General features: G+C 44.4%; 2 protein-coding genes across 4 annotated transcripts; both read right to left on the bottom strand.

The window, feature by feature from the left end:
- Positions 1-33,988: 33,988 nt before the first annotated feature.
- On the bottom strand, positions 33,989-52,373 carry LOC143767963 (uncharacterized). The gene is made up of 7 exons (XM_077256538.1): positions 52,239-52,373; positions 40,111-40,260; positions 39,805-39,981; positions 39,598-39,721; positions 39,417-39,514; positions 38,550-38,640; positions 33,989-35,563 (listed from the first exon to the last, which is right to left on the bottom strand). The coding sequence occupies exons 1-7, from the start codon at positions 52,263-52,265 to the stop codon at positions 34,458-34,460; spliced, it is 1,773 nt and encodes a 590-aa protein (XP_077112653.1). The 5' UTR covers positions 52,266-52,373; the 3' UTR covers positions 33,989-34,457.
- A 33,543-nt stretch (positions 52,374-85,916) lies between these two features.
- LOC143767944 (uncharacterized) lies at positions 85,917-136,136 on the bottom strand. 3 transcript variants are annotated; one of them, XM_077256488.1, is made up of 7 exons: positions 135,895-136,136; positions 95,277-95,426; positions 94,971-95,147; positions 94,764-94,887; positions 94,583-94,680; positions 93,674-93,764; positions 85,917-88,713 (listed from the first exon to the last, which is right to left on the bottom strand). In XM_077256488.1, exons 1-7 carry the CDS (start codon positions 135,919-135,921, stop codon positions 86,984-86,986), a joined length of 2,397 nt encoding a protein of 798 aa, XP_077112603.1. In that variant the 5' UTR covers positions 135,922-136,136; the 3' UTR covers positions 85,917-86,983. The 3 variants fall into 3 exon arrangements, with proteins under 3 accessions (XP_077112603.1, XP_077112604.1, XP_077112605.1); XM_077256489.1 differs by lacking the exon at positions 135,895-136,136 and adding an exon at positions 134,157-134,226 and having other exon boundaries at positions 94,568-94,680; XM_077256490.1 differs by lacking the exon at positions 135,895-136,136 and adding an exon at positions 134,157-134,226.
- Between the last annotated feature and the right edge of the window lie 8,043 nt (positions 136,137-144,179).

Below are 144,179 nucleotides of genomic sequence, written 5' to 3'. Positions count from 1 at the left end.
CAGGAGCGGCAGATGGGAGTTTTCATCTGCCGCTCCTGTGCTATAAATAATAATTAAAAAAACAGCGTGGGCTACTTATCAAGAATAGAGGGGTCCTCACACTTTTTTTAAAAAAAATTATTTAAATAAATAATTTAAAAAAACGGCATGGGGTCCCCCACATTTTTGACAATCAGCCTTGCTAAACCTCACAGCTGGGGCTGGTATTCTCAGGCTGGTAAGGTACCATGGATATAGGCACCCCCAGCCTAAAAAAAGCAGCCCACAGCTACCCAGAAAAGGCGCATCTATTAGATGCCAATTCTGGCACTTTGCCCGACTCTTCCCACATGCCCTGTAGCGGTGGCAAGCGGGGTAATAAGGGGTTAATGTCACCTTCCTATTGAAAGGTGACATTAAGCCGGCTTAGTAATGGAGAGGAGTCAATAAGACACCTATACACTAGTACGGTAATCCTATAGCGGTTAAAGGGTTAAATAAAGACATTATTAAGACAAGTATTTTAATGAAATAAAACAGCACACAGTTTTAACCATATTTTTATTGTTCTGCTATTCTGAAGCAAAGCCCTCGATCTTTTGTAATAAAAATAAAATAAAAAAGCAAAAGTATACTCCCTGATCCGCCATAGTCCAATTTATCGAGTGTCTCACCCAGAATCTGGGGGAAATAAAGCTTACAACCGGGAGTGCTGCTAATGTGACCGCTCCTCGCTGTAAGCGACTGGGGAATGAATGAGACAGAGCGGGCGCAGGCTTAGTAACTAGCGGTGACGTCACCGAGCCTGCGCTCCCTCACTGCCTGACCGGAGGTAACCTCTGCACCTTGGGAAAATGCCGGGGAAGAGGATACAGCAGGTAATTTATCTATTCTATTCTATCAATCTATTCTGTCAAGCTATCTACTCATTCTATCTATTCAATCAATTTATCTATTCATTTTATCTACAGGAAGTTGTTTTTTTTTCTCTGTGTGCACTCAACTTTATTGGCATGCGCAAAGAGAAATAAAATAAGCATGAAAAAAATGCACCTAAACCTGCGTTTTTGGTGCAGCTTCTTTCCTGCCAAGATGATCAGGTTTTGCTGTGTGAACTTACCCTTAGATGTAATAAAAAATGGAGAGAATAAAAGTGATAGTTGCATTAGACGCAGAGAAGGAGTTTGATAAGGTAAAGTGGAACTGGATGAGACAGGTACTAGACAAAGTACGTAGGTATGACAAGGAATTTCAGAAACTTTGTAAGAGTCTTGTATACAGATCCCACGGTAAAAATTAAAACCTCTGAACCTCTAGGAATGTCCATTGTGAGCGTTTATATTTGATTTAGCACTTGAACCCTTGGCACACTACTGGGAACAACAGAGGGAATTTGAATGGATAAGAGTAGGGGTCGTGAGGATCAAAGCCTCATATTTTGCGGATGACATTATACTTTACATGGCAGATGTGGAGAGATTTGTCAGAAGTATTAGATCTCTTAGAAATTTTTGTTAGATTTTCAGGCTTCACCTTCAATAAAAGTAAATTTAGAAGATTCTACAATTGTCAGAAAAAGATAGAAATGAGTGCTGGAAGGCTGTGTGACACTCTTGTAGGGTGCTCAAATAGGGTTCCACTCAGTAGAAAAAAGGAAATTTGGCACTCCAGCATGAGATGCTGAAATCATAGTAATTTATTGCACATAAAAAAATAATCTACTTATGTAATTGACGTTTCACCCTATACTGGCCTTCTTCAGAACTAAAATACAACAGATAAAATTATATATATTATATATATATATGTTATAAGGGTGCATACAATAGTTCATAATACATAGAAACTAATCTCATATGCAATATACTATAGAGGTAGAAAAATTGGAGAACTTAGGAGATAATTATATAGAAAGTATCAGGCAGAATAGATTATGAGTGCAACTCCAGATCGATCGTCAACATTGTAAATACGTAGAGGATATAGCCAAAACTAAAGAAGGGCATGTAGAGTCAAAAGAATTAAATACGGTGAGAACAAAACTTTACCAGATAGTGGGTCAATGCAGGTAACAGTTGCTGTAAAAGCTGAAAGATAATAATGATTGCTATGAGTCACACCGCCCCGGTGGAATCTGTCCAAACCAAAGCTCAATGCTTGGTAAACCGGTGGAATGAAACAGCCACTCACCAATATAGTCCTGTGCAGAGAGAGCAAACCGCGCTGAGGAAGAAGCACAGCCATGCTTGTGAAAGGGCGCAGAGTCTTCCGGTTTTGTCCAGTCACATGATGCCGGCATGTGTATGTCACCGGAAGTGACGTGAATGATGACAGATGTCGCCACTGGGCGCCATATTGGTGAGGAACAAGTAACACTTCCTGCTGTTATATTGTTCTATGTTTGTTCACATATTATTAGCGTGTCTGCATCATCAATGGTGACCTAAACAATGGTGAGTATCGCCCTTAGGTATCATACTAGTGAGAGACCAGAGGGAAAGAACAAGTATAGTAAGATCACATGAGCGACCTTTCGCAATGTTCATTTTTGTTATTTTCTGTAAAGTAGTTAAAAATGATATACATTTCTCTTCATGTTTTGAATTCGAAAACTGTGTTCAATGTTCCCAATGCTGGAAATCAGAACTAGTATGAAGATTTTGTGATTAACTCATGTTTTTGAACACACTGCTATTATTTTCAACACTACTGTATTTAGGTAATGCTATAGGCAAATAGAGAAAGAGGAAATTGGGGAAAAAATCCTAGTAGGGTGGAAGGTAGGACAGAAGAGCATTTTCAGTGAGGTTTGGAGGGACGCATAGTTTAGGATCATGCATAGAGCAATCTTGGCCTTTAATATACCAATATCCAAAAATATTAGAAATCTTCTGACACATTGTCCAAAATGCAAACTTAAAGATTCCGACTTACTACATGGATTGTGGAGTTGCCCTTAAGTACAAGAATTCTGGAAAGACATAAAGGGTATATTGGAAAATGCAAGTGTTCCTCTATATCTGTTACCATTTCTTTTCCATTACTGGGGGAGCGAGGAAGGTGTACAACAAAAAGAGAAGGAAAAACTAACCCCAATATTCCATACAATCTGTGTAATTGCTAAAGAGGCTTCTTACAATATTGGTTTCCTGAATCTATTCCAAATTGGAAAGAGACAATCGGCCAAGTGACGGCCACATTCCATCTGGAAAGGATGAAAGCAGAACGTGATAAGGAGAGATATGGAAAATTGCTTATGATAAAGTGGAAAGACTTTGTACTCAGTTATTATAAAAAGGAGGAACTTCATAAAATCATGAGGCCCATTGACCAGATCCAAATGTGGAGGGAAAAGGGGGGAGAGATACCGGCTAACAGAACATTGTATAGAGATTAAATAAGGAAGTGCAACATCCAAGGGGTTACTGTGGTCAAGAGAATGATAGGATAGAAGTGAACACTGGAAATATAAATAGTATAGCCTGCATGTCTGAGTGGAGGGAGGAAGTTAGGGAATTATATGATTACTAGATTGTGGCCCTATTCTAATGCATCGGGTATTCTAGAATATGCATGTCCCCGTAGTATATGGACAATGATGATTCCAGAATCCGCGGCAGACTGTGCCCGTCGCTGATTGGTTGAGGCAACCTTTATGACATCATCGTCGCAATGGCAACCATTATGACATCTAAGTCGATACTGTGCCCGTCGCTGATTGGTCGAGGCGAATTCGCAGCAGACTGTGCCCGTCGATGATTGGTCGAGGCAACCTTTATGACATCATTGTCCCCATGCTGTGCCCGTCGCTGATTGGTCGAGGCCTGGGGGCCTCGACCAATCAGAGACGCGGGATTTCCAGGACAGACAGACAGAAAAACCCTTAGACAATTATAGGAAGTTAGGGAATTATGTGTTTATTTTATTTTTCAATTACTCCGTTTGGGATCCTTTCATTTTGAAAATGGAAGAAAGGAAACTAAATCTGAGAGTTTGTAAACTAAGTGTATATAATTTTATTATTTAATTATAGATGTTAAAAATCAATAAAAAGCAATTTTGAAAAAAAAATTGCTTTTTTTTTCATCAATGGAACCTTGAGTGGTGAGCCTGCATACAGACCATGGAGGTTGAGTGCATGCCTTACAGTTTTCTTTATAACAATTGTAGCTGCTGATTCCAGGTCTTTCTGTAGCTCTCCTCAGGTAATCCTCGGCTCTTGGAAAAAAATTTGTCTAAAACCTGGTCATAGCCGGTTTATGGTAAAATAATGTTCTTTCAATTGCCAGACTACTGCCACAACAGTACTCACTAGAACCTTCAGTAGTTTATAAGTGTTTCTGTAACCAATCCCATGAGTATATGAGTAACAATAACGGTGCGAAGGCCTTCAGACAGCTCACGGGTTTTACGCATCATGAGATTTTTTTGGGGGGTGACATTCTGGTGAGGATTTCATGTCAATAGTAGATTTCATGTCAAACAGAACCTAATATTTAGTACAGAAACCTTTGTTTGCAATTAGAGGTCAGACGTTTCCCATCGTTATTGACCAAGTTTACACACACACTGCAGCAGGGATTTTGGCCCACTCCTCCATACAGATCTCCAGTTAGTTCAGGTTTCAGGGCTGTCGCCGGGCAACATTAAGTTTCAGCTCCCTTCTAAGTTTTTCTGGAGACTGGCTAGGCCACCCAAGGACTTTGAAATGCTTCTTATGAAGCCACTTTTTAGTTGCCAAGGCTGTGTGTTTGGGGTCAATGTTGTGCTGGAAGACCCACCAATGACCCACCTTCAATGCTCTTACTAAGGAAAAGAGGTTGTTGGCCATAATATTATGATACATGACCTCATTCATCCTCCCTTCAATATGGTGCAGTCATCTGATTTTTTTCGCAGAAAAGCACCAACTATGAGGTTTCCCCTATCATGCTTCATGGTTGGGATGTACTCATCCTTCTTACTCAAAAAACAGAGTGGAGTTTATACCAAAAAGTTATATTTTGTTCTCATCTGACCACATGACTCCCATGCTTCATCTGGATCATCCACATGGTCACTGACAGATTTCCAAGGGGCCTGGACTTGTGCCGGAGTGAGCAGGGGGAATGTTGTGAACTCTATTTTTGGGCTCCCTCTAGTGGTCACAAGCGGTACTGTGTAGTGTTGTCTTTCTGCAGGTTGGCAGCATCAGCTGGTTCGTTATCCTTGGTTGGTTTCCTATTTAGCTCACCTGGATACTCAGTTCCTTGCCTGCTATCAATGTATTCAGTGCTCTTCAGATTCCTTGTGACTACCTTGCTCCCAGTCTCTCCAAGACAAGCTAAGTTTTTGTTTGTTCATTTTTTGATTATCAGCATTCATCATGTTTCTTGTCCAGCTTGCTAAAATGTGATTTCCTTGCTTGCTGGTTGCTCTAGGGGACTGAGTTTATCCCCCCACACCATTAGTTGGTGCGGGGGTTCTTGAAATCTCAGTGTGGATATTTTGTAATTGTTTTTTACTGACCGCACAGACCCCTTTTCTATTTTCTGCTATCTAGTATTAGTGGGCCTCATTTGCTGAATCTGCCTTCACCCCTGTGTATGTGCCTTCCTCTTACCTCACCGTTATTATTTGTTGGGGGCTTCTATATCTTTGGGGATTATTTCTCTGGAGGCAAGTGAGGTCTTTCTTTCTCTCTAGGGGTAGTTAGTTCCTCAGGCTGGCTCGAGACGTCTAGGATTTTAGGCACGTTCACTGGCTACCTCTAGTGTGTTGGATAGGTTCAGATTTGCGGTCAGTCCAGTTTGCCACCTCCCTAGAGCTTGTCCTATGTTTTGTTACTTAGCTGGAGTAATTTGTGATCCTCAACCACTAAGGATCATAACAGTATAGCAGGCCAAAAAGTGCTTAATGCATCGCAGAAGTGGGATAAAAAGAAGACCGGAGTACATTTTTTTTTTCCTCCGCTGCAGTCTGTTTAGCTTCTTTCATCCCCTTGAACTCTGGGTGGTTTTGAGCTCAGCTGCAGACATGAATATTCAGACTCTGACTTCTAGTGTGGATCATCTTACTGCACGGGTGCAAAGTATTCAGGATTTTGTTATTCATAGCCCTATGTCAGAACCAAAGATACCCATTCCTGAGTTGTTTTCTGGAGATAGATCTAGGTTTCTAAATTTTTAAGAATAATTGTATGTTATTTCTATCTCTGAGACCTCGTTCCTCTGGTGATTCCGCTCAGCAAGTTAAAATTGTTATCTCCTTGTTGGGAGAACAAGATTGGGCTTTCTCTCTGGCGCCAGGAGATCCTGCATTGCTTAATGTAGATGCATTTTTTCTGGCTCTTGGACTGCTTTATGAGGAGCCTAATCTTGAGAATCAGGCAGAAAAGGCGTTGCTGGCTATCTCTCAAGGTCAGGATGAAGCAGAGGTGTATTGTCAAAAATTTCGGAAATGGTCGGTGCTTACTCAATGGAATGAGTGTGCCCTGGCTGCAAATTTCAGAGAAGGTCTTTCTGAGGCTGTTAAGAATGTTATGGTGGGGTTTCCCACCCCTACAAGTCTGAGTGATTTTAAGGCTTTAGCCATTCAGGTTGATCGGCGTTTGCGGGAGCGCAAATCTGCTCATCCTTTGGCGGTATTTTCTGAACAGAGACCTGAGTCTATGCAATGTGACCGAACTCTGACCAGAATTGAGCGACAAAGTCATAGACGTCAAAATGGGTTGTGCTTTTACTGTGGTGATTCTGCTCATGTTATCTCAGCATGCTCAAAACGCTTAAAAAAATTTGTTAAACCTGTCACCATTGGTACTATACAGCCTAAATTTATTTTGTCTGTTACTTTGATTTGTTCTTTGTCGTCCTACCCGGTTATGGCTTTTGTGGATTCGGGTGCTGCCCTGAATCTGATGGATTTGTCGTTTGCCAGGCGCTGTGGTTTTGTCCTGGAGCCTTTGGAATTTCCTATTCCTCTGAGGGGAATTGATGCTATGCCATTGGCTGAGAATAAGCCTCAGTATTGGACGCAAATGACCATGTGCATGACTCCCGTACATCAGGAGGTGATTCGCTTTCTTGTTCTGCATAATTTGCATGACTATGAATATGATTTTGGGATTCGCAATATTATAATTTGCATGATGTTGTCGTTTTGGGTCTGCCATGGCTGCAGGCTCATAATCCAGTTTTAGATTGGAAAGCTATGTCTGTGTCAAGCTGGGGTTGTCAGGGAATTCATGGCGATACTCCGTTGGTGTCTATTGCTTCTTCCACTCCTTCTGAGGTCCCTGAGTTTTTGTCTGACTACCAGGATGTATTTGATGAGCCCAGGTCCAGTGCCCTGCCCCCTCATAGGGATTGTGACTGTGCTATAAATTTAATTCCTGGTAGTAAATTTCCTAAGGGACGACTTTTTAATTTGTCTATACCAGAGCATGCCGCGATGCGGAGTTATATAAAGGAGTCTTTCGAGAAGGGACATATTCGCCCATCCTCTTCCCCTCTTGGTGCAGGATTTTTTTTTGTGGCCAAGAAGGACGGTTCTTTGAGACCTTGTATAGATTATCGTCTTCTGAATAAAATCACAGTCAAATTTCAGTATCCTTTGCCACTATTGTCTGATTTGTTTGCTCGGATTAAGGGTGCCAGTTGGTTCACCAAGATAGATCTCCGTGGTGCGTATAACCTTGTGCGCATTAAGCAGGGAGATGAATGGAAAACAGCATTTAATACGCCCGAAGGCCATTTTGAGTACTTGGTGATGCCTTTTGGACTTTCTAATGCTCCTTCTGTGTTTCAGTCCTTCATGCATGACATCTTCCGAGAATATCTGGATAAATTTATGATTGTTTATCTGGATGACATTTTGGTCTTTTCTGATGATTGGGAGTCCCATGTGAAGCAGGTCAGGATGGTGTTTCAGGTACTGCGTGCTAATGCTTTATTTGTGAAGGGCTCAAAATGTCTCTGAGTACAGAAGGTGTCCTTTTTGGGTTTTATTTTTTCTCCTTCTACTGTGGAGATGGACCCAGTCAAGGTCCAGGCTATTCATGACTGGACTCAGCCCACGTCTGTTATGAGTCTTCAGAAGTTCTTGGGTTTTGCTAATTTTTACCGTCGTTTCATCGCTAATTTTTCTAGCGTGGTTAAACCTTTGACGGACTTGACCAAGAAGGGTTCTGATGTGACTAATTGGTCTCCTGCGGCCGTGGAGGCCTTTCGGGAGCTGAAGCACTGGTTTTCTTCAGCTCCAGTCTTATGTCAGCCAGATGTCTCTCTCCCCTTCCAGGTCGAGGTTGATGCTTCTGAGATTGGAGCAGGGGCTGTTTTGTCGCAGAGAAGCTCTGATGGCTCTGTGATGAAGCCATGTGCTTTCTTTTCAAGAAAGTTTTCGCCTGCCGAGCGTAATTATGACGTTGGTAATCGGGAGTTTTTGGCTATGAAGTGGGCATTTGAGGAGTGGCGACATTGGCTCGAAGGAGCTAAACATCGTGTGGTGGTCTTGACTGATCACAAAAATCTGATTTATCTTGAATCTGCCAAGCGCCTGAATCCTAGACAGGCTCGTTGGTCATTGTTTTTCTTGTTATGATCCCAATGGCAGAGGATCTCTGATATTCCGGCAAGATAGCAAAAATATAAATACTGCTCTAGGGAGGTGGAAACTGGGCTAACCGCATACCTGATCCTAACACAAACAACTAGAAGTAGCCGGTGAACGTGCCTACGTTGGTTCTAGACGTCTCGAGCCAGCCGGAGAACTGACTACCCCTAGAGAGAAAAAATAAGACCTCACTTGCCTCTAGAGAAATTGAACCCCAAAGATATAGAAAGCCCCCAACAAATAATAACAGTGAGGCAAGAGGAAAGCACAAACGTAGAGATGAACTAGATTCAGCAAAGTGAGGCCCAATAGTCTAAATAGCAGAAAATAGATAGTGGACTATGCGGTTAGCAGAAAACCCTACAAAAACATCCACGCTGAACATTCAAGAACCCCCACACCGACTGACGGTGCGGGGGGAGAACATCAGCACCCTTAGAGCTTCCAGCGAGCAGAAAATCAAATATTAAGCAAGCTGGACAAAAACACTGAATAATGCAAACGATCCAAATTGTACAAAAACAGACTTAGCTTTTCTTGCATTAGGCAGACTGAAGGAATCCGGAGGAGACCACATAGGTCTGGATACAATGATGCCAGGCAAGAGACTGAGTCCAGAGGAGACTCAAATAGGGAACACCCGCTGCTTAACGACACAGCTGGAGCTCAGGCCTGCAACAAGACATGCCTAACACAATACCGTTAGTGACCACCAGAGGGAGCCCAGAAACACAGTTCACAACATTTTCTCCCGTTTCAACTTCGTGGTCTCATACCTGCCTGGTTCGAAGAACGTGAAAGCTGATGCACTTTCTAGGAGTTTTGTGCCTGACTCTCCGGGAGTTTCTGAGCCAGCTGGTATTCTCAGAGAGGGAGTGATTTTGTCTGCCATTTCCCCAGATTTGCGACGAGTGCTGCAGAAATTTCAGGCGGATAGACCTGACCGTTGTCCACCAGAGAGACTGTTTGTTCCGGATAGATGGACCAACAGAGTTATTTCCGAGGTCCATTCTTCGGTGTTGGCGGGTCATCCTGGGATTTTTGGTACCAGAGATTTGGTGGCTAGGTCCTTCTGGTGGCCTTCCTTGTCGCGGGATGTGCGTTCCTTTGTGCAGTCTTGTGGGATTTGTGCTCGGGCTAAGCCTTGCTGTTCTCGTGCCAGCGGTTTGCTTTTGCCTTTGCCTGTTCCGAAAAGGCCTTGGACGCACATTTCCATGGTTTTTATTTCGGATCTTCCAGTATCTCAGAAAATGTCTGTCATCTGGGTAGTGTGTGATCGTTTTTCCAAGATGGTCCATTTGGTGCCCTTGCCTAAGTTGCCTTCTTCCTCCGATTTGGTTCCTCTATTTTTTCAGAATGTGGTTCGCTTGCACGGCATTCCTGAAAATATTGTGTCTGATAGAGGATCCCAGTTTGTGTCCAGGTTTTGGTGGACTTTTTGTGCCAAGATGGGCATTGATTTGTCTTTTTCGTCGGCCTTCCATCCTCAGACTAATGGCCAAACCGAGCGAACTAATCAGACGTTGGAAACTTATTTGAGATGTTTTGTTTCTGCTGATCAGGATGATTGGGTGACTTTTTTGACATTGGCCGAGTTTGCCCTTAATAATCGGGCTAGTTCTGCTACTTTGGTTTCGCCTTTTTTCTGCAATTCTGGTTTCCATCCTCGTTTTTCCTCGGGTCAGGTTGAGCCTTCTGACTGTCTGGGGGTGGATTCTGTGGTGGATAGGTTGCAGCAGATTTGGAACCATGTGGTGGACAATTTGAGGTTGTCACAGGAGAAGGCTCAGCGCTTTTCCAACCGCCGCCGCGGTGTGGGTCCCCGACTTCGTGGTGGGGATTTGGTGTGGCTGTCTTCTCGGTATGTTCCTATGAAGGTCTCCTCTCCTAAATTCAAGCCTCGCTTCATCGGTCCTTATAAGATCTTGGAAATCCTTAACCCGGTGTCTTTTCGTTTGGATCTCCCAGCATCGTTTGCCATTCATAATGTGTTCCATAGGTCTTTGTTGCGGAGGTATGTGGTACATGTGGTTCCTTCTGTTGAGCCTCCTGCTCCGGTGCTGGTCGAGGGCGAATTGGAGTACGTGGTGGAGAAGATTTTGGATTCTCGTATCTCTGGACGGAGGCTTCAGTATTTGGTTAAGTGGAAGGGCTATGGTCAGGAAGATAATTCCTGGGTTGTCACCTCTGATGTTCATGCGGCCGACTTGGTTCGTGCCTTCCACGCGGCTCATCCTGATCGCCCTGGGGGTCTTGATGAGGGTTCGGTGACCCCTCCTCAAGGGGGGGGGGTACTGTTGTGAACTCTATTTTTGGGCTCCCTCTAGTGGTCACAAGCGGTACTGTGTAGTGTTGTCTTTCTGCAGGTTGGCAGCATCAGCTGATTCGTTATCCTTGGTTGGTTTCCTATTTAGCTCACCTGGATACTCAGTTCCTTGCCTGCTATCAATGTATTCAGTGCTCTTCAGATTCCTTGTGACTACCTTGCTCCCAGTCTCTCCAAGACAAGCTAAGTTTTTGTTTGTTCATTTTTTGATTATCAGCGTTCATCATGTTTCTTGTCCAGCTTGCTAAAATGTGATTTCCTCGCTTGCTGGTTGCTCTAGGGGACTGAGTTTCTCCCCCCACACCGTTAGTTGGTGCGGGGGTTCTTGAAATCTCAGTGTGGATATTTTGTAAGGGTTTTTTACTGACCGCACAGACCCCTTTTCTATTTTCTGCTATCTAGTATTAGTGGGCCTCATTTGCTGAATCTGCTTTCACCCCTGTGTATGTGTCTTCCTCTTACCTCACCGTTATTATTTGTTGGGGGCTTCTATATCTTTGTGGATTATTTCTCTGGAGGCAAATGAGGTCTTTCTTTCTCTCTAGGGGTAGTTAGTTCCTCAGGCTGGCTCGAGACATCTAGGATTTTAGGCACGTTCACCGGCTACCTCTAGTGTGTTGGATAGGTTCAGATTTGCGGTCAGTCCAGTTTGCCACCTCCCTAGAGCTTGTCCTATGTTTTGTTACTTAGCTGGAGTAATTTGTGATCCTCAACCACTAAGTATCATAACAGGGGAACTTGTGTGCCCTGCAGGATTTTAATCTATGACAGTGTAGTATGTTACTGACAGTAAGTTTGAGACTGTAGTCCCAGCTCTTTTCAGGTGTTTGACCAGGTCCTGCCATTTAGTTCTGGGCTGATTCCTGACTTTTCTTAGAATCATACTTACCCCTCGAGACGAGATCTTGCAGGGAGCCCCAAATCGAGGAAGATTGACAGTCATCTTGTGTTTCTTCTATTTTCTAATAATTGCACCAAGAGTCGTTGCCTTCTCACCAAGCATCTTGCCTATTGTCCTGGAACCCATGCAAGTCTTGTGAAAGTCTACCCTGGAGCCCATCCCAGTCTTGTACAGGTCTACAATTTTGTCCCTGGTGTCCTTAGACAGTTTTTTGTTCTTAGCCAGGGTGGAGAGCTTGGAGTGTGATTGAGTGTGGGGACAAGGGTCTTCTATACAGGTAATGATTTCAAACAGGTGCATTTAATACAGGTAATGAGTGCAGAGTAGGAGAGCTTCTTAATGAAAAACTAACAGGTTTGTGAGAAACAGAATTCTTGCTGGTTGGTAAGTGATCAAATACTTACTGTATTTTTCGGACTATAAGATGCACTTTTTCCTCCAAAAACGTGGAGGAAAATGGGGAGTGCATATTATAGTCTAGATGTACCGGCTCTGGTTGTGTTGGGGAGGTGGGTGAGTGGCATCGAGGGAGCAGCGGGTCACAGGAGGCTGGAGCCGGCTGCTGTGGCTAACTCCTGTGCGGGTTGCTAAAGAGAAATGAATATTCACTGCATTCCACACCCATGGAAAGCAATGAATATTTATTTGTCTTTAATAGCGTCTTTGTATGATTGGCCTCCAGCCCCAGGTTGCTTTATGCTTGTAAGCAGCGCATGGCAGGGACATCATGCGCTGCTTGCAAGCCGAAGGGCAGCTGCCGTAATTCTCATTGCTCTGCACACCGGGACTATGTGTGTGGTGGGCAGTGAGTATTCATTGCTCTTCAGTAGCGTGCACAGTGTCAGCCGCCGGCTTCCTGCTGCTGCCGGGCAGCCATGTGTGCCACTACTTAAGAGAAATGAATATTCACCTCTACATGCCCAGAGAAGTGAATATTCATTTATCTTAAGCAGCTGCACATGTGACCACGGGCAGCAGCAGGAAGGCTCTGGCTGACACTGCGGTACTGAAGAACAATAAATACTCGCTGTTCTCTGCGCACACAGTCTCGGCGTGCAGAGTATTGAGTATTCTGGCAGCTGTGCTCTGCTTATGAGCTGCGCATGACGTCCCTGCCATGCGCTGCTTACAAGCATAATGCAGCTGATGGCACCGGAACAAGATGCTGCGAGGGGGCGCAGGGAAGGTAAGTGAAATGACTTATTTTTTAATGTTTTCTGATGGGTCATTCATACCAGGATGGGGGTGGGGCCAATCATAATAATCTTTATTTATATAGCTCCAACATATTCCTCAGCGCTTTACAGTTTCAAACACAACAGTCGTAAGTAACAATGTTAACGATACAATAATTAAAGCAAAATAAGACGACCCTGCTCTTGAGAGCTTACAATCTACAATGAGGTGAGGGAGATACAAAGTACAGGTGTGTATTTACAATGATGGTCCACCAATCTTCAGGGGGTGGGGGATAGATGGAAGTAGTGAATGGGCTACACACATAAAATGACTTATTTGTTGAGAGCGGCTTATCACATTCACTGTGTTTTGAGGGAGCGCCTAAAACTATGCAAACTGTAGATGGTCCTAATATCTAGAGGTGGAGCATTCCAGAGGATTGGCGCAGCACGGGAGAAGTCTTGGAGTCAGGAGTGGGAGGTACGGATTTGTGCAGAGGTTAGTCGAAAGTCGTTTGCAGAGCACAGTGGTCGGTTAGGCTGATAGACCGAAATGAGGAAGATGTAAGGGGGTGCTGCACTGTGGAGAGCTTTGTGGGTGAGAACAAGTACTTTGAGTTGGATTCTATAATAAATGGGCAGCCAGTGTAATGACTGGTGAAGAGCACGTCTGAATACCGATTAGCTAGATGGACAACCCTGGCTGCTGCATTAAGGATAGACTGGGACCATGCATACCAGGACCGGGATGGGGGCCAATCATACCAGGATAGGAATTGGGGCGATGCATACTAGGACAAGATATGGACCCTGAATACCAGGATAGGGATTAGGCCATGCATACTAGGATGAGATTGGGGCCCTGCATACCAGGATAGAAATGAGGAGGACCATTCCTGCTAGGATAGGGATGAGGAGGACCATTCCTACCAAGATAGGGATGAGGGATCCATGCATACCAAGATAGGGATGAGAGGGCCATGTGTACCAGAGTAGGGATGATGGGACCATGTGTGTCACGGTTCCCACCGTGCTGCCAACAATATGTCCCGGATCCCAACAATATGTCAGGCATCCCTGATACCTTGATAACAAGGGGATTGTTTGATTTCCCCTGGTTCCTTCTGAAGGTGATTTATCTACATTCCACTTCCCAGTTCCAGTTTGGAACTTGCAGCTCTCGGGCGCCCTTTACCCTCAGGTCAGATCAGGTTCTGCACCTAGGGTAATTAGTCGCCAGAAAGGCTGCCTGCTATGTACTGGCTATTGGGCACACTGCAGCGAGGACGATATAACTACTCCCACTCAGGCGGGAACAATAATTATCAAGGCCGTCGGTCGCTGCAAAGACGCCCAATTGCACAGAACAAGGTCGCTGCATCCAGCTCCGATTTTCACCAAAGGTTAACGGGTCCGGAGCCAACCCAAATCAGTAGCGTTATTCACCTCAGTGGATGCACAGTCATATAGAGCATGAAGAGACAAGCTAGTAAAATTGTATATTTTACTCCATAAAAGATAGGCAGTATTTACAAAAATATTAAAAAGATATTATAAAGATGATGAATCTTGTGTATATCACTATTACAAATAAAAAGGGATTAACGGTAAAAATGGACTTCCAATTCTTTTTTATCATTCAAAGGTATGCCGTATGCTGGCTGGGGGAGGGGACCTTCCCCACTTTTTCTCACATCAGATTGCACAGCCTGTCATAGCTGAATTCCCAGCAAAAGACACTGCAAGAATCCTGCTTTATGCAGATATTCCCTGCCTAAAGCCCAGGCACTCCCCCTGTGGTGACATCACTTAGGGGCTGAAACCTCCCCTTTTCTTACAATATGAAAACTATTTTTTATGAATAGTTTGCTATGTGAACCTCGATGCTCATCACGATGCTCATGATGTTCCCCACATCAGGGGCGTTCTGTTAAGTGTAAATACGGAGCCATTACATGATCTGCTTAAGGAGAAATCCGCACCTTGCACTCGTTGCACCTAGCTGCTCGCGCTTTCAGTGGTGGATAGGTCTACCGATGGACATCCGGAATATGTAATTCGTATAGTTCCAGCCCAAATTGGTGCCGTGATATGTAACTTTAATAGAACAAAGAAACTCATGTCTTACACCAGTTTCAACTAGTGCTAGATGGGAGGAGTGAGCAGCCTTAGCAGAAACTGCTATTTGCAGGGGGCAATAAAAATTCTTCTTCACACACAAACACACACACACACTCTCGCGCGCAAACAGCAGAGAAAAGAGGGGGGGGGGTTGGAATTGCCCACAGCTTGTGTCTTGTAAAGCTAGGCAGACTCAAACATGGCATATACACATTATCGTGACAATGTGTATCAGGATGTAGAAGATATTAAAGTACAATTTTACCACATTTTTTGCTTCAGTTTTTATTTCCCTAATTTCCTTCTATATAACCTAGGTGAGTCTTATGGTCCGGTGCGTCTTATAGTCTGAAAAATACGGTATTTCATGCAAAAAAATGCAATTTAATTATGCAAATGTCATACAATGTTATTTCCTGGCTTTTATTTTTAGCTTTTGTCTCTTACAGTTGAAGTGTATCTGGAAAATACCAGATTACTCACCGGTAATGCTCTTTTATAGAGCCCATGACAGCACCCACTAGAGAGAGGGGATCCGCCCCTAGGAACAGGAAACCTACAGAGAGATAAAAGGGGCGGCCCCCCCTCGCTCCTCAGTTGTTTTACAGAGAAAAGGAGGAACCGCCGCCAGGTTTTAGTTAACAGGTTCAGACATATATACATATTTACAACCTTATACTATATTAGTCTATTATTTACACCTCCTTACCAAGGCACCACGTGCAACTAAATAAAGGAAAAGGGAGGGATGTGAATGGGTGCTGTCGTGGGCTCTATAAAAGAGCATTACCGGTGAGTAATCCGGTATTTTCTATTCGCCACGACAGCACCCACTAGAGAGATTTACAGAGACTATAAATTGGGTGGCTTAACTGAGTCAAGAATCGAAACCCCAAAGGTTAGATCAGAAGCAGCAGATAGGTCTAATCTATAGTGCTTATAGAAGGTATATGGCGAAGACCAAGTTGCAGCCTTACATATAAGGTCTATTGGCACGTTCGCCCTTTCTGCCCAGGAAGTCGACAAGGCTCTTCTGGAGTGTGCTCCCACATGCATTGGAGGATCTCTTCCTCTAGCTTTATACGCTAAGATTATGGCATCTCTGATCCAGCGTGATAGCGTGCCTTTTGTGACTCTGGAACCTTTGGTTTAACCCTGAAAAGACACAAAGAGAGCCCTACTCTTCCTCCAGTCCCTAGTCCTTTCTAAATAGGCTAGAACAGTCCTTTTTACTAGGGTATGAAGTCTTACTTCTTCTGGAGTCGAGTGGTCTTCATAAAAGGTAGGTAACAAGATCTCCTGGGATCTATGAAAACTAGTGGCTACTTTAGGGAGATAACAAGGGTCCGTCTTCAAAATTATTCTATCAGATGTCACAGATAAAAAAAGGAGAATCAATTGATAAGGCATGTAGACCACTCACTCTTCTAGCAGATACCAATGCTACTAATAATATCGTTTTTAACGAGATGTTCTTTAATGAGGCCGTATGTAGAGGCTCAAACGGGCTCTGCGTCAAGGCATCTAGGACCAAGGTTAGATCCCACTGAGGCACCTGTGGTATATCTATTGGTTTTGACCGCTCACATGCCGATATAAAACGAGATATCCATCTATCACCTGCCACATCATAACTGAAGAGAGCTCCTAGAGCTGAAACCTGAACTTTCAGCGTATTTACAGAAAGCCCCAATTCAAGCCCTTTTTGCAAGAACTCAAATATTGAAAATATAGGCACCTCAGAAGAAAGTTGTGTTGTATGAAATTCAAGAAATTTCCTCCAGACCCTGACATAGATTTTGGTAGTAGAAGGCTTTCTACTCTTCATGAGGGTATCTACGAGCCCAATAGAAAAACCTCTTAGATTTAATAACTGCCTCTCAAATTCCAGACAGTCAAATTCATGCCTTTCACCCGAGGATGGAAAAATGGTCCCTGAGACAGTAGGTCCCTGGTCTGAGGCAGAATCCAAGGGTCTGTAGTTGACATTGCCCTGAGCCATGAAAACCATGGCCTTTTGGGCCAAAATGGGGATACCAACAGAACTCTTGCCCCTTCCTCCCTTATTTTTCTTATTACTATGTGCAATAGATTCCATGGAGGAAATGCATAAGCCAGGTCGAATGTCCATGGCACCTGAAGGGCATCAAATATGTCCGGGTTGTCCAGTCTGCATAGAGAAGCAAATGTTTTGACCTGACGGTTGGACCTTGTTGCGAATAGGTCTATTTGAGGCATGCCCCACCGGTTTGTTTTCAATCTGAAAATTCTCCTGTTGAGCATCCATTCCCCCGATGAAGGGTGTGACGGCTGAGGAAATCGGCACGAAAGTTGTCTATGTCTCTGATGTGCACCGCTGACAAGGACAACAGATGATTTTCGGCTAACATCATGATGTCTGATGTGACTTCCATGAGATTGTCTGACCGTGTACCTCCTTGATGATTCAGATATGCCACCGCAGAGGTGTTGTCGGAGAGGACCCTTGTGTGAGAGCCTCGTAGCTGGGGAAGAAAGTGGAGTAGGGAATAATATATGGCTTTTAATTCTTTAACATTAGAGGATTTATCAGATTCCGATCTGGACCAAAGACCCTGAACCACCTGATCTTGAAAATGTGCCCCCCAGCCTTCAGGACTAGCATCTGTGGTCACTATACTAGAAGGAGCGATAACCCATAGCACCCCTTTCGATAGATTTTCCCAATTTAACCACCATGTAAGGGAGTGTACTACTTCTGACGTTAGAAAAACTGTCTGATCCAAAATGTCCTTGACTTCTAATGTCCTCCTGTAATATAAATTTCTGTAGCTGTCTGGTATGAAATTGCGCCCATTTAACTGCAGGGATACATGAAGTCAGTGAACCTAGCAACGACATGGCACTTCTCAGTGACATACTATGTTTTTTGATTGCTAAGCCCACTTTGTCAACTATGGAAGCTTTCTTATCATCAGGCAACTAACATACTTGGTCAACTGAATCCAGAAGGAGTCCTAGGAATTTTTGACAAGTAAGTCTAAGTTCACATTTGCGGTCAGCGCCGCAGCGTCGGGCGCCGCCGCGTCGGCGCATGCATCATGCGCCCCTATATTTAACATGGGGGCGCATGGACATGCGTCGCACTTGCGTTTTGCGCCGCATGCGTCACTGCGGCGCCTGCGTCCGGGCGCAGAGGACGCAGCAAGTTGCATTTTTGCTGCGTCCAAAATCGATGAAAAGGACGCATGCGGCGCAAAATGCAGCGTTGTGCATGCGTTCACATTTGCGTTGTGCGTTGCGTCGCCGACGCTGCGGCACACAATGCAAATGTGAACGTAGCCTAACAGGTTGGAGTCTGGATTTTTCCCAGTTGACAATCCAGCCAAGCGTTTGTAAAGAATTTTCCCACAATTAGGAGATCATCCAGATATGGAATGACCAGTGTGTCCTTTAATCGCAGAAAGGACATTACCTCCAATAACAATTTAGTAAAAACCCTTGGAGCCATAGACAGGCCAAAGGGCATTGCCTTATATTGTAGATGACGAACCTGACCGTCTATAAAAACTGCTACCCGAAGAAACTGCTGGTGTGACTGGTGTATAGGAAGATGGTAATAAGCATCTTTAAGATCCATTACTACCATGTAACAGTTGGGGAACAAATTTTTAATGGCTGACCGAATGGATTCCATTTTAAATGGTCTGGGTTTTATGAAGGTGTTCAGCTTTCTTAAATTAAATATAGTTCTAAAGGATCCATCAGGTTTAGTAATCAGAAACAAGGGGGAGTAGAACCCCTTCCCGATTTGAGATGACGGAACCTCTATTAAGACCCGTTTGGCCAGAAGGGACTTAATTTCAATTTCCAGTGCCTCTTGCTGTAGTCTGGATTTTAGGGAGGTGAGCAGGAAGGAATCCGGAGGTTTTCGGATAAAGTCTAGGTTGAGGCCTGAAGATATTAAATTTATGGCCCATGGATTTATAGTTATCTTCTTCCACTGATCAATAAATCCCAGAAGTCTACCGCCCACTGGTGGAATAGGGTTCCCGGAATTTTTCGGCTGGCCTGAAGGGACGCTTGTTGAACAAATTGCCCTTCTGCCTGAACTCTTTGTTTCTCCATTGGTCCTTAAAGCCACCCTTTCTGCCAAATGATGGCTTCCTGAATGCCCTTCTGTAAGAAGGAACAAAGGGATTAGGGAACCCCTTTTTTCTCTCACCCGCCTCTCAGCAGAGACATTGGTCCCAGCGTCTGGCTCAAGCTGATACTGTGCGGCTGGTTGATATTTTGATCCAGCTGCTTTAGCCAGACCAGCATAGACCTACTGGTACACGTGGCTGAGATTGCCGGCTTGAATGCAGTGACACAGGCTTCCCACGATTTTTTAAGAGCGTCCGATTTCCTATCCATGGGATCAGATAAGGAACCTGCATCCTCCACAGGTAAAGAAGAACGGCAAGACGTAGACGCAACAGCCGCATCAACTTTTGGTATTTTAGCCCAGGAATTCAAATCCTCGTCATCAAAGGGGTAGCGTCTTTTACAGGATACTGGCACAAACCCCTTTTGTCCCTTACTCCATTCTTTCTTAATGAGGTCCTTTATAGCCTGGTTTACTGGAAATACGTGGCCTTTTCACTGAGAGAGACCCGCGAACATAACCTCCTGTGGCGTTTGGGGTTCTTTTGCTTCAGACGTTTGTACTCCTTACTGACTTAACCAGATTGTTCATGCCATCAGTTGGAAAACAGACATAGTCCTCTTCATCTGATGAATTAGATAGGTGAGAGACATCTGAGTCAACCTCCCCACTTTCTGCTGATGTGTCAGCTCTCGGGGAGGATACTCTCCTGTTATGATCCTTAGTGGCTGAGGATCACAAATAGACCAGCAAGTGAATAAACTTAGGACTAGCTCTAGGGAGATGGTAACTGGACTGATTGCAAATCTGAACCTATCCAACACAACTAGAGGTAGCCGGTGAACGTGCCTAAAAAATTCCTAGACGTCTCGAGCCAGCCTGAGGAACTAGCTACCCCTAAAGAGAAAGAAAGACCTCGCTTGCCTCCAGAGAAATAATCCCCAAAGATATAGAAGCCCCCAACAAATATTAACAGTGAAGTAAGAGGAAGGCACATACAAAGGGATGAAATCAGATTCAGCAAAAGAGGCCCACTAGTACTAGAAAGCAGAAAATAGAGCAGGGGTCTATGCGATCAATAAAAAACCCTTACAAAATATCCATCCTGAGATTTCAAGAACCCACGCACCGACTAACTGTGTGTGGGGAGAAACTCAGTCCACTAGAGCAACCAGCAAGCGAGGGAATCACATTTTAGCAAGCTGGACAAGAAAACATGATAAACACTGATCAAAAAATGAGCAAACAAAACTTAGCTTGTCCTGGATGGACTGGGAGCAAGGTAGTCAGAAGGAATCTGAGTAGCACTGATTACATCGACAGCCGGCAACAAGTGGAAGTAAAACAGAGCTATATAGGAACCTCCCAGAGGATAACGAACCAGCTGATAGCCAGAGACCAGCAGGATAACAAACAAAGCCCCAGGGTGAGCCCAAAGCAAAAGTCACACCATACCACCAGTGACCACAAGAGGGAGCCTGAAAACAGAGTTCACAACAGTACCCCCCCTTGAGGAGGGGTCACCGAACCCTCATGAAAACCCCCAGGGCAATCAGGATGAGCCACATGGAAGGCACGAACCAAATCGGCCGCATGAACATCAGAGGCGACAACCCAAGAATTATCCTCCTGACCATAGCCCTTCCATTTAACCAAATACTGGAGCCTCCGTCTAGAAATACGAGAATCCAAGATCTTCTCCACCACGTATTCCAATTCTCCCTCAACCAGCACCGGGGCAGGAGGCTCAACCGGAGGAACCACAGGCACCACATACCTCCGCAACAACGAGCGATGGAACACATTATGAATAGCAAATGATGCCGGGAGGTCCAGACGAAATGACACAGGGCCAAGGACTTCCAGAATCTTATAAGGACCGATAAACCGAGGCTTGAACTTAGGAGAGGAGACCTTCATAGGAACGAAGCGAGAAGACAACCACACCAAGTCCCCAACACGAAGTCGGGGACCCACACAGCGACGGCGGTTGGCAAAGAGCTGAGCCTTCTCTTGTGACAGCTTCAAATTGTCCACCACATGATTCCAAATCTGGTACAACCTATCAACCACAACATCCATACCAGGACAGTCAGAAGGCTCCACCTGACCCGAGGAAAAACGAGGATGAAACCCCGAATTACAAAAAAAAAAAGAAACCAAAGTAGCAGAACTAGCCCGATTATTAAGGGCAAACTCGGCCAACGGCAAAAAAGTAACCCAGTCGTCCTGATCAGCAGAAACAAAACATCTTAAATAAGTCTCCAAGGTCTGATTAGTTCGCTCGGTTTGGCCATTCGTCTGAGGATGGAAGGCCGACGAAAAAGACAAATCAATGCCCAATTTAGCACAAAAGGTCCGCCAAAATCTAGACACAAACTGGGATCCTCTGTCAGAAACAATGTTCTCAGGAATCCCGTGCAAACGAACCACATTTTGAAAAAACAGTGGAACCAACTCGGAGGAGGAAGGCAACTTAGGCAAGGGCACCAAATGGACCATCTTGGAAAAACGATCACACACCACCCAGATAACAGACATTCTCTGAGAGACAGGGAGATCTGAAATAAAATCCATGGAAATGTGCGTCCAAGGCCTCTTGGGGACAGGCAAAGGTAACAGCAAACCACTGGCACGAGAACAGCAAGGCTTAGCCCGTGCACAAATTCCACAAGACTGCACAAAGGAACGCACATCCCGCGACAAGGAAGGCCACCAAAAAGACCTGGCCACCAAGTCTCTGGTACCAAATATTCCAGGATGGCCTGCCAACACCGAAGAATGAACCTCGGAGATGACACTGTTGGTCCATCTATCCGGGACAAACAGTCTCTCCGGTGGACAGCGGTCAGGTCTATCCGCCTGAAACTCTTGCAGCACACGTCGCAAATCTGGGGAGATGGCAGACAAAATCACCCCTTCTCTAAGGATACCAGCCGCCTCTGAATCTCCAGGAGAGTCAGGCACAAAACTCCTAGAAAGAGCATCAGCCTTCACATTCTTCGAACCAGGCAGGTACGAGACCATGAAATCAAAACGAGAGAAAAACAACGACCAACGAGCCTGTCTGGGATTCAGCTGTTTGGCCGACTCGAGATAAATCAAATTCTTGTGATCAGTCAAGACCACCACACGATGCTTAGCTCCCTCGAGCCAATGTCGCCACTCCTCAAATGCCCACTTCATAGCCAACAGCTCCCGATTACCGACATCATAATTCTGCTCGGCAGGCGAAAACTTTCTTGAAAAGAAAGAACATGGCTTCATCACAGAGCAATCGGAACTTCTCTGCGACAAAACAGCCCCCGCTCCAATCTCGGAAGCATCAACCTCCACCTGGAAGGGAAGTGAGACATCTGGCTGACATAAGACCGGAGCCGAAGAAAACCGACGCTTCAGCTCCCGAAAGGCCTCCACAGCCGCAGAGGACCAATTAGTCACATCAGAACCTTTCTTGGTCAAATCCGTCAAAGGCTTAACAACACCAGAAAAATTAGCTATGAAGCGACGGTAAAAATTAGCAAAACCCAAGAACTTCTGAAGACTCTTAACAGATGTAGGCTGCGTCCAGTCATGAATAGCCTGAACCTTGACTGGGTCCATCTCAATAGTAGAAGGAGAAAAAATAAAACCCAAAAAGGAAACCTTCTGTACTCCAAAAAGACATTTTGAGCCCTTCACAAATAAAGCATTGTCACGCAGGACCTGAAAGACCGTCCTGACCTGCTTAACATGAGACTCCCAATCATCCGAAAAAAACAGAATATCATCCAGATACACAATCATAAACTTATCCAGATATTCACGGAAGATGTCATGCATAAAGGACTGAAAGACTGAAGGAGCATTAGAAAGTCCAAAAGGCATCACCAAGTACTCAAAATGGCCTTCAGGCGTATTAAATGCAGTTTTCCATTCATCACCCTGTTTTATACGCACAAGGTTATACGCACCACGAAGATCTATCTTGGTGAACCAACTAGACCCCCTAATGCGAGCAAACAAATCAGTTAACAATGGCAAAGGATACGGAAATTTGACTGTGATTTTATTCAAAAGGCGATAATCAATACAAGGTCTCAGGGAACCATCCTTCTTAGCCACAAAAAAGAATCCTGCACCAAGAGGGGATGAGGACGGGCGAATATGTCCCTTCTCCAAAGACTCCTTTATATAACTCCGCATGGCAGCATGCTCCGGCACAGATAAATTGAAAAGTTGTCCCTTAGGAAACTTACTACCAGGAATCAAATCTATAGCACAATCACAGTCCCTATGAGGAGGTAGAGAATTGAGTTTGGGCTCCTCAAATACATCCTGGTAGTCTGACAAAAACGTAGGGACTTCAGAAGGAGTGGACGAAGCAATTGACACCACAGGAGCATCACCATGAATTCCCTGACAACCCCAACTTGACACAGACATAGCTTTCCAATCCAGGACTGGATTATGAGTCTGCAACCATGGTAGACCCAACACGACAACATCATGCAAATTATGCAATACAAGAAAGCGAATCACCTCCTGATGAACAGGAGTCATGCACATGGTCACTTGTGTCCAGTACTGAGGTCTATTCGTAGCCAATGGTGTAGAATCAATTCCCCTTAGTGGAATAGGGAATTTTAAAGGCTCAAAATCAAAACCACAGCGCCTGGCAAATGACCAATCCATCAGACTCAGGGCAGCACCTGAATCTACAAAAGCATTAACCGGGTAAGATGACAGGGAACAAATCAGGGTAACAGACAAAATGAACTTAGGCTGTAAAGTACCAATGGTGACAGATTTATCAACCTTTTTTTTGCGCTTAGAGCATGCTGAGATAACATGAGCTGAGTCACCACAGTAAAAGCACAACCCATTTTGCCGTCTATAATTTTGCCGTTCACTTCTGGTCAGAATTCTGTCACATTGCATAGATTCAGGTGTCTGTTCAGAAGACACCGCCAATCAATCTGAATGGCCAGAGTCATTGACTCATTCAGACCTGCAGGCATAGGGAACCCCACCATGACATTCTTAATGGCTTCAGAAAGACCTTCTCTGAAATTTGCAGCCAGGGCACACTCATTCCACTGAGTAAGCACCGACCATTTCCGAAATTTCTGGCAGTACACCTCTGCTTCATCTTGCCCCTGCGAGAGGGCCAATAACGCTTTTTCAGCCTGGTTCTCAAGATTAGGTTCCTCATAGAGCAATCCAAGGGCCAGAAAAAATGCATCTACACTAAGCAATGCAGGATCCCCTGGTGCCAATGCGAAGGCCCAATCTTGAGGGTCACCACGCAAAAAGGAAATGATAATCTTAACTTGCTGAACGGCATCACCAGAGGAACGAGGTTTCAAAGAAAGAAACAACTTACAATTGTTCTTAAAATTCAGGAACCTAGATCTATCTCCAGAAAACAACTCCGGAATAGGTATTCTAGGCTCAGACATAGGACTGTGAACAACAAAATCCTGAATACTTTGAACCCTAGCAGCAAGATGATCCAGACTGGAAGCCAAGCTCTGGACATCCATGTCAGCAGCTGAACTCAGAGCCACACCAAGATTAAGAGGAGGAGAGAAGCTAGCCACAGCAGCTAGACACGCGGCAAAAAAAAAAAAAAATTCTCAAGGCTTCTTTTCTCCTGCTTCTGCCATGCAATTAACACTTTGCTGGCCGGCTGTACTGTTATGATCCTTAGTGGCTGAGGATCACAAATAGACCAGCAAGTGAATAAACTTAGGACTAGCTCTAGGGAGATGGTAACTGGACTGATTGCAAATCTGAACCTATCCAACACAACTAGAGGTAGCCGGTGAACGTGCCTAAAAAATTCCTAGACGTCTCGAGCCAGCCTGAGGAACTAGCTACCCCTAAAGAGAAAGAAAGACCTCGCTTGCCTCCAGAGAAATAATCCCCAAAGATATAGAAGCCCCCAACAAATATTAACAGTGAAGTAAGAGGAAGGCACATACATAGGGATGAAATCAGATTCAGCAAAAGAGGCCCACTAGTACTAGAAAGCAGAAAATAGAGCAGGGGTCTATGCGATCAATAAAAAAACCCTTACAAAATATCCATCCTGAGATTTCAAGAACCCACGCACCGACTAACGGTGTGTGGGGAGAAACTCAGTCCACTAGAGCAACCAGCAAGCGAGGGAATCACATTTTAGCAAGCTGGACAAGTAAACATGATAAACACTGCTGATCAAAAAATGAGCAAACAAAACTTAGCTTGTCCTGGATGGACTGGGAGCAAGGTAGTCAGAAGGAATCTGAGTAGCACTGATTACATCGACAGCCGGCAACAAGTGGAAGTAAAACAGAGCTATATAGGAACCTCCCAGAGGATAACGAACCAGCTGATAGCCAGAGACCAGCAGGAAAACAAACAAAGCCACCAGGGGGAGCCCAAAGCAAAAGTCACACCATACCACCAGTGACCACAAGAGGGAGCCTGAAAACAGAGTTCACAACACTCTCCTACTCCTCTTTTCAATATTTACGGAGGGACCACTTCCCAACGACTGAAGTTCTTCCCGAATCATTAGTCGTATTTTATTTAACTTAACGGACTCCTCCTGTCGCAAGGTGTTATCTATACATGCCTGACACAGTTTTTTAGAATAAGAGTCAGGCAGGGGCTCGGTACATATAGCACACTGTTTGTGCTTAGTCTTCCCTGTTCTTTTTGCCGGCTGCTGGGTTGTTCGCCTGGCCTGGGGTGTGGAACGGGACGACTTCCTTCCCGATTTGTCAGTGGAATCACTCTTTTTAGAGTGTCCACTTCTCCTTTTTGTAGCATCACCACTGGGTACTAGTGGCTCTTCCACGGGGTGCTCACAGACCTCCTCTTGGGACGACATAACGGCACACTGCCTGCACTACTAAATGATTTGTTATAGTGCAGGACTTCCAAATACACACCCCTTCCTGTCTCTTTTTTTTTTTTTTTTTACCTGCCCATATTCCACATTCAAGGAGCAAATGGGACTGCCTGGAGGAATCCAACATGGCGGTTCCCCGGGAAATACAACGCCGACCTCAGAGGTTCGGCTGTAACTACATCCGGAATCTGGTCCCACTGCGCATGCGCCAGCGTCTCTGCACTCTGCCGGCAGATTCCCGGGAACGGTAACCCCACACCACGTCGCCACCATACCTGAGGGACCGGGGGGGCCACCGCTATCCAGCTCTACATAACCTGGAGCCATATCCAGACCGGGACAAACCAGGTACATCGCCGCACTTTCGGCCGTCCCCAACAACGATGTCCCAGCAGGGAGATCGTTGCTAACTTCAGGCCCCGCAGTCGGCCGCCGCAGATGAGGAGGGAGCCAACAGGAACCCCCGACTCTGCCCACCCGCTCTGGAGCCCCGGCCGCTCAACAGAGATGATGCACAAGCGGCATCCAGGCGAGTTTTTCCTCTTCCAAGTAACTGCATAGTCTTCTCTGTGGGTTCCCTTCTAGGAACAGGAAACCAACTGAGGAGTGAGGGGGGGCCGCCCCTTTTATCTCTCTGTAGGTTTCCTGTTCCTAGGGGCGGATCCCCTCTCTCTAGTGGATGCTGTCGTGGCGAATAGAAAAACTTGCAAAATCGGTATAGTATCCAATAGTTATTTTCCCCATTGTATATAATTTTCTCCAGGTCAGAGCTATTTTTGACAGTCCACAAAATACAATTTAAGTAATTTATTCTTTACACTCTAGGTATGATAATGACTTCTCACTGTGTGGGATTTTTTATATGTTTAAAAGGGTTGTTCTCTACTTGGACAATCCCTTCTCAAGCCTTTTGTTTAATCCTGTTAAAATAAAAATAATTATTCAAACCTTCCATGCCGATGCAGTTCCAGCAGTGTCAGCACTTGCGTTCATAAAGCTCATGTGAGTTTGTCACGTCATGCGAGCCCTGCGGCCAATCAGCACTGATGTCACTGTCCCCAACTTCAAATCAAACAATAGGAGGAAGTAGAGAGCAGCCGAAGCTCTGGTTTCCTGTTTATATTCAATACTTCCGAAGGCGGGGACAGTGAAGCCGGAACTGATTGGGCGCAGGGCTTGTGTACTGTAACAACCTCACATGAATCCTGACACCGCTGAATTGGCACTGGCAAGGGAGCTGTGTATGAGTATTTTTGTTTTAACGAGGCCAAATATAAGGAATGACAAGATGTTGTCCTAGTAGTAAGACCACTGTTTTAAGAAGTTACAATTTTTAGTTAAAGGGGTTGTCCACTACTTTCAATTAACCCCCCAATGTATCCCCCCGGGGCCCCTGATGAATTGTGCAAATACCTTTTGTTGCCGTTTTCGCCTGTGAGCGGCGCTGTAGCGGCGGCTGAGTCCGGGTCACGTGACCCCCAGGCTGCAGCCACCGCTTATTTCCGCCGACGTCACGTCAATTTCCAGACTCTGGAAATTGCCGTGACGTCAGCAGCAGGTGTGTCCCAGCCGCACAGTCAGAGCAATCACTCATCAAGAGTGACTGGGCTGTGGGCGGGGCTGGTGGCTGCCTGCAGGGCTGTGCTGGGGGCGGGTGGGGCTAGGCAGGGATGATGAAGGTGCGGGCGCTGGGGTCTGTATGTTCGTGCCGGCGCCGGTGCTCTGCGTGCCAGCGCCGGAATGTGGGTACAGCGCTGGGGCTCTGCGCCGGCATGTGGGGGTGGGGGCCGGCGCCGGTGCCCTGCGTGCCAGCGCCGGTATGTGGGTACAGCGCCGGGGCTCTGCGCCGGCTTGTGGGGGTGGGTGCCGGTGCCCTGCGTGCCAGCGCCGGTATGTGGGTACAGCGCCGGGGCTCTGCGCCGGTATGTGGGGGTGGGGGCTGGCGCCGGGGCTCTGCTGCCAGTGCCGGTATGTGCTGGGTCTGCTGCGGGGGGTGGGGTGGTCTTTGGTGTGTGTGTGTGTGTCTCTCTGTGTGCAGGCATTGTCCGATGGGACTACAAGTCCCATCGGGCTCTGCCTGCCACAGTAACAGTCAGTGACACATTAGCCAATGATGGGACAGTAGTAGTCCCATCATCCGGCTAATGTGTTGAATGTAAAAAAAAACAAAAACACACACACATATACAGAACATACACGCATACAGAACATGCGCCATGCGACGACATGCACCATGCAACAACATGCAGCATGCGACGACATGCAGCATGCTCCATGCAATGACATGCTCCATGCGACGACATGCTCCATGCGACGACATGCGCCATGCGACGACATGCGCTATGCGACGACATGCGCTATGCGACGACATGCAGCATGCAACAACATGCGCCGACATGCAGCATGCAACAACATGCGCCATGCGACGACATGCACCATGCAACAACATGCGCCATGCGACAACATGCAGCATGCGACGACATGCGCCGACAAGCTGCATGCGACGACATGCGCCATGCGACGACATGCTGCATGCGACGACATGCGACATGCGCCATCATACGACGACATGCGCATACAGTACATACATACAGTACATACATACAGACATACAGTACATATAACAGAGTTCATACTCACCATCACTTGTCACTTTGTTCCCCGAAGCCATTGTCATCTGTAAAAAATATTAAAATAATAAACAAACACTATACTCCCTGATCCGCAGAAATCCAATTAAAACGAGTGTCCCACGACGATCTCCCGTGGAGAGCAGGAGCCTCTGCTGATGCAACCACTCTCCAGGGGCTCCAGGAACACAATGAGGGGGAGGAAGGTATCCTTCCACAATGTATTCCCCACAATGTATTCCTACGCCCCTGTGAGAAAATAGTCCCTAGTCTCACTTTATGGCATGCTGTATGAGAAAGTTCCCACGCAGCTTTTTGCCATAAAGTGAGACCAGTGAACTATAGTAACCTCAGTGATGCAGTGCAGGAGCCATTGCCTCCTGTCAGTGTGTCACTGAGGGTTCTATAGAGCAGTGACATCACCGATGTCACTGTTCTATAGGGGAGGTCGTCGTGGGACACTCGTTATTAATTGGACTACGGCGGACAGGTAGTATACGGTTTATTATGTTACGTTTTTTGCAGGCGCTGAATTATGGTAAGTATGGTTAAATGAAGAATATTAAAATACTTTTTCCTAATGTCTGTGTGTTTTATTAACCCTTTTTTAGTATTGGATTAATAATGGATAGGCGTCTTATTGACGCCTCTCTGTTATTAACCCGGCTTAATGTCACCTTACAATAGCAAGGTGACATTAACCCCTTATTACCCCATATCCCACCGCTACACGGGAGCGGGAAGAGAGGGGCTAAGGCTGGTTTCACACTTGCGTTTTTATCTGCATGCGTTTAAAAAAAACGCATGTGTGAAAAAACGCATGTAAACGCGGTAAAACGCTGCGTTTTTTAGACGCATGCGTTTTTGCATGTAGAAAAAAAAGCGGCGTTTTGCCGCGTTTACATGCGTTTTTTCATGCGTTTGCGTTTTTAAAACGCATGCTGAGAAGTGTGACAGCTGCCAATCATCAAAATCCACAAGAAAACCCACTATAAATAGAAATAGCTAGGGGTAGGGTTAGGCCCCAAATGTGACAGAAATATGTGGCACTTACATACGTGGCACTTAGCACTTACATACGTGGCACTTACATACGTGGCACTGAAATATCGTGGCACTATGACTGTCAGAAAATGTTCATTAAACGGTTAGGGGTAGGGTTAGGGTTTGGATCCCTTTATCACCCTGATGGTGTTGGGTGGTTTTTCAGTGTTTTTTCTGTTTTTTTTCTATAAAAACGCATGCATTTACATAGACAGCAATGCATTTTTTGCCGCAAATAAACGCATGCGTTTTTTTGCGGCAAAAAAAGGCCGCTAAAAATTACTACAGGTTGCATTTCTGCAAATGAACGCGCGTGTTCAAAAACGCATGCGTTGCCGAAAACGCGTCAAAACGCATGCGTTTTTAATGTTAAGTATAGGAAAAAAAACGCATGCGTTTCTTAGCGCTAAAACGCAGCATCCAAAAACGCAAGTGTGAAACCAGCCTCAGTGCCGGAATTGGCGCATCTTACATCTTACATGTACATCTTACAGACGCGCCATTTCCGGGGCGGCTGCGGACTGGTATTTGTAGCCGGGGGGGTACCAATATCCATGGCCCCTCTCTAGGCTATTAATATCAGCCCGCAGCTGTCTGCGTAGCCTTTCTGGCTATAAAATATAGGGGGACCCCTCGTTATTTTTTTGGGGGGTCCCCCTATTTTAATAGCCAGTAAAGGCTACGCAGACAGCTGCGGGCTGATATTCATAGCAGGCTACAAATATTGGCCCCCGGCCGTCGGCTTTCCCCCTCTGGCGCAGAAAATTGCGCGGGAGCCCACGCCGTTTTTTTCTGTTTCTTTATTAAATTAAACGCTCATTAAGGCCTGTTTCACACTTGCGTCGGTACGGGTCCATCGCTATGCGTCGGGCCTACGTACTGACGCACGTTGTGAAATTTGTGCACGTCGTGGGCAGTGGATGCAGTTTTTCAACGCATCAGCTACCCATTCTGAAGTCCGGGGAGGAGGGGGCGGAGTTTTGGCCGCGCATGCGCGGTAGAAAATGGCAGACGCGAGGGACGTGCCAACGGTCCGCCAAAACACGACGCATCCGTTGCACAACTGACGCGACGTGTGGCAATCCATCGCGATCCTTCACTAATACAAGTCTATGGGTAAAAAACGCATCCTGCGAGCACATTTGCAGGATCCGTTTTTTTCCCAAAAAGACGGACTGCTAAAAACGCAAGTGTGAAAGTAGCCTTAGGCTGCTTTCACACTAGCATCGGTAAGGGGCTGTCGCGCTGTGTCGCTAATAAAAGTCTATGGAGAAAAAACGCATCCTGCAGACAACTTTGCAGGACGTGTTTTTCTCCACAACGACGCATTGCGATGTGCAGTGCACGGCGCTAGTGTGAAAGAGGCCTTAGAAACATCGGCCTTTCTATTATATATCTATGGATATATCTATCTATAGATATATTTATAGATAGATATATCTATAGAAACATAGATGTATCTATCCATATATTTGGCTGCGTTCACACATCAGGTTTTTGCCGTGAGGCACAATCCGGCAAGTTTTGAAAAAAACGGATCCATTTTTTTCCGCCGGATCCATTTTTTTCTCATAGAGTTGTATTTGCGCCGGATTGCGCCTGATGGCCACACGTTTCATCCGATTTTTACCGGATCCGTCAAAAAAGCTGTTTCCACCGGATGGAAAACACATACAGAGGAACATTTTTTCTGTCCGGCGAAAAAACGCACAGCGACGGATCCGGCAAAAAAACCTGTGAAATTGAGCTGTGAAATGATGAATACGGCCTTGGAATCCTTTTTTTCATGCATGTTTCCATTCAAATCATGCACATTTTCCGTTTATTTACTTATTTCCAAAAACGGCATTAAAACCGCACCAAAAAAAGCATCAAAACTGCACCAAAAACTGCATCAAAACCTGGTGCAGTTTTGGTGCAGTTTGCAGTTTTGGTGCGGTTTTGATGCAGTTTTTGGTGCGGTTTTGATGCAGTTCTTGGTGCGGTTTTGATGCAGTTCTTAGTGTGGTTTTGTTGTGGTTTTGATGGAGTTTTTGCGCAGTTTTGATGCAGTTTTTGGTGCAGTGTTGATGCAATTTTTGGTGCGGTTTTGATGCATTTTTTATGCAGTTTTTTGCACGGTTTTGATGCATTTTTTAATTCGCTTTTGTTGCGGTTTTTAGGCGTTTTGGTGCGTTTTTGAAAGGTAAATAAAGATGTATTATTGAACGAAAAAAAAAAGATTTGTGATGTCATTATTGTCCAACCTCCTCTTTTACATTTGTCTAACCGACACTCCTTTAAACACACAGATAGATGATAGATGAAATGGATAGACAGATCTACATATAGATAGATCTATAGATGCATACATCTATCTATTCATATATCTATCTGTAGATGTGTCTGGATAGATATCTATTGATAGATGAATGGATAGCGTAGGGTGTGTGTCCACTGTCCGGATTACATCCGAATGAGCTGCAGACTGGATGCTGCGTACTTGTAGTTCCATTGGATGATGCCTGCACACACACCCCAAAAGACCCCCCCCCCACAGCCCCGCACACATCCGAGCAGCCCACAGACATCGCACACACCTAAACAGTCCCGCACAGCGCCGCACACATCCGAACAGCCCACAGACCCCGCACACACCTGAACAGTCCCGCACAGCGCCGCACACATCCGAACAGCCCGCAGACCCCGCCCACACATAGACGCACACCGTCACCGCCCACACACTTCATCCTCCCGAGCTGCTGCGTTTCTCGGACCCACATCCGCAGCAAAACTGCAGATCTTTTTTACATCTGCGGTTTTGCGGCGGATGTGCCCGACTCAATGAAAGTCTAAGGCCATGTTCACACATAACGGTTTTTACCGCGGATCCGCTGCGATTTTGATGCTGCGGGTCCGCAGCAGTTTCCATTGCGTTTACATTAACATATAAACCCTATGGAAACCGCAAACCGCTGTGCACATGCTGCGGGAAAAACCGCGCAGAAACGCAGCGGTTTAAAACCCACAGCATGTCACTTCTTTGTGCAGAATCGCAGCGATTCTGCACCCATAGGAATGCATTGAACCGCTTACTTCCCGCATGGGGCTGTGCCCATGATGCGGGAAGTAAGCAGATCATGTGCGGTTGCTACCCGGGGTGGAGGAGAGGAGACTCTCCTCCAGGCCCTGGGAAGCATGAATAGTGTAAAAAAAAAGAATTAAAATAAAAAATGATGCTATACTCACCTCTCAGCGCTGCACGCGGCCGTCCGGTATCAGGGTTGGTGTGCGAGCAGGACCTGTGGTGACGTCGCAGTCACATGACCGTGATGACGCCTGGGTCACATGACCGTGACGTCACGAAGGTCCTTCTCGGCACAGCATCTTTGGAACTGGACCGCCGGGTGCAGCGCCAAGGAGATTGCGACGTCAGAGGGTGAGTATAACCAATTTTTATTATTTTTTACATTACTATTGATGCTGCATATTGCTGCATATGCAGCATCAATAGTATAGAAGTAATCCCGCAGCGGAAATAGCGGAACAAACCGCGATAAATCTGCAGGGATAACCGCAGCGGTTTTGCCCTGCAGATTTATCAATTCCACTGCGGGAGAACCCGCAGAGCACACCGCAGAGTGTGCACATAGCCTAAAGGTGCAGAAACGCTGCAGTTCCGCACAAAAGAAGTGACATGCTGTGAGAAAAAAAAGCTGCGTTTCGGTGCGGCCTTTTCCGCAGCATGTGCACAACAATTCTGCGGCTCCCATAGACTTACATTGGATGTGCACTACACTGCGGATTTGATGCAATTCAGTGCGGCAAAAAACGCTGCGGATCTGCAATCAAATCCACAATGTGTGCACACAGCCTTAGCATTTAGGGAACCGAGCAAAAAAGCCAAGCAAAAAACAAGTGTGGGATTGAACTTTGTTTGCCATTTCATTGCACTTTGAATTTTTTTCACATTTTCTGCTACACGACATGGTAAAACCAATGGTGTCGTTCAAAAGTAGAACTTGTCCCGCAAAAGATAAGACCTCACATGGCCAAATTGATGGAAAAATTATGGCTCTGGATAGAAGGGGAGCGATGAACGAAAACAAAAAAGCTGCAGGGGTGAAGGGGTTTAGAAACATGGATATGGACATATCTATGGAAATAGACATATATCTGTATGTATCTATCTATCTATCTATCTGTCTGTCTATCTATCCCATATCTATCTATCTATCTGTGTGTAATGGAGTGTGGGTTGGACAAATGTAAAAGAGGAGGTTGGACAGAAATGACATCACAAATCTGTTTGAAGCTAGAGGAGGGAGGGGTTGGGGTGTGTTTTGGAGTGGGTGTGCTAAGTTCAGGCTTAGAGGACAGTGCAATGCATCATGGAACTTGTAGTATTAGAGCACAATAATTCAGGAGAAAGGAAGTTGTCGATTAACCCCATGAGAGCTGAATCCAGCACTAAAGTGGGCTGCTACAGCATGATAAAAGGTAATATTGCTAAAATAAACCACAGTAGATGTTTTCAGTGGCACAAAAAAGCAAGATTTATGAAAAAAAAAAAAAAAAAAGGTTATAGTAGTGGACAACTTCTTTAAATATTTCCAACATTCTGAACATGATTAAGGCTTCTCCCCTGTGCAACTTCTCTGATGTTTATTAAAGAGTTGAATTCCATGTAAAACATTTCCCACATTAGGAACAGGAAAAAGGCTTCTCCCCTGTGTGAATTCTTTGGTGTCTAACAAGATCTGATTTCCGATTAAAATATTTCCCACATTCTGAACATGAAAAAGGCTTCTCCCCTGTGTGGATTCTCTGGTGGCTATCAAGATTCGCTTTCTTATTAAAACATTTCCCACATTCTGAACAGGAAAAATCCTTCTCCCCTGTGTGGATTCTCTGGTGGCTATCAAGATTTGCTTTCTGATTAAAACATTTCCCACATTCTGAACAGGAAAAAGGCTTCTCCCCTGTGTGGATTCTCTGGTGGCTATCAAGATTCGCTTTCTGTATAAAACATTTCCCACATTCTGAACATGAAAAAGGCTTCTCTCCTGTGTGAGATCTCTGGTGCTTAACCAATTCTGATTTCTGGTTAAAACATTTCCCACATTCTGAACAGGAAAAAGGCTTCTCCCCTGTGTGGATTCTCTGGTGACTAACAAGATTTGATTTGTAGTTAAAACATTTCCCACATTCTGAACAGGAAAAAGGCTTCTCCCCTGTGTGGATTCTCTGGTGACTAACAAGATTTGATTTGTAGTTAAAACATTTCCCACATTCTGAACAGGAAAAAGGCTTCTCCCCTGTGTGGATTCTCTGGTGGCTATCAAAATGCGCTTTCTGGTTAAAATATTTCCCACATTCTGAACATGAAAAAGGCTTTTCACCTGTGTGAGATCTCTGGTGCTTAACCAAATCTGTTTTCTGGTTAAAAGATTTCCCACACTTGGAACAAGAAAATCTATTCTCTGCTGTGTGAATTTTTTGATGCTTAAGAAAAGATTCTTTGAGGGGAAAACAATTTCCATATTCTAAAAGTAAAAATGGCTTCTTTACTTCAGGACCAATTTCTTTTTTAATGCTTATTTTGTGACTTTGATTTTCCTTAGTAGTCGGTAATGAATCAGAAGACAGGACCTGTTTCAGAATATCAGACGATAGATCTTTGCTGTGAAGGGATGATGGTATATCTGGAGTAATGGCATTCACTCCAATTGTATCCTGTGGGATCTCAAGATTATCTGATTTAAAAACTGAAGATGTCAGCTGCCCTTCTGATCGCCTGGTGCAGTCATCTGTTAAAAATAAAACCAATTAGTTTTCATAAAAAATCCTTGAATTTTACATATTTTAACATTTGTACGTAAACTGTCCACAACATGACAAGTTATGTTGAATACATAATTATTCACTAAGGCTACTTTCACACTAGCATTTACCTGATCTGCGGCAGGCTGTGGACTTCCTCCGTGAAGCCCTGCCCTCGGCCGCACCTCCGCCGCTAGCTCCGCCTACTTCTGCATGCAGCCCGCATGCGACCTCCGTACCTATCTTTTACATTAGGTACGCAGGTCATGCCGCTGTATGCGGATGCTGCCGCATGCGTCGTTTTGACGATGCGGCGACCAGCGTAGGACGCAGCCTGTAGCATTTTTGTTTCCGCATCGTCAAAACGATGCATGCGGCAGCATCCGCAAACAGCCGCACGACCTGCGTACCTAATGTTAAAGATAGGTACGGAGGTCGCATGCGGGCCGCATGCAGAAGTAGGCGGAGCTAGCGGTGAAGGTGCGGCCGAGGGCGGGGCTTCACGGAGGAAGTCCGCAGCCTGCCGCAGATCAGGTAAACGCTAGTGTGAAAGTAGCCTAAGACAAGACAGCTCACAGTCTAATAGAAAACCTCATAGGATGAACCAGTAGAGCATAGTGTTCAACCAACTGTTTGTCCATTCTGCCTTCGAAATATAGAGTAAAAAGTCACCAAACAATGTTATGTTGAGGAAAATTATACCAATAAACCTTCTACTCATCTCACAAAAAAAACAAATCCCCACTCAGGTCCATCATCTGTCAGTGAAAAACAGGTTTCCACATTACAAGTGGCTCAAAGGCTCTTGAAAAGCACCATGGCTTCCATACACCAATCCAGCAATATCCGCTCTCCCAAAGTCAAATTTTCCCCTCGCTTCTGAGCCTTGCAGTGTGCCCAAACCACATTTAGCATCCAAGTATAAATCACGTGTAAAGCGCCATGGAATAAAGGGTGCTATAAAAATTAATAATGATAATAAATAATAATGTATTTGGCATTACTATAGTGATAAGAGTCCACTTAGTTTACAATGTGTGTGTCTCCTGGAACTCAATCTGGGCACTGTGTTGGGTAATAAAATGGCATATTTGCAATTTTCACTCTCCAACATCCACTGCATGCTAATTTATGGAAAGTGGCTCTGGGGTCAACATAGTCACTACTCCAATACATTAATCCCCTGAGGGTTATAATTTCCAAAATTAAGCCAATTTATGGGGATTTCTACTGTTCTGGTTTTCTGCCATTTTCTCATATTAGGGCTTCTGCATATGGTATGTCCTATCTCCACGGAGATCTGCTCCTGTGATGTTTGGTTCTGTTACCAGGCACAACCTTATTCATGCTACAGGCGGCACTGGTAATGGAGGAGACATCAAATCCAGAAGCTCTGGGCGATGCAGGTTCTGCCCTGCCACTAAGATTAGGGTGCCCGGGATTTGTAGTACCATCCAGTCTGGCAGTATGGGTTTGTGTTGTCCAGCTCCCTGCTCCAGCCAGTTGGAAAGCATCACACCCTACCAAAGCTCGAAGCATATTGCTGGAAGCTGTCAGATACAGCCTTCTCCTCTGGTTAATTCCTCTGTGCTCAGCTCCCGGCTTGTTTATTTGTTTCCTGTTGTGACTTCGGCTCGCTTACTGACTACTCTTGTGTCTTCTGATTTTGAATTTTCTCTGCTTTCCTGGTACTGACCCGGTTACCTGACAATTCTTGCTACATCTCACATCACATAACAGAAGGTAACACCATGGCCAAAGCCTAGGGGTCTCTGTCTATGTACAGACCCATGTAGAAGGGTTAAAGTATGATGAACAAGGCAATCCCTGGGATCTGTAAAATGGAGTAGATAGCGCCAAGTCTGTTCATGGTGGCCATCTTTTGAACTGCCAGGTGACCACGAACAGTGCCCACAATGCATCGTGTCTACAAACTATTTCTGCAAGAGCTGCAGTCAAATAGCTAAATAGCTTCTTAACCCTGCCATGTGCCCAGACAGTAGTGTACAACTGTATATAGAGTATTGTCAGATTCAAGAGAAGTTGGAAAATAATTTGTAAGGTCCATTTGTTTCCTATTATCCTTTGTGAAGAATTCCAAAAGGATCACCACAAAGTGACTCACATCAGGTTCGAAAAATTGGGTCCTGATTAGGTACAAAAAAGGACTGCGGGAAGTGGTTAAGTCAAAGGATTTGAGCGGTAACTACTGTAGTAAAACACTGTGACTAAAGACAATAACACATCTACTGAAATGATCAAACTCAATAGTCTTCATCAGTAATAAATGAGTAACTAGTGGAGAAACCTCTCTGGGGTAATTAGAGTATGGGGCTCAGTGGCTCTTTCAAGGGAAACTATTATAAGGGCCAATGGTAGGTGTCACATCAGTTTCAAGAAGAAATATTACTTTGTGAATGTTTTTCCCAGCAATATATATAGGAGTTGTGGTGTCTCTGGAGCCTCCAGAATATCAAGTTCCATCATCATCCTTCAGGAGCGCATATTGCTGGGAAAAACATTCACAAAGTGTTATCGCCTATGAAAGCACTGTTCAGTGCGCTCATCAGTTTCCAGATCTCTGCAGCAAACTGAGTGGAAAGAGGAATGGAGTGATCCATGGATTGCATCTATACAGAGTATATCAAGACACCAAAAAGGTGAGTGGATTCAAACTGAGTACACACCTTTGGAGACTAACTACTACACTCAGAAGTCTGCGCTTTCCATTTCTCTCACTATAATCCCCTCTTGTTTTATATATAAGAAGAAATATTAGACATTCAAATACATTATTTTATAACAGTTTAGAGCTGATGTGTCAAAGTTTGGATGGAGGAGAATGTTGAGGTCTAGAGGCAAAATGGTGAACACATGATTGTCATACGACTGGGCTATACAACCAATAAAGCAGCCACAGCCGGTGACTGAGAAGAATCTGTGACTTCTCTGCATTTATATGTTACTACTCACCTGGGTAGTCATATGTTGGAATCTCCTCTTTACACTGCTCATCACCCCTCACATATGTCTCTGTAGTATTAATATGGGTCAGATCTTCACTCTGAAAAACATCGTAATAGTCACAGACAGATGAAGAGAAAAGATAGTCACATCTATGATCAGCTCTAATCCTGCCATCAGTTCCGCCATCAGAGCATTACAGCCCTTACTGGCGAATAAGGCCTGGCGAGCAGAGAGGGCCCACAGCAGGCCGCCTCTCCTCTACGGGCCCCAGCGGCTCAACTGATCATGCATCGTCAGACGCACGACAAGTTAAAATCTGTTGCCTTGCGGAAGATCACAAGCTGGCAGATGTCAGTGGGCACATTGTCGGCGTATATTGATACTCTCATATGATGGTACACGCCTGTATTAGGTGGACTACACCGCTGGACCTCAGCCAGGTAAGGAGAAACCTTTTTTTTTGTAAATCTGCAGAATGACGCTGAATTAAACTACTATGGGGGTGCATTATACTCCTAAGGGGATGCATTACACTGCTATGGGGCTGTATTATTCAACTATATATGACTATGGCTTGCATTATGCAGATACAGATGTGGAGTTTTTCTATGAGTGGGCAGTGGGACTGTGGAAGGTTCGAGAGTTAGAGGCGGAGCTGGGGGGGGTAGCCTGGGCGGAGTCCCAAGGGGCCTGAAAGTTTTGCCAGTATAGGACACCGAAATCCCTGGTGGCAGCCCTGCCTACCATCTGCAATGTTCTCATTACACAAGTATAAAACATATAATACTGGTGGATAAAGCAAAACTGAGCACAAGACCTTCATAGCCGTCTACTCATCATAGGGGGATCTCATGACACCTTCTCTCCATCTACCTGATGATCCTGAGGAACATTGGGATCTTCTTGCTTATAGTCCTGTGGAAGAAGAGGACGGGGACATCTCTCGGTTGTTGTCCTCCTACTGGATAGAACTGGAGGAAACACATACAGGGACTGAATTCATTCTTTACATACAGATAATTATAGGCGAAGTGTATTTAGTCCTGTCTATTACCTGGTGATGTGAGGGGCTGGGGAACCTCCATCATGATGTCCTTGTACACATCTTTATGTCCTGCTAAATACTCCCACTCCGCCATGGAGAAATAGACGGCGACATCCTGACACCTTATAGGAACCTGACACATACAATGATACCGTCATCCCCCCGATCCCTTCATAGCGTTACTGTATAATGTCCCAGCATTCCCAGCATTGTCACCTCTCCAGTCAGCAGCTCAATCATCTTGTAGGCGAGTTCTAGGATCTTCTGGTCATTGATGTCCTCATGTATCAGGTGAGGTGGAGGCCCCGTGACTGGGCTCAGGGGTCTTCCCAATCCCTCAGACACAGGGTCCTGACAGCGTTCACTAGAGGTCTTCTTCACTACTGTGTAATCCTGGTTATGGAGAGACACATTAATAAATCTCACTACAGACATTTCCAGAGTCCTCACCTCTCCAGTTCTGTCCATCTGTTATTCCCATAGATAAGAATAATGTAATGTGACGTCATCAGAATCTCTCACCTCTCCAGTAAGCCGGAAGAGGATCTCTAGGGTGAGGTGTAATATCCTCTCCGCCATCTTGTCTCTGTCCATATCACTGATTGATGGGTAATTCAAGAAAGTTCTCTTATATAGAAGATCTTCACTGAGAGGATCTGATATTGTAGAGACCTGAATGAGAAGATGAGCCAATGTAACATCATAAAAATCCCGTGTAATAATACAATTATTGGAGATAAGGGAAACATGTGAGATTATTTTACAGTATTTAGTTTTCTTCTTTACATCTACTAAAAAAAACTATATACACTGCTCAAAAAAAAATAAAGGGAACACTAAAATACCATATGCTAGATATCACTGAAGGAAATATTCCAGTAGTAAATCTTTATTTATTACATAGCGTAATGTGTTGAAAACAATAAAACATAAAAATGATCAATGTAAATCAAAATAAATATCCCATGAAGGTCTGGATTTGGAATGATACTCAAAATCAAAGTGGAAAAATCATATGACAGGCTGATCCAACTTCAGTGGAAATGCCTCAAGACAAGGAAATGATGTTCAGTTGTGTGTGTGTTGCCTCCATGTGCCTGTATAACCTCCCTACAAGCCTGGGCATACACCTGATGAGGCAGCGGATGGTCTCCTGAGGGATCTCCCAGACCTGGACTAAAGCATCTGCCAAATTCAGGACAGTCTGTGGTGCAACGTGACGTTGGTGGATGGCGCGAGACATGATGTCCCAGATGTGCTCAATCGGATTCAGGTCTGGGGAACGAACGGGCCAGTCCATAGCTTCAATGTCTTCATCTTGCAGGAACTGCTGACACTTCATCCACATGAGGTCTGGCATTGTCCTGCATTAGGAGGAACCCAGGGCCAACCGCACCAGCATATGGTCTCACAATGGGTCTGAGGATCTCATCTCGGTACCTAATGGCAGTCAGGCTACCTCTGGTGAGCACATGGAGGGCTATGTGGCCCTCCAAAGAAATGCCACCCCACACCATTACTGACCCCCTGCCAAACCGGTCATGCTGAAGGATGTTGCAGGCAGCAGATCGCTCTCCAGGGCGTCTCCAGACTCCGTCACGTCTGTCACATGTGCTCAGTGTGAACCTGCTTTCATCTGTGAAGACAACAGGGCGCCAGTGGCGAATTTACCTGGTGTTCTGTGGCAAATGCCAATCGTCCTGCACGGTGTTGGGCTGTGAGCACAACCCATGAGGAAATCACAGCTAGAATAAGATTGTTCCTGTACAGAAAAATTGAACAAAGAAATTCACAAAGAAATTCACCGTGTAAAAAATGTACTAAAACAATTACCTTTAATTACGTCTTAACGCAGTAAGGTGATAACAAGGACCACTACCACCATTTAAAAGATACCAGGAGGTGCCTGTACCTATCACTAAACTGAACTGTTCCTACCTACCAGCAGAGGTTGGCACCCTACACCTGCACAATGGTGCCCCCGATCACTGGCGACTGTCCCTCCTACCCATATCCAGCCCTGTGGGATGGGGGAAAGGAATAGGAGAGATATTGAAATGAGAGTTTGTTTGGACAGTATACCACAATTATAGTGACTGAAGAAATTGCTAAGACCGGCACAATAGCAACATGGATCAACATGCACCGTATCATGCAGCACACTATGAAGGCGTATCGTTTCCTTATGTGCTTGCACTCTGAACCCTGCTATTGTGCCGGTCATAGCAATTTCTTCAGCAGCTAAGTAGTCTCTTTATACTATGTATACTTTATTCACTCCTGATGAACCTTGAAAGGGGAAATGCGTTGAGTGTGTTTCAGAGCTCTTAGGTTTGTTTTTTTTTTTTATAAGTTCTTGATTTGATGACATGTACCTGTTCTTTAACACGCAGCTGAGCCTTGTCTGGTTTTGAATATTTTTGGGCTTATTGCTTAACCCCTTTCTGCCATCGGATGTACTATCCCGTCCATGTGACCTGGGACTTAATTTCCATGGACAGGATAGTATGTCATACCCGATCAGCCGCGCTCACGAGAGGAGCGCAGCCGATCGCAGCCGAGGGTCAGCCGATTATCACAGCTGACATCCGGCACTGTGACCACTCCTGAGTCCTGACACTTTATCCCCGGAAACACTGCGATCAAACATGATCGCAGCATTCCGGTGGCATAGGGAATTATCACGCAGGGAGAGGGCTTCCCTGCTTGCTTCCCTCAGACCCTCGGAACTACGCTTGGAATTGTGATCGTGTTGTTCCAAGGGTCTCCTTCGTTCTCCTCCCTGCAGACCCCGGATCCAAGATGGCCAAGGGGGTCCTTCCAGGTCCTGCAGGGAGGTTGGCTTGCGAGCAAAGTGTCAGATCAGCGATCTGATAATATATAGTTATGTCCCCCCCCTGGGGCAAAGTAAAAAAGTTTAAAAAAACTTTACACTGTGTACAAATATATATAAAAAAAATCCTAAATAAAGAAAAAAAATATTGTTCCAATAAATACATTTCTTTATGTAAATAAAGAATAAATAAGAGTACACATATCTAGTATCGCCGATTCTGTAACGACCCGACCTATAAAACTGTCCCACTAGTTAACCCCTTCAGTGAACACAGTGTAAAAAAAAAAAAAACACGAGGCAAAACAATGCTTTATCATCATACCGCCGAACAAAAAGTGGAATAACACGTGATCAAAAAGACGGATATAAAAAAACATAGTACCGCTGAAAACGTCATCTTGTACCGCAAAAATCGAGCTGCCATACAGCGTCATTAGCCAAAAAAATTAAAAAAAGGTATAGCCCTCAGAATAAAGCGATGCAAAAATTATTTTTTATATAAAATAGTTTTCATTGTATAAAAGCGCCAAAACATAAAAATGATATAAATGAGGTATCGCTGATTCTGTGGACCAAAATTTGGAAAAATTATAGCTTCCAAAATGTGGTGACGCAAAAACTATTTTTTGCAATAAAAAGCTGTGACAGCTGCCAAATATAAAAACCCGCTATAAATTGTAAATCAAACCCCCCTTTATCACCGCTTTAGTTCGGGAAAAGCAATTAAAAAAAAGTATTTATTTTCCCATTGGGGTTAGGGCTAAAGTAAGGGTTGGGGATAAAGTTAGGCCATGTGCACACGTTGCGGATTTCTTGCAGAAATTTCCTGAAGAAAACCGGAAATTTTCTGCAAGAAATCCGCATTTTTTTTTTGCGTTTTTTTTTTTCGTTTTTTTTGCGTTTTTTTAGCATTCTGCAAGCGTAATTAGCTTGCAGAATGCTAAAGTTTTCCAAGCGATCTGTAGCATCGCTTGGAAAACTGACTGACAAGTTGGTCACACTTGTCAAACATACTGTTTGACAAGTGTGACCAACTTTTTACTATAGATGCAGCTTATGCAGCATCTATAGTAAAAGATAGAATGTTTAAAAATAAAAAAATGCTTATACTCACCCAGACATCTCATCAGTGGCGTCCGTTCGTCTTCCTATAGCTGGTCTGTGCGCACAGGGCCTTCCGTGACGTCACGGTCACGTGAGCGGTCACATGACCGCTCACGACCAATCACAGGACAGTGACGTCATCGGCAAGGTCCTTCGCCGCACATCAGCTACAGGAACCGAACGGCAGCGTGCAGCGGTGAGGCGGGAACACTGCGCGGGACATCGAGGGTGAGTATATCGCTATTTTTTATTTTATTTCTTATTTTTTGACCACTTATATGGTGCCCAGTGCGTGGAGGAGAGTCTCCTCTCCTCCACCCTGGGTACCAACCGCACATAATCTGCTTACTTCCCGCATGGTGTGCACAGCCCCGTGCGGGAAGTAAGCAGATCAATGGACTCCTAGGTGTGCGGAATCCCTGCAATTCCGCATTTTTAATGAACATGTTGCTTTTTTTTCCGCTATGCGATTTTTTCGCGGAAAAAAATCGCAACATTTGCACAAAAAATGCGGAATACCTTGTAAATAATAGGAGGCATATGTTAGCGTTTTTTTTGCGTTTTTATCACGTTTTTATAGCGAAAAAACGCGAAAAAAACGCTAAAAATCCTGAACGTGTGCACATGGCCTTAGGGTTGGGATTACATTTACGGTTGGGATTAGGGTTAGGGTTTAGGTATGCTTAGGATTATGGTTGAGATTAGGGTTAGAGGTGTGTTGGAGTTAAGGGTGTGGTTAGAGTTGGGATTAGGGGTGTGTTGGGGTTAAGGGTGTGTTGGGGTTAGGGGTGTGGTTAGAGTTGGGATTAGGGTTAGGGGTGTGTTCGGGTTAGGGTTGGAGTTAGAATTGGGAGGTTTCCTCTGTTTAGACACATCAGGGGCTCTCCAAACGCAACATGGCATCCGATCTCAATTCCAGCCAATTCTGCGTTGAAAAAGTAAAACAATGCTCCTTCCCTTCCGTGCTCTCTTGTACGCTCAAACAGGGGTTTATCCCAACATATGGGGTAGCAGCATATTCAGGGCAAATTGGACAACTATTGAGGTCCAATTTCTCTTGTTACCCTTAGGAAAACAAAAATTTGGGGGCTAAAACTCATTTTTGTGGGAATAAAGATTTTTTTATTTTCACGGCTCTGCATTATAAACTGTGGTGAAAACTTGGGGGTTCAAAGTTCTCACAACACAGCTAGATAAGTTCCTTTGGGGGTCTAGTTTCCAATATGGGGTCACTTGTGGGGGGTTTCTACTGTTTAGGTACATCAGGGGCTCTGCAAACGCAACGTGACGCCCGCAGACCAATCCATCTAAGTCTGCAATTCAAATGGCGCTCCTTCCCTTCCAAGCTCTGCCATGCATCCAACAGCAGTTTACCCCCACACATGGAGTATCTGCATACTCAGGACAAATTGCACAACAACTTTTGGGGTCCAATTTCTGCTGTTACCCTTGGTAAAATAAAACAAATTGGATCTGAAGTAAATTTTTTGTGAAAAAAAGTGAAATGTTCATTTTATTTTTTTAAACATTACAAAAATTCCTGTGAAACACCTGAAGGGTTAATAAACTTCTTGAATGTGGTTTTGAGCATCTTGAGGGGTGCAGTTTAGAATGGTGTGACACTTGGGTATTTTCTATTATATAGACCCCTCAAAGTGACTTCAAATGTAATGTGGTCCCTAAAGAAAAAATGGTGTTGTGAAAATGAGAAATTGCTGGTCAACTTTTAACCCTTATAACTTCCTAACAAAAAAAAAATTTGGTTTCAGAATTGTGCTGATGTAAAGTAGACATGTGGGAAATGTTACTTATTAAGTATTTTGTGTGAGACATATCTCTTGTGATTTAAGGGCATGAAAATTCAAAGTTGGAAAAATGCGAAATTTTCAATTTTTTTCACGTAAATGCAAGGAATGTTGAGGAAATTTTACCACTAACATGAAGTACAATATGTCACGAGAAAACACTGTCAGAATCATTGGGTCCGTTGAAGCGTTCCAGAGTAATAACCTCATAAATGGACAGTGGTCAGAATTCTAAAAATTGGCCCGGTCATTAACGTGCAAACCACCCTTGGGGTTAAGGGGTGAATGCCCTGGGATCGTGCAATATTTATGCAGGCTCTATGATAGGAACAGTTCAGTTTAGTGGGTACAGGCGCCTCCTGGTATCTTTTAAATGGTGGTAGTGGTCCTTAATATCACCTTACTGCGTTAAAAAAAAAATCTTTAATTACGTCTTAACTACAGTTTTTACACGGTTAATTTTTTTCTGTGAGCACAACCTCCAACTGTGGACATCGGGCACTCAGACCATCCTCATGGAGTCGGTTTATAACTGTTTGTGCAGACAAATGCACATTTGTGGCCTGCTGGAGGTCATTTTGCAGGGCTCCTCCTCTTCCTCCTTGCACAAAGGCTGAGCCCCTTCCACATCTCCTGGTGTACTGGCCTGTCTCCTGGTAGCGCCTCCAGCCTCTATGCTGAGAGACACAGCAAACCTTCTTGCCACAGCTCACATTGATGTGCAATCCTGGATGAGCCGCACTACCTGAGCCACTTATGTGGGTTGTAGAGTTCGTCTCTTGCTACCACGAGTGTGAAAGCACAACCAACATTCAAAAGTGACCAAAACATCAGCCAGATAGCATTGGTACCGAGATTTGGTCTATGGTCCCCACCTGCAGAACCACTCCTTTAGGCTACGTTCACATTTGCGTTGTGCGCCGCAGCGTCGGCGCCGCAGCGCACAACGCAAACAAAAACGCAGCAAAACGCATGCACAACGCTGCGTTTTGCGCCGCATGCGTCGTTTTTTTCATTGAATTTGGACGCAGCAAAAATGCAACTTGCTGCGTCCTCTGCGACCCGACGCGGGCGCCGCAGCGACGCATGCGGCGCAAAACGCAAGTGCGCCGCATGTCCATGCGCCCCCATGTTAAATATAGGGGCGCATGACGCATGCGGCGCCGCTGCGGCGCCCGACGCTGCGGCGCTGGCCGCAAATGTGAACGTAGCCTTATCGAGTGTGTCTTGATAATTGCCAATAATGTCCAGCTGTTGCCTATTCCATTTGCACAACAGCATGTGAAATTGATTGTCAAACAGTGTTGCTTCCCAAGTGGACAGTTTGATTTCACAGAAGTTTGATTTACTTGGAGTTATATTCTGTTCCCTTTATTTTTTTGAGCAGTGTATTTTAGGCCGCAGACAACAAGCAGTTTCTTCCTCGGATTCGGCAGCTGAATACGTTTCCCATAGACTCATCTTCCATAAAGCTAATTCTCGTCTCATTTACCGACACTGGAATCGGCATTAGCAATACTGCAGTAGATATTCATTACACGTGAAAGGAGAAATAACTACTTCATGATGAGGACGCCATCTTCATCTTCTACTACGGCTCTAGAAACATATTTGTCCAGAGTCTGTCACTGACTCCATTACCACTGGCCATCTATATGAATGTTTTCTGTCTTCCCCGCACTGTAATCTTCTATCACATTAGATCTCATGTCTGAGTCACACACAGAAGTTTGAGGCTTTTATAAAAGTGTCATTCTGCTGCAGTGCAGTATAATGCAACCTCCACCAGAGGGAGTTTGAGAGGGATGTGAGACTGTGTAAACAGAGAAGCACTGCAGAGCAGCAGCATAGGCACCACCAAGTGGCGAGAGAGTGGTACAACAATCACAGTCAAAAAACAACAATAGGCAGAAGTACTAAAGGGATCAGCGATACACGTGGTCAGGAACAAGCCAGGAGTTTCAGCAACGGTCATAAGCGGATAAGACAAAAGTCAGAAGGCAGAAGAGAGTCCGAAAACAAGCCAAGTCAGAAACCAAAGAATCAAATCCGAAATGCTGGAAAAAGGGCAGGCAGAGGGAGTCAACAGACATGGGGCAAGTCAGGGATCACAGCAGGACAAACCAAGAGCTACCAGAGTCAGGTTCACACGCTGAAGGCAGAACTATAGCTTACACAGCCAGCAGGATGTATGGGAGCTAAATAGCAAACCTGAACCCAGAATGAGGCAGAGCAAAATTAACTTGACATGATCCCCCCAGGAAAAAGGGCAGACAGGATTAAACCCTGGAACGGATCATGACAACAAGCTTTTTTGTTTGCACAAACACAGCGGACAGAAATTATCTGATCCCAAAGTCTCCATGTACAGTGTTTTATGGGATTTATTTCTGGCCTTAGGGTACCGTCACACAGTGCAATTTTGATCGCTACGACGGCACGATTCGTGACGTTCTAGCGATATCGTTACGATCTCGCAGTGTCTGACACGCTACTGCGATCAGGGACCCTGCTGAGAATCGTACGTCGTAGCAGATCGTTTGAAACTTTCTTTCGTCGCTGGATCTCCCGCTGTCATCGCTGGATCGTTGTGTGTGACAGTGATCCAGCGATGCGTTCGCTGGTAACCAGGGTAAACATCGGGTTACTAAGCGCAGGGCCGCGCTTAGTAACCCGATGTTTACCGTGGTTACCAGCGTAAAAGTAAAAAAAAAAAAACCGTACATACTCACCATCTGATGTCCGTCAGGTCCCTTGCCGTCCGCTTCCCGCTCTGACTGTCTGCCGGCCCGAAAGTGAGAGCAGATCACAGCGGTGACGTCACCGCTGCACTCTGCTCTCACTGTACGGCGGCACTCAGTCAGAGCAGAAAGCAGACGGCAAGGGACCTGACGGACATCAGATGGTGAGTATGTACGGTTTGTTTTTTCTTACTTTTACGCTGGTAACCACGGTAAACATCGGGTTACTAAGCGCGGCCCTGCGCTTAGTAACCCGATGTTTACCCTGGTTACCCGGGGACTTCGGCATCGCTCCAGCGCCGTGATTGCACAGTGTGACCGCAGTCTACGACGCTGGAGCGATAATCATACGACGCTGCAACGTCACGAATCGTGCCGTCGTAGCGATCAAAATTGCACTGTGTGACGGTACCCTTAGGCTTTCCTATATTACAGGGAAAAAAAACAGATACTAAAAATTTTTTTTTTGACACGTTAAACATTTGTTTTACTCTTTTGGGCCCCTGGACATAGATTTACACTGCAGGGATGTCACAGGGGCGGCTACAACGAAGCCCTGGCAGTTTAACCACTTGATGCTGCCAAAATCAAACATGGCACCTAAGAAAGTGTGACAGAGTTTGGCTGAATGCCCTCCGGCCCAAAGTACTCGATAGTATGAGGCGTTACTACAATACTTACATGCCTAATGGTGTCTGGGCCTGAAATGTACGAAGGTCTATTAGGCTGGGCCACAGGCAGCGTCCAATAGGGCAACCCCTTCTTGATTAATATGTTTGGCCCCAATTATAATAATAAACCTTATACTCAACTCCCGTGCTGGCGCCGTTTGTATTGCAATGTTTGATATTGTGCAAAGAAAATAAACATTTATTTAGCCAAAAAATAACTGGGTTTAGGATCGGGGTCTATCTGAGGGTGAGATGTGGTGGACCTTGGGGGTGTGGAGCTGAGGATTGGGTGGTAGTTGATGAAGGCGTTACAGGGGAAGGGGCAACAAATTAAAGGATTGGATCATAGATGGAACTAGACACATTGGGAGTAGACAACACAGTGGAATCATGGGAATGGATAGACAAACAGGAAGGGACAGACACAAGGGAAGGTAGTGACACATTTGAAAACAGAGACACATTGGTAGGTGAGGGTGGAGGTGGTGAGTCCAATTTTAGCAGGGTTTTTGGACTCCGGGTCTTCGTCCTGGTGGAACTGTTATTAGTTTTGGACCTTTGCTTTCTTGGCCGAGTGGGAGTGGTGGCCTCTGTAGCAGACTTTTGGTGTGGTGCTGGACTGGGCAGCGTGGTGGATGCTGCTGGCTGCAGGGGTAACATAGAAACATAGTTATTAAGGTTGAAGGAAGACTTTAAGTCCACCTAGTTCAACCCAGAGCCTAAACTAACATGCCCTAACATGTTGATCCAGAGGAAGGCAAAAAAAAAACCCATGTGACAAACAGTAAGCTCCACATTGGGGAAAAAAAATTCCTTCCACCGACATCCACCCGCAGAGCCGCACTCCACATAGAGAATAATGGAGCCTCCAGCACCGACCTCCACCCGCAGAGCCACACTCCACATAATAATAATAATTTTTATTTATATAGCGCCAACATATTCCGCAGCACTTTACAAATTATAGAGGGGACTTGTACAGACAATAGACATTACAGCATAACAGAAATCACAGTTCAAAACAGATACCAGGAGGAATGAGGGCCCTGCTCGCAAGCTTACAACCTATGAGGAAAAGGGGAGACACGAGAGGTGGATGGTAGCAATTGCTTTAGTTATTTGGACCAGCCATAGTGTAAGGCTCGGGTGTTCATGTAAAGCTGCATGAACCAGTTAACTGCCTAAGTATGTAGCAGTACAGACAGAGGGCTATTAACTGCATAAAGTGTATGAGAACATGATGCGAGGAACTTGATTATGTTTGTTTTTTTTTTTATAGGCCACACAGGGATAGTTAGGTTAATGCGTTGAGGCGGTAGGCCAGTCTGAACAAATCAGTTTTTAGGGCACGCTTAAAACTGTGGGAATTGGGGATTAATCGTATTAACCTAGGTAGTGCATTCCAAAGAATCGGCGCAGCACGTGTAAAGTCTTGGAGACGGGAGTGGGAGGTTCTGATTATTGAGGATGCCAACCTGAGGTCATTAGCGGAGCGGAGGGCACGGGTAGGGTGGTAGACTGAGACCAGAGAGGAGATGTAGGGTGGTGCTGAGCCATGGAGTGCTTTGTGGATGAGGGTAGTAGTTTTGTACTGGATTCTGGAGTGGATGGGTAGCCAGTGTAATGACTGGCACAAGGTAGAGGCATCGGTGTAACGGTTGGTGAGGAATATGATCCTGGCAGCAGCATTCAGGACAGATTGGAGCGGGGAGAGTTTGGTAAGAGGGAGGCCGATTAGTAGAGAGTTACAATAGTCCAGACGAGAATGAATAAGTGAGACAGTAAGAGTTTTTGCAGAGTCAAAAGTAAGAAAAGGGCGAATTCTAGAAATGTTTTTGAGATGCAGATAAGAGCGAGCCAGTGATCGGATGTGGGGGGTGAATGAAAGCTCGGAATCAAGGATGACCCCAAGGCAGCGGGCATGTTGCTTTGGAGTAATGGTGGAACCGCACACGGAGATGGCAATGTCAGGCAAAGGTAGGTTAGTAGAGGGAGAGAACACGAGGAGTTCAGTTTTTGACAGGTTCAGTTTCAGATAGAGGGAGGACATGATGTTAGAGACAGTGGTAAGACAATCACTGGTGTTTTCTAAGAAGGTCGGCGTGAAAGCAGGAGAAGAGGTGTATAATTGGGTGTTGTCAGCATAGAGATGGTACTGGAAACCAAATCTACTGATTGTTTGTCCAATAGGGGCAGTATACAAAGAGAAGAGGAGGGGGCCTAGGACTGATCCTTGAGGAACCCCAACAGTAAGGGGAAGGTGAGAGGAGGAGGAACCAGCAAAACATACAGTGAAGGATCAGTCAGAGAGATAGGAGGAGAACCAAGAGAGAACGGTGTCCTTGAGGCCGATGGAGCGGAGCATAGTGAGGAGGAGCTGATGATCCACAGTGTCGAATGCTGCGGAGAGATCCAAGAGAATTAGCATGGAGTAGTGACCATTAGATTTAGCTGTTAGTAGGTCATTAGAGACTTTAGTGAGGGCAGTTTCAGTAGAGTGTAAAGAGCGGAAGCCAGATTGAAGAGGGTCGAGAAGAGAGTTATCTGAGAGATAGCGGGTAAGACGGGAGTGGACCAGACGTTCGAGGAGTGTAGAGATGAAGGGAAGATTAGAGACAGGTCTATAATTAGCGGCACAATTTTGGTCGAGGGAGGGTTTTTTAAGTAATGGATGTATGATGGCATGCTTAAATGAGGAGAGAAAAATACCAGAAGTGAGGGAAAGGTTGAATATTGTTGTTAGGTGAGAGGTGACAGCCGGGGAAAGGGACTGGAGGAGATGTGACAGAATGGGGTGTCTGGTGCAAGTGGTCGGGCGAGAAGACGCAAGGAGCCTGCTTACTTCTTCTTCTGTAACTGGTTCAAAGTCAGAGAGTGAACTAGATGCAGTGGGGGAGGGAGGACAGTGCATGGTATGAAGAGATTGGGAGATGATTTCCTGTCGAATGTGGTAAATTTTTTCTTTAAAGTAGTTGGCCAGATCGTCAGCGCGGAGATCTGTGGTTGGGGCCTGCTCTCTTGGGTTGAGTAGGGACTGGAAAGTGTCAAAGAGACGTTTAGGGTTATTGGACAGCGAGGTGATGAGGGTGTTGAAATAGGTTTGTTTGGAGAGGTGAAGGGCAGAGTTGTATGTTTTTAGCATGAACTTATAATGGATGAAATCTTCGGGTAGATTAGATTTTCTCCACAGACGTTCGGCGCACCTGGAGCACCGCTGCAGGAAATGTGTTTGCAGCGTGTGCCACGGTTGTCGCCGTCTGTGCCGAGTTGTTCTATGTATAGGAGGTGCAGCTTCATCCAGGGCACTTTGCAGGGTTTCATTGTAATGCTTCAGAGCAGAATCAGGACATAAGATGGTGTTAATGGCCTGTATGTATCTATGGAAAGTGGGGGTGACCTGAGTGGGATGGCGGTTCTTGATACAGAATGAAAGAAGGTTGTGGTCAGAGAGCGGGAGAGAATAACAGAGAATAATGGAGCTTCCAGCACCGACCTCCACCCGCAGAGCCGCACTCCACATAGAGAATAATGGAGCCTCCAGCACCGACCTCCACCCGCAGAGCCGCACTCCACATAGAGAATAATGGAGCCTCCAGCACCGACCTCCACCCACAGAGCCGCACTCCACATGTATGGCTGCACTGTGCGCACAGGACCTGTGATGAGGTCACAGGAGGGGAGGAGTCAGGGGTCACATGATCAGGGGCCTCAGTGTATGCAGGACTGTGCTGTGCTGGTTGTCATGGTGCTGGATGAGGAGATGTTTGGGGTCAGGAGGGGTTTACAGTGTGTACAGAGCGGAGCCCCATGTATGAGGTGTACAGAAGTCATTGAGCTGTAGGTTGGATTGCTGCTAAAGAGGAAAAAAACCTCTTTAACCCCTTCACCCCCGGAGCTTTTTCCATTTTTTCGTTTTTCGCTCCCCTCCTTCCCAGAGCCATAACTTTTTTATTTTTCCGTCAATATGGCCATGTGAGGGCTTCTTTTTTGCGGGACGAGATGTATTTTTGAAAGATACTATTGGTTTTACCATGCCGTGTAACAGAAAACGGGAAAAAATTCCAAGTGTGATGAAATTGCAAAAAAAGTGCAATCTCACACTTGTTTTTTGTTTGGCTTTTTTGCTAGGTTCACCAAATGCTAAAACTAATCTGCCATTATGATTCTCCAGGTCATTACGAGTTCATAGACACCTAACATGTCTAGGTTATTTTTTATCTAAGTGGTGAAAAAAAATTCCAAAGTTTTCTAAAAAAAAAAAAAAAAATTGCGCGATTTTCCGATACCTGTAGCGTCTCCAATTTTCGTGATCTGGGGTCGGGTGAGGGCTTATTTTTTGCGTGCCAAGCTGGCGTATTTATTGATACCATTTTGGTGCAGATACGTTTTTTTGATCGCCCGTTATTGCATTTTAATACAATGTCGCGGCGACCAAAAAACGTAATTTTGGCGTTTTGATTTTTTTTCTCGCTACGCCATTTAGCAGTCAGGTTAGTCCTTTGTTTTTATTGATAGATCTGGCGATTCTGAATGCGGCGATACCAAATATGTGTAGGTTTGATTTTTTTTTATTGTTTTATTTTGATTGGGGCGAAAGGGGGGTGATTTGAACTTTTATATTTTTTTAATTTTTTAAATATTTTTAAACACTTTTTTTTCTTAATTTTGGCATGCTTCAATAGCCTCCATAGGAGGCTAGAAGCATGCACAACTCGATCGGCTCTGCTACATAGAGGTGATGCACAGATCACCTCTATGTAGTAGAAATGGTCGTGTACTTTGAGCGCCGTCCACAGGGTGGCGCTCAAAGCATTCGGCCATCAACAACCATAGAGGTCTCAAGGAGACCTCTGGTTGTTATGGCAATGCACTGCTGACCCCCGATCATGTGACGGGGGTCAGCAGTGCGAGCACCTCCGGCCGCGCTGTCAGCGCTTGATGGCGGCATTTAACTAGTTAATGGGCGCGGGCGGATTGCGATTCCGCTCGCACTCATTGCGCGCACACGTCAGCTGTACAAAACAGCTGACATGTCGCGGCTTTAAGGTGGGCTCACCGCCGGAGCCCACCTTAAAGCAGGGGATCTGCCAGCTGACGTACTATTCCGTCAGCTGGCAGAAAGGGGTTAAATCTTCTTCGTCAGCGAGTGAGAACAAGCTGAGTGTGTCCGGAGCGTAAGTGCGATCTGAGGTAAGTGTGTGACTTGTGATTTAGTGACTTTGGATTCAGGGAGTTTCCAAGGGAGGAATTACTGAATTACTTTTTGCATTTTATTAATACTCTAAATTTCTTTTTACTTAACGTTTGTCTGGTGCAATCCCCATTAGGAAATGTGCTCCACTATTGTTAATGCCATCCAGTGTACATCTCGCCACATGTATGCAGTCCTTGGGCAGCCGGTCGAGGGTGCATACTGCTGTGCGAGATGTGAGCACGTTGTGCATTTGGAAGCCCGGATTCTGGATCTAAATGTGCAGCTGGCAACACTGAGATCCATAGACAATATGGAAAGGAGTCTTCTGCTCACTGAGCTCAATGGGATAGATGAAGGGGGGGATGGTAGGATGGAGCTGCAGGACAGTGGAGCAGCAAGCTGGGTGACAGAAGGCCGGGTAGTGGGAAGAGTGCCAGGGAGGCTAGTCCTGATCTGGCACACCCCAATAAGTTGGCAGATGAGGGGGGTGCCAGTACAGGGGTAGCACTGCGGCTGCCAGGCATGTCCTCTGAAAGCCGGAGGAGTGTCTGCTCCAGTAAGGAGGGAAATAGGAGAGCAGGGCAGGCCAGACAGGTGCTGGTAATGGGGGACTCAATTATTAGGGGAACAGATAGGGCAATCTGTCACAAAGACAGAGATCGTCGAACGGTGTGCTGCCTACCTGGCGCTCGAGTCCGACACATCGCTGATCGGGTGGACAGATTACTGGGAGAGGCTGGTGAGGACCCAGCGGTCATGGTGCACATTGGCACAAATGACAAAGAGGTAGGTGGAAGGTCCATAAAGCAAGGACCTCCAAGGTGGTATTCTCGGAAATACTGACTGTACCATGTGCCATGCCAGAGGCAAAGGGAAATTAAGGAGATAAATAAGTGACTCAGGAATTAGTGTAGGAAGGAGGGGTTTGGGTTCCTGGAGAACTGGGCCAACTTCTCAGTTGGCTACAGGTTCTATGCTAGGGATGGGCTCAGTAGCGTAGCTACCATGTGGGCAGAGGGGACCCACCTGGAGCTACGCTACTGTAGCTACATGCGCCAATACCATTACATTCTGCGGCAGAGCAGGGAGAATCGATCTCCCTGCTCTGCCACTATGGGGCCCCTGAGCAGGCAGGGAGGGGCTCGTTGCGAGCAGTAGGCCCCCTGCCCATCACCGCAAGGTCAGCTGTTTCGACATTTAGCAAATACAGCTGACTGCATTGATGAGGGAAGGAGCGCCATGCTCCTTCTGCCATCATCTCCCTGTCAGTGTCTGACATCACCGACGCCGACTGACAGCGGGCGCGATGACGTCACTACCCGGCGCCCACTGTCAGATGAGCGGGAGCTCGGAGCACCGCTGGAACAAGGAGGAAGAGAGGTTAGTATTTATTTAGTTTTTTATGGGGGCTGCCTTATACTACAGGGTCTGCTTATGGGGCTGATCCTTATGCTACTGGGTCTGCCTATGGTGGTGCTGCCTTATACTACAGGGTCTGCCTATGGGAGTCTGCCTTATACTACAGGGTCTGCCTATGGGGTGCTGGCTTATACTACAGGGTTTGCCTATGTGGGTGCTGCCTTATACTACAGGGTCTGCCTATGGGGTGCTGCCTTTTACTACAGGGTCTGCCTATGGTGTGCTGCCTTATACTACAGAGTCTGCCTATGGGGTGCTGCATTATACTATAGAATCTGCCTATGGGGTGCTGCCTTATACTACAGGGTCTGCCTATGGGGGTGATCCTTATGCTACATACAGAAAGCATTTAGAGAATTTAAGGAAGTAGGTAGTGATGAGGCATTAAATAAATACAGAAAATTAAATAAATCCTGTAAAAAGAAAATCAAGGCAGCAAAGATTGAGACAGAGACTCATTGCCAGAGAGAGTAAAAATACTCCCAAATCCCAAAATATTATTTAACTACATAAATAGTAAGAAACTAAAAAAATTATAGTTTTGGCCCCTTCAAAATAGTCTGGGTGAAATGGTGGAGGAGGATAAGGAAAAAGCCAATATGCTAAATTACTTTTTTTCATCAGTATTTACACAAGAAATTCCCATGGCAGACAACATGATTAGTGATAACAAAAATTCCCCATTAAATGTCACCTGCTTAACCCAGCAGGAAGTACGGCGGCGTCTAAAAATCACTAAAATTGACGAATCTCCAGTCCCGGGTGGGATACACCCCCGAGTACTACAGGAATTAAGTACAGTCATTGATAGACCATTATTTTTAATCTTTAAAGAGACCATAATAACAGGGTCTGTACCACAGGACTGGCGTATAGCAAATGTGGTGCCAATATTCAAAAAGGGAACAAAAACTGAACTAGGAAATTATAGGCCAGTAAGCTTAACTTCTACTGTGGGTAAAATCCTGGAGGGCATTCTAAGGGATGCTATACTGGAGTATCTGAAGAGAAATAACCTCATGACCCAGTATCAGCATGGGTTTACTAGGGACCGTTCATGTCAGACTAATCTGATCAGTTTCTATGAAGAGGTAAGTTCTGGACTGAACCAAGGGAACCCAGTGGACGTAGTGTATATGGACTTTTTGATACGGTGCCACACAAAAGGTTGATACATAAAATGAGAATAATGGGGATAGGGGAAAATATGTGTAAGTAGGTTAAGAGCTGGCTCAGGGATAGGAAACAAAGGGTGGTTATTAATGGAGCACACTCGGACTGGGTCGCGGTTAGCAGTGGGGTACCACAGGGGTCAGTATTGGGCCCTCTTCTTTTTAACATATTTATTATTGACCTTATAGGGGGCATACAGAGTAGAATTTCAATATTTGCAGATGACACTAAACTCTGCAGGGTATTCAATACAGAGGAGGACAATTTTATATTACAGGATGATTTATGCAAACTAGAAGCTTGGGCTGATAAATGGCAAATGAGCTTTAATAGGGATAAATGTAAGGTCATGCACTTGGGTAGAGCAAATCAGATATATAATTATGTGCTTAATTGTAAAACACTGGGCTAAACCATCAATGAAAAAGACCTGGGTGTATGGGTGGATGACAAATTCACATTTAGTGGCCAGTGTCAGGCAGCTGCTACAAAGACAAATAAAATAATGGGATGCATTAAAAGAGGCATAGATGCTCATGAGGAGAACATAATTTTACCTTCATACAAGTCACTAGTGCGACCACACTTAGAATACTGTGTATAGTTCTGGTCTCCAGTGTACAAGAAAGACATAGCTGAACTAGAGCGGGTGCAGAGAAGAGCGACCAAGGTTATTAGAGGACTGCAATACCAAGACAGGTTATTACACTTGGGGTTATTCAGATGGAAAAATGAAGGCTAAGGGTTGATCTTATTTTAATGTATAAATATATGAGGGGACAGTACAGAGACCTTTCCAATGATCTTTTTACTCGTAGACCTGAGACGGGGACAAGGCGCATGCTCTACGTCTGGAGAAAAGAAGGTTTAAGCATAGCCACAGACGCAGATTCTTTACTCTAAGAGCAGCGAGACTATGGAACTCTCTGCTATATGTAGTTGTAATGAGTGATTCATTGCTAAAATTTAAGTGGGGACTGGATGCCTTTCTTGAAAAGTATAATGTTACAGGTTATATACACTAGTTTCTTTGATAGGGTGTTGATCCACGGAACCAGACTGATTGCTGTATGTGGAGTCGGGAAGGCATTTTTTTCCCCAATGTGGAGCTTACTGTTTGCCACGTGGTTTTTTTTTTGCCTTCCTCTGGATCAACGTTAGGGCCTGTTAGGTTAGGCTATGGGTTGAGCTAGATGGACTTAAAGTCTTCCTTCAACCTTAATAACTATGTAACTATGTAGTTAGCAGTATGCTATAGTGATTAGTGTTGAGCATTCCGATACCGCAAGTATCGGGTATCGGCCGATATTTGCTGTATCGGAATTCCGATACCGAGATCCGATATTTTTGTGGTATCGGGTATCGGTATCGAAACAACATTAATGTGTAAAATAAAGAATTAAAATAAAAAATATTGCTATACTCACCTCTCCGACGCAGCCTGGACCTCACCGAGGGAACCGGCAGCGTTGTTTGCTTAAAATTCGCGGGTTTACTTCCTTACGTGAAGTCCCGGCTTGTGATTGGTCGCGTGCCGCCCATGTGGCCGCGACGCGACCAATCACAGCAAGCCGTGACGTAATTTCAGGTCCTTCAGGATTTTAAAATTACGTTCCGGCTTTGTGATTGGTCGCGTCACGGTCACATGGGCGACACGACCAATCACAAGCCGTGACGTCACGGGAGGCAGGACAAGCGCGCATTTTAAAATGCTGCCCAAGCTGAAGTCCAGGGAGGAGCGGGCGGAGTTTTGTCTGCGCATGCGCGGTAGAAAATGGCAGACAGGACAGACCAAAAAGTTCACTTGAACGTTTTTTCGTGCCGACGGTCCGCCAAAACACGACGGATCCATTGCACGATGGACGCGATGTGTGGCCATCATCGCGATCCGTCGCTAGTACAAGTCTATGGGTAAAAAAACGCATCCTGCGAGCACATTTGCAGGATCCGTTTTTTTTCGCCAGATCCGTTTTTTTCCGCCGGATCCGTTTTTTTCCGCCGAATCCTTCTTTTATTCCGCCGGATCCTTTTTTTTTATTCAGCCAGATCCCTTTTTTTTCCTCATAGAGTTGTATTAGCGCCAGATTGCGCCTGATGACCACACGTTTCATCCGTTTTTTGCAGGATCCATCAAAAAAGCCGTTTCCGCCGGACGGAAAACACATACGAAAAAACGCACAGTGACGGATCTGGCAAAAAACTTATGAAACTGAGATGTGAAATGATGAATCCGGCCTCCGAATCCGTTTTTTCATGCATGTTTCCATTCAAATCATGCACATTTTCCGTTTATTTATTTCCAAAAACTGCATCAAAACAGCGCAAAAACCGCACCAAAAACTGCATCAAAACTACACCAAACTGCACCAAAAACTGCATCAAAACTGCTCCAAAACTGCACCAAAAACTGCACCAAAATCTGCAATCAAAACTGCACCAAACTACACCAAAAACTGCATCAAAACTGCACCAAAAACTGCATCAAAACTGCACCAAAAACTGCACCAAAACTGCATCAAAAACTGCATAAAAAAACCTGTAAGGCTATGTGCACACTTTGCGGTGTGCTCTGCGGGTTCTCCCGCAGCGGATTTGATAAATCTGCAGGGCAAAACCTCTGCGGTTATCCCTGCAGATTTATCGCAGTTTGTTTTGCGGTTTCCGCTGCGGGTTTTACTCCTTACTATTGATGCTGCATATGCAGCAATATGCAGCATCAATAGTAATGTTAAAAATAATAAAACATGGTTATATACTCACCCTCTGACGTCCCGATCTCCTTGGCGCTGCATGCGGCGGTCCGGTTCCAAAGATGCTGTGCGAGAAGGACATTTGTGACGTCATGGTCATGTGACCGCGGCGTCATCACGGTCATGTGACCGCGACGTCACCGCAGGTCCTGCTCGCACACCAACCCTGATACCGGACGGCCGCGTGCAGCGCTGAGAGGTGAGTATATCATTATTTTTTATTTTAATACTTTTTTTTTTTTTACACTAATATGGTTCCCAGGGCCTGGAGGAGAGTCTCCTCTCCTCCACCCCGGGTACCATCTGCACATTATCCGCTTACTTCCCGTATCGTGGGCACAGCCCCATGCGGGAAGTTAGCGGATCAATGCATTCCTAAGGGTGCAGAATCGCTGCGATTCTGCACAAAGAAGTGACATGCTGCGGAATGTAAACCGCTGCGTTTCTGCGCGGTTTTTCCCGCAGCATGTGCACAGCGGATTGGGGTTTCCATAGGGTTTACATGTAAATGTAAATGCTATGGAAACTGCTGCGGACCCGCAGCATCAAAATTGCCGCGGATCCGCGGTAAAACCCGCAAAGTGTGAACATGGCCTAAAGGGATTCCACATCCGCCGTAACCAGCAACATGCCGGGCTCCAGAGAAAGACCATCAAGTCTCTGAAGAACCTCCGTAGTGTCTCTGACATGGGAGGGAAGCGTCTCAACCAAAGGATGGAGATAATAATCAATACATTTACAAACTGGGTCGCATAGTCCTCCCACGCCAGAGACAATAGGGCGACCCGGGGGTACCACCGGGTCCTTGTGAATTTTAGGTAACAAATATAGCGTGGGAATAGTCGGAGACTGGACAAATAGGCCCTCAAAAACCTTTTTAGTGATCACCCCCTGAGAGGCCTAAAGGCCTCACGCTCATACATCACGATGGGCCATACCACCACGTTCCCCCCCTTGTCGGCGGGTTTAAAAACCACATCTCGTAATGCCCTTAATTCAGAGAGTGCTTGCCTCTGTAAACAGGTTAGATTATCATTTACTCTCCCGGTGGGGATATTCTTGAATTCCTGCATCACCACCTTACAGAAAATTTCCACTTGTGGGCATAACGACTAAGAGGGAAACGTGGTGGACTTGGGAAGAATAGATCTAGGAAAATTACCTGAAGAGACATCTGAACTCTCTCCCGCTAGCTCCTCAAGAATTCGTAAGGCTTCCTGCTCTGCCCTGGTATTAAGATCCACACTTGGATAGTTCTTTGTGTGTAACTTTTTTAAAATCAGTTTTCTTGTGAACAGGAAGAGGTCCTTCACTGCAGTAAAGAGATCAAAGTTATTATTAGGCACAAATGTTAAACCCAACCGCAAGACCTCGCATTGTGTTTCAGTAAGTACATGAGAGGATAAGTTAATTACCTCTAAATTGGTTTTACTCTTTTTATCCTTAAGGCCCCGTCTCACATAGCGATTTACCAACGATCACGACCAGCGATACGACCTGGCCGTGATCGTTGGTAAGTCGTTGTGTGGTCGCTGGGGAGCTGTCACACAGACAGCTCTCTCCAGCGACCAACGATCAGGGGAACGACTTCGGCATCGTTGAAACTGTCTTCAACGATGCCGAAGTCCCCCTGCAGCACCCGGGTAACCAGGGTAAACATCGGGTTACTAAGCGCAGGGCCGCGCTTAGTAACCAGATGTTTACCCTGGTTACCAGCGTAAATGTAAAAAAAAAAAAACAGTACATACTCACCATCTGATGTCCGTCAGGTCCCTTGCCGTCTGCTTCCCACACTGACTGAGCGCCGCAAAGTGAAAGTGAAAGTACAGCACAGCGGTGACGTCACCGCTGCGCTCTGCTCTCACTGTACGGCGGCACTCAGTCAGAGAGGGAAGCAGACGGCAAGGGACCTGACGGACATCAGATGGTGAGTATGTACTGGTTTTTTTTTTTTTACATTTACGCTGGTAACCAGGGTAAACATCGGGTTACTAAGCGCGGCCCTGCGCTTAGTAACCCGATGTTTACCCTGGTTACCAGTGAAGACATCGCTGGATCGGTGTCACACACACCGATTCAGCGATGCCAGCGGGACCTCAACGACCAAAAAACGGCCCAGGCCATTCCGACACGACCAGCGATCTCGCAGCAGGGGCCTGGTCGCTGGTACGTGTCACACATAGCGAGATCGCTACTGAGGTCGCTGTTGCGTCACAAAACTTGTGACTCAGCAGCGATCTCGCTAGCGATCTCGCTATGTGTGACGGGGGCTTTAGATTGTGGCGGGGTAATCTTGCGCTTGGTTTTAGATTTGCCATGGGATGCATATGGAAACCTAGCAGTCCTAAGTCTATCATTCCATTGTGCACCAACACTCGTGCCTGACACAGTATCCTCATCCACAGACGAAGCAGAGGAAAATGAATTAGATCGAGTTTGGGATGGCAATTCCCTTCGATTAAAGGCTGGGGGCCTACGCCATTTATAGACACGATGATTTTTATAATCATTGAGGTCTCTCTGATATTTCTTACTTTTTGTCTGGACAATATCTTTTTGCCATTTTTGAAAGTCTCAGTCAAAGCCAGCATTAAGTTTAGACAGAGCATCAGCTGTCATTTGTTTAGCTAATGTTTCCTGAATACTGGAGATCTCCTCCTCCATCTCTTTAATCATAGTCTCATTAGATTTAATGAGCAATTGCATAAAGCCCATAGAGCAATTACTGGCCAATTCTTCCCATTTGAGCTTAAATTCCTCATTATCCATATTAAAAGAAGGGAACACCTGAATCCTCAGGCCTCTGGGGATCAGGCCTCTGTCGACATAGCGCTCCAAGAAAGATTTGTTCCACCACCACCGTGTGCGTCTGGTCAGGAGGTCCCTGAGCCTAGCAATGAGACCACCGGTGTCCCCGGAGTCTGAATTAAAAGTTGGAGATGCATCATCACAAAAAACCTGGTCCAATTTAGTCAGCCACGTTTTGTCCCGTGCCTGAAAGTCCATCTGTCCCAGAGACACAGCTATGAAAATACACAGTAAATGAATTATAAATACATGCCCGAACTGATAACATACAAAGACCATATTCATAGGAAAAACTCTCTAAAGAGCAATATGGTAACCATCAGGGGGCAGTGTGTAGAGGTGCCCAGCCAAAGGTTTATATAACCCACACTATATATAGTATTGGTTGAGCACCCCTGTGTTATGGATAGCCTATCACTGCTTGTATGCATCATCATTTAATCTACCTGTCCAGTATTATTGGGTTTTATTGTGTATACTGTTTTTTTGTATTTGATGTGCTAATAAAGCTTTGTACAAATTTTTCTAAAAAATACTTTCATGGCATGTGTTATTTATTTAATATTAATAGCTATACTTGGGAATTGTAGGCTCTTTTTTCTTTCTGATGGTTACCATATTGCTCTTTAGAGAGTTTTTCCTATGAATATGGTCTTTGCATGTTATCAGTTCTGGCATGTATTTATTTTATGTCTATATGTATGTAATGTATGAATGTATTGTATGTAATGTATGAATGTATTGTATGTCATGTATGAATGTATTGTATGTAATGTATGAATGTATTGTATGTAATGTATGAATGTATTGTATGTCATGTATGAATGTATTGTATGTAATGTATGAATGTATTGTATGTCATGTATGAATGTATTGTATGTAATGTATGAATGTATTGTATGTAGTAAGTATGTAGTATGTACAGTTAGGTCCATATATATTTAGACAGAGACAAGATTTTTTTAATTTTGGATATAGACATTACCACAATGAATTTTAAACAAAACATTTCAGATGCAGTTGAAGATCAGACTTTCAGCTTTCATTTGAGGGTATCCACATCAAAATTGGATGAAGGGTTTAGGAGTTTCAGCTCCTTAACATGTGCCACCCTGTTTTTAAAGGGACCAAAAGCAATTGGACAGTTCAATAATTTTAAATAAAATGTTCATTTTTAGTACTTGGTTGAAAACCCTTTGTTGGCAATGACTGCCTGAAGTCTTGAACTCATGGACATCACCAGTCGCTGTGTTTCCTCCTTTTTGATGCTCTGCCAGGCCTTCACTTCAGTGGTTTTCAGTTGCTGTTTGTTTGTGGGCCTTTCTGTCTGAACTTTAGTCTTTAACAAGTAAAATACATGCTGAATTGGGTTGAGATCAGGTGACTGACTTGGCCATTCAAGAATATCCCACTTCTTTGATTTAATAAACTCCTGGGTTGCTTTGGCTTTATGTTTTGGGTCATTGTCCATCTGTAGTATGAAACGACGACCAATCAGTTTGGCTGCATTTGGCTGGATCTGAGAACACAGTATGGCTCTGAATACCTCAGAATTCATTCTGCTGCTTCTGTCCTGTGTCACATCATCAATAATCACTAGTGACCCAGTGCCACTGGCAGCCATGCATGCCCAAGCCATCACACTGCATCCGCCGTGTTTTACAGATGATGTGGTATGCTTTGGATCATGAGCTGTACCACGCCTTCGCCATACTTTTCTCTTTCCATCATTCTGGTAGAGGTTGATCTTGGTTTCATCTGTCCAAAGAATGTTCTTCCAGAACTGTGCTGCCTTTTTTAGATGTTTTATAGCAAAGTCCAGTCTAGCCTTTTTATTCTTGATGCTTATGAATGGCTTGCACCGTGCAGTGAACCCTCTGTATTTACTTTCATGCAGTCTTCTCTTTATGGTAGATTTGGATATTGGTATGCCTACCTCCTGGAGAGTGTTGTTCACTTGGTTGGCTGTTGTGAAGGGCTTTCTCTTCACCATGGAGATTATTCTGCGATCATCCACCACTGTTGTCTTCTGTGGACGCCCAGGTCTTTTTGCATTGATGAGTTCACCAGTGCTTTCTTTCTTTCTCAGGATGTACCAAGCTGTAGATTTTGCCACTCCTAATATTGTAGCAATTTCTCGGATGGGTTTTTTCTGTTTTTGCAGCTTAAGGATGGCTTGTTTCATCTGCATGGAGAGAACTTTTGACCGCATGTTTACTTCACAGCAAAACCTTCCAAATGCAAGCACCACACCTCAAATCAACTCCAGGCCTTTTATCTGCTTAATTGAGAATGACATAATGAAGGGATTGCCCACACCTGTCCATGAAATAGCCTTGGAGTCAATTGTCCAATTACTTTTGGTCCCTTTAAAAACAGGGTGGCACATGTTAAGGAGCTGAAACTCCTAAACCCTTCATCCAATTTTAATGTGGATACCCTCAAATGAAAGCTGAAAGTCTGAACTTCAACTGCATCTGAATTGTTTTGTTTAACATTCATTGTGGTAATGTCTATAAACAAAATTAGAAAAATGTTGTCTCTGTCCAAATATATATGGACCTAACTGTATGTAATGTATGTAGTATGTATGTAATGTATGTAGTATGTATGTAGCATGTAGTATGTACGTAGCATGTATGTAGTATGTAGTTTTTTTGTTTTTTTTTACATTCAACACATTAGCCGGATGATGGGACTACTACTGTCCCATCATTGGCTAATGTGTCAATAACTGTCATTGTAGCAGGCATCGTCCGATGGTACTTGTATTCCCATCGGACGATGCCTGCACAGACACAAAGACCCCCCGGCAGGCCGCACAGCCCGAGAGGCCGCACAGACCCCCCAGCAGGCCGCACAGACCCCCCGGCAGGCTGCACAGACCCCCGAGAGGCCGCACAGACCCCTGGCAGGCCGCATAGACCCCCTGGCAGCCCGCACACAGCCCCGGCAGGCACACACAGACCCCGCTCGCACAGAGACACGCAGTCTCTGCCCACGCACCGCCCACACTCCATTATAGTGCATTATTGCACTATGGGAACTTCCGATTCCGATATCGCAAAAATATCGGAACTCGGTATCGGAATTCCGATACAGCGAATATCGGCGATACCCGATATTTGCAGTATCGGAATGCTCAACACTAGCCGTAACACATTGAATCCATTTTATTTCTACATTCAGTAGGAATTGTGGGACAAATTCTGGTGCAATTTTTACCCATTTCCCTGTGTGAAAATGTAAAACTCGGGGCTAACACACAATCTTGGTGGTAAAAATGTAAATTTTTTTCTCTTCACTTCTTCACAATGGTATAAAAGTTTGTGACACACCTGTGGTGTCGATATAATCACTGCACCCCTAGATGAATTAATTGAGATGTATAATTGGTAAAATGGGGTCACTTATGGGGGTCTACTCTTCTGGCACATCAGGGGCTCTGTCAATGTAATATGGCACCCTCAAACAAGTGCAGCAAAACCTGCACTGTAATATGGCGCTCTTCCTTCTGAGCTTTGCACTGTGCCTCAACAGTAAGTTTTCAACCACATATGGGGTATCGCTGAACTCAGGAAAAATTGAGTAACAAACTTTGGGGTCCATTTTCTCCTTTTGCACTCATGAAAATACAAAATTTGCAACTAAAAATTAGTTTTGTGGGAAAATTTGATTTTTTTCTTTTTTCACGGTTTAACGTTATAAACTTCTGTGAAGCACCTGTGGGTTTAAGGTGCTCAATACACATCTAGATAAGTTCCATAAGGGGTCTAGTTTCCAAAATGGTGTCACTTGTGGGGGGTTTCTACTGTTTAGGCACATCAGGGGCTCTCCAAACGTGACATGGCATCTGCCAATGATTCAATCAAATTTTGCATTCAAAAAGTCAAATGGCGCTCCTTCCCTTCCGAGCACTGCCGTGCACCCAAACAGTAGATTTCCCCCACATATGGGGTATCGGCATGCTCAGGAGAAATTGCACAACAAAATTAATGGTCCGTTTTCTCCTGTTACCCTTGTGAAAATAAAAACAATTAGGTCTAAAGGAAAATTTTTGTGAAAGAAAAGTAAGTGTGAAAAACTTCCATGCTGCAAAAATTCCTGTGAAGCATCTGAAGGGTTAATAAACTTCTTGAATGTGGTTTTGAGAACCTTGAGGGGTGCAGTTTTTACAATAGTGTCATTTTGGGACATTTTCTATTATATAGACCCCTCACAGTAATTTCAAGTGTCCGGTTGTCCCTAAAAAAATGGTTTTGCAAATTTTGTTGTAAAAATGAGAAATCACTGGTCAACTTTTAACCCTTATAACTTTCTAACAAAAAAATTATGTTTCCAAAGTTATGCCAATGTAAAGTAAACATGAGGGAAATGTTATTTATTAACTATTTTGTGTGATATGACTCTCTGATTTAAGGGCATAAAAATTAAGTTTGAAAATTGCAAAATTTTCAAAATTTGCCAAATTTCCTTTTTTTTACAAATAAAAATGTCATATCAAAGAAATTTTTACCACTATCATAAAGTACAATCTGTCACGAGAAATCATTCTCAGAATCACTGGGATTTGTTGAAGCGTTCCAGAGTTACCTCATAAAATGACACTGGTCAAAATTGTAAAAATTGGCCTGGTCAGGAAGGTGAAAACAGACTTTGGGTGAAGGGGTTAAAGAATCTTCTTGTGAGAATGTGATTTTCATAGAGGAATATTGTGAGGTCCAGGAAGTCTATACTAGAATTGCTGATGTTGGAGATAAAAATGAGACCCCAGCTATTGGGATTAGTCCGGGAGATGAACTTCTGGGTGTTATTATTTCTATTGTTGCATATAAAATAAATAATCTGACTTCCTGTTCTGGCTGCAAAGGAGAGAGAGAAGAGAGCACCACAAAGCCCCGGCAGATTTCATCCCCTCACAATAGTAATAACTGGGCTGAAACCACAAGAAACAAAGTGGAGAGAAAAGATTAGGTTGTTGTTATTTTTGTTGTTATTGGGCAAGGGGGTGTTTGCTATAGGGGAAGACATGCCGGAGTACAATGTAGGACGGAATTAAATAGGAAACATTTGGTGCAGTTGTGTAATATGTAACCAGCCCGGAGCCCCAACAAAAAGAATGCTGGTCTTAAGGCATTAAAGAAGCGGAAAGCAGATATTGCCTTAATACAGGAAACACATTGGAGAAATGAAGACATTTTCAAAATGAAAAAATTGTGGGTGGGGAGGTTTACGGATCTGAAGGAAAGGGGAGAAAATCAGGAGCGTTAATATTATTGCACAAAACGTTTCCATACAAAGTCAAACAGGTAGAGCGCGATATAGAAGGGCGATACATAATGTTAAGTTAGAAGGGAATGAAGGGGAAATGAGTGTAATTAATGTCTACGCACCTAATTCGGACCAAAAACCTTTTTTTTTTTTTTTTTGAGCAATTGCATACTACAGTTGTGCTCAAAAGTTTACAAACCCCGGCAGAATTTTTGCTTTCTTGGCCTTTTTTTCAGAGAATATGAATGATCACACCAAAGCTTTTTCTCCGCTCATGGTTAGTGGTTGGGTGAAGCCATTTATTGTCAAACTATTGTGTTTTCTCTCTATAAATCATACTGACAACCCAATACAACGAAGTGACCCTCATCAAATGTTTACATACCCTGGTGATTTTGGCCTGATAACACACGCAGAAGTTGACACAAATGGGTGTGAATGGCTACTAAAGGGAACATCCTCACCTGTGACCTGTTTGCTTGTAATTATTGTGTGTGCGCATTAAAGCTGAGTGAGTTTTGGGCGAGGAGGAGAGGATGTGGCGCACGGAGGGGAAATGGCTGCCGAGAACAAGCCGGAAGATGGAAATCACAACGGCAGTCATGTAAAGATCTTTCTACCCAAGAAGCTGCTCGAATGTCTACCAGAATGTTCAAGCTTACGAAAAGAAAGCATCGTTGGAACACTAGCGAGAATTCATGTTGCTGACCGTCCTTTTGGATTTCTTTTTACTATTGTGTGACTCCTCCATTGATAAAGGATTCTTCAGGTCAGTACAATTACAGCTATACCTCATTTATATCTTTGTTTATGTGTTGGCGTTTTTATACAATAAAAACTTTTACATAAAAAATAATTATTTTTACATCGCTTTATTCTGACAGCTATAACTTTTTTATTTTCCCGTGATGACGCTGTATGGCGGCTTGTTTTTTGTGGGACAAGATGATGTTTTCAGCGGTACCATGTTTATTTATATCCGTCTTTTTGATAGTATGTTATTCTACTTTTTGTTCGGCGGTATGATGATAAAGCATTTTTTTTTAACTTTTTTATGGCATTCACTAAAGGGATAACTAGTGGGACAGTTTTATAGGTCAGATCGTTACGGATGAGGCAATACTAAATGTGTGTACATTTATTGGGTAGATTTTTTTAGTTAAATATTTATTTATTGATTTAAAAAATACTGATTTATTATTTTTTTTAAAATTTTACAATTATTTACATTTTATTTTTTATTTAATTCTCAGTTTACACTGTGTCTCACTATGAGACACTCGTTTTGTGCAGGCTGATCACTTCTATAACATGCAGAGCTGCATGCTATAGAAGCTTTCAGTGCTGCACGGAGTTGCACACTGACCTGAGAGACTTCCTGGTCATCACTGCACATGACCGGAAGTCTTTCAGCAGTAGAGACCCGGATGTCGTCATGATGACATCGGGTCTCCATGGCAGCAATCGGGATCCCACGTCATGCCGTGGGATCTTCGATCCAAAGGCAGAGGGTCTGTCAGCCCCTCTGCCAGCTCCGGAATGCTGTGGTCATGTTTGATCGCAGTGTTCTAGGGGTTAAAGTGCCGGGAGTGGTCCGTGACCGCTCCTGGCACTTAGTACCGTGTGTCACCTCTGATAATCATCTGACACCCGGCCGCATTCGCCCATGAGCACAGCTGATTGCATGGGATGTACTATTCCACCCATGGAAATTAGGTCCCAGGTCACATGGACGGAATAATACGTCTGATGGCAGAAAGGGGTTAAAGTGATATGGTAACAATGGTGGGAAGAATAATAATTTCACATTTCTTCAGATAATTTAAAGACACAAACTTATTGGGAGGCAGGAAAGATAGTTTTGAGAGAGAAATTAATAGCTTATTTGCATACATTAAAAAAAGTCCATCAAATATGAAGAGTTTAGCAATAAACTGAGAGAAAAATGTGTAGTCTTCAGATGACACAAAACTGAAAAGGCCAGAGAAGACTGGAAGGAGGCCCCAAAAATTGTTAACGAATGAGCAGAAAAGAGAGGAATGTTTAGGAAGACACAAATGGACATTGAGTTGAGGAGGTTTGGGGATAAAGTGGGCAGGCTACTAGCAAATTTGGCAAAAGGAAGAAAGGGGAAAAAATATATTAAAACTTAAGAATAAAGAGGTTCTAGTAGTGGATAATCCCAAAGAGATAAGCTCAATCCTGGGGGATTTTTATGGAAACTTATACTAAGATGAGTCACAGGGGGATGACAGAAGCAGAGATTTTTTGAGTAAACTACAATGCCTAATTTCACAGAAACATATTTGACTTTGCTAAATGTCCCTGTTACGGAGGAAGAGGTCAAGAGCACTATTGGTGGTCTACCAGAAGGAAAAGCTCACTGTCCTGATGGGTTCACAGGTGATTTCTTTAAAGTCATGACCCAGCAAAAAGCTCCTATTCTAACTAAATGGTATAATGAGATACTTACAAGGTGGCGACTTGTTGGGGGAACCAATATGGCTTATAAAAGCTCGATACCAAAAGATGGGAAAAGCGCGGAGGATCCAGCTTCCTATAGACCTATCTCTCTGATAAACCAGTATATTAAAATAATTTCCAAACTTACGGCAAACAGGTTGGCAGGGATACTCCTAGCTCTAGTGTCATCAGCTCAGGTGGGCTTTCTGAAAGATAGAAGTGCGGTCACAAATATTAGACGGACATTATTATTATTTATTTATATAGCGCCATTGATTCCATGGTGCTGTACATGAGAAAGGGTTGCATACAAAGGTATAGATATCGTTTACAGTACACAAATTTACAATGACAGACTGGTACAGAGGGGAGAGGACCCTGTCCTTGTCGACTTATGTTCTACGGGATAATGGGGAAGAGACAGAAGGTCAGGGGTGCAGCAGCTCTGATGGTGGTGAGGCGGCAGAATGGTTATTGTAGGGTGTAAGCTATCCTGAAGAGATGGGTTTTCAGGTTCTGTCTGAAGGATCCGAGGGTGGTGGATAATCGGACATGCTGAGGCGTGGAATTCCAGAGGATGGGGGATATTTGGGATAAATCTTGGAGGCTGTTGTGTGAGGAACAAATAAGTGTGGAGGAGAGTAGGAGTTCTTGGGAGGATCAAAGATTACGTGAGGGAAGATATTGGGAGATTAGTTAAGAGATATAGGGAGGGGACAGGTTGTGGATGGCTTTGTAGCTCAGTGTTAGTAGTTTGAACTGGATTCTTTGGGGAATTGGGAGCCAGTGGAGGGATTTTCAGAGGGGAGAAACAGGGGAGTAGCTAGGAGAGAGGTGGATTAGCCGGGCAGTAGAGTTGAGGACAGACTGGAGTGGTGCAAGAGAGTTGGCGGGGAGGCCACAGAGGAGGGTGTTGCAGTAATCGAGGTGGGAGATGATGAAAGCGTGCACAAGAGTTTTAGTAAATTGAGGGCTGAGGAAGGGACGGATTCTGGAAATATTTTTGAGTTGTAGGCGACAGCAGGTGGCAAGAGTTTGGACGTGTGGTTTGAAGGACAGGGCAGAGTCGAGAGTTACTCTGAGGCAGCGGATTCCAGGTGCTGAAGAGAGCGTGAAGACAAGGGGTAGATTAAGGGTAGCCAGGGCCCTGGGCTGTTCAGACACTGCGGGCCCCCCGGTCACGTGATAGGGTCATGCGACGGGGGTCATTATATACCTGAACCAGATTATTCCAGAAAAATAGTTGCTTTGTGAAACTATAACATGTCAAATATCCATTGATCTAGTCAATTTACCCTTCAGTTAGGAAGAAAAAAAAACAAAAAACACAATACTATCACCATAAGTGCCAGTATTCACAGGAGAGCTGTACTTAGAATGCAGTGTCTGTGTAGAGGTACTGTAATACAGTGATCACCGGTAACATTGTACACAGGACCTCTGTATATACTATACAGTGTATAGTGTCAGTGTACAGGTAACACGGACTCACCAGTGACGTCTCTAGGTGAAGTCATCCATCTTTCATCCAGCACAGACCGCCGTCACCTTATCCAGCCAGGACTCGTCTCTGCAGGAAATAACACAGTTATCTCAAGCTCCGCTTGCAGAACACATTACTTAATTTCTCCCAACTTCTACATTACACCACTTGAAGAAAAAGAGGCAACATAGTGTCACTCTACACAGTAACAGGACCGCCCCCCCATTTAAAACAGTGTCCTCAAAAAATAAAATAAATACATCACTGCAGTAATAATATCCCTTAATCAGCCCCTATGGTAATAATAATATCCCCCATCCTGGCCCCATGCATCTCATTCCTGGCTCCAGCCATATGTTCTCCCATCCTGCCCTCATGAGTATCCATTCTGCCCCATATGATCTCCCCATGCTGCCCCATCAGTCTCCATCATACCCATCCTGACCCATGATCCTGCACGATCTGTCTCCAATCCTGCCCCATGTCTTTCATTCTGCCCCGTGTCTCCAATCATGCCTCGTATCTACATTCTGCCCATGTCTCCAATCCTGCCCCCAGTGTGTCCAGCATCTCTGCCCCCAGTGTCCAGCATCTCTGCCCCCAATGTGTCCTGCATCTCAGCCCCCAATGTCCAGCATCTCTGCCCCCAGTGTGTCCAGCATATTGCCCCCAGTGTGTCCAGCATCTCTGCCCCCAGTGTCCAGCATCTCTGCCCCCAGTGTGTCCAGCATATTGCCCCCAGTGTCCAGCATCTCTGCCCCCAATGTCCAGCATCTCTGCCCCCCATGTGTCCAGCATCTCTGCCCCCAGTGTGATCAGCATCCTGCCCCTAGTGTGTCCAGCATTCTGCCTGTCTCCAGCATATTGCCCCCAGTGTGTCCAACATATTGCCCCCAGTGTGTCCAGCATCCTGCCCCCAGTGTGTCCAGCATTCTGCCCCCAGTGTCTCCAGCATATTTCCCCCAGTGTGTCCAGCATCTCTGCCCCCAGTGTCCAGCATTCTGGCCCAGGCCCCCCGGATTGCTGTTCGCAATAATAAAAAAAATAAACGAGTTCTCCTCACCTGTCCGCGCTCCTTCGCTGATGCTCCCTCCAGCAGCGCGCACTCGCCAGCAACTAACAATGGCATCAGACACCGGCGACATGCATGCTGCGGCTGACATCAGCTGCCAGCCTCCGATTGGCTGGGGCTGTTAACTATTGATGTGCGGGCGCACCCGCACGTCAATAGTGTTAAACTGCCGCAGCGCCGGTAGGGGCCCGGTGAGCAGATGAGACGGGGCCCGATGCGGGCCCCCTCTGCCCTCCGGGCCCATATGCCAGTCAGGGCAGTAATGCCCTGATGGCGGCAGTCAATCTGAGCGGTAGCCCAGGGCCCCCCCACACCACTGGGCCCTGGGCTACCGCCCAGATTTACCTCATTATAATCCACCACTGGTGATGACGTTTACCATAATAGATAGATCGAGTAGGGAAGAGATGGAGGAAAGATGATGAGTTGAGTTTTGTCTACATTGAGTTTTAGGAAGCGAGAGGTGAAGGAGCATATGGCTGATAGACACTCCAGGATTCTGGACAGCAGAGAGGTGACATCTGGGCCAGAGAGGTAGATCTGAGTGTCGCCCGCATACAGGTGGTACTGGAAGTCATGGAACTTTATGAGTTGTCCTAGGCCAAGGGTATAGATGGAAAAAAGTAGGGGCCCCAGGACAGAGCCTTGAGGGACTCCAACAGAGAGCGGGATGAGGAGGTAGTGTGGGAGTGGGAAACGCTAAATGTGCGGTCAGAAAGGTAAGAGGCGATCCAGGACAGGGCAAGGTCTTTGATGCCAAGGGAAGAAAGAATCTGTAGCAGTAGGCTGTGGTCGACTGTGTCAAAGGCAGAGGACAGATCAAGAAGGAGGAGGATGGAGAACTGTCTGTTAGCTTTGGCTGTAAGTCATTAGTGATTTTGGTCAGGGCAGTTTCGGTGGAGTGGTGGGGGTGGAAGCCAGATTGGAGGTTGTCAAGGAGAGAGTTAGATGAGAGGTGGGAGGAAAGTTGAGCATGGACATGCTGCTCAAGGAGTTTGATAGCAATTAGCGTTAGGGTAAGTTCACACAAGGCGTTTTTGCTGTGTTTTTTATGCTAATTTTCAGCTGCTTTTTAAGTACCAGCAAAGCCTATGAGGTTTCAGAAATCTCATGCACACACATTGGGTTTTTGTTTGATCAGTATTTTGTGCTTTGCAGCATTTTTGTTACATAGGGCATGTCACTTTCAGCGTTTTTCACCCATTGACTTAAATGGGTGGTGAAAAAAACGCTGCAAATATGCAAGGTTGACTTTTCTTGCAGTGTATATGCTGCAGAAAAGTCAAGCAGAGCCGGATGTGATGTCACACTCAGCTCTGCTACATCGAGATAGCAGGCTGCATGATGCATTCATGCAGCCTGTCATCCAGCAGCGGACCCCCCATTCACTTGAATGGGGGGGGTCCGACATTAGTGTTTGACACGCTGTCATATGCATGACAGCGTGGCAAACACTGCTTCTGATCGGCGGAGAAATCCTCCCCACCGGTCAGAGAGCCGCAGCTCCCCGCTGTCAGAAGACATGGGGGAGCGCTCAGCTGTGATCGGAAGTGTAAGGCCGGCGTCACACTGGCATTTTAAACGTCCGAGTGCAATGCGCTAAAAAATCGCATTGCACTCGGACCAATGTTCAGCTATGGGGCAGCTCCCAGCAGCCGACTTTTTGTCGGCCGTTTTCTTCGGTCCAAGACAATCGCAGCATGCTGCGATTGTCTCGGACCGAGGAAAACTCTGGGCTCACTCGCACCCATATAAGCCTATGGGTGCGAGTGAGACAGCGCACACCACTCGGGCATCATCCGAGTGACTTGCGTTAAAAGCGGACCCCAGCAATGGAGGAGATGGAGAAATTCATTTCTCCGCCTCCTCTGCAGCTGTGCTCCGATCCTCCCTGTGCGAGAGAATCGGAGCACAGACGCATGACACTCGGCTCCTGCTCTGCTGCGAGCAGGAGCCGAGTGTCATTAGCATATCGCATCCGATGCTCTCGCATCGGATGCAATACGCTAGTGTGACGCCGGCCTAAACTTCACCTCCAATCACTGGTGTCAGCTGATGGGACTACTGAGCCCATCATCTGACACCTACAGCCAATAATGACAGTCAGCAGGAGCGGCAGATGGGAGTTTTCATCTGCTGCTCCTGTGCTATAAATAATTAAAAAAAAAACCAGTGTGGGCTAGTTATCAAGAAAAGAGGGGTCCTCACACTTTTTAAAAAAAAATATTTAAATAATTTTAAAAAACGGCATGGGGTCCCCCCATTTTTGACAATCAGCCTTGCTAAACCTCGCAGCTGGGGCTGGTATTCTCAGGCTGGTAAGGTGCCATGGATATAGGCACCCCCAGCCTAAAAAAAGCAGCCCGCAGCTACCCAGAAAAGGCGCATCTATTAGATGCCAATTCTGGCACTTTGCCCGACTCTTCCCACATGCCCTGTAGCGGTGGCAAGCAGGGTAATGAGGGGTTAATGTCACCTTCCTATTGAAAGGTGACATTAAGCCGGCTTAGTAATGGAGAGGAGTCAATAAGAGCCCTATACATTAGTACTCCTATAGCGGTTAAAGGGTTAAATAAAGACATTATTAAGACAAGTATTTTAATGAAATAAAACAACACACAGTTTTAACCATATTTTTATCGTTCTGCTATTCCGAAGCAAAGCCCTCGATCTTCTGTAATAAAAATAAAATAAAAAAGCAAAAGTATACTCCCTGATCCGCCATAGTCCAATATATCGAGTGTCCCACCCAGAATCTGGGGGAGATAAAGCTTACAACCGGGAGTGCTGCTAATGTGACCGCTCCTGGCTGTAAGCGACTGGGGAATGAATGAGACAGAGCGGGCGCAGGTTTAGTAACTAGCGGTGACGTCCCCGAGCCTGCGCTCCCTCACTGCCTGACCGGAGGTAACCTCTGCACCTTGGGAAAATGCCGGGGAAGAGGATACAGCAGGTAATTTATCTATTCTATCAATCTATCTATTCTATCTACTCATTCTATCTATTCTATCAATCTATTTTTTCATTCTATCTATTCAATCAATTTATCTATTCATTCTATCTACAGGAAGTTGTTTTTTTTTCTGTGTGCACTCAACTTTATTGGCATGCGCAAAGAGAAAAAAAAAAAGCATGAAAAAAAGGCACCTAACCTGCGTTTTTGGTGCAGCTTCTTTCCTGCCAAATGATCAGGTTTTGCTGCAGAAAAAAAACGCAGCAAAAATACCCTGTGTGAACTTACCCTTAAATGTAATAAAAGTGGAGAGAATAAGAGTGATAGTTGCATTAGACGCAGAGAAGGAGTTTGATAAGGTAAAGTGGAACTGGATAAGACAGGTACTAGACAAAGTACGTAGGTATGACAAGGAATTTCAGAAACTTTGTAAAGTCTTGTATACAGATCCCACGGTAAAAATTAAAACCTCTGAACCTCTAGGAGTGTCCATTGTGAACATTTATATTTGATTTAGCACTTGAACCCTTGGCACACTACTGGGAACAACAGAGGGAATTTGAAGGGATAAGAGTAGGGGTCGTGGATCAAAGCCTCATATTTTGCGGATGACATAATACTTTACATGGCCGATGTGGAGAGATTTGTCAGAAGTATTAGATCTCTTAGAAATTTTTGTTAGATTTTCAGGCTTCACCTTCAATAAAAGTAAATTTAGAAAATTCTACAATTGTCAGAAAAAGATAGAAATGAGTGCTGGAAGGCTGTGTGGCACTCTTGTAGGGTGCTCAAATAGGGTTCCACTCCATAAATAGAAAAAAGGGAATTTGGCACTCCAGCATGAGATGCTGAAATCATAGTAATTTATTGCACATAAAAAAAATAATCTACTTATGTTTCGCCCTATACTGGCCTTCTTCAGAACTAAAATACAACAGATAAAATTATATATATATGTTGTCATAAGGGTGCATACAATAGATCATAATACATAGAAACTAATCCCATATGCAATATTCTATAGAGGTAGAAAACTTGGAGAACTTAGGAGATAATTATATAGAAAGTAGCAGGCAGAATAGATTATGAGTGCAACCCCAGATCGATTGTCAACATTGTAAATACGTAGAGGATATAGCCAAAACTAAAGAAGGGCATATAGAGTCAAAAGAATTAAATACGGTGAGAACAAAACTTTACCAGATAGTGGGTCAATGCAGGTAACAGTTGCTGTAAAAGCTGAAAGATAATAATGATTGCTATGAGTCACACCGCCCCGGTCGAATCTGTGCAAACCAAAGCTCAATGCTTGGTAAGCAGGTGGAATTAAACAGCCATTCACCAATATAGTCCTGTGCAGAGAGAGGAAGGAGCACAGCCATGCTTGTGAAAGGGCGCTGAGTCTTCCGGTTTTGTCCAGTCACATGATGCCGGCATGTGTATGTCACCGGAAGTGACGTGAATGATGACAGATGCCGCCACTGGGCGCCATACTGGTGAGGAACAAGTAACACTTCCTGCTGTTAGATTGTTTCTATGTTTGTTCACATATTATTAGCGTGTCTATATCATCAATGGTGACCTAAACAATGGTGAGTATCGCCCTTAGGTATCATACTAGTGAGAGACCAGAGGGGAAGAACAAGTATAGTTGTTATTATTTATTAGTTGCACTATTGTATTGTATTTTTTATATATTCTCATTATGTTTCATCATCATTACCTATTTATTTATATACGTATTTTTATCTCTTTTTCTATTGTTTGTTTTTTATTTTTATTCATATTTATATTTATTTGTATTTATTATTTTTATTTCCATTATGGATTTATGTATACATGTCATTATTATTTATTATTTTCTATACTCCCATTTTTCCATTATATGACTTGCTTTTCGATTATTATTTATTTTCATTTATTATATTTTTTTCATATATATACATTTTTTTCATGTTTATTTTCTTTGTTTTTATTTTGTTTACTGTTATTGGTGTGTTGGTACAATAATATTTCACGTAGCCAGTTCACATTTGTCTGTATTATCAGACATTTTTTTGTATGTATACATGTATATTAAGCACTTGTATTTTTTACACTTATACGTTTTCTATTAGGTTCACGCTATTTTTTGCATTTTTTCTATATATATATATATATATATATATATATATATATATATATATGCATGTATTCTTTTCACGTATATATGTGTATATATGTGCTTTCATTATCACTTTCATATCTAATTTTTTTATTTTTATTTCCATTATCATTAGTTTCCCATTATTTGTGGGGTTTTCACTCACATCATTTTTTAGTCCCCATACACCGGGTCTATATTATCATTTTATTTTAGTATTTGTCCACACACATATTTTCTTTTTGTTTCCTTTGTATATTTATCCATCTTATATATGTTTTATTGTCATATTATTTATTATTATTATTTTTTCTTTGTCCAGGTTTTTCGGTATATATATGTGTATATGTTTTTCCATATCCATACATCTTTATGTCCATATTAATTCTCCCTTGCCTTTTGTTGCATTATCACTAGGATCTTGCTGCTTCTATTCTTTTTACTTTTACCTTCCAGGACCTTAGATCACATGTCCCACATCAACCAATCATGGCGGACCAGATGGTACGCGCATTGCTGTCGGACTCCGGGCGTCTCCGCCTGCCGGTTTCATGTCCCCCAGCGCTGCGTCATCTGCACGCGGCCCTGGGGATCACGTGGAACGGCGGCGGTGTCCGCCGGGATTTCATCCAATAGCGTTGCGCGTCGCTCCACATTCGTGCCCGCTGTTCATTGGGTGCTCCTCCCTTATATACCCCCTCTCTGCTGGATGTTGCCACCCCCTGATGAAGGCTTAGGCCGAAACGCGCGTCGGGGACTGGCACATCCAGGAGACGGCAGCACTTCAGGTAAATCCTGCTCTGGGCACTGTCCTTTTACTATTGATTGTTATACATCTAAAATATTTAACCATTTATGGGTAGTACTATGAACTATACCTGTTTTAGTGCCCAATATATCAAATAGCAGTTACCTGCATTAAGTAGTTACTCCAGCAGCCAATTTCTGCACCTGTGCACTTTATATTTGCACTTATTTTTGCACTTTGGCCACATATATATTTTCTTTGCACCTTATGCTGGTAAAAAATAGAGTAATACTAATACTTATCAGTCCGATATTCAATGATATATATGTATTTTTTTATTAATTTATTTATATCATATTAGTACTGTAATACTCTGGGACTGTATTTTGTATGCTGCTGTGTCTCCTTCGTGTGCCCCATTTTTTGGTTTCCTTTCTCCCCTACCAATTTATGTAGTATTATCTTTTCAAAATAAATTCTATTTATTGATTATTTGGGCATCATTCCGGTTTTTTGTTCTCTGTTTTTGCTTAAATTTTCCGAGTTGTCCGTCACTATGCCCAGTTTTCGGGGTACATGTGCAATGCACAAATATATACTGAACATTTGAGCACATGTGCAGTTCTGTGTATCCCGTGCCTTGAGTTGTTTGTTTATTTAAAGTGTGCACATAGCCTTACTATTTCTTTTCCATTACTGGGGGAGTGAGGAAGGTGTACAACAAAAAGAGAAGGAAAAACTAACCCCAATATTCCATACAATCTGTGTAATTGCTACAGAGGCTTCTTACAATATTAGTTTCCTGAATCTATTCCAAATTGGAAAGAGACAATCGGCCAAGTGACGGCCATATTCCATCTGGAAAGGATGAAAGCAGAACGTGATAAGGAGAGATATGGAAAATTGCTTATGATAAATTGGAAAGACTTTGTACTCAGTTATTATAAAAAGGAGGAAGTTCATAAAATCATGAGGCCCATTGACCAGACCAGTTCGTATTTACTATTAGACTTTAGTGGAACATTGGGGAACTTAAAAATAATTGATCCAAATATGGAGGGAAAAGGAGAAAGAGATACCGGCTAACAGAACATTGTATAGAGATTAAATAAGGAAGTGCAACATCCGAGGGGTTACTGTGGGCAAGAGAATGATAGGATAGAAGTGAACACTGGAAATATAAATAGTATAGCCTGCATGTCTGGGTGGAGGGAGGAAGTTAGGGAATTATATGTTTATTTTATTTTTTCAATTACTCCGTTTGGGATCCTTTCATTTTGAAAATGGAAGAAAGGAAACTAAATCTGAGAGTTTATAAACTAAGTGTATATAATTTTATTATTTAATTATAGATGTTAAAAATCAATAAAAAGCAATTTTGTAAAAAAAAAATTGCTTTTTGTTCAGCAATGGAACCTTGAGTGGTGAGCCTGCATACAGACCATGGAGGTTTAGTGCATGCCTTACAGTTTTCTTTATAACAATTGTAGCTGCTGATTCCAGGTCTTTCTGTAGCTCTCCTCAGGTAATCCTTGGCTCTTGGAAAAAATGTTTTGTCTAAAACCTGGTCATGGCCAGTTTATGGTAAAATAATGTTCTTTCACTTGCCAGACTACTGCCACAACAGTACTCACTAGAACCTTCAGTAGTTTATAAATGTTTCTGTAACCAATCCCATGAGTATATTTTGCAACAATAACATTGCAACGGTCTTGAGACAGCTCACTGGTTTTACCCATCATGAGATTGTTTTTTGGGTGACATTCTGGTGAGGATTTCATGTCAATAGTAGATTTTATATGAAAAATAACTCCGGCACACTCTAAATAATGAATTTCAAGATTTCAAAGTTTATTTTCCATTGTAGTAAGAAAAGGGGTTTCAAAAATTGTGAATAAATGCATATATCTTCAGTACACTTGATTTGGACACATATAATTCTTTTCTCAACGTTTCGGCTTAAAACGCCTTTTTCAAGAGATTAAATGTCCTTTTATGGGTATGAAGAACGTAGCACGGAAACCCAGTAGATATTAGTAGTAGTAGATTATATGTCAAACAGAACCTAATACTTAGTACAGAAACCTTTGTTTGCAATTAGAGGTCAGACGTTTCCCATAGTTATTGACCAAGTTTACACACATACTGCAGCAGGGATTTTGGCCCACTCCTCCATACAGATCTCCAGTTAGTTCAGGTTTCAGGGCTGTCGCCGGGAAACATTAAGTTTCAGCTCCCTTCTAAGTTTTTCTGGAGACTGGCTAGGTCACTCCAGGACTTTGAAATGCTTCTTATGAAGCCACTTTTTAGTTGCCAAGGCTGTGTGTTTGGGGTCAATGTCGTGCTGGAAGACCCACCACTGACCCACCTTCAATGATACATGACCTCATTCATCCTCCCTTCAATATGGTGCAGTCATCTGATTTCTTTCGCAGAAAAGCACCAACTATGAGATTTCCCCTATCATGCTTCATGGTAGGGATGTACTCATCCTTCTTACTCAAAACAAACTGGAGTTTATACCAAAAAGTTATATTTTGTTCTCATCTGACCACATGACGTTCTCCCATGCTTCATCTGGATCATCCACATGGTCACTGACAGATTTCCAACGGACCTGGACTTGTGCCGGAGTGAGAAGGGGGAACTTGTGTGCGCTGAAGGATTTTAATCTATGACAGTGTAGTATGTTACTGACAGTAAGTTTGAGACTGTAGTCCCAGCTCTTTTCAGGTGTTTGACCAGGTCCTGCCATTTAGTTCTGGGCTGATTCCTGACTTTTCTTAGAATCATACTTACTGTACCCCTCGAGACGAGATCTTGCAGGGAGCCCCAAATCGTGAAAGATTGACAGTCATCTTGTGCTTCTTCTATTTTCTAATAATTGCACCAAGGGTTGTTGCCTTCTCACCAAGCATCTTGCCTATTGTCCTGGAACCCATGCAAGTCTTGTGCAAGTCTACCCTGGTGTCCTTAAGACAGTTTTTTGGTCTTAGCCAGGGTGGAGAGCTTGGAGTGTGATTGAGTGTGGGGACAAGGGTCTTCTATACAGGTAATGATTTCAAACAGGTGCATTTAATACAGGTAATGAGTGCAGAGTAGGAGAGCTTCTTAATGAAAAACTAACAGGTCTGTGAGAGACAGAATTCTTGCTGGTTGGTAAGTGTTCAAATACTTACCATATTTTTTGGACTAGAAGATGCACTTTTTCCTCCAAAAACGTGGAGGAAAATGGGGAGTGCGTATTATAGTCTGGATGTACCGGCTCTGGTTGTGTTGGGGAAGTGGGCGAGTGGCATTGAGGGAGCAGCGGGTCACAGGAGGCTGGAGCCGGCTGCTGTGGCTCTCCTGTGCGGGTTGCTAAAGAGAAATGAATATTCACTGCATTCCACACCCATGGAAAGCAATGAATATTTATTTGTCTTTAATAGCGTCTTTGTATGATTGGCCCCTAGCCCTGGGTTGCTTTATCCTTGTAAGCAGCGCATGGCAGGGACATCATGCGCTGCTTACAAGCCGAAGGGCAGCTGCCGTAATTCTCATTGCTCTGCACACTGGGACTATGTGTGTGGTGGGCAGTGAGTATTCATTGCTCTTCAGTAGCGTGCACAGTGTCAGCCGCCGACTTCCTGCGGCTGCCGGGCAGCCATGTGTGCCACTACTTAAGAGAAATTAATATTCACCTTTACACGCCCAGAGAAGTGAATATTCATTTATCTTAAGCAGCTGCACATGTGACCACAGGCAGCAGCAGGAAGGCTCTGGCTGACACTGCGCTACTGAAGAACAATAAATACTCGCTGTTCTCTGCGCACACAGTCTCGGCGTGCAGAGTATTGAGTATTCTGGCAGCTGTGCTCTGCTTATGAGCTGCGCATGACATCCCTGCCATGCGCTGCTTACAAGCATAATGCAGCTGATGGCACCGGAACAAGATGCTGCGAGGGGGCGCAGGGAAGGTAAGTGAAATGATTTTTTTTTTGTTTTCTGATGGGTCATTCATACCAGGATGGGGGTGGGGCCAAGCATAATAATCTTTATTTATATAGCTCCAACATATTCCTCAGTGCTTTACAGTTTAACAGTTTCAGACACAACAGTCGTAAGTAACAATGTTAACAATACAATAATTAAAGCAAAATAAGACGACCCTGCTCTTGAGAGCTTACAATCTACAATGAAGTGAGGGAGATACAAAGTACAGGTGTGTATTTACAATGATGGTCCAGCAATCTTCAGGGGGTGGGGGATAGATGGAAGTAGTGAATGGGCTAGACACACACACACATAAAATGACTGATTAGTGAATGTGATAAGCCACTCTCAACAAATGTGTCTTGAGGGAGCGCCTAAAACTATGCAAATTGTAGATGGTCCTAATATCTAGAGGTAGAGCATTCCAGAGGATTGGCGCAGCACGGGAGAAGTCTTGGAGTCAGGAGTGGGAGGTACGGATTTGTGCAGAGGTTAGTCAAAAGTCGTTTGCAGAGCACAGTGGTCGGTTAGGCTGATAGACCGAAATGAGGGAAATGTAAGGGTGTGCAGCACTGTGGAGAGCTTTGTGGGTGAGAACAAGTACTTTGAGTTGGATTCTATAATAAATGGGCAGCCAGTGTAATGACTGGTGAAGAGCGGACAAGTCTGAATACCGATTAGGTAGATGGACAACCCTGGCTGCTGCATTAAGGATAGACTGGGACCATGCATACCAGGACTGGGATGGGGGCCAATCATACCAGAATAAGGTTGGAGACCTTGCATACCAGAAAAGGGGTGGGGCCATACATAATAGGACGAGATGGGGGCTATTCATACCAGGATAGGAATTGGGGAGATGCATACTGTCACGATATGGTATGAAATATCATATAAGTTTAGTTTCTCTTGCTAGCATGCTGTGGGCTAAAACACCTCCCCCCTTTCCTGTGTTTCTAACTGTCTGTGTAGAAGAGCTTGCCTTGTCAATGTATGTGGGGGAGTTTTATTGATGAAAGGTATTTACGACTGGCATAGCTGCAAGGGAAATTTGTGCTAGCATAAACTGGATTAGAAACTTCCAGAATCATGGAAGTCCTTTGTTCTGTTTTTATAAGATATTAGGAAAATCATTTAAGTTAAGAACACGAAAATATATATTCTTACTTCCCCTCGGTGGATCTATCCATCACTCTAAGCATGAGCTTCTAACTCCATCAGGTAAAGAAGTAGGGATTTCTCGGTAAATATACAGCCCAAATAGGACATATTTGATCTCACTAGAATGCCAGCGTTAATACGAGATGAATGCTGGGTGGGGTATGATTATGACATGTTCTGTAGCGAAGTTACGGGCATCAGATATATTTAATGCACAGTTAGTAGAACTGAAGAGGTAGGAGGGTTTGGGAAAGCCAGCCCTTTCTGTGAGGTCACCGGCTGTAGGTTTTAAGTGCTGGCAGGCATCCAAGAGGCTGAGTTTTCAGTTTTTACCTGAGCTGTCTGTCTGCTGTCTATCCAGACCTACTGATGCATTTTGATATATGGAAACTCCACCAGCCTGGTTGCATGCAATGCTCTGAGAAACATGTGAGTGTTATCTTTTCTCATTTATTCCTTTTATTTTATAATTACCTTGTACATATTTGCAATTGTCTCTTTTGTAACATCTTTGTAAAATATACCTTTTATAAACACTGCCTGAAAATCATTTATGGGGTTTAATATTTAATATACCAGATTCGTTCTCCTGTTCTAAAACGTACTCTTGAAGGGAATTACGCTACTGTTTTGGGTTAGCTTCGGACCCGTTTAATCGAAGCTTGTGGCAGCAATAGTGTGCAGGCTTTTGGGTATTGTTGTAGCGACTGCGGCGTTGATAATTATTGTTCCTGCCTGAGTGGGAGTAGTTTATCGCGTCACTGCAGTGTGCCCAATAGCCAGTACATAGCAGGCAGCCTGCCTGGCGACTAATTACCCTAGGTGCAGTACCGATTCTGACCTGAGAGTAAGGGGGGCGCCAGAGAGCTGCAAGTGTTAAGTGGAAATGTAAGCGGGATACCCAAATCCCTGCAGTTCGTGTTATATTGAAGAGCAGTGGGATACCTAAAATAGTTCACAGCAGGGGCTTAAGAGGTCAATAGCCTTGTGTGTCTTTTTATCACATTGTGGAGTGGAGGGATAACTAAGATAAGCCCCCCTGCACATGTGATAGCTGTCTGTTGGCCTAAAGTCACCCCGATCCATGACGTAGGGGTGAAGGTCACAGTGTGAATCCCTGACACATACTAGGACAAGATATGGGCCCTGAATACCAGGATAGAGATTAGGCCATGCATACTAGGATGAGATTGGGGCCCTGCATACCAGGATAGAAATGAGGATGATCATTCCTGCTAGGATAGGGATGAGGAGGACCATTCCTACCAGGATAGGGATGAGGGAACCATGCATACCAAGATAGGGATTTGAGGGCCATGCATACCAGAGTAGGGATGAGGGGACCATGTGTGTCACGGTTCCCACCGTGCTGCCAACAATATGTCATGGATGCCAACAATATGTCAGGCATCCCCGATACCTTGATAACAAGGGGGTTGTTTGATTTCCCCTGGATCCTTCTGAAGGGGATTTATCTACATTCCACTTCCCAGTTCCAGTTTGGAACTTGCAGCTCTCGGGCACCCCTTTACCCTCAGGTCAGATCAGGTACTGCACCTAGGGTAATTAGTAGCCAGAAAGGCTGCCTGATATGTACTGGCTATTGGGCACAGTGCAGCGTGGGAACAATAATTATCACGGCCGCCGCAAAGATGCCCAATTGCACAGAAGAAGGTCGCTGCATTCAGCTCCGATTTTCACCAAAGGTTAACGGGTCCGGAGCCAACCCAAATCAGTAGCGTTATTCACCTCAGAGGATGCACAGTCATATAGAGCATGAAGAGACAAGCTACTAAAATTGTATATTTTACTCCATAAAAGATAGGCAGTATTTACAAAAATATTAAAAAGATATTATAAAGATGACACATCATGTGTATATCACAATTACAAATAAGAAGGGATTAATGGTGAAAATTGACTTCCAATTCTTTTATATCATTCAATGGTATGCCGTATGCTGGCTGGGGGAGGGGACCTTCCCCACTTATTCTCACGTAAGATTGCACAGCCTGTCGTAGCAGAATCCCCAGCAAAAGACACTGCAAGAATCCTGCTTTATGCAGATATACCCTGCCTAAAGCCCAGGCACTCCCCCTGTGGTGACATCACTTAGGGGCTGAAACCTCCCCTTTTCTTACAATATGAAAACTATTTTTTATGCATAGTTTGCTATGTGAACCTCGATGCTCATCACGATGCTCATGATGTTCCCCACATCAGGGGCGTCCTGTTAAGTGTAAATATGGAGCCATTACATGATCTGCTTAAGGAGAAATCCGCACCTTGCACTTGTTGCACCTAGCTGCTCGCGCTTTCAGTGGCCGACAGGTAGACCTCCGTAATATGTAATTCGTATAGTTCCAGCTCAAATCGGTGCCGTGATATGTAACTTTAATAGAACAAAGAAACTCATGTCTTACACCAGTTTCAACTAGTGTTAGATGGGAGGAGTGAGCAGCCTTAGCAGAAACTGCTATCTGCAGAGGGCAATAAAAATTCTACACACACACACACACACACACACACACACACACACACACACAGCGCAGAGAAAAGAGGGGGGGGGTCGAAATTACCCACAGCTTGTGTCTTGTAAAGCTAGGCAGACTCAAACATGGCATATACACATTATCGTGACAATGTGTATCAGGATGTAGGAGATATTAAAGTACAATTTTACCACATTTTTTGCTTCAGTTTTTATTTCCCTAATTTACTTCTATATAACCTAGGTGAGTCTTATGGTCCGGTGCGTCTTATAGTCTGAAAAATACGGTATTTCCATGCAATAAAATGCAATTTAATTATGCAAAAATCATACAATGTTATTTCCTGGCTTTTATTTTTAGCTCCTGTCTCTTACAGTTGAAGTGTACGTACAAAAAAAAAAAAATTACAGACTTCATTCTTTGTATCTGTAAAAACTTGCAAAATCTGTATAGTATCCAATAGTTATTTTCCTCATTGTATATAATTTTCTCCAGGTCAGAGCTATTTTTGACAGTCAACAAAATACAATTTAAGTAATTCATTCTTTATACTCTAGGTATGATAATGACTTCTCACTGTGTGGGATTTTTTTATGTTTAAAAGGGTTGTTCTCTACTTGGACAATCCCTTCTCAAGCCTTATGTTTGATCCTGTTAGAAGAAAAATAATTATTCAAACCTTCCATGCCGATGCAGTTCCAGCAGTGTCAGCACTTGCGTTCATAAAGCTTATGTGAGTTTGTCACGTCATGCGAGCCCTGTGGCCAATCAAGGCTGAGGTCACTGTCCTCAACTTCAAATCAAACAGTAGGAGGAAGTAGAGAGCAGCCGCAGCTCTGGTTTCCTGTTTATATTAAGTACTGCCGAAGGTGGGGACAGTGAAGCCGGCACTGATTGGGTGCAGGGCTTGTGTACTGTAACAACCTCACATGAATCCTGACACCGCTGAATTGGCACTGGCAAGGGAGCTGTGTATGAGTATTTTTGTTTTAACGAGGCCAAATATAAGGAATGACAAGATGTTGTCTTAGTAGTAAGACAACTGTTTTAAGAAGTTACAATTTTTGGTTAAATATTTCCAACATTCTGAACATGATAAAGGCTTCTCCCCTGTGCAACTTTTCTGATGTTTATTAAAGAGTAGAATTCCATGTAAAACATTTCCCACATTCTGAACAGGAAAAAGGCTTCTCCCCTGTGTGGATTTTCTGGTGGTTATGAAGACTCCCTTTCTGATTAAAACATTTCCCACATTCTGAACAGGAAAAAGGCTTCTCCCCTGTGTGGATTTTCTGGTGGTTATGAAGACTCCCTTTCTGATTAAAACATTTCCCACATTCTGAACAGGAAAAAGGCTTCTCCTCTGTGTGGATTCTCTGGTGGTTATGAAGACTCCATTTCTGATTAAAACATTTCCCACATTCTGAACAGGAAAAAGGCTTCTCCCCTGTGTGGGTTCTCTGATGCCTAACAAAATCTGATTTCTGTTTAAAACATTTCCCACATTCTGAACATGAGAAAGGCTTCTCTCCTGTGTGAGATCTCTGGTGCTTAACCAATTCTGATTTGTGGTTAAAACATTTCCCACATTCTGAACATGAAAAAGGCTTCTCCCCTGTGTGACTTTTCTGGTGGCTGTCAAGATGCCATTTCCAGTTAAAACATTTCCCACATTCTGAACAGGAAAAAGGCTTCTCCCCTGTGTGGATTTTCTGGTGGTTATGAAGACTCCCTTTCTGATTAAAACATTTCCCACATTCTGAACAGGAAAAAGGCTTCTCCCCTGTGTGGATTCTCTGGTGGTTATGAAGACTCCATTTCTGATTAAAACATTTCCCACATTCTGAACATGAAAAAGGCTTCTCTCCTGTGTGAGATCTCTGGTGCTTAACCAATTCTGATTTGTGGTTAAAACATTTCCCACATTCTGAACAGGAAAAAGGCTTCTCCCCTGTGTGGATTCTCTGGTGGCTATCAAGATGTGCTTTAAAGTTAAAACATTTCCCACATTCTGAACAGGAAAAAGGCTTCTCCCCTGTGTGGATTCTCTGGTGGTTATAAAGATGCGCTTTCTGATTAAAACATTTCCCACATTCTGAACAGGAAAAAGGCTTCTCCCCTGTGTGGATTCTCTGGTGGCTATCAAGATGTGCTTTAAAGTTAAAACATTTCCCACATTCTGAGCAGGAAAAAGGCTTCTTCCCTGTGTGGACTCTCTGGTGGATATCAAGATGCACTTTCTTATTAAAACATTTCCCACATTCTGAACAGGAAAAAGGCTTCTCCCCTGTGTGGATTCTCTGGTGGTCATAAAGATGCGCTTTCTGATTAAAACATTTCCCACATTCTGAACAGGAAAAAGGCTTCTCCCCTGTGTGGATTCTCTGGTGGTCATAAAGATGCGCTTTCTGATTAAAACATTTCCCACGTTCTGAACAGGAAAAAGGCTTCTCCCCTGTGTGAGTTATTTGGTGTCTAACAAGTTTCCACTTCTGGTTAAAACATCTCCCACACTTGGAACAAGAAAATCTATTATCTGCTGTGTGAATTTTTTGATGCTTAAGAAAAGATTCTTTGAGGGGAAAACGATTTCCATTTTCTAAAAGTAAAACTGGCTTATTTACTTCAGGACCAATTTGTTTTTTAATGCTTATTTTGTGACTTTGATTTTCCTTAGTAGTCGGTAATGAATCAGAAGACAGGACCTGTTTCAGAAGATCAGACGATAGATCTTTGCGGTGAAGGGATGATGGTATATCTGGAGTAATGGCATTCACTTCAATTGTATCCTGTGGGATCTCAAGATTATCTGATTTAAAAACTGAAGATGTCAGCTGCCCCTCTGATCGCCTGGTGCAGTCATCTGTTAAAAATAAAACCAATTAATTTTTATAAAAAATCCTTGAATTTTACATATTTTAACATTTGTACGTAAACTGTCCACAACATGACAAGTTATGTTGAATACGTAATTATTCACTAAGACAAGACAGCGCACAGTCCAAAAGAAAACCTCATAGGATGAAGGAGTAGAGCATGGTGTTCAACTGTTTGTCCATTCTGCCTTCGAAAAATAGAGTAAAAAGTCACCAACAATGTTATGTTGAGGAAAATTATACCAATAAACCTTCTACTCATCTCACAAAAAACAAAACAAATCCCCACTCAGGTCCATCATCTGTCAGTGAAAAACAGGTTTCCACATTACAAGTGGCTCAAAGGCTCCATGGCTTCCATACACCAATCCAGCAATATCCGCTCTCCCAAAGTCAAATTTTCCCCTCGCTTCTGAGCCTTGCAGTGTGCCCAAACCACATTTAGCATCCATATATAAAGCACGTGTAAAGCACCATGGAATAAATGGCGCTATAAAAATTAATAATGATAATAAATAATAATGTATTTGACATTACTATAGTGATAAGAGCCCACTTAAATTTACAATGTGTGTGTCTCCTGGAACACAATCTGGGCACTGTGTTGGGTAATAAAATGGCATATTTGCAATTTTCACTCTCCAACATCCACTGCGTGCTAATTTATGGAAAGTGGCTCTGGGGTCAACATAGTCACTACTCCAATACATTAATCCCCTGAGGGTTATAATTTCCAAAATTAAGCCAATTTATGGAGATTTCTACTGTTCTGGTTTTCTGCCATTTTCTCATATTAGGGCTTCTGCATATGGTATGTCCTATCTCCACGGAGATCTGCTCCTGTGATGTCTGGTTCTGTTACCAGGCACAACCTTATTCATTCTACAGGTGGCACTGGTAATGGAGGAGACATCGAATCCAGAAGCTCTGGGCGATGCAGGCTCTGTCCTGCCACTAAGATTAGGGTGCCTGGGATTTGTAGTACCATCCAGTCTGGCAGTATGGATGTGTGTTGTCCAGCTCCCTGCTCCAGCCAGTTGGAAAGCACCACACCCTACCAAAGCTCGAAGCATATTGCTGGAAGCTGTCAGATACAGCCTTCTCCTCTGGTTAATTCCTCTGTGCTCAGCTCCCGGCTTGTTTATTTGTTTCCTGTTGTGACTTCGGCTCGCTTACTGACTACTCGTGTCTTCTGATTTTGAATTTTCTCTGCTTTTCTGGTACTGACCCGGTTACCTGACAATTCTTGCTACATCTCACATCACATAACAGAAGGTAACACCATGGCCAAAGTCTAGGGGTATCTGTCTATGTACAGACCCATGTAGAAGGGTTAAAATATGATGAACAAGGCAATCCCTGGGATCTGTAAAATGGAGTAGATAGCGCCAAGTCTGTTCATGGTGGCCATCTTTTGAGCTGCCAGGTGACCACGAACAGTGCCCCCAATGCATCGTGTCTGCAAACTATTTATGCAAGAGCTGCAGTCAAATAGCTTCTTAACCCTACCATGTGCCCAGACAGTAGTGTACAACTGTATATAGAGTATTGTCAGATTCAAGAGAAGTTGGAAAATAATTTGTAAGGTCCATTTGTTTCCTATTATCCTTTGTGAAGAATTCCAAAGTGATCACCACAAAGTGACACACATCAGATTCGAAAAATTGGGTCCTGATTACGAACAAAAAAGGACTGCGGGAAGTGGTTAAGTCAAAGGATTTGAGCGGTAACTACTGTAGTCAAACACTGTGACTAAAGACAATAACACGTCTACTGAAATTATCAAACTCAACAGTCTTCATCAGTGACACCCCCACCCTTATTATGGGTGATTTCAACATCCCCATTGCTTCTCCCCTCTCCCCGTCTGCTTCTCACCTTTTATCTCTAACCTCCTCCTTCGGCCTCGCGCAGCATACTAACTCTCCAACGCATGAAGATGGAAACTCCCTTGACCTGGTCTTCTCCCGACTTTGCTCAGTGGATGATTTCACAAACACCCCTCTCCCGCTCTCTGACCACAACCTTCTTTCATTCTCTATCAAGAACTGCCATCCCGCTCAGGTCACCCCCACTTTCCACACTTATAGAAACATACAGGCCATTAACACCCAGAAACTTATGAAGAACTTGCAGTCCTCATTAGCTCCAATCTCCTCCATCTCATGTCCTGATTCTGCACTGAACCATTACAATGAAACCCTGCAAAGTGCCCTGGATGAAGCTGCTCCTCCTATACATAGAGCAACTCGACACAGACGGCGACAACCGTGGCACACTCTGCAAACATGTTTCCTGCAGCGATGCTCCAGGTGCGCCGAACGTCTGTGGAGAAAATCTAATCTACCCGAAGATTTCATCCATTATAAGTTTATGCTAAAAACATACAACTCTGCCCTTCACCTCTCCAAACAAACCTATTTCAACACCCTCATCACCTCACTGTCCAATAACCCTAAACGTCTCTTCCACACTTTCCAGTCCCTACTCAACCCAAGAGAGCAGGCCCCAACCACAGATCTCCACGCTGACGATCTGGCCAATTACTTCAAAGAAAAAATTGACCACATTCGACAGGAAATCATCTCCCAATCTCTTCATACCATGCACTGTCCTACCTCCCCCACTGCATCTAGTTCACTCTCTGACTTTGAACCAGTTACTGAAGAAGAAGTAAGCAGGCTCCTTGCATCTTCTCGCCCGACCACTTGCACCAGTGACCCCATTCCGTCACATCTCCTCCAGTCCCTTTCCCCGGCTGTCACTTCTCACATAAAAATATTCAACCTTTCCCTCACTTCCGGTATTTTTCCCTCCTCATTTAAGCATGCCATCATACATCCATTACTTAAAAAACCCTCCCTCGACCAAAACTGTGCCGCTAATTATAGACCTGTCTCTAATCTTCCCTTCATCTCTAAACTCCTGGAACGTCTGGTCCACTCCAGTCTTACCCGCTATCTCTCAGATAACTCTCTTCTCGACCCTCTTTAATCTGCCTTCCGCTCTTTACACTCTACTGAAACTGCCCTCACTAAAGTCTCTAATGACCTACTAACAGCTAAATCTAATGGTCACTACTCCATGCTAATTCTATTGGATCTTTCCGCAGCATTCGACACTGTGGATCATCAGCTCCTCCTCACTATGCTCCGCTCCATCGGCATCAAGGACACCGTTCTCTCTTGGTTCTCCTCCTATCTCTCTGACCGATCCTTCACTGTATCTTTTGCTGGTTCCTCCTCCTCTCACCTTCCCCTTACTGTTGGTTCCTCAAGGATCAGTCCTAGGCCCCCTCCTCTTCTCTTTGTATACAGCCCCTATTGGACAAACAATCAGTAGATTTGGGTTCCAGTACCATCTCTATGCTGATGACACCCAATTACACCTCTTTTCCTGCTTTCAGTCCGACCTTCTTAGAAAACACCAGTGATTGTCTTACCGCTGTCTCTAACATCATGTCCTCCCTCTATCTGAAACTGAACCTGTCAAAAACTGAACTCCTCGTGTTCTCTCCCTCTACTAACCTACCTTTGCCTGACATTGCCATCTCCGTGTGCGGTTCAATCATTACTCCCAAGCAACATGCCCGCTGCCTTGGGGTCATCCTCGATTCCGAGCTTTCATTCACCCCCCACATCCGATCACTGGCTCGCTCTTTTTATCTGCATCTCAAAAACATTTCTAGAATTGGCCCTTTTCTTACTTTTGACTCTGCAAAAACTCTTACTGTCTCACTTATTCATTCTCGTCAGGACTATTGTAACTCTCTACTACTCGGCCTCCCTCTTACCAAACTCTCCCCGCTCCAATCTGTCCTGAATGCTGCTGCCAGGATCATATTCCTCACCAACCGTTACACCGATGCCTCTACCTTGTGCCAGTCATTACACTGGCTACCCATCCACTCCAGAATCCAGTACAAAACTACTACCCTCATCCACAAAGCACTCCATGGCTCAGCACCACCCTACATCTCCTCTCTGGTCTCAGTCTACCACCCTACCCGTGCCCTCCGCTCCGCTAATGACCTCAGGTTAGCATCCTCAATAATCAGAACCTCCCACTCCCGTCTCCAAGACTTTACACGTGCTGCGCCGATTCTTTGGAATGCACTACCTAGGTTAATACGATTAATCCCCACAGTTTTAAGCGTGCCCTAAAAACGCATTTGTTCAGACTGGCCTACCGCCTCAACGCATTAACCTAACTATCCCTGTGTGGCGTATTAAAAATAGAAAAAAACAAAAAAACAAAACACATAATCAGGTTCCTCGTATCATGTTCTCATACACTTTATGCAGTTAATAGCCTCTGTGTCTGTACTGCTACATACTTAGGCAGTTAACTGGTTCATGCAGCTTTACATGATCACCCGAGCCTTACACTATGGCTGGTGCAAATAACTAAAGCAATTGTTACCATCCACCTCTCGTGTCTCCCCCTTTCCTCATAGTTTGTAAGCTTGCGAGCAGGGCCCTCATTCCTCCTGGTATCTGTTTTGAACTGTGATTTCTGTTATGCTGTAATGTCTATTGTCTGTACAAGTCCCCTCTATAATTTGTAAAGCGCTGCGGAATATGTTGGCGCTATATAATTAAAAATTATTATTATTATTTATCAGTAATAAATGAGTAACTAGTGGAGAAACATCTCTGGGGTAATTAGAGTATGGGGCTCAGTGGCTCTTTCAAGGGAAACTATTATAAGGGCCAATGGTAGATGTCAGATCAGTTTCAAGAAGAAATATTAGACATTCAAATACATTATTTTATAACAGTTTAGAGCTGATGTGTCAAAGTTTGGATGGAGGAGAATGTTGAGGTCTAGAGGTAAAATGGTGAACAGACGATTGTCATACGACTGGGCTACATAACCAATAAAGCAGCCACAGCCGGTGACTGAGAAGAATCTGTGACTTCTCTACATTTAGTGGTTACTACTCACCTGGGTAGTCATATGTTGGAATCTCCTCTTTACACCGCTCATCACCCCTCACATATGTCTCTGTAGTATTAATATGGGTCAGATCTTCACTCTGAAAAACATCGTAATAGTCACAGACAGATGAAGAGAAAAGATAGTCACATCTATGATCAGCTCTAATCCTGCCATCAGTTCCGCCATCAGAGCATTACAGCCCTTACTGGCGAATAGGGCCTGGAGAGCAGAGAGGGCCCGCAGCAGGCCGCCTCTCCTCTACGGGCCCCAGCGGCTCAACTGATCATGCATCGTCAGACGCACGGCAAGTTAAAATCTGTTGCCTTGCGGGAGATCACAAGCGGGCAGCTGATGTCAGAGGGCACATTGTCGGCGTATATTGATACTCTCATATGATGGTACACGCCTGTATCAGGTGGATTACACCCCTGGACCTCAGCCAGGTAAGGATAAACCTTTTTTGTAAATCTGCAGAATGACGCTGAATTATACTACTATGGGGGTGCATTATACCACTATGGGGGTGCATTATACTACTACGGAGGTGCATTATACTCCTAAGGGGATGCATTATACTGCTATGGGACTGTATTATTCAACTATATATGACTATGGCTTGCATTATACAGATACAGATGTGGAGTTTTTCTATGAGTGGGCAGTGGGACTGTGGAAGGTTCGAGAGTTGGAGGCGGAGCTGGGGGGGGTAGCCTGGGCGGAGTCCCAATGGGCCCGAAAGTTTTGCCAGTATAGGACACCGAAATTCCTAGTGGCAGCCCTGCCTGCCATCTACAATGTTCTCATTACACAAGTATAAAACATATAATACTGGTGAATAAAACAAGACTGAGCACAAGACCTTCATAGCCGTCTACTCATCATAGGGGGATCTCATGACACCTTCTCTCCATCTACCTGATGATCCTGAGGAACATTGGGATCTTCTTGCTTATAGTCCTGTGGAAGAAGAGGATTGGGACACCTCTCTGGTGTTGTCCTCCTACTGGATAGAACTGGAGGAAACACATACAGGGACTGAATTCATTCTTTACATACAGATAATTATAGGCCAAGTGTATTTAGTCCTGTCTATTACCTGGTGATGTGAGGGGCTGGGGAACCTCCATCATGATGTCCTTGTACACATCTTTGTGTCCTGCTAAATACTCCCACTCCGCCATGGAGAAATAGACGGCGACATCCTGACACCTTATAGGAACCTGACACATACAATGATACCGTCATCCCCCCGATCCCTTCATAGCATTACTGTATAATGTCCCAGCATTCCCAGCAGAGTCACCTGTCCAGTCAGCAGCTCAATCATCTTGTAGGTGAGTTCTAGGATCTTCTGGTCATTGATGTCCTCATGTATCAGGTGAGGTGGAGGCCCCGTGACTGGGCTCAGGGGTCTTCCCAATCCCTTAGACACAGGGTCCTGACAGCGCTCACTAGAGGTCTTCTTCACTACTGTGTAATCCTGGTTATGGAGAGACATATTAATAAATCTCACTACAGACATTTCCAGAGTCCTCACCTCTCCAGTTCTGTCCATCTGTTATTCCAATAGATAAGAATGATGTAATGTGACGTCATCAGAATCTCTCACCTCCCCAGTAAGCCGGAAGAGGATCTCTAGGGTGAGGTGTAATATTCTCTCCGCCATCTTTTCTCTGTCCATATCCATCTTTGATGGGTAATTCAAGAAAATTCTCTTATATAGAAGATCTTCACTGAGAGGATCTGATATTGTAGAGACCTGAATGAGAAGATAAGCCAATGTAACATCATAAAAATCCTGTGTAATAATACAATTACTGGAGATAAGGGAAACATATGAGATTATTTTACAGTATTTAGTTTTCTTCTTTACATCTACTAAAAAAACCTACCATATTTTTCGGACTATAGGACGCACCGGACTATAAGGCGCACCCAGGTTTTAGAGGTGGAAAGTAGGGAAAAAAATATTTGAAGCAAAAAAATGTGGTAAAATCTTTAATAACATAAATAACATACTATTATATGTGGTGTTATTATATATAATAGTATGTTATTATGTTGGAAGCTGCGGGACCAGTGTGGTGTCTGTGAAGTACGATATGAAGACGCTGGAGGGTGAGTATAAGGGCTCATTTCCACATGCGAGGCACACGTCCGTATCTCGCATGTGGAAACCAAGCTCTGGAGCTTTGGAGCGGAGCTGTGCAGCTCCATGTGTTCCTATGCGGCCGCACGCTCCGCTCTGGAGTGCTGGCTCCACAGCTTGGTTTCCACATGCGAGATACAGACGTGTGCCTCGCATGTGGAAATGAGCGCTAAGAATGGGTGCACAGGGCTTATAGTGAAAGCACCACTCCAGCACTGCAAAATAACACTGGAGTGCTGCTTTAAAATCCCATGGGAGAACTATAACTCCCAGCATGTCCTGCAGATCCTATGACATGCTGGGAGTTATAGTTTACCAAAGGAGTGGCAGAGTGCTTTATAGTGTTTTGTAAAGACTGACCTCTTAATTGTGGCAGCCAGCCACACTGTGGTGAGGTAAAAGCTGGAGCCTCCCATGGCTGCACACACAGAGCCCTCCCTGTTGTTGCCTTTCCACAGCGCAGGACATAAGAGGAAGCTGCAGATTCTAGGTGGGAGTCTAAAGGACCTGTGATGTCAGAAGAGGGAGGGCTCTGAGCTGCCATGTGATGCTCCAGCCCGCCCACTTCTGATATCACACAGGTCCTCCCTGTGCACCACAGAAGTCAGCGTCCAGCACAGGCAGGTAGGCAGCGATCTCCTGGCCCCTGCTGCTGCCTCCTCCCCCGGACACACAGATTCTCCCCGGAATCAGTGCTGGGGAAACTGTGTGTCGCTGCTTAAGTGCAGCATTCATTTGCTGCTCCCGGCTCACCGCTCAGCTGATCGGTGGTCGGGGAGCAGCTAATAAATATTCACTGCACTTTATCAGCGGGGCCATGTGGTTTCCCCAGCAGCTGATTCCGGGCAGCGGGGACATCCTGAAGTGGGATAACAGTGCGATCCCACTCACTGCTGCCCCCCTCCCCACATGCTATATCCGTACCATAAGACACACCCACACTTTCCTCCCAAATTTGGAGGAAGAAAAGTGCGTCTTATAGTCCGAAAAATACGGTATATACACTGCTCAAGAAAAATAAAGGGAACACTAAAATACCATATCCTAGATATCACTGAATGAAATATTCCAGTAGTAAAGCTTTATTTATTACATAGTGAAATGTGTTGAAAACAATAAAACATAACAATGATCAATGTAAATCAAAATAAATATCCCATGGAGGTCTGGATTTGGAATGATACTCAAAATCAAAGTGGAAAATCAAATGACAGGCTGATCCAACTTCAGTGGAAATGCCTCAAGACAAGGAAATGATGTTCAGTTGTGTGTGTGTTGCCTCCATGTGCCAGTATGACCTCCCTACAAGCCTGGGCATACTCCTGATGAGGCGGCGGATGGTCTCCTGAGGGATCTCCCAGACCTGGACTAAAGCATCCGCCAACTTCAGGACAGTCTGTGGTGCAACGTGACGTTGGTGGATCGTGCGAGACATGATGTCCCAGATGTGTTCAATCGGATTCATGTCTGGGGAACGAACGGGCCAGTCCATAACTTCAATGCCTTCATCTTGCAGGAACTGCTGACACACTCCAGCCACATTAGGTCTGGCATTGTCCTGCATTTTGAGGAACCCAGGGCCAACCGCACCATCATATGGTCTCACAAGGGGTCTGAGGATCTCATCTTGGTACCTAATGGCAGTCAGGCTAACTCTGGCGAGCACATGGAGGGCTATGTGGCCCTCCAAAGAAATGCCACCCCACACCATTACTGATCCCGTCAAACCGGTCATGCTGAAGGATGTTACAGGCAGCAGATCGCTCTCCATGGCATCTCCAGACTCCGTCACGTCTGTCACATGTGCTCAGTGTGAACCTGCTTTCATCTGTGAAGAGCACAGGGCGCCAGTGGCAAATTTGCCAATCCCGGTGTTCTGTGGCAAATGCCAATCGTCCTGCACGGTGTTGGGCTGTGAGCACAACCCATGAGGAAATCACAGCTAGAATAAGATTGTTCCTGTACAGAAAAATTGAACAAAGAAATTCACCGTGTAAAAACTGTACTAAAACAATTACGTTTAATTACGTCTTAACGCAGTAAGGTGATAACAAGGACCACTACCCCCATTTAAAAGATACCAGGAGGTGCCTGTACCTATCACTAAACTGAACTGTTCCTACCTACCAGCAGAGGTTGGCACCCTACACCTGCACAATGGTGCTCCCGATCACTGTCGACTGTCCCTCCTACCCCTATCCAGCCCTGTGGGATGGGGAAAGGAATAGGAGAGATATTGAAATGAGAGTTTGTTTGGACAGTATACCACAATTATAGTGACTGAAGAAATTGCTAAGACCGGCACAATAGCAACATGGATCAACATGCACCGTATCATGCAGCACACTATGAAGGGGTATCGTTTCCTTATGTGCTTGAACTCTAAACCCTGCTATTGTTTCGGTCACAGCAAGTTCTTCAGCAGCTAAGTAGTCTCTTTATACTATGTATACTTTATTCACTCCTGATGAACCTTGAAAGGGGAAAGGCGTTGAGTGTGTTTCAGAGCTCTTAGGTTTGTTTGTTTTCTTTTTATAAGTTCTTGATTTGATGACATGTACCTGTTCTTTAACACGCAGCTGAGCCTTGTCTGGTTTTGAATATTTTTGGGCTTATTGCTTAACCCCTTTCTGCCATCGGACGTACTGTCCCGTCCATGTGACCTGGGACTTAATTCCCATGGACGGGATAGTAGGTCATACCCGATCAGCCGCGCTCACGGGAGGAGCGCGGCCGATCGCAACCGAGTGTCAGCCGATTATCACAGCTGACATCCGGCACTGTGACCGCTCCTGACACTTTAACCCCCGAAAAACTGCGATCAAACATGATCGCAGCATTCCGGTGGCATAGGGAATTATCACGCAGGGAGGGGGCTTCCCTGCGTGCTTCCCTCAGAACAACGCTTGGAATCGTGATCGCGTTGTTCCAAGGGTTTCCTTCGTTCTCCTCCCTGCAGACCCTGGATCCAAGATGGCCAAGGGGGTCCTTCCGGGTCCTGCAGGGAGGTTGGCTTGCGATCAAAGTGTCAGATCAGCGATCTGATAATATATAGTGATGTCCACCCCTGGGGCAAAGTAAAAATAAGTTTAAAAAAAAATAAAAAAAATTACACTGTAAAAATATAAAAAAAAAAAAACAAAAAAAAAAAACTAAATAAAGAAAAATATATTGTTCCAATAAATACATTTCTTTATGTAAATAAAAAAAATAAAAGTGCACATATCTAGCATCTCCGCTTCTGTAACACCCAACCTATAAAACGGTCCCACTAGTTAACCCCTTCAGTGAACACCGTTTAAAAAAACAACAAAAGAAATAAATAAACACGAGGCAAAACAACGCTTTATCATCATACCGTCGAACAAAATGTGGAATAACACGAGATCAAAACGACAGATATAAATTAACATGGTAACGCTGAAAACGTCATCTTGTCTCGGAAAAAACGAGCCGCCATACAGAGTCATTAGCAAAAAAAATAAAAAAAGTTATAGCCCTCAGAATAAAGCGATGCAAAAATTATTTTTTATATAAAATAGTTTTTATTGTATAAAAGTGCCAAAACATAAAAAAAAAGCCTGATTACTCACTGGTAATGCTCTTTTAGTGAGTCCACGACAGCACCCTACTGGAGAGAAGGATCCGCCTCACAGGAACCCTACAGAAAGATAAAAGGGGGTGGTCCGCCTTTCCTCCTCAGCTTTGATTTCAGAGTACTCGGAGGACCGCCAGGTTAGGCAAAATATCATTATTTAAATTTTAACCTTATTTGCTCTATGTTTGGTAAGAGGAATTTTACTCATTAGTATATAAGATATTAACCTAGGGAGGGATGTGAGAGGGTGCTGTCGTGGACTCACTAAAAGAGCATTACCGGTGAGTAATCCGGCTTTTTACCCTTCGCCACGACAGCACCCTACTGGAGATTTTCCGGAGACCATCACCTAGGGAGGACCACCGTGCTGAGGACAGTCCTGCCAAAGTCTAGGTCAGAAGTTGACGATAGGTCAAGCCTATAGTGGTTATAGAAGGTAGAAGAATCTGACCAAGTTGCCGCCTTACATATAGTTTCAATTGGGACGTCTCCTCTTTCAGCCCAGGAGGATGCCATAGCTCTAGTAGAGTGCGCTGTTATGCCTTCCGGAGGGTTTTCTTTCCTTGCGGAATAAGCTAGTCTGATAGACTCCCTGATCCACCGGGATAAGGTGCTTTTTGTGATTCCATGACCTTTCTTGTGACCCTGGAAGGATATGAACAAAGCCCTACACTGTCGCCAGCTGCTGGTCCTTTCATTGTATTTTAAAACTACTCTCCTAACATCTAGAGTGTGATACTTCTGTTCTTCAGGAGTGGAGGGATTACTGAAGAAGATGGGCAGGAGTATTTCTTGTGATCTGTGAAATTTTTTTGCTACCTTGGGAAAGTAGGAGAGGTCTGGTTTAAGAATCAACTTATCCTGAAAGGTCAGTAGGAAAGGTGGATCTATAGAAAGAGCTTGGATGTCACTGATTCTCCTAGCCGAAGTCAGTGCTACAAAGAGGGTCGTTTTGAGCGATAGGTATTTAAAGGGTATTGAGTCTATTGGTTCAAACGGGGAGTCTGTTAGGGCTTGTAAAACTAAATTTTGATCCCATGGTGGAATTCTAGGTATGTTAATGGGATTTTTCCGTTTGCAAGCTGTGATAAATCGGGACACCCATCTATTTCCCGCAATGTTATAGCCATAGAGGGCCCCTAGTGCTGATACGTGAACTTTTAGTGTATTTACAGATAAACCTAGTTCCCTCCCTTTTTGAAGGAATTCCAAGATAGATTGTATTGGAATTTCTGATGTGTTAGGAGATGTATGGAATTGTAAGAATTTCTTCCATATTTTTGTATATATTTTTGTGGTAGAATAATTTCTACTTTGGAGGAGTGTATCAATCAATCCCTCCGAGAACCCCCTTAATTTTAGCATTTGCCTTTCAAATTCCAGGCCGTCAGATGGAGATTGTCCACCTGAGGGTGGAAAAATGGTCCCTGGAAGAGAAGATTGGGTATCGAGGGGAGGACCCAAGAGTCTGAGACCGACATGGTTTGTAGCCACGAGAACCATGGCCTCTTGGGCCAAAATGGAGCTATCAGTATAATTCTCACTCCATCTTCTCTGATTTTCCGTATGATCTGTGGTAATAATATAATCGGAGGGAAGGCGTATGCTAGAGTGAATTGCCAAGGGGCTTGGAGAGCGTCTAGAATGTCCGGATGATCTGCTAAAGATAGGGAGGCAAATTTCCAGACTTGCCTGTTTCTTCTTGTGGCGAAGAGATCTATTTGAGGACGACCCCATAGGGATACCATCTCTTGGAAGATATGATGGTTTAGGCACCATTCCCCCTGCCTCAAGGTAAGTTGACTTAAGAAGTCTGCCTGCTGGTTGTTTTCCCCCTTATGTGAAGCGCAGTAAGGGATGGATGTTTTTCTGCTAGAGCCAAGATTTTCCCAGCTGAAGACATCAGAGTCTCTGATCAAGTACCTCCTTGTCTGTTTAGATATGCCACTGTGGTGGTGTTGTCGGAAAGGATTCTGACGTCTTTTCCCCGCAGCTGTGGGAGAAAATGATATAAGGCGTATTTTACCGCATTTAATTCTTTAAGGTTAGAGGAGTTGTGGCATTCTTCCGTGTCCCATAACCCTTGGCAAAATTTACTTCCCATATGGGCGCCCTATCCGTGAGGACTAGCATAAGTGGTTATAGTGTGAGATGGTGTTATTACCCATGGAACACCATTCATCAAATGGTTAGAATCTAGCCACCAAGGTAAGGAAGTTAAAACTTCCTGGGACAAAGTTATTTTTGCATTCAGGTGACCAAGTAGTCGTCTTTCGTCTTGGAGGATTTGGTGTTGCAGTGTCCGGGTATGGTATTGTGCCCATTGGACTGCGGGGGTACAAGAAATAAGAGATCCCAGTAACGACATAGCTCTCCTCAGGGACATGTGTGGGTTATTCATCGCAGCTGTGACTATGTCTGATGAGTGATATTTTTACATGACGGAGAAGACATTTTTGGGTTATAATAGAGTCTAGATGGAAGCCCAGAAATGCTTGGAGTGACAGTGGAGTAAGTCTGGATTTGTTGATATTGATGATCCAACCTAGATCCTGAAGAGATGAAATTGCATGAGCTAAGCGGTCAGCACATTGAGAAACTGAATTTCCGATGACCAAAAAGTCATCTAAGTAGGGCACAAAATAATGTCTCTTTTTGGCAAAGATAGGCCATCACCTCTAGAATTACTTTGGTGAAGATCCTTGGCGCTGTAGAGAGGCCAAATGGCATAGCTGCATACTGGAAATGACGGATCTTGCCTTTGATTGTCACCGCTACCCTGGTAATAAGCATCTTTTAGATCAATGCCCCCATCATACAGTTTGGAAAAAGTAGCTTTATGGTGGATCTAAGACTCCATTTTAAACGTATTATTTTTAATAAATGAATTAAGCTTTTTAAGGTTTATAATTGTTCTGAATGTACCATCGGGTTTGGAAATCAAGAATAGGGGAGAATAAAATCCCCTACTTTCCTGTTCTTCAGGAACTTGGACTAAAACCAGTTTTGATAATAGGGTTTGAATTTCAACCTCAAGGGCCTCTTGTTGTATAGGCGAGCTGAGGGATGTTATAATATATGATTCATGGGGAAAGTGAGAGAATTGTAATTTTATTCCATCTCTGATTGTATTTAAAATCCACAAACTGGTTATTATTTTTCCCACTGAGTGGCGAAAAATTTTAGTCTGCCCCCTACTGGAATGGTTATATCATCAGTACTTGTTTTCTTTTGGGGGGTTGGGTCTTCTGAACATGGTACCTCTCTGATTGTCTTCTTTAGTGGCCCATGTTGTCGACCTGTCCGTTTGCCTTATCTTGCCGAACGACCTTCTCTTAAAGGCTCTCCTATAAAAGGGAATAGAGGAGTCAGGAAAAGCTTTTTTCCTGTCTTTTGCCTTTTTGAATATTTCATCTAAGGTTTTACCGAAGAGGAACTCACCCTCACATGGGATTGTGCATATTTTAGATTTAGACTGCACGTCCCCTTTCCATCCATAACGCCCGTCTTACGTTGTTTACAAGACCTGCAGATCTTGCTGCCAGGCGGAGAGAATCTGCGGATGCGTCCACGCCTCATATTAAGGGGATAGCAGCCCGTAATTTTTCCCTTGAGATTTTATTTTCAATTTGCTGGTCTAACTGGTCAATCTTGATGAGCATTGACCTGGCGGTGCAAGTGCTAGCTACTGCCGGCTTGAATATGCCTGTAGTTGCCTCCCAGGATCTTTTAAGGGACGACTCAGCTTTGTGATCCAGAGGGTCAGAGAGCAATCCCGCATCTTCAACAGGTAATGTGGACTGCTTAGAAGTAGAGGCAACGGCTGCGTCAACCTTAGGGATTTTGGTCCATGTAAGTAGCTCATCTAAACGGGTATTTCCGTTTTGACGCAGAGGGTAGAAAGCTTCTCTGATCCTGCTTCTCCCACTCTCTTTTTATTAATGCTTTCACTGCCGGGAGAAACATCTCCTTTTTCTCTCTGCTAAACCCGCAAACATTATGTCTTGCCTGGTTTGTGCGCCCTGGTTTGTCTCCTCACACCCCATAGTGTCTCTTGATTTTACTAGAATGTCCACACTATCTTAGGGAAAACATGAACGTCCCTCGATTTATGATGATGATGATAGGGAGGCTCCTGAGAGTACTGCTTGGTCACTATTGGAATCTGACGAAGATGTTGGTATTTTAGATTTATTTTTGTGTGGCTTATCCTGGGACATAGCTTTTAACTCCTCTCTAATAATGGCACGTAAGTCCGTAATGGACACTGCCGCTCCCTGTGTTTCCGTTATACAGTCCTTGCAAAGCATTTTAGGCTATGAGTCTGGCAGGGACTGGTTACGTAGGGCGCATTCCTTAGGTTTAGTCTTTTGTCATTTTTTAATCTGACCAGAATGAGACATAGCGAGAGAAGGAGAAAGAGAGAAAGAAGGGAGATGGCGTCAGCTTAATAGGCAGAGTTAAAAACTCACCCGGTGAAGCTATTAGTACCGGATCAGAAGGCCGAGGTCCTGTCCTGGATCTGTCCACCACGTCGCTTTTACGACCGGTATCTGAGGATCCCCTGCTGGAGCGATCCTTGGCGGGGGTACTGGGTCTCCCTTCTGTAGGGTCCATGGCACCTGGGGATAACATCTTGCATCGCCGAATTACAGTGGCTTACTGATTTAAATAGTGCGCTTTTTTGCTGCCATTTTTTTCTGTGCGGAACTGCGCATGCGTGAACCCGCGCTTCCCCCCGCCGCCGAGCTCTGCCTGGATGCCCCGGAAGTTCACTGTCTACTTCCGGGGCAAATTGACTTATGGGGGTCGGTGCATGCGCGGTCCGGGATTTTAGCACCGGACTGCAAATTGGAACGCTGCCCTCAGTCACCCGACTCCTGTCGGCCAGGGCTTCTCCAGCGCCGCTGCCGCCACGTAATGCAGATGATGCCAGGCGGCCTTCCCCGGCCATCTGCATGCTTCCCCAGACGAGGAGGGAGCCGTCTAACGGAACTCCCCCAACGCTGCTTCCAGGCTGCAGCCCCTGCCGTTCCGAGGACACTGCACAGCCGGCTTGCCTAGCCCAGGTATCTTTCCATAGTTGTAAAGTCCTGTCGTTCCTGCAGGAACAGGAAACCTAACCTGAGGAAGAAAGGCGGACCACCCCCTTTTATCTTTCTGAAAGTTTCCTGTTCCTGTGGGGCGGATCCCTCTCTCCAGTAGGGTGCTATCGTGGGGAAGGGTAAAAATATAAATGGGGCATCACTGTAATCGTACTGACCCAAAGAATAAAACAGCTTTATCAATTTTACCAAACGCGGAACGGTATAAACACCCCTCAAAAAAGAAATTAATGAATTGCTGGTTTTTGTTCGTGCTGCCTCACAAAAATCGAAATAAAAAGCGATCAAAAAATGTCACGTGCCCGAAAATGGTACCAATAAAAACATCAACTCGTCCATCAAAAAAACAAGACCTCACCTGACTGTGGACCAAAATTTGGAAAAATTATAGCTTCCAAAATGTGGTGATGCAAAAACTATTTTTTGCAATGAAAAGCGTCTTTTAGTGTGTGACAGCTGCCAAATATAAAATCCCGCTATAAATAGTAAGTCAAACCCCCCTTTAGTTAGGGAAAAATAATATAATAAAAAAAAAAAAAGTATTTATTTTCCCATTAGGGTTGGGGCTAAAGTTAGGGCTGGGATTAGGGTTAGGGGTGTGTCAGGGTTAGGTGTGTCCTTAGGGTTATGGTTGGGATTAGGGGGTGTGTTGGAGTTAGGGGTGTGGTTAGAGTTGGAATTAGGGTTAAGGGTGTGTTGGGGTTAGGGTAGGGATTAGGGTGTGGTTATGTGTTCGGGTTAGGGTTGGAGTTAGAATTGGGAGGTTTCCTCTGTTTAGACACATCAGGGGCTCTCCAAACGCAACATGGCATCCAATCTCAATTACAGCCAATTCTGCATTGAAAAAATAAAACAATGCTCCTTCCCTTCCGAGCTCTCTTGTACGCCCAAACAGGGGTTTATCTTAACATGTGGGTAGCAGCATACTCAGGACAAATTGGACAACAACTATTGGGGTCCAATTTCTCTTGTTACCCTTAGGAAAATAAAAATTTGGGGGCTAAAAATCATTTTTGTGGGAATAAAGATTTTTTATTTTCACGGCTCTGCATTATAAACTGTAGTGAAAAACTTGGGGGTTCAAAGTTCTCACAACACATCTAGATAAGTTCCTTGGGGGGTCTAGTTTCCAATATGGGGTCACTTGTGGGGGGTTTCTACTGTTTAGGTACATCAGGGGCTCGGCAAATGCAACGTGATGCCCGCAGACCATGCCATCAAAGTCTGCATTCCAAACGGCGCTCCTTCCCTTCCGAGCTCTGCCATGCGCCCAAACAGTAGTTTACCTCCACACTTGGGGTATCAGCGTACTCAGGACAAATTGTACAACAACTTTTGCAATCCAATTTCCGCTGTTACCCTTGGTAAAATAAAACAAATTGGATCTGAAGTAAATTTTTTGTGAGAAAAAGTGAAATATTCATTTTACTTTTTTAAACATTCAAAAATTCCTGTGAAACACTTGAAGGGTTAATAAACTTCTTGAATGTGTTTTTGAGCATCTTGAGGGCTGCAGGTTTTTAGAATGGTGTCACTTGGGTATTTTCTATCATATAGACCCCTCAAAGTGACTTCAAATGTAATGTGGTTCCTAAAAATTCCAAAATTGTGCTGATGTAAAGTAGACATGTGGGAAATGTTACTGATGGGGAAATCATGGACCACCTTGATATATTCTTAATAATTCACATATATACGTTTTAGTCTAGCAGGATATGTCCAGACATGTTCAGCTTTTGCTAAGTCATTCTGACTCTTAATTAGAATTGCTGACAAGGGAGAGGCTAATCAGATTTACCTTGGAACCCTACATATCTGTCGACAGTGCACTTCTTATGTAAAAATCCCCTGATGAATCAAGAATGATCTCATATGTAATAAACAGCTGATTCGCGCACAACATAATGTATATGCCTACTCAGAAGAGTATATAACTGACTGCAACCATTAAACTTTATGGCGTCATTGCTCGAGCATCCTCATATCTACCATCCATCCAATATCCCTGAGGGTCTGACTTGCAGACCACCCCACGGCCGGACTGGGACAAAAATTCAGCCCTGGCATTTGAAGGTACACAGGCCCACTTGGTGTATGGTGGTTACACACTAAGGCTAAGTGCACACGTTCAGGATTTTCCACGTTTTTTTTCATGTTTTTTCGCTATAAAAATGCGAAAGAAACGCTTACATTAAGCATCCTATTAATTAGAACACATTCCGCAATTTTTGTGCACATGCTGCCTTTTTTTCCTGGAGCGGAAAAACATTCCAGAAAAAAAACACAGCATGTTCATTATTTTGCGGAATCGCAGGGATTACACACATAGGAATGCATTGATCCGCTTACTTCCCGCATGTGGCTATGTCCACCATGCGGGAAGTAAGCGGATCATGTGCGGTTGGCACCCAGGGTGGAGAATAGGAGACTCTCCTCCACGGACTGGGCACCATATCCCTGTAATAAAATTAAAAAAAAAGAATTAAAAAAATATTGATATACCGTATATACTAGAGTATAAGCCGACCCGAGTATAAGCCGACCCCCCTAATTTTGCCACAAAAAACTGGGAAAACTTATTGACTCGAGTATAAGCCTAGGGTGGAAAACGCAGCAGCTACCGGTGAATTTCAAAATTAAAAATAGATGCTCCATACCCTTCATTATGGCCCCATAGATGCTCCACATAAAGCTGTGCCATATATAATGCTCTGCACCGTTCATTGTGGCCCCATAGATGCTCCACATAAAGCTGTGCCATATAGAATGCTCTGCACCGTTCAGTATAGCCCCATAGACGTTCCACATAAAGCTGCCCCATATATAATGCTCTGCACAGTTCATTATGGCCCCATAGATGCTCCATAGAAAGCTGTGCCATATATAATGCTCTGCACAGTTCATTATGGCCCCATAAATAGCTGTGCCATATACAATGCTCTGCACCTTTGATTATGGCCCCATAGATAGCTGTGCCATATATAATGCTCTGCACCTTTGATTATGGCCCCATAGAAAGCTGTGCCATATACAATGCTCTGCACCTTTGATTATGGCCCCATAGATAGCTGTGCCATATACAATGCTCTGCACCTTTGATTATGGCCCCATAGAAAGCTGTGCCATATACAATGCTCTGCACCTTTGATTATGGCCCCATAGATAGCTGTGCCATATACAATGCTCTGCACCTTTGATTATGGCCCCATAGAAAGCTGTGCCATATACAATGCTCTGCACCTTTGATTATGGCCCCATAGATTCTCTATAGAAAGCTGTGCCATATACAATGCTCTGCACCTTTGATTATGGCCCCATAGAAAGCTGTGCCATATATAATGCTCTGCACCTTTGATTATGGCCCCATAGAAAGCTGTGCCATATATAATGCTCTGCACCTTTGATTATGGCCCCATAGAAAGCTGTGCCATATATAATGCTCTGCACCTTTGATTATGGCCCCATAGAAAGCTGTGCCATATATAATGCTCTGCACCTTTGAGTATGGCCCCATAGATTCTCTATAGAAAGCTGTGCCATATACAATGCTCTGCACCTTTGATTATGGCCCCATAGATAGCTGTGCCATATATAATGCTCTGCACCTTTGATTATGGCCCCATACATAGCTGTGCCATATATAATGCTCTGCACCTTTGATTATGGCCCCATACATAGCTGTGCCATATACAATGCTCTGCACCTTTGATTATGGCCCCATAGATAGCTGTGCCATATATAATGCTCTGCACCTTTGATTATGGCCCCATAGATGCTCCATAGAAAGCTGTGCCATATACAATACTCTGCACCTTTGATTATGGCCCCATAGATAGCTGTGCCATATACAATGCTCTGCACCTTTGATTATGGCCCCATAGAAAGCTGTGCCATATACAATGCTCTGCACCTTTGATTATGGCCCCATAGATAGCTGTGCCATATACAATGCTCTGCACCTTTGATTATGGCCCCATACATAGCTGTGCCATATATAATGCTCTGGACCTTTGATTATTGCCCCATAAATGCTCCATAGAAAGCTGTGCCATATACAATGCTCTGCACCTTTGATTATGGCCCCATAGATAGCTGTGCCATATACAATGCTCTGCACCTTTGATTATGGCCCCATACATAGCTGTGCCATATATAATGCTCTGGACCTTTGATTATTGCCCCATAAATGCTCCATAGAAAGATGTGCCATATATAATGCTCTGCACCGTTCATTATGGTCCCATAGATGCTCCACATAAATCTGTGCAATATACAATGCTGCTGCTGCAATAAAAAAAAAACAAAAAAAAAAAACACATACTCACCTCTCTTGCTTGCAGCTCCTCAGCGTCCCGTCTCTCCGCACTGACTGTTCAGGCAGAGGGCGGCGCACACTATATGCGTCATCGTGCCCTCTGACCTGAACAGTCAGAGCGGAGAGACGCCGGGAAGAGGGAAGGTAAATATGACATACTCACCTGCTCCCGGCGCTCCCCCTGCCTGTCACAGTCTCCGGGTGCCGCAGCCTCTTCCTCTGTCAGCGGTCACCGTTACCGCTGATTAGAGGAATTAATTATGCGGCTCCACCCCTATGGGAGTGGAGTTCATATTCATTTCTCTAATGAGCGGTCCCACGTGACCGCTGAACAGGGGACGAGCTGCGGCACCGAAGACCATGGGACGGGCAGGGGGAGCGCCAGGACTAGGTGAGTATGCGACACGCTCTCTCCCCCTCACCCGCCGACCCCACCGCCGACCGTGACTCGAGTATAAGCTGAGAGGGGCACTTTCAGACCAAAAATTTGGGCTGAAAATCTCAGCTTATACTCGATTATATACTGTACTTACGTTCCGATGGCGCCTTCCGTTCCCAGGGATGCTGTGTGCGAAGGACCTGGGATGACGTCGCGGAGGTGTGAGTGCACGCTTAGTGGAGATGGGATTTCATAAAATCCCATCTACTATGCTGTAACATCTGGCCGCTGCGGATAGGACACTGCATCAAATCCACAGCAAATACGCCAAGTGGAAACATACCCTCAGCCATCAGATTTCCTTTAAGATCCCACAGGTGCTTTCCATGCGTTTACAGTACAATGTAAACCTATGGAAAACGCAACCCGTAGTGCCCATGCTGCGGAAAAAAACGAGCGGAAAAAAAACGAGCGGAAACCCTGCGGTTTACATTCCGCAGCGTGTCAATTCTTTGTGCGGATTCAGCATTGGTTTACACCTGCTCCATAATAGGAATCCGCAGGTGTAAAACCAGAAAATCCAGCTCCAGCAAAGAGAAATAGTCTGTATATAAAATCCAAGATAGCTTTATTGAAATAATAAAATTAAAAATGTGGACTCTGATAACCAGATGGCCAGTCCGGTCCAGGAACACCCTAACATTACTTAAGTATTTTGTGTGAGACATATCTCTGATTTAAGGGCATGAAAATTCAAAGTTGGAAAATTGCGAAATTTTCAAAATTTTCCATTTTTTTTTCCAGAGAAAAACGCAAGTAATGTTGAAGAAATTTTACCACTAACATGAAGTACAATATGTCACGAGAATACACTGTCAGAATCACCAGGATCCGTTGAAGCGTTCCAGAGTTATAACCACATAAATGGACAGTGGTCAGAATTGTAAAGATTGGCCCGGTCATTAACATGCAAACCACCCTTGGGGTTAAGGGGTGAATGCCCTGGGATTGTGCAATATGTATGCAGGCTCTATGATATTTATATATGACATTGGTTGTTTAGTTCCTACTCAGACAGTATAACTATAACTAAGAGGAAGTGGAACTACAGTATATTGATCATTTATTAGTTTGAGCTCACTTGTATGTTAATTTTGGATAGTAAACTGTTGAGTCTAACATATCATTGTTAGACTTCACCCCTTCACTGCCCCTCATATGAGGCAGAGTAATGAGGCAGAGCAAAATTAACTTGACATGATCCCCCCATAAAAAGGGCAGACAGGATTAAACCCTGGAACGGATCATGACAACAAGCTTTTTTGTTTGCACAAACACAGCGGACAGAAGTTATCTGATCCCAAAGTCTCCATGTACAGTGTTTTATGGGATTTATTTCTGGCCTTAAGGTACCTTCACATTAAGCGACGCTGCAGCGATAGCGACAACGATGCCGATCGCTGCAGCGTCGCTGTTTGGTCGCTGGAGAGCTGTCACACAGACCGCTCTCCAGCGACCAACGATGCCGAAGTCCCCTGGTAACCAGGGTAAACATCGGGTTGCTAAGCGCAGGGCCGCGCTCAGTAACCCGATATTTACCCTGGTTACCAGTGTAAAATGTAAAAAAAACAAACAGCACATACTCACCTGCGCGTCCCCCGCCGTCTGCTTCCTGCACTGAGCGCCGGCCCTAACAGCAGAGCGGTGACGTCACCGCTGTGCTTTCACTTTCGGGCCGGCGCTCAGTCAGAGCAGGAAGCAGACGGCGGGGGACGCGCAGGTGAGTATGTACTGTTTGTTTTTTTACTTTTACGCTGGTAACCAGGGTAAACATCGGGTTACTAAGCGCGGCCCTGCGCTTAGTAACCCGATGTTTACCCTGGTTACCAGTGTAAAACATCGCTGGTATCATTGCTTTTGGTGTCAAACACAACGATACACGGCGATCAGACGACCAAATAAAGTTCTGAACTTTATTCAGCGACCAGCGACATCACAGCAGGATCCTGATCGCTGCTGCGTGTCAAACGAAACGATATCGCTAGCCAGGACGCTGCAACGTCACGGATCGCTAGCGATATCGTTTAGTGTGAAGGTACCTTTAGGCTTTCGTATATTACAGGGAAAAAAAAACAGATACCAAAAATGTTTTTTCTTGACACGTTAAACATTTGTTTTACTGTTTTGGCCCCAGAACATAGATTTACACTGCAGGGATGGCACAGAGGCGGCTACACCAAAGCCCTGGCAGTTTGACCACTTGTTGCTGCCAAAATCAAACATGGCATCTAAGAAGGTGTGACAGAGTTTGGCTGAATGCCCTCCGGCCCAAAGTACTCGATAGTATGGGGCGGCCTAGTTACTACGATACTTACATGCCTAATGGTGTCTGGGCCTGAAATGTACAAAGGTCTATTAGGCTGGGCCACAGGCAGCGTCCAATAGGACAACCCCTTCTTGATTAATATGTTTGGCCCCGATTATCATAATAAACCCTATACTCAACTCCCGTGCTGGCGCCGTTTGTATTGTTTAAATGTACCTGTAAATTCTAAATGTACCTGCAATATTTGCTGAATTAAATAATAAAATACCTGTAGTAAAACACCGGTTACAAGTTCCCTCAACAATACAATACACACGTGTGTGTGTTTGCGGCTGCAGTGCTCAAAGAGACAAAGAAAACCCAGATATTGTGCAAAGAAACATTTATTTAACCAAAATATAACTGGGTTTAGGATCGGGGTCTATCTGACGGTGAGATGTAGTGGACCTTGGGGGTGTGGAGCTGAGGATTGGGTGGTAGTTGATGAAGGGGTTACAGGGGAAGGGGCAACAAATTAAAGGATTGGATCATGGATGGAACTAGACACATTGGGAGTAGACAACACAGTGGAGTCATGGGAATGGATAGACAAACTTGAAGGAACAGACACAAGGGAAGGTAGTGACACATTTGACAACAGAGACACATTTTTAGGTGAGGGTGGAGGGTTTTTTGAATCCGAGTCATCGTCCTGGTGGAAATGTTATTAGTTTTGGACCTTTGCTTTCTTGGCCGAGTGGGAGTGGTGGCCTCTGGTCTTTTGGCGTGGTGCTGGTTTGGGCAGCGTGGTGGATGTTGCTTGCTGCAGGGATTTTATAGAAACATAGTTATTAAGGTTGAAGGAAGACTTTAAGTCCATCTAGTTTGACCCATAGCCTAACCTAACATGCCCTAACATGCTGATCCAGAGGAAGGCGAAAAAACCCATGTGGAAAAGAGTAAGCTCCACATTGGGGAAAAACATTCCTTCCCGACTCCACATACGGCAATCAGATAAGTTCCCTGGATCAACGTCCCATCAAGGAAACTAGTGTATATTACCTGTAACATTATACTTTTCCAGAAAGGTATCCAGTCCCCTCTTAAATTTTAGTAATGACTCACTCATTACAACATCATACGGCAGAGAGTTCCATAGTCTCACTGCTCTTACAGTAAAGAATCTGCGTCTGTTATTATGCTTAAACCTCCTTTCCTGCAGACATAGAGGATGCCCCCTTGTCCCTGTCTCAGGTCTACACGAAAAAAGGTAATTAGAAAGGTCTCTGTACTGTCCCCTCATATTTATACATTAAAATAAGATCACCCCTTAGCCTTCGATTTTCCAAACTAAACTGCCCCAAGTGTAATAACCTGTCTTGGTATTGCAGACCCCCCAGACCTCTAATAACTGAACTTGGTAGCGTGGTGGGTGCTGAACTTGGTAGCGGGGTGGATGCTGCTGGCCGCAGGGATGATGAAGTTGGCAGCGTGGTGGCTCTGTGAACTGGAGGCGGTGGAGGATAGTTTGGCACTCTGGGGGTTTGAAAGTAGATGTTCGGCTGCTGGTAATATCTTCCGGCCTGTGGAATGTAACTTTATGACCGCTGCAGCAATGCTTGGCTGTAAGCAGCCTGGCAGGCCTGCATGACGTTGATCTGGAATTGAGGCGTAAGGTTTTCTGACACTTCCCGCTCTATTGAAGAAAACAAATGTCACGTCGGTCTCTCAAGGTCGGCTTCCAGGCGATCAAGGCGTTTGTTGACATCCTGTATAAGTGTGTTCACATGGGTGAACCCACTCTTCAGTCTATCACCAAGCACCTTAATCCCATCCTGGAAGACCGAGAGTAAGTGCATAAACTCGGGCATGAGTGACCTCTCCCAGGCCCTCTGCCGCTGATGAGAAGACCCAACAAAAGCAGTGGCAGAGGGCTGGGAGAGGGGAAAACTGGATGGATGGGCGGCTGCATCTTCCTCGGCCTGTTAGGCCTGACAGGTTGCTACATCGCTGGTGGATGATTGGGATTGTGCTTGTTCATTGGCTGGTCGATGAGGGTCCGCTCCAACAGAGGACAATCCAGGTTGTGTGGTGAAAAAAAAAAAAAAAAAGAAAAACATTAGTAAAACACCAAAAAAAAGGTTAAATAACAGTACGACAAAACAAAAGATACTCACGTTCGGGTAGCAAGCGCAGGCATCAGTAAAGCAATTTTCCGGTGGTATTTGTATTTGCTGAGTAGCACCACTTTTAACCTGGTTCTCCTGTCTCATGTCCTTGTTGAAGAGATCCTTCATCGAGCGCCAACTCACTCTTAGTCTCTTCACTGTGGTGGGGAAAAAAAGGAAAAAATTAATTGTAGAACAATGCACCTACATTTACAGTTTCACTGGCGCGTCACACCACATTCAAATACTTATCAAAATCATTTCTGATACGTGGTGTGGCACGGTCCCGATCATGCAGCAGCGATATGGCCACTTCTTCCCAGAGTCGAAGAATCCCAGCAATGTCGGAGTGCTGATGAGCACGGATGTACCACAAGGTGAATTAGTTGCTCGTTTTCAATGTCCTGTTTGGCTTCTTCCCATTGTGGAACCTATAGATCCAATATAACAAAATAATTTTAAGTAAAAATGAAACAAAAATCAATTACAACTGTGATGAAAAGAATACTTACACCACGTATTTGCTCGAGACACATGAGCCCGAGGTACCTGTAAAGAAATTACATGACAGCTATAGTATTGCCAGTCAATACATACCAATCAGTATAGCAAATGTGATTACATAATCGGTGTCATGTCCACCCTGGGAAGCAGTCACCTCTTCACTTGAGGACATGGTTGAAGAGCAGGCAGCAGTCAAGTGGAGCACTACGGAAAAAAAATAAAACAAAATGTAAACTTGTTAAGAGCCAAACACAATGTAGCCCCCCCCCCAAAAAAAAAAAAAAAAAAAGGACACCAATACTTACATTACAGGCAGTAGTCCAACAGCACAGCAGTCAGCACAGGACGGACAGGTGGCAGCACCAGGACAGATGCCAGCACCAGAGACAGCAGCAGCACCAGGACAGATGCCAGCAGCAGAGACAGCAGCACCAGGACACAACCAGTCTAAAGGAACAAAAAAAAAAAATCATTAAGAGAGAGACATTTTCAAAGGTTCTATACTTACATAGCCAGTGTTGTCCTCACCAGGACAGCAGCACCAGGAGAGTCGGCAGCACAAGGAGAGATGGCAGCACCAGGAGACAACTATTGAAAATATAGGAGAATATGAGTCTTCATATATTAAAAATAATATTATTTATTACTACCAAAAACATGATAAAAAAATATATATAAATAAGTACAATTTCAATATTACATTCATATGGATAAGAATTTGATCCTAAAGGTGACAATATTAAGTTGCCGCCAACCTGGACACATATGATGCAGCACTGAAGATGATGTCCAAATGGACAGTATATATAGCCATTAAATTTAACCGTAAGGAAATCGTAAGCATATACCCCACATATAGTGGGACAAAGGTAACAGCGTAATTCAAGTCAGGTCATATGGCTAATCTAGACTGAAAAGACATCACGTCTTCCACAATACATCGCTGTTCAGAGAGATGTAAAAAACATAGAATAAATATAGAGTTAATTACCCATAATAGTATCTCCGATTCAGTACAGTCCAGGGGGCGACCACTGACCCCGACGCGCGTTTTGCCAGCCCGATTGTCGCTTCCTCAAGGGGGGGATATATATCAGGAGACAACTAGTCTTGTGCTTCTGTCCAGAGTCTTGTGCTTCCGTGCAGTCTTGTGCTTCCGTCCAGAGTCTTGAGAGTAATGGACTACCTGTCTCCACACCCCCTTTTATACATCAGTGATTTTGCAGGTGGTAACAGTTTCCTGGACATGATTAGTGTGAAGTATGCATTGTGTTTCGAACGCATGCATACGCATGTCCTTCCGTACCAATGCGTTCCCATAGACAATAATGGGTTTTTTTTACGCAATCATCTGCAATCGTCCATATGCGGATGATTGCGCAATATTTGTCGCCTCCAAAAATGCAACATGTTGCGTTCGCCGCGCCCTGCTGCACACCGCCAAACTACGCATACGTACTCAAAAGCATGAAAACGCATGTCCTTGCGTACACCATGTTAAATATATGTACGCATGACACATGAGCAGCCTAAGAGCATCATACTGTGGAGAGGGGAGCTGAACAGGGGGGAGACTCGGCACATTATTGAATGTTAAGTGGGCGCTTATTGTTATAGGGGCACTCTGGTTATTGTGAGTGTCAGAGGGGCACACAGGGAACATTATTACTTTCTACGTGAGAAGAGGGAATTGCTATATTCTAAAGGTTTGTTTTACCATCTAGAGCAGGGGTGGGCAATTAATTTCCCCGGGGAAGAGGGGGGCACATGAGAGACTGTGACCATTGTGGAGGGCCGATCCAATAGGCCGAAATTAATTCTGCTCAATATTAATACTGATATATTCTAATTATTATATTATTGATAATTATTAATATTCATTGTATAACTTAATATTGAGCCCCACACAGCCTCCCCCATATGCGGCATGAGCCCCACACAGCCTCCCTATATACACTGCATGTCGCCCCCATAGCCTCCCCATGTGAAGCACGTCGCCTCGATATGCAACACCATGTGCCGCATGTCGCCCCCCCCATGTGTGCAGCACCATGTCGCCCCCCCATGTGTGCAGCACCATGTCGCCCCCCCATGTGTGCAGCACCATGTCACACCCCCATAGCCTCCCCATGCCCACCCAAGAAAAACACACCACATACTCTGGAAATGTGAGAAGAGAAATGTGGCTGGTGTAATCTCTGCAGAGGAGTCCTGGCTGGAGAAGTTGTTGCGTCGGTCTGGTCAAGATGGAAAAGACGTCAGCTGTAAGTCACCATCTGTAACTGTGCTGTAATCTCCTATCTGTTCTGCAGGCCTGAGATCTATCACTATATGTCACCATATGGCGGTAATATCAGTGCTGGTCTCTGTATAGAGATTATTTTCAGTAACAGCGCAGTCACCTGCTGAGGTTCTACTACATCCATTACTAGGCTGGAGTCACATTACTGTACAACACGGCCGAGGGCTATGGGATAAAACCTCACACAGCACTCGGCCCCGTGTTACTCTATGGGCAGCGAGGATCTGAGATTGTCAGGGCCTCCTTTATTTTATACTTCAATTCATGCTGTATCGTTTTAATTTCCTCTTTGTCGCCTAATTTAAATGCCTTTTTTTTCTGTTGAGCAAATGCTTCAATTCCTTTGTTATCCATGGCTTGTTGTTTGCAAAACACCTAATCTTTTTAGCCGGCACCAACATATCAGTGCAGAAGTATGTAGTCAGTCACTCTACCAACCACTTCATTAACATTTGTATACTCGTCCATTGTCCCAAGCAACACATCCCAGTCTGTAAGATGAAAGCAATCCTGTAAAGCCTGTTCATTTGTTGGATTCCACATTCTAACTGTTTTAATCGTAGCAGGCTGTTTACTAACAACAGGTTGGTAGACTGGTGACAATACTATAAGATTGTGATCAGATTTCCCCAAGGGCGGCAGGGTAGACGATGAATAAGCATTCTTGACATTCGCATAGAGTAAGTCCAAAATAATTTTGTCACGTGTTGTACATTTAACAAATTGATAGAATTTAGGTAAAGCAGTTGAAATTTTAGCCCGATTAAAATCCCCAGAGATTACAGTAAGCAAGTTGGGGTGTTTCATCTGGAGCCGAGCATTGACTCCTGACAGCACTTCACCTGCAGCCTCATGGTTTGCAGTTGGTGGTATGTACAACACTATTGCAATAACAAGCGAGAATTCTCTAGGAATATAGTAAGGTCTGAGGCCAACAGCTAGCAATTCAATGTTCGGACAACAATGGCGCTCCTTTACTGTCACATGCCCCTGATTGCACCATCCATTGTTTATGTAGAGTATAACTCCTCCGCCCTTTTTTTGCCGCTCTTCATAGTGTCTCTATCAGCCCGGACCATGTGAAATCCTGGTACTGAAACACTTGAGTCAGGGATCTCGCCACGTAACCATGTTTCAGTAAAACACATCAAACTTCATTCCTTGTAATCCCTCTGGGTCCGTATTAATGCCAGCAGTTCATCCGACTTATTTCCCAGTGATTGAACATTCCCCATGATGATGGACGGAACTACAGGTTTAAACCGTCTTCGCCTTGACTTAAGTTTTTTGCCCGCTCTGCAGCCTCTGAAAGGTCGCCTTACCTCACACGGGACACGTGGTCTACCCACTGCAGGAGAAGACATTAGCCTGCGCAGCTCCAGAAGCCGGCCCCTTGAGTAAGCAACGTGTTTAGGAACAGACTTTGAGACATCCATCAAAACCATGCCCATGTTAGTCGCACCAAGCCTGACCGTGCAGGGTGGCATACAGTGCACGCCTCCAGACATAGCTGTACCAATTCCCAGACAGGTAATGGCCGCCTGGCAGTAGGTGCATATAATACCAGGCTTAGGTTGCAAGGTGATCACAAATGCACTGTATATCCAGATAGCTGTGGGTAGCAGCAAACATCTAAGGGAAACATTTCAGAGGAACCAAGGTTCAGAAGCATACATCCAGAAAGCTGTGGGTAGCAGTATGCATCCAGGGGAAACAAATCAGAGGAAGCCCACAGAAAGCTGTGGGTAGCAATATGCATCCAGGGGAAACAAATCAGAGGATCCAAGGTTCAGAAGCAAACATCCAAGGGGAAATCCAAGGGTTCAGCATAAATCCAAGTGAAGCATTCCAGCGGATCCAAGTTCAGAAGGAGAAGGTACTGGGGAAAAAATTCCTTAGGAGTTCCAAAAACTGAGGTTCAGAAAGAAAGGTTCACACAAAACAAAAATAATTCCAAAATAAAACTATTGCTGCTGCAATGGGCTGCAACTAGCACGGCGCCTTATTGTCCTCATCCAGCAGAGAGCAGACAGACACATCTGCTCTCTTGAGGGACTTGATGATATACAAGATATATGGAGGCTATCTAGGGGGCCATCGTACAGTGTGGAGATTACAGTGAGGGGGCCATCATACAGTGTTGGAGCCATCAAACAGTTTGGGGGCTACTAAGGGGTCAGTATACTGTGTAGTTGGTACTATACAGTGAGGGAGTATTATACTGTCTATAAGAGAGCATCATACTGTGTATAGGGGAGCTGTACAGGGGGGAGTCTAGAGACTTTATTAAATGTAAAGTGGGTACATATTTTTATAGGGGAACTCAGGTTACTGTGACTAGCAAAGGGGCATACAGGGCATTATTTCTTTCTAGGGGGAAAATGTGGGCACTGTTTTCTAGGGCACTTGCACCTGGCATTACCATATTATAGAGGGGTGCTTTATAATTTAGAAGGCACAGAGAACCACACAGTGGGTGCAGTAATAGGGTCACATATGGCAGCAGCGGCTCAGTATTGGGGTATCATCATGATGAGGAGGTTGTGCAGGTTGGGAATAGATGGTGATGAGGCTGGAATATGAGAAGTGAAATGTGTCTTTGTTGTATTCTCTGCAGGCGAGTCCTGGCTGGAAGAAGTTGTCATGTCGGTCTGGGCCAGATGGAAAAGATGGGAAAAATGAACAATTCCACCAGAAAGAACGTCAGCAGTAAGACATTATCTGTAACTGTGCTGTGATCTCTTATATGTTCTGTAGGACTGGGATCTACCACTGACCATATGGCGGTAATATCCATGTTGGTTTTTATATAGAGATTATCTTCAGTACTAGTGCGGTCATCTGCTGAGGTTCTCCTCCACTATTAGGCTAGTTTCACACTAGCGTCATACTCGGCCCATCGCAGTGTGTCGGGGTCGACGTACCGACGCTAGCGTTGTCTGCGCCGCACAACGGGGGCAGCGGATGCTGTTTTTCAACGCATCCGCTGCCCCATTGTGAGGTTTGGGGAGACGGGGGCGGAGTTCCAAGCAACGTTTTTTGGTGGCGACGGACCGACGCAACACGATGCAACTGTCACATGACGGTTGCGACGTGTGTCAATGCGTCGCTAATGATAGTCTATGGAGAAAAAACGCATCCTGCAAGCACTTTTGCAGGATGCGTTTTTTCGGAAAAACGACGGATAGCGACGTGCAGTGCATGACGCTAGTGTGAAAGTAACCTTAGGCCGCATCACCCAGTTGTAATCAAGGTTACCTGGTTAGGGGCCCACTCAGAATTTTCGACGCCCCCGAACCAATACCCTAGCTACGCCTCTGGATGGGCTGCACCTCAATGGGGAGGGTGCAGCTGTGTTGGGGAAGAAAATGACTAGAAGGCTGGAGGAGTGTTTAAACTAGGGATTGGGGGGGAGGGTATTCATTTTATAGGAGGGGAAGATAGTGCAGATAGAGACCTGGGCACAAATAAAGAAATTGGGCTGGCGGTGGCATAGGAGGTGGGGTTAGACCAGTTAATAATTTATGAAAGAATAGAGGTACAGAGCGATGCATAAAGTGCATGTATACTAATGCCAGAAGCCTCACCATCAAAATGGAGGAATTAGAATTTATTTTGTTGGAGCTTAATTATGACATGGTGGGGATATCTGAGACATGGCTGGACGAGAGCCACGACTGGGCTGTTAACTTACAGGGCTATAGTCTGTTCAGAAATGACCGTATAAATAAGCGAGGGGGTGTTTATATGTAAAATCATCCTTAAAACCCATCCGGCGTGATGATATGTTAATCCAATGATAATGTAGAGTCGCTGTAGGTGGAGATAAGGGGAGGGGGAAAAAATACTAAATTAATGATAGGGGTTTGTTATAAGCTTCCAAAAACAACGAAAGCAACAGAATATCTGTCACGATCCATTTTTGGATTTGTGGCAGCTCTGGTTCCACTCAGTTTAAAACTTTTCCTTTTGGACCATCGGGGTTAATGTCAGTCGCCCCTCATGGAGTCCAGTTGATGTTGTTATCTGCAGTCTGGAGCTTAGCAGCGGTGTACATAAGCTAAGTGTGGTGCTTTTGTTACCTTGTCCCTTTGGTGTTTGTCACTTCTCTCTGTGTATTATCTGCAGAGGTGAGGCTAATGCTCCTTGCCGGCCAGTGCACTAGCCAGGGCAGTAATAGGCGACTACTAGGGACGAGGTATCCTGACGGCAGCGGGCAAAGGTCCCGCATAGGACTTTAGGTGAGTGCATAAACAGGCTCAGGTTTGAGCTCAGGTGGTGACCATTCCCTCGTTCCCTATTGGTATGGTCTTCCTCTCCCCTATACCATCCCCGTTGTATGTGTATTGTACCGTTAGCTGACCGACCACTCGTTGGGTCGAGTCACACCATGACAATATCCTCGTAAAGCAAATATATGAAGCTGCGACTCAAGGAGAAGTGATTATGGGGGACTTCAACTACCCTGAAATAGATTGGGGAACAGAAACCTGCAGTTACAGCAAAGGTAATTGGTTTTTGACAACTATGAGAGACAATTACCTTTCACAACTGGTTCGGGACCCAACAAAAAGGGGGGGCACTGCTAGACCTAATATTAACCAACAGGCCAGACCGCATAGCAAATATAAGGGTTGGGGGTCACTTGGGAAATAGTGATCACAAAATAATAAGTTTTCATGTATCCTTTAATAAGATGGGTAGTAGGGGGGTTACAAGGACACTAAACTTCAGGAGGGCAAATTTCCAATGGATGATAGATGATCTTGGTGCAATTAACTGGGACGATATCCTGAGACATAAAAATACACAAAGAAAATGGGAGACGTTTATTAGCATGCTGGATAGGACCTGTGCACAGTATATACCGTATGGGAATAAACATACTAGAAATAAGAGGAAACCAATATGGCTAAATAGAGCTGTAAGGGGCGCAATAAGGGACAAAAAGAAAGCATTTAGAGAATTAAAGGAAGTAGGTAGTGAGGAGGCATTAAATAAAAACAGAAAATTAAATTCTGTAAAAAGCAAATCAAGGCAGCAAAGATTGAGACAGAGACTCGTTGCCAGAGAGTAAAAATAATCCCAAAATAGTGTTTAACTACATAAATAGTAAGAAACTAAAAAATGATAGTGTTCGCCCCTTAAAAATAGTCTGGGTGAAATGGTGGATGAGGATGAGGAAAAAGCCAATATGCTAAATGGCTTTTTTTTCATCAGTATTTACACAAAAAAATTCCATGGCAGACAATACGATCAGTGATAACTAAAATTCCCCATTAAATGTCACCTGCTTAACCCAGCAGGAAGTACGGCGGCGTCTAAAAATCACTAAAATTACCAAATCTCCGGGCCCGGATGGGATACACCCCCGAGTACTGCAGGAATTAAGTACAGTCATTGATAAGACCATTATAGCTCCAACAAAGTGTTAATCCGCACAGCAGGGAAGCCCACTCAGTGCACAGGTAATTGCATGAACTGATGCTGCAAGCATGTATACAGCAGTAAGTGCTCCGAGAGCCGGGGTGCCACTCCAAAGAAAATAGCCACAATGGACACAAAAATTGAAAGGAACGGATGGCACTCACCGGTTAAAAAAACTTCTTTATTCCAATACTTTAAAACATTGGCGTTGGGAGGATGGGAGCAGGAGTGGAATGGACGACAGCAGTTTCGCGCTGCAGTGGCGCTTCTACTGGTCACACAGGTGAGTGAGACTGACATCACCTCTTAACAGAGGGAGGCAGCTGTTATGATCTGGTGGCCTAGGAGCAGCATGGGACGTACTCTGGAGAAGGTGGTACCTGTACTGACCGCAGACCCTGAACTTAGCACGCAACTAGAAGTAGCCGTGGGATGTACCTATCACGGCCTAGACATCTCGACACAGCCGGAGGACTAACTAGCCCTATAGACAGAAAAGGGAAACCTATCTTGCCTCAGAGAAAATCCCCAAAGGATAGACAGCCCCCCACAAATATTGACTGTGAAAGGAGAGGAAAATACATACGCAGACGGAAAACAGAATTTAGCAAAGGAGGCCACTCTAGCTAAATAGAAAGGAAAGGACAGAGTACTGTGCGGTCACTATTAAAATACTAGAAAATCTCCACCACAGAATATACCAAAAAACTCCACATCTAACTGAAGATATGGAGGGGCAAATCTGCATCTCTCAGAGATACCAGCTTGGCTGAACAAATTCTAACACCGACCAAGCTGGACAAAACATGAAATGCACTGAACTGCAAAGCCCACAACATGTGGGCTGCAAAAAAACAAAGCCAGAACTTATCTTTGCTGATTTGGAAAGCAGAGAAGGAGAGACCAGGAAGAGATGTGAATCCTCCAGGAACAATGGACAACTGGCACTGACAAAGAATCCAGCTGGACTAAATAGCCCAGTCATAATTAAAATAGGTGAAAACACCTGATAATTGTTGTGATTCAAAGACAGCAGTACCACTTATAACCGCCGGAGGAAGCCCAAGAGCAGAACTCACAACAGTACCCCCCCTTGAGGAGGGGTCACCGAACCCTCACCAGAGCCCCAGGCCAATCAGGACGAGCCAAATGAAAGGCACAGACCAAATCAGCAGCATGGACGTCAGAGGCAAAAACTCAAGAATTATCCTCCTGGCCATAACCCTTCCACTTGACAAGGTACTGAAGCTTCCGCCTCGAAAAACGAGAATCCAAAATTTTCTCAACCACATACTCCAACTCCTCATCAACCAACACGGGGGCAGGAGGATCAACCGAGGGAACAACGGGCACCACATATTTCCGCAACAAAGATCTATGGAAAACATTATGGATGGCAAAAGAGTCCGGAAGGGACAAACGAAAAGACACTGGGTTAATAATCTGAGATCTTATAAGGACCAATAAACCGAGGCTTAAACTTAGGAGAAGAAATTTTCATAGGAACAAGACGGGAAGACAACCAGACCAAATCCCCAACCCGCAGTCGGGAACCAACACGCCGACGACGGTTAGCAAAACGCTGAGCCTCCTCTTGAGACAACACCAAATTGTCCACCACATGAGCCCAAATCTGCTGCAACCTGTCAACCACAGAATCCACACCAGGACAATCAGAAGGCTCAACCTGCCCTGAAGAAAAACGAGGGTGAAAACCGAAATTACAAAAGAAGGGCGAAACCAAAGTAGCAGAGCTAGCCCAATTATTAAGGGGAAACTCGGCCAATGGCAAAAAAGCCACCCAATCATCCTGATCAGCAGACACAAAGCATCTCAAATAAGTTTCCAACGTCTGATTAGTTCGCTCAGTTTGGCCATTTGTCTGAGGATGAAATGCGGAAGAAAAAGACAAATCAATGCCCAGCCTAGCACAAAAGACCCGCCAAAACCTAGAAACAAACTGGGAACCTCTGTCGGACACAATATTCTCCGGAATGCCATGCAAACGCACCACATGCTGAAAAAACAAAGGAACCAAATCAGAGGAAGAAGGCAATTTAGGCAAAGGTACCAAATGAACCATCTTAGAAAACCGGTCACAAACCACCCAGATAACAGACATCATCTGGGAAACCGGAAGATCTGAAATAAAATCCATAGAAATATGCGTCCAATGCCTCTCAGGGACTGGCAAAGGCAAAAGCAACCCACTGGCGTGGGAACAACAAGGCTTGGCCCGCGCACAAGTCCCGCAGAACTGCACAAAAGAACGCACATCCCGTGACAAAGGAGGCCACCAAAAGGACCTACCAACCAAATCTCTGGTACCAAAAATTCCAGGATGGCCAGCCAACACAGAACAATGAACCTCAGAAATCACTTTACTAGTCCATCTATCAGGAACAAACAGTTTCCCCACTGGACAGCGGTCAGGTTTATCAGCCTGAAATTCCTGAAGAATCCGTCGTAAATCAGGGGAGATAGCGGAAAGAACCACCCCCTCCTTCAGAATACCGACAGGTTCAGGAACCCCAGGAGAATCAGGCAAAAAGCTCCTAGAGAGGGCATCAGCCTTAACATTCTTAGAACTCGGAAGATATGAGACCACAAAATCAAAACGGGAGAAAAACAGGGACCATCGAGCCTGTCTAGGATTCAACCGTTTGGCAGACTCGAGGTAAATCAAATTTTTATGATCGGTCAAGACCACAATACGGTGCTTGGCTCCCTCAAGCCAATGTCGCCATTCCTCGAATGCCCACTTCATAGCCAACAACTCCCGATTGCCGACATCATAATTGCGTTCTGCAGGCGAAAACTTTCGAGAAAAGAAAGCACACGGTTTCATCAAGGAACCATCAGAATCCCTTTGAGACAAAACAGCCCCTGCCCCAATCTCAGAAGCGTCAACCTCAACCTGAAATGGAAGGGAAACATCTGGCTGACGCAACACAGGAGCAGAAGTAAATTGGCGTTTAAGCTCCTGAAAAGCAGAAACAGCCGCAGAGGGCCAATTCGTTACATCAGCGCCTTTCTTTGTCAAATCGGTCAGGGGTTTAACCACACTTGTGAAGTTGGCAATGAAACGGCGATAAAAATTAGCAAAGCCCAAAAATTTCTGCAGGCTCTTCACGGACGTAGGCTGAACCCAATCATGAATGGCCTGAACCTTAACCGGATCCATTTCTATAGATGAGGGGGAAAAAATGAAGCCCAAAAAAGAAACCTTCTGTACTCCAAAGAGGCACTTAGACCCCTTCACAAACAAAGCATTATCACGAAGGATCTGGAATACCTGTTTCACATGAGACTCCCAATCATCAGAAAAAATCAAAATATCATCCAAATATACAATCATGAATTTATCAAGATAATTCCGGAAGATATCATGCATGAAAGACTGAAACACAGATGGGGCATTAGAAAGTCCGAATGGCATCACAAGGTATTCAAAATGGCCTTCGGGCGTATTAAACGCAGTTTTCCATTCGTCACCCTGCTTAATCCGAACAAGATTATACGCCCCTCCAAGGTCAATCTTAGTAAACCAACTAGCCCCCTTAATCCTAGCAAACAAATCAGAAAGCAAAGGCAAGGGGTATTGAAATTTGACCGTGATCTTATTCAAGAGGCGATAATCAATACAGGGTCTCAAGGTGCCATCCTTCTTGGCAACAAAAAAAAACCCGCTCCCAATGGTGAAGAAGATGGCCGAATATGCCCTTTCTCCAAAGACTCCTTAACATAACTCCGCATGGCGGCATGATCTGGCACCGACAGGTTGAAAAGTCGGCCTTTAGGGAACTTACAGCCTGGAATCAATTCAATAGCACAATCACAGTCCCTATTCGGTGGAAGGGAACTGGACTTGGGCTCATCGAATACATCCTGGAAATAAGACAAAAACTCAGGAATTTCAGAAGAGGGGGAAGAGGAAATTGACATCAAAGGAACGTCATTGTGAACCCCCTGACAACCCCAACTAGTCACAGACATAGATTTCCAATCTAACACTGGATTATGTACCTGTAACCATGGAAAACCCAGCACAATAGCATCATGCAAATTATGCAACACCAGAAAATGACAATCTTCCTGATGGGCTGGCGCCATGCACATGGTCACCTGTGTCCAAAACTGGGGTTTATTTCTAGCCAAAGGTGTAGCATCAATGCCCCTTAAAGGAATAGGTCTCTGCAAAGGCTGCAAGGGGAACCCACAATGCCTGGCAAATTCTAAGTCCATCAAGTTCAAAGCGGCACCTGAATCCACAAATGCCATGACAGAAAATGACGACAATGAGCAGATCAAGGTCACAGATAACAGAAACTTAGGTTGTATAGTACTGATAGTAACTGAACTGGCGATTCTCTTTGTACGCTTAGGACAATCAGAAATAACATGAGCAGAATTGCCACAGTAAAAAAACAACCCATTTTGGCGTCTGAGTCCTTGTTGCTCAGTTTTAGACAAAATCCTATCACACTGCATAGGCTCAGGACTCCACTCGGAGGACAGCGCCATATTGTGCACAACTCTGCGCTCACGCAAGCGCCGATCAATCTGAATGGCCAGAGACATAGAATCACTCAGACCCACAGGTGTGTGGAACCCCACCATAACATCTTTAACGGCTTCAGAAAGGCCCTTTCTGAAAATAGCCGCCAAAGCATCCTCATTCCATTTAGTCAACACAGACCATTTTCTAAATTTCTGGCAATATGATTCTGCTGCTTCTTGCCCCTGACACAGGGCCAACAAGGTTTTTTCTGCATGATCCACTGAATTAGGTTCATCATACAATAATCCTAGTGCCTGAAAAAACACGTCCACATTAAGCAAAGCTGGGTTCCCTGTTTCCAAGGAAAATGCCCATTCCTGAGGATCACCCCGCAGCAAGGAGATGACAATTTTAACCTGCTGAATGGGATCACCAGATGAACGGGGTTTCAGAGCAAAAAAACAATTTACAATTATTTTTAAAGCTCAAAAATTTGGATCTGTCCCCTAAAAACAAATCAGGAGTTCGAATTTTAGGCTCTAAAACTGGAGTCTGCACAATGTAATCAGAAATACCCTGTACTCTAGTAGCAAGTTGATCCACACGAGAAATCAATCCCTGAACATCCATACCAGCACCTAACTCCTGAGCCACCCAGAGTGAAAGAGGAAAGATCAGGCTGCAGAAAAAAAAATGGCTCAGCACTTTACTTCCCTTCTTTTGAGATGCATTTAACTCATGGTTGGCCAGTTGTACTGTTATGATCTGTGGCCTAGGAGCAGCATGAGACGTACTCTGGAGAAGGTGGTACCTGTACTGACCGCAGACCCTGAACTTAGCACGCAACTAGAAGTAGCCGTGGGATGTGCCTATCACGGCCTAGACATCTCGACACAGCCGGAGGACTAGCTAGCCCTATAGACAGAAAAGGGAAACCTATCTTGCCTCAGAGAAAATCCCCAAAGGATAGACAGCCCCCCACAAATATTGACTGTGAAAGGAGAGGAAAATACATACGCAGACGGAAAACAGAATTTAGCAAAGGAGGCCACTCTAGCTAAATAGAAAGGAAAGGACAGAGTACTGTGCGGTCAGTATTAAAATACTAGAAAATCTCCACCACAGAATATACCAAAAAACTCCACATCTAACTGAAGATATGGAGGGGCAAATCTGCATCTCTCAGAGATACCAGCTTGGCTGAACAAATTCTAACACCGACCAAGCTGGACAAAACATGAAATCCACTGAACTGCAAAGCCCACAACATGTGGGCTGCAAAAAAACAAAGCCAGAACTTATCTTTGCTGATTTGGAAAGCAAAGAAGGAGAGACCAGGAAGAGATGTGAATCCTCCAGGAACAATGGACAACTGGCACTGACAAAGAATCCAGCTGGACTAAATAGCCCAGTCATAATTGCAATAGGTGAAAACACCTGATAATTGTTGTGATTTAAAGACAGCAGTACCACTTATAACCGCCGGACGGAGCCCAAGAGCAGAACTCACAACAGGCAGCTAAACCCCACCACCGGTGCTTGGACACATGTGCAGCAGCTATACATAATTAAAATGCATTTGGAAATCAAATGAGAACAATACAAAAACACAATAAAACCGGCTTATTACAGGAAAATGGACATATCCAATCTTTCATTCAAACCAGTGGATTCTTGCTCTCAAGTGCGCATAATCCATATGGCTCTCTTTTTAGTAGAAGCTTGTGCAGATCTCCTTGCCCCGGAAGAGACACCCTTTCTAGGCCGGCAAAAGAAAGCACCTCTGGGTTTCCTCCATGGAATTCCCTAACATGTTTGATCAAATGTGGAACCACCTTGCCTGAACCAATTGAGTTGTAATGCTCTCTGACCCTCACAGATAGGGGGCGAATGGTCCTGCCAGTATAGGACTTACAATGACATAAAACCACATAAACCACATGGGTCGTTTTGCACGTGATGAAGTCTTTGACAGTGTGAGACACCTCCAATGCAAAGTGTTTGACTTACATCATGGTAATTACAAAAAGGACAATGTCCACACTTAAAATTACCATGAGGAACACTTTTACTTAACCAATTACCTTGTTGCTTCACCATCCGTTTTTTCACTATTATGTCACCCAGTGTGGTACTGCGTCTATTAGAAATAATGGGACCCCTCGCTGCCACCTCGGCAATATCTTTATCACGTTCTAGAATGTGCCAATTCCTGCGAATAGCAGACCGTTTGATACCATCCATAGGGCCAAATTTAAAACGAAAAACAAATCTCTTATCGCGTTTGTGGGCAGAACCACGATTATTGTCTCTTGCCTGATTAACCCTATTGTTTGCCTCATTCAAAAGTTCATTGGGATAACCCCTACAGCGGAACCTGTCACACAACTCTTCTGCCTGCGGAGTGCAACTCTCCTGAGTATTATTAATCCTCTTCAATCTTAATCATTGGCTATAACGGAGGGAGCGTTTTACATGAGCTGGATGGAAACTATCAAAATGTACGACAGAGTTCGTAGCAGACGGTTTTCGAAACACTCTAGTACAGATCGCACCATCCACAACGTTAATTTGTACATCTAAAAAAGCAAAATCAAGGCCTCCATATCTTGATGTGAACGACATTCATTCGATTAGACTCATTGAGATACTGGACAAAATCGATTCACAAGGCCCATCCCATATGAAAATGTCGTCCACATAGCGAACATAAAGTCTGATGTGCCTCAAAAAAACTATTTCCAATATTTTACACATAATCCTCCTCCAACAAAGCCAGAAAAAGGTTCGCAAAAGTGCACGCTACCGGAGTACCCATCGCGGTCCCAGTGCATTGCAAGAACCAGGAATCCATAAATTTTAAAGCATTGTGTTTTTAATATGAAATCCATGCCCTCACACACAAAGTTGACAAAACCATCACTTCTTTTTAATGACCCCAAAATTTTCCTCAAAGCTGCTACACCCAAATCCTGGGGGATCCTTGTGTACAGACTTTCCACGTCAATAGAGACCTAGGAAAAGCCTGGCTGCCAAGTAATACCCCTAAGGACCCCTAAAAACTCATTAGTATCCTTAATATAGGAGGGAATGTCATGCAGCAAAGGGCGCAACAACCAATCCATGTACTGTGATAATGGCTCTGTAAGGGATCCAATCCCTGACACAATGGGGTGTCCTGGCGGGGTAGTGAGGGACTTATGAACTTTTGAAACATAATACCAGTGAGGGCGGCGTGGCAACTCAGGCAGCAACTTCTCATCCTTTTTTCTGGACAAAACACCCAATTCTACATTTTTACACAAAAAGGTTCGTAATTCATTCTTGAACATAGTTGTAGGATCTTGTGTCAATCTCGGGGCTCAGATGGGATACACCCCCGAGTACTGCAGGAACTAAGTACAGTCATTGATAGACCATTATTTTTAATCTTTAAAGACTCCATAATAACAGGGTCTGTACCACAGGACTGGCGTATAGCAAATGTGGTGCCAATATTCAAAAAGGGGACAAAAACTGAACTTGGAAATTATAGGCCAGTAAGCTTAACCTCTACTGTGGGTAAAATCCTGGAGGGCATTCTAAGGGATACTATACTGGAGTATCTGAAGAGGAATAACCTTATGACCCAGTATCAGCACGGGTTTACTAGGGACCGTTCCTGTCAGACTAATCTAATAACCTTCTATGAAGAGGTGAGTTCCGGACTGAACCAAGGGAACCCAGTGGACGTAGTGTATATGGACTTTTCAAAAGCTTTTGATACGGTGCCACACAAAAGGTTGATACATAAAATGTGAATAATGGGGATAGGGGAAAATATGTGTAAGTGGGTTAAGAGCTGGCTCAGGGATAGGAAACAAAGGGTGGTTATTAATGGAGCACACTCGGACTGGGTCGCAGTTAGCAGTGGGGTACCACAGGGGTCAGTATTGGGCCCTCTTCTTTTTAAGATATTTATTAATGACCTTGTAGGGGGCATACAGAGTAGAAATCAATATTTGCAGATGACACTAAACTCTGCAGGGTAATCAATACAGGGGAGGACAATTGTATATTACAGGATGATATATGTAAACTAGAAGCTTGGGCTGATAAATGGCAAAAGAGTTTTAATGGGGATAAATGTAAGGTCATGCACTTTGGTAGAAGTAATAAGATGTATAACTATGTGCTTAATTCTAAAACTCTGGGCAAAACCATCAATGAAAAAGACCTGGATGTATGGGTGGATGACAAACTCACATTTAGTGGCCAGTGTCAGGCAGCTGCTACAAAGGCAAATAAAATAATGGGATGCATTAAAAGAGGCATAGATGCTCATGAGGAGAACATAATTTTACCTCTATACCAGTCACTAGTTCGACCACACTTAGAATACTGTGCACAGTTCTGGTCTCCGGTGTATAAGAAAGACATAGCTGAACTGGAGCGGGTGCAGAGAAGAGCGACCAAGGTTATTAGAGGACTGGGGGGTCTGCAATACCAAGATAGGTTATTACACTTGGGGCTGTTTAGTTTGGAAAAACGAAGGCTAAGGGGTGATCTTATTTTAATGTATAAATATATGAGGGGACAGTACAAAGACCTTTCTGATGATCTTTTTAATCATAGACCAGTGACAGGGACAAGGGGGCATCCTCTACGTCTGGAGGAAAGAAGGTTTAAGCATAATCACAGACGCAGATTCTTTACTGTAAGAGCAGTGAGACTATGAAACTCTCTGCCGTATGATGTTGTAATGAGTGGTTCCCTTCTAAAATTTAAGAGGGGACTGGATGCCTTTCTTGAAAAATAAAATGTTACATGTTATACATACTAGATTCCTTGATAGGGCGTTGATCCAGGGAATTAGTCTGATCGCCGTATGAGGAGTCGGGAAGGAATTTTTTTCCCCAGTGTGGAGCTTACTCTTTGCCAAATGTTTTTTTTCGCCTTCCTCTGGATCAACATGTTAGGGCATGTTAGGTTAGGCTATGGGTTGAACTAGATGGACTTAAAGTCTTCCTTCAATCTTAATAACTATGTTACTATTTTAGGGTTAGGTGTAATATCCTCTCCGCCATCTTGTCTCTGTCCATATCCATCTTTGATGGGTAATTCTGAAAATTTTATATGAAAGATCTTCACTGAGAGGATCCGATATTGTAGAGACCTGACTGAGAAGAAGATGAGCCAAAGTAACATCAAGGATCCTGTGTAATAATACAATTACTGGAGATAATAAGGGAAACATATGAGATTTATTACTTTACAATATTTAGTGTAAAATAAAGCCAGGCTGAATCAAAGAATGTGGAAACGTGTGAACAGAAGGATGACCGTCATAAAAATGAGGTAGGCAGGACTTGAGTTTGGAAGCGATTCACTTCGACTCAATTAAGGACTATAGGTCACATCTGAAAATCATAATAGGCAAAATGGACGTAATATGAGAACATTGTCGAGCAAAGAAGTTTAACTTTATATCGCCTGGTATGTGGTGGTCAATGGTGAAGTCAGTTTGTCACCTTTAACTCTACCTCCCGAACTTTTTTCATACATGTTGGGAACAGCACTGGAGTCTAACCATTTACTGCAAGTTATTAGGAGATACAAATCATCTTTCCAGATGACATCCTTTGGTACGACAGCTGGACTTGAAGCAGGATTTATGTTGACTTTTAAAGTCCAGGGACAAATATATCACAAAATAGGTTTGATGTTTCCTGTAGCAAATATTTTTACAAGTTTACTTTTTGTGAGATGAACAGATACAAGCTGATCGACGTTGTGAAGTTATACCTGAGACAAAAAGACATTGTTTTCAATTTGCAAAGATTTGTCCAGCAACACAATCAGTTAGTAAACCTTTATAAAACAGCCTTATAAAGAATGTCAAGTGTGGAATATCAGGGTGTAATAAGAGCAGACAAGACACCGGTTAGAGGCACAAAAGGAGATTTACTTCCCTCAGTGTTAATGAAGCAGCTATTGTAATGGTTGGACGGGACTTTCTAAGCCGAGATATAATTATTCAGCGACGTAGAGAACATCTTCAATATATTACAAAAACACATAGATCATATGATGCTCTGCAATATCCAATAATATTGTGGAATGGCCAAGATGGCGATCACTATAATCTAACGCAGACTGATCCCAACACTGCGAGGCCGACCAATAAACCAACCAATAACAAATATCAGCTATGGACTTCTGCGCCTACCAAATAATGATCAGACAACAATGGAGGCAACTTTTTCATCAATGTATAGTAGATCTGTATGCCAAGGTGGAAAGCGAGCGTCTTTTGCACATACGACTGAAGCAAGAAATATTCAGAGTAGGTGAATACATAAATTTAAGAAATGCTTTTGCCAATTATGGCAACATGGTGGACATTGGGGGAATGGTTATTTTACTGGCTACATTTACAGGAAGTCCCAGACATATGCACGAGTACGCTCAGGACGCCATGACACATGTTCGGATCACACAGGTGCAGGTTCAGACTGCACTGGTGATGGTAGCGGTATAGGTGCGTACAGGACGTATCAGGTTCTGGAAGATGCAGGATGGGCTCAGGAGCAGGTTACAAGGATGCACATGATCAGGTTCAAACAGGGCAAGCATGATGGACAGGATCAGGATAAGGGAGCACAGGTACAGGGACCTTACAACTAAGTAGCAGAAAACACACTGATTACTAAAGTTGCTGAGGTACCTCCCAATAATGGAGGGTGCCTTAAATATCAAAAGTCTCTGTCATGCAACGTGAAAGAAAGGTTAAGTGCAACATGAAGGGATAAGGGAACCAAACGCTAGGGAAGGGGGGAGTGAAGACCCCTAGACAGATCTAACGTCACCCTGTCTGCCCTATTGTCTCTACATAGGTTCCGCACCTATCACCGAGCAGGATAACTAATCCTTGCCTGATCCTGGCGATAAGCCCTGCAACGGGAAGGACAGGATAGCACTAGTCACTCCCCACTACTACTAAAGACAGCTAGGATACACAAAACAAGGGGAAACTTAGCATGAGTAGACTCAGAGAGAAACACCGTCGTCCTTCAAACTCCAAGGAGGACGCTAGGGGACTGCTGCAGCTCCAAGCCTCAACAGGGAAGTGCAAATAGAAAAGGTCACCTGCACTTGCCAGAAGCAAGTATATTAACACTCAGGTCCAGGTGTGGCCATTAACACCGGGGAGGTGGCTACTCGTCTGCAAAGCAAACTACTGAGACCTTCTGCAGTGGATGCAGTGTAACGGTCTGCAGCCTCTGACACATCCATCTCCCGTCTCCCGGCTGAGGATGTTTGCAGACGTGCAGGTACTGCCCCTGTGATAGGCCGGAGCGCGCGCCCGGAGCACACTGCCAGGAGACCTGCGTCACACAACCGACTAGAAGTCATCTCAGCTTCCATCCTGACAATGGACAAGATTATTTCACTGCGAACAATGCAGAGGAAAGAGCGGCTCCACCACCTACCACAACAGAACTATAGATGGAGGCGCACGGCTCAGTCAGCACTAGGACTGCCCGGAATCCAGCGCTCTGGAAACTCCCGTCTGTAACATCACTGAGGGCTCAGGGGAGAGAAAGTATCACAGACAAGGAAGGTAATTGGGGTTAATGTAGCGTGGGGCACCAGTAAGTGACCGAGGCCCGAGATCCGCACCTCCAGAGATCTGCAGGATCCAGTCACTTATGGGGGAATTGTACTTACTGCAGGAGACTTCTGCCAAACGTTACCTGATCTTAAAGGGCAATTCCAGCTGACGAGCTGAATGGCTGCACTGTGCGCACAGGACCTGTGATGAGGTCACAGGAGGGGAGGAGTCAGGGGTCACATGATCAGGGCCTCAGTGTATGCAGGACTCTGCTGTGCTGGTTGTCATGGTGCTGGATGAATAGAAGTTTATGTGTGGGGTCAGGAGGGGTTTACAGTGTGGATGTAGCAGAGCCGTGTGTGTACGAGGTGTACGGAGCGGAGCCGTGTGTGTACAAGGTGTACGGAGTGGAGCCGTGTGTGTACGAGGTGTACGGAGCGGAGCCGTGTGTACGAGGTGTACGGAGCGGAGCCGTGTGTACGAGGTGTACGGAGCGGAGCCGTGTGTACGAGGTGTACGGAGCGGAGCCGTGTGTGTACAAGGTGTACGGAGTGGAGCCGTGTGTGTATGAGGTGTACGGAGCGGAGCCGTGTGTACGAGGTGTACGGAGCGGAGCCGTGTGTGTACAAGGTGTACGGAGTGGAGCCGTGTGTGTACGAGGTGTACGGAGCGGAGCAGTGTGTGTATGAGGTGTACGGAGCGGAGCCGTGTGTGTACGAGGTGTACGGAGCGGAGCCGTGTGTGTACGAGGTGTACGGAGCGGAGCCGTGTGTGTACAAGGTGTACGGAGTGGAGCCGTGTGTGTACGAGGTGTACGGAGCGGAGCCGTGTGTACGAGGTGTACGGAGCGGAGCCGTGTGTACGAGGTGTACGGAGCGGAGCCGTGTGTGTACAAGGTGTACGGAGTGGAGCCGTGTGTGTATGAGGTGTACGGAGCGGAGCCGTGTGTACGAGGTGTACGGAGCGGAGCCGTGTGTGTACAAGGTGTACGGAGTGGAGCCGTGTGTGTACGAGGTGTACGGAGCGGAGCAGTGTGTGTATGAGGTGTACGGAGCGGAGCCGTGTGTACGAGGTGTACGGAGCAGAGCCATGTGTGTACGTGGTGTGCAGAGCCGTGTGTGTACGAGGTGTACGGAGCGGACCGTATATAACACGTGAACATGGTGACATTTCGGTGTAATGACCTTTCTCAGACACTCGCTGGCTGGGGGCGCTGTGGGCAGGAATATCTTATAGGACGCTGCACAATTTATAAAGCAATTTCTAGAGAATGAGGCGACCCCCAGAATGTGGCAGGAGATCTCGCTTCCGCGGCTCCGGAGGGAGGAATCACTGTTTGGTTTCTGGATTGCAGATTTGTCTGGAATAATGTGCAGCTGCCAGAACAGCGACCCCCCCCCCCCCTCCCCCAAAGTGACCCCATTTCAGATCGACTAAAATGTTTTAGATCTAAATTTTTCAATTTCACAGAGTAAAATGGAGCCACAATTTATACGGAAATTTCTCCCAAACCTGAGGCCAGAAATGACTGCACACGGCCGGGCTCCGATGGGGAGAGTCACTATTTTGCTTTTGGAGCAGTAATTTGTCAGTCCTCGCTTGTGGGGGCCAATTACAAAGCCCCCGAGGTGTGTGAAGACACGCAACCCCCTAAAGTGACCCCATTTCAGACACTGTACCCACCAGGGAAGTCGTCTCAGGGTGTAATGGGCATTTTTATCCCACAGGTGTCACTGATCTTTACCACTTGGCTGTGAAGATAATTACATTTGTTCTGAGGCGCAGCGAGGGGTTCAGCTCAAGGGGGAAACATCTGAGTGGGCTCCTACCCAGGTGTCACGGTGGTACCTCACCTGCCCTCTCAGCGCCTCCCTACTCACCATGGTCACCGCACGGCTTCTCAGCATGTTGCTTCCATTTGGCCTTAGGGGGGATTGGCCAGTCTCTACAGGAATATAACCCTGCTGTGTCCTTCAGAAATTTGGTTCCCCAGCCTATCCCGTGTCGACAGGTCCTATAGTACACAGCTTCACCCACCACTCTGCTGAATGTTAGTTCCTAGGCAATTCATTCTGCTTGTGTCCAGTTGGGGGTTCCTGTTGTACCTCACACTTGTGTCTCTGACCCCCGATCAGCTGCTGCAGTCCTGGTGACTACCCTGGAGTACTACCTGGTGTCTACTGGCTGTCCATCCTGTCCTCTCCACCAGTAGCTGTAGTGAAGACCTGGTGGACACCTAGTTACACCCCTCCAGGGTAAGCCCGGCCCATTGCGCAGTGGGTCCACATCCACCAGTGTTACACCAAGTAATTGTGCACATGTCCCAAATTTTGAAGCACAGATCATGCGGCGCACATAGCAGCAAATTTTGGCCACACCCCAATCCACGCCCATTTACCATTTCTTTCTGGAGTTGTCAGAGGGGCGCTGGTAGAAAGGGAAATTCAGCAGACGCCTGAGACTGCAGGGTGTAGACCCAAATCCGGGACTGTCCACTGTATCCGGGACAGTTGGGACTAGAGAGGAGCAGGTGGATTCAGGGGTCTCTGGTCCAGCATGTGGGACCTGGGGATTATTGTTTGTTCCTCCATTCACAGTCGGAGCCTCCAGAACTTTCTCATCTTTATGTAGCGTCACTATACGATATTCGGCTTTGTTGTGTCTGTACGGCCGTGTTCACACGTTGCAGAAATACTGTGTGTTTTCTTTTCTGCAGGATCCGCACCAAACTCCAAACATTTGATGCGTTTTTGGTGCAGAGGTAAAGCCGTGTCTTTAACCCCTTCCCAACCTGTGACGCCACGTAGGCATCATGAAAGTCAGTGCCAATCCGACCTGTGACGTCTATGTGGCGTGATGGCAGAATCGCGTTCCTGCAGGTCAGATGAACGGGTTAACGCAAATGTCACCCTACCTGCAGGTACAGGAGGAGTTGTACTTGAGCCCATGGGCTTCCCCCCGTGGCTTCGATCGCTCTGATTTGCTGTTTCAGTTTCAACAGCCAATCAGAGCAGTTGTAATATTTCACCAATGAAACCCCCGTACCTCACAAGTCCCAGTGTCCGTCTGTCTTCCGCCATGGGTGCCGCCACCTACCTTCCTTCCTTCATTTATTCATTCATTCATTCCAGGTACATTTTGATCAGTTATAGGTTCTATGACAGCGATGAAAATAAAAAAATAGTAAATCACCCCCATAGGTAGGGAAAATAATGAAATAAAGAAAATATATTTTATTTTTCCACTAGGGTTAGAATTGGGGTTAGGGGTTTCCACTGTTTAGGCACATCAGGGGTCTCCAAACGCGACATGGCGCCACCATTGATTCCAGCCAATCTTGCATTCAAAAAGTCTAACAGTGCTCCCTCCATTCCGAGCCCCGACGTGCGCCGAAACAATGGTTTACCCCCACATATGGGGCATCAGCATACTCGGGACAAATTGATCAACAACTTTAGAGGTTTAGTTTCTCCTGTTACCCTTGTGAAAATAAAAAATTGGGGGCTAAAAAATTATTTTTGTGGGAAAAAAATGATTTTTTATTTTCACGGCTCTGCGTTATAAAATTCTGTGAAGCACTTGGGGGTTCAAAGTGCTCACCAGACATCTGGATAAGTTCCTTGGGGGGGTCTAGTTTCCAAAATGGTGTCATTTGTGGGGGAGCTTCAATCTTTAGGCACACAGGGGCTCTCCATACGCGACATGGTGTCCGCTAATGATTGGAGCTAATTTTCCATTCAAAAAGTCAAATGGCGCTCCTTCCCTTCTGAGCTCTGCCGTGTGCCCAAACAGTGGTTCCCCCCACATATGGGGTATCAGCGTACTCAGGACAAGTTTTACAACAACGTTTTGGGGTCCAGTTTCTCTTTTTACCCTTGGGAAAATAAAAAAAAATTGTTGCTAAAAGATACTTTTTGGGAAAAAAAAGTTAATGTTAATTTTTTCCTTCCATGTTGCTTCTCCTGCTGTGAAACACCTGAAGGGTTAATAAACTTCCTGAATGTGGTTTTGAGCACCTTGAGGGGTGCAGTTTTTAGAATGGTGTCACTTATGGGTATTTTCAGCCATATAGACCCCTCAAACTGACTTAAAAAAAAAAATGGTTTTGTAAATTTTGTTGTAAAAATGAGAAATCGCTGGTCAACTTTTAACCTTTATAACTTCCTAACAAAAAAAAAATGTTTCCAAAATTGTGGTGATGTAAAGTAGACATGTGAGGAAATGTAATATATTAACTATTTTGTGTCACATAACTCTCTGGTTTAACAGAAAAAAAATTCAAGATTTGAAAATTGCGAAATTTTCAAAATTTTCGCCAAACTTCCATTTTTTTCACAAATAAACGCAAAAATTATCGACCTAAATTTACCACTAAAGTGAAGCCCAATATGTCACGAAAAAACAATCCCTGAATCGCTAGGATCCGTTGAAGCGTTCCTGAGTTATTACCTCATAAAGGGACACTGGTCAGAATTGCAAAAAATGGCCAGGTCATTAAGGTCAAAATAGGCCGGGTCATGAAGGGGTTAATGCACTTTTTATAGTACAGAAAATCTTTGATTCTTGCACTTAATAAAGTTTCTTCAGTTTTTTACCTGCGTTTTTATTAGGCTCCACCTAGAAGATGAGAAAAAAAGCCCCAAAACCGCACAGATCAGCCGCGTCCTTGGGGCACAGCGGGGGCCTTCTATGTTAAAGTAGTTTTTACTAAGGTTTTTTTTACATAAATTGGGTAAAGAAAAAAGAGGAGACAGATTATAAATACACAGTAATAATATATATAGACGCAAACAGGAACCAAATAACAGCAAAAAAAGGAAATATAAAGCGATGAAAGATATAGGCAAAATAAAGGGTGCAAAGGGTTAAGGATGAGAAGGGGGAGGGAAAATATAGTTTATTAAGGAAATTGGGGAAAAGGGAAAAATGAAAATGATAGAAGGAAAATGAAAAAGATTGGTCTGTACAAGAAGGGGAAGGGGTTATGGTACATATATAATACCTTATATATAAAACATTTAAGAGGCCGGAGGGGAAGAAAAGGAACGGGAAAGGCAAGGAAAGAAAAGGGAGAACAGCAGTAACAGGCGGAGGGACGACATATAGAGAAATACTGACTGTTACATAATGTGAGATACTGAGTGCTGGATCCTAAGGCTGTGTGCACACGTTGCGTTTTTTCGCTATAAAAACACATTAACACATACATATGCATCCCATAAATTAGAATGCATTCCACAATTTTTGTGCACATGATGCGTTTTTTTTCCGTGAAAAAAAACGCACCGCTGTAAAAAACGCAGCATGTTCATTAATTTTGTGGATTTTTCCCGCTATTTAATGCATTGTGGAAAAAATGCACAAAAAATGCATCAAAAACATGAGAAAAACGCCTGAAGCCGCGGCCAGCAGAGCGCCACTTCTGCGCACACGCGGCCAAAGGAAGATGGCCGCCCCACGATCACCAATGAAATAGTGCACATCGCGCTCTTTACACTCCCCTGTGCAGTGGATTCGGGACCTTGGGCATGCGCACACCACTACGCCACCAACGGAAAACTAAGCAAGATCTGGGGGAAGACACCACGCCCATCTGACCAGACCAGCCTGATTGACAGGCGAAAACGGCTACTTTGGTAACGTATTTCGGCAGCATAGGTGGGGAATCGGGGTCCACAAAATACACTATTGTAATGCACAGCTCAGGCCCTATTTAACAGTATTTTTATCTCATACGGAAAAAACGGGGTGACAGGTTCCCTTTAAATCACAGAGATATGTCACACAAAATACTTAATAAGTAACATTTCCCACATGTCTACTTTACATCAGCACAATTTAGGAACCACATTTTTTTTTTGTTAGGGAGTTATAAGGGTTAAAAGTTGACCAGCAATTTCTCATTTTTACAACACCATTTTTTTTTTTAGGGACCACATCTCATTTGAAGTCATTTTGAGGGGTCTATATGATAGAAAATAACCAAGTGTGACACCATTCTAAAAACTGCACCCCTCAAGGTGCTCAAAACCACATTCAAGAAATTTATTAACCCTTCAGGTGTTTCACAGGAATTTTTGGAATGTTTAAATAAAGATTAACATTTACATTTTTTTTTACACAAAATTTATTTCAGCTCCAATTTGTTTAATTTTACCAAGGGTAACAGGAGAAAATGGACCGCAAAAGTTGTTGTGCAAGTTGTCCTGAGTACGCCGATACCCCATATGTGGGGGTAAATCACTGTTTTGGCGCATGGCAGAGCTCGGAAGGGAAGGAGCACCATTTGACTTTTCAATGCAAAATTGACTGGAATTGAGAAGGAACACCATGTTGCGTTTGGAGAGCCCCTGATCTGCCTAAACATTGAAACCCCCCACAAGTGACACCATTTTGGAAAGTAGACCCCCTAAGGAACTTATCTAGATGTGTGGTGAGCACTTTGACCCACCAAGTGCTTCACAGAAGTTTATAATGCAGAGCCGTAAAAATAAAAAATCATTTTTTCACAAAAATTATCTTTTCGCCCCCAATTTTTTATTTTCCCAAGGGTAAGAGAAGAAATTAGACCACAAAAGTTGTTGTGCAATTTGTCTTGAGTACGCTGATACCCCATATGTGGGGGTAAACGACTGTTTGGGCGCATGGCAGAGCTCGGAAGGGAAGGAGCGCCATTTGACTTTTCAATGCAAAATTGACTAGAATTAGGATGGGACGCCATGTCGCGTTTGGAGAGCCCCTGATGTGCCTAAACATTAAACCCCCCCACAAGTGACACCATTTTGGAAAGTAGACCCCCTAAGGAACTTATCTAGATGTGTTTTGAGAGCTTTGATCCCTCAAGTGTTTCACTACAGGTTATAACACAGAGCCGTGAAGATAAAAATTCTTTTTTTTTTTTCACAAAAATGATTTTTTAGCCCCAGTTTTGTATTTTCACAAGGGTAACAGGATAAATTGGACCCCAAAAGTTGTTGTCCAATTTTGTCCTGAGTACGCTGATACCCCATATTTGGGGGGGAACCACTGTTTTGGCGCATGGCAGAGCTCGGGAGGGAAGGAGTGCCATTTGGAATGCAGACTTAGATGGATTAGTTTGCAGGCGTCACGTTGCATTTGCAGAGCCCCTGATGTACCCAAACAGTAAAATACCCCCCACAAGTGACCCCATATTGGAAATTAGACCTCCCAATGAACTTATCTAGATGTTTTGTGAGAACTTTGAACCCTCAAGTGTTTCACTACAGTTTACAACGCAGAGCCATGAAAATAAAAAATCTTTTTTTCCCACAAAAATTATTTTTAGCCCCCCAAATTTATATTTTCCCAAGGGTAACAAGAGAACTTGGACCCCAAAAGTTGTTGTCCAATTTGTCTCGAGTACGCTGATGCCCCATATGTTGGGGTAAACCCCTGTTTGGGCGCACGGTAAATCTCGGAAGGGAAGAGCACTGTTTTACTTTTTCAATGCAGAATTGGCTGGAATTGAGATCGGACGCCATGTCGCGTTTGGAGAGCCCCTGATGTGCCTAAACAGTGGAAACTCCCCAATTCTAACTGAAACCCTAATCCAAACACACCCCTAACCCTAATACCAATGGTAACCCTAACCACACCCCTAACCCTGACACACCCCTAACTCTAATCCCAACCTTAATCCCAACTGTAAATGTAATCCAAACTCTAACCCTAACTTTAGCCCCAACCCTAACTTTAGCCCCAACCCTAACCCTAACTTTAACTCCAACCCTAACCCCAGCCCTAACCCTAGCCCTAACCCTAATGGGAAAATGGAAATATTTACTTTTTTTTAATTTTATTATTTTTTCCCTAACTAAGGGGGTGATGAAGGGGGATTTGATTTACTTTTATAGCATTTTTTATAGTGGATTTTTATGATTGGCAGCCGTCATACACTAAAAGACGCTTTTTATAGCAAAAAAGTTTTTGCGTCTCCACATTTTGAGACATAATTTTTCCATATTTTGGTCCACAGAGTCATGTGAGGTCTTGTTTTTTGCGGGACGAGTGGACGTTTTTATTGGTAACATTTTCGGACACGTGACAGTTTTTGATCGCTTTTTATTCCGATTTTTGTGAGGCAGAATGACCAAAAACCAGCTATTCATGAATTTCTTTTGGGGAAGGCGTTTATATCGTTCCACGTTTGGTAAAATTGATAAAGCAGTTTTATTCTTCGGGTCAGTACGATTACAGCGATACCTCATTTATATCATTTTTTATGTTTTGGCACTTTTATACGATAAAAACTATTTTATAGAATAAATAATTATTTTGGCATCGCTTTATTCTGAAGACTATAACTTTTTTATTTTTTTTCTGATGACACTGTATGGCGGCTCGTTTTTTGCGGGACAAGATGACGTTTTCAGTGGTACCATGGTCATTTATATCTGTCTTTTTGATCGCGTGTTATTCCACTTTTTGTTGGGCAGTATGATAATAAAGCGTTGTTTTTTGCCTCGTTTTTTTTTTTCCCTACGGTGTTCACTGAAGGGGTTAACTAGTGATATAGTTTTATAGGTGGGGTCGTTACGGACGCTGCGATACTAAATATGTGTACTTTTATTGTTTGATTTTTTTTATTTAAATAAAGAAATGTATTTATGGGAATAATATATATATATATATATTTTTTATTTTTTTTTTTTTCTTTATTTAGGAATTTTTTTTTATTTTTTCTTTTTACACATGTGGAAATTTTTTTTTAACTTTTTACTTTGTCCCAAGGAGGGACATCACAGATCAGTGATCTGACAGTTTGCAGAGCACTCTGTCAGATCACCGATCTGACTTACAGCACTGCAGGCTTACCAAGCGCCTGCTCTGAGCAGGCACTTGGTAAGCCACCTCCCTCCCTGCAGGATCCGGATGCTGCGGCCATCTTGGATCCGGGCACCTGCAGCGAGGAGGAGGTAAGAGACCCTCGCAGCAACGCGATCACATCGCGTTGCTCCGGAGGTCTCAGGGAAGCCCGCAGGGAGCCCCCTCCCTGCGCGATGCTTCCCTGTACCGCCGGCACACCGCAATCATGTTTGATCGCGGTGTGCCGGGGGTTAATGTGCCGGGGGCGGTCTGTGACCGCTCCTGGCACATAGTGCCGGATGTCAGCTGTGATAATCAGCTGACACCCGGCCGCACTCCCCCCGTGAGCGCCGCCGATCGCGCTGGACGTACTATCCCGTCGGTGGTCATACGGGCCCACCCCACCTCGACGGGATAGTACATCCAATGTCAGAAAGGGGTTAAACAGCAGAATTTTTATAAAAAAAGCAGCAGAAAATCTGCAGCATTTGCTCTACATGTGAACAAGGTCTAAATTTCACAGCAGAGAGGACGTGATTCCATGAAGTCTCCGCTCTCTGTGGTCTGAAGACGCTGCTGAACTCTGGGGTTTGATGCGTTTTTTCTCTATAAGCTTCTTCTGACAAAAACGTAAGAAGAAAAAAAATGAAGAGAAAAAAACGCTGTTACATTTTTAAGCGCAGAATTATTATTATTATTATTTATTGTTATAGCGCCATTTATTCCATGGCGCTTTACAAGTGAGGAGGATCAAAGCTTTTCTGTACTATTAAAAAAGTGTTAAACTCTGCTTCATATCTGCCCCAAAAATGCATCAAATATGGGGGAAAACGCATAAAAGAAATGCAGCAAACAGGAATAATCAGAGGAGACGGTCACTGCGTCATCTGGTGTAGACTATTGCAGAAAAAAAGCAGAAGAAAGAACTCAGCATTTGCACAATGTGTGAACATGGTCTGAGCATTACAGTTTTATTACAGTATTTTATGGGTTTAATAGAGAAAAATATCAAGTACGCCTTTGTTTTCCCGTAATTTACAGATTCCTGTAAATAATCCGATCGCTGTGTTGTTCGGATCATTACAATTACAATTGACACAGACATGTCCGTGTTATTTACTGATTTGTGATGCTTAATATTTAAAAAAAACATTAAAAATTACTTTAATTTTTTCATTATCAGTTGTTTTTCATTATTATTTTTTTAGCAATTTTATAGGATGAAAAAATCTGTTATTCTCCTCCAGGACGCAGAAACATCCATTGTACACAGCAGTGTATTTCTATCAGTATAATCTGCCTGTAGTCAGAGCCTGGAATATAGATCAAGTACACAGAA

Source organism: Ranitomeya variabilis, chromosome 4, assembly GCF_051348905.1.
Source record: "Ranitomeya variabilis isolate aRanVar5 chromosome 4, aRanVar5.hap1, whole genome shotgun sequence".
NCBI lineage: Eukaryota > Metazoa > Chordata > Amphibia > Anura > Dendrobatidae > Ranitomeya > Ranitomeya variabilis.
Note: the sequence above shows the minus strand (reverse complement) of the source record. Positions and strands in the feature narration are given on the sequence as shown.

Bases quoted from the DNA above. Each gene is read 5' to 3' on its own strand.
- LOC143767963 (XM_077256538.1), bottom strand. From the start codon at position 52,265: ATGTGGAGTGCGGCTCTGCGGGTGGAG. The intron at 39,982-40,110 runs GTGAGAGATTCT...CTCCATAACCAG, and splicing joins TCTTCCGGCTTACTGGAGAG to GATTACACAGTAGTGAAGAA. The intron at 35,564-38,549 runs GTGAGTAGTAAC...TATTTTTAACAG, and splicing joins TCCAACATATGACTACCCAG to ATGACTGCACCAGGCGATCA.
- LOC143767944 (XM_077256488.1), bottom strand. From the start codon at position 135,921: ATGCTGAGAAGCCGTGCGGTGACCATG. The intron at 95,427-135,894 runs GTGAGTAGGGAG...CTTCTCATTCAG, and splicing joins GAAGCCGTGCGGTGACCATG to GTCTCTACAATATCAGATCC. The intron at 93,765-94,582 runs GTAGATGGAGAG...GATGTTTTTCAG, and splicing joins ATGTTCCTCAGGATCATCAG to AGTGAAGATCTGACCCATAT.